At 32.6% G+C, this 133,278-nt stretch overlaps 11 protein-coding genes across 18 annotated transcripts; 4 read left to right on the plus strand and 7 right to left on the minus strand.

Moving 5' to 3' along the window:
• Positions 1 to 5,948: 5,948 nt before the first annotated feature.
• LOC124530710 (tubulin alpha chain-like) lies at positions 5,949 to 15,360 on the plus strand. Its single transcript, XM_047104965.1, has 9 exons — positions 5,949 to 6,087; positions 6,497 to 6,722; positions 7,606 to 7,778; positions 8,067 to 8,195; positions 9,970 to 10,140; positions 10,610 to 10,750; positions 12,579 to 12,794; positions 13,330 to 13,493; positions 14,669 to 15,360. Exons 1-9 carry the CDS (start codon positions 6,085 to 6,087, stop codon positions 14,799 to 14,801), a joined length of 1,356 nt encoding a protein of 451 aa, XP_046960921.1. The 5' UTR covers positions 5,949 to 6,084; the 3' UTR covers positions 14,802 to 15,360.
• Positions 15,361 to 15,978: 618 nt separating this feature from the next.
• Positions 15,979 to 17,087, minus strand: LOC124530414 (retinol dehydrogenase 12-like). Its single transcript, XM_047104579.1, has one exon. The coding sequence runs from the start codon at positions 17,055 to 17,057 to the stop codon at positions 16,074 to 16,076; it is 984 nt and encodes a 327-aa protein (XP_046960535.1). The 5' UTR covers positions 17,058 to 17,087; the 3' UTR covers positions 15,979 to 16,073.
• Positions 17,088 to 25,231: 8,144 nt separating this feature from the next.
• On the minus strand, positions 25,232 to 68,199 carry LOC124530467 (uncharacterized protein ZK1073.1). 7 transcript variants are annotated; one of them, XM_047104640.1, is made up of 9 exons: positions 65,075 to 65,277; positions 63,363 to 63,570; positions 38,992 to 39,042; positions 37,089 to 37,152; positions 36,529 to 36,646; positions 35,605 to 35,926; positions 33,908 to 34,035; positions 31,209 to 31,371; positions 25,232 to 26,794 (listed from the first exon to the last, which is right to left on the minus strand). In XM_047104640.1, the coding sequence occupies exons 1-9, from the start codon at positions 65,086 to 65,088 to the stop codon at positions 26,606 to 26,608; spliced, it is 1,257 nt and encodes a 418-aa protein (XP_046960596.1). In that variant the 5' UTR covers positions 65,089 to 65,277; the 3' UTR covers positions 25,232 to 26,605. The 7 variants fall into 7 exon arrangements, with proteins under 7 accessions (XP_046960596.1, XP_046960598.1, XP_046960600.1 ...); XM_047104642.1 differs by having other exon boundaries at positions 63,414 to 63,570; positions 65,075 to 65,275; XM_047104644.1 differs by having other exon boundaries at positions 63,414 to 63,498; positions 65,075 to 65,268.
• On the minus strand, positions 27,281 to 28,883 carry LOC124530468 (retinol dehydrogenase 11-like). The gene has a single exon (XM_047104648.1). The coding sequence runs from the start codon at positions 28,691 to 28,693 to the stop codon at positions 27,695 to 27,697; it is 999 nt and encodes a 332-aa protein (XP_046960604.1). The 5' UTR covers positions 28,694 to 28,883; the 3' UTR covers positions 27,281 to 27,694.
• Positions 68,200 to 70,053: 1,854 nt separating the features above from the next.
• Positions 70,054 to 71,795, minus strand: LOC124530687. The gene is made up of 3 exons (XM_047104942.1): positions 71,523 to 71,795; positions 71,085 to 71,280; positions 70,054 to 70,527 (listed from the first exon to the last, which is right to left on the minus strand). Exons 1-3 carry the CDS (start codon positions 71,639 to 71,641, stop codon positions 70,357 to 70,359), a joined length of 486 nt encoding a protein of 161 aa, XP_046960898.1. The 5' UTR covers positions 71,642 to 71,795; the 3' UTR covers positions 70,054 to 70,356.
• Positions 71,796 to 73,950: 2,155 nt separating this feature from the next.
• LOC124530173 (rap1 GTPase-GDP dissociation stimulator 1-A) lies at positions 73,951 to 81,121 on the plus strand. The gene is made up of 7 exons (XM_047104177.1): positions 73,951 to 74,115; positions 74,203 to 74,961; positions 75,388 to 75,555; positions 75,778 to 75,960; positions 76,400 to 76,696; positions 77,112 to 77,272; positions 78,233 to 81,121. The coding sequence occupies exons 1-7, from the start codon at positions 74,109 to 74,111 to the stop codon at positions 78,635 to 78,637; spliced, it is 1,980 nt and encodes a 659-aa protein (XP_046960133.1). The 5' UTR covers positions 73,951 to 74,108; the 3' UTR covers positions 78,638 to 81,121.
• Positions 81,122 to 84,625: 3,504 nt separating this feature from the next.
• Positions 84,626 to 88,485, minus strand: LOC124530174 (E3 SUMO-protein ligase NSE2-like). The gene is made up of 5 exons (XM_047104178.1): positions 88,103 to 88,485; positions 87,481 to 87,625; positions 87,053 to 87,102; positions 86,497 to 86,617; positions 84,626 to 85,024 (listed from the first exon to the last, which is right to left on the minus strand). Exons 1-5 carry the CDS (start codon positions 88,292 to 88,294, stop codon positions 84,906 to 84,908), a joined length of 627 nt encoding a protein of 208 aa, XP_046960134.1. The 5' UTR covers positions 88,295 to 88,485; the 3' UTR covers positions 84,626 to 84,905.
• A 5,223-nt stretch (positions 88,486 to 93,708) lies between these two features.
• LOC124530262 (cytochrome P450 6B6-like) lies at positions 93,709 to 96,448 on the plus strand. The gene is made up of 2 exons (XM_047104330.1): positions 93,709 to 95,197; positions 96,214 to 96,448. Exons 1-2 carry the CDS (start codon positions 93,841 to 93,843, stop codon positions 96,390 to 96,392), a joined length of 1,536 nt encoding a protein of 511 aa, XP_046960286.1. The 5' UTR covers positions 93,709 to 93,840; the 3' UTR covers positions 96,393 to 96,448.
• A 1,797-nt stretch (positions 96,449 to 98,245) lies between these two features.
• On the minus strand, positions 98,246 to 113,652 carry LOC124530261 (exocyst complex component 4). Of its 2 annotated transcripts, XM_047104327.1 has the most exons (17): positions 113,440 to 113,652; positions 113,086 to 113,247; positions 112,153 to 112,322; positions 111,277 to 111,430; positions 109,763 to 109,886; positions 109,112 to 109,269; positions 108,011 to 108,225; positions 107,458 to 107,554; positions 106,685 to 106,850; positions 105,877 to 106,009; positions 105,538 to 105,687; positions 104,805 to 105,093; positions 103,667 to 103,798; positions 102,783 to 102,947; positions 100,721 to 100,870; positions 99,594 to 99,788; positions 98,246 to 99,048 (listed from the first exon to the last, which is right to left on the minus strand). In XM_047104327.1, exons 1-17 carry the CDS (start codon positions 113,494 to 113,496, stop codon positions 98,884 to 98,886), a joined length of 2,682 nt encoding a protein of 893 aa, XP_046960283.1. In that variant the 5' UTR covers positions 113,497 to 113,652; the 3' UTR covers positions 98,246 to 98,883. The 2 variants fall into 2 exon arrangements, with proteins under 2 accessions (XP_046960283.1, XP_046960284.1); XM_047104328.1 differs by lacking the exon at positions 113,086 to 113,247.
• Positions 113,653 to 113,944: 292 nt separating this feature from the next.
• Positions 113,945 to 117,210, plus strand: LOC124530394 (protein Spindly-B). Its single transcript, XM_047104552.1, has 5 exons — positions 113,945 to 114,686; positions 114,972 to 115,063; positions 115,530 to 115,644; positions 116,652 to 116,784; positions 116,970 to 117,210. Exons 1-5 carry the CDS (start codon positions 113,999 to 114,001, stop codon positions 117,208 to 117,210), a joined length of 1,269 nt encoding a protein of 422 aa, XP_046960508.1. The 5' UTR covers positions 113,945 to 113,998.
• Positions 117,211 to 118,166: 956 nt separating this feature from the next.
• LOC124530765 lies at positions 118,167 to 129,289 on the minus strand. Its single transcript, XM_047105041.1, has 4 exons — positions 129,160 to 129,289; positions 126,415 to 126,551; positions 118,672 to 118,832; positions 118,167 to 118,340 (listed from the first exon to the last, which is right to left on the minus strand). Exons 1-4 carry the CDS (start codon positions 129,265 to 129,267, stop codon positions 118,192 to 118,194), a joined length of 555 nt encoding a protein of 184 aa, XP_046960997.1. The 5' UTR covers positions 129,268 to 129,289; the 3' UTR covers positions 118,167 to 118,191.
• Between the last annotated feature and the right edge of the window lie 3,989 nt (positions 129,290 to 133,278).

Genomic DNA, 133,278 nt, shown 5'->3' on the forward strand with positions numbered 1-133,278 from the left:
GGTTATTATATCTTATGACTTTGAATAAAATGAAGGTCAAAGTTTTCGTGGAAATTTTAAAATACGTGTATTGTATGTTAAATATAACATAATTTTTCATTTTTATTTTTGTTCAGTTAAATGATATTTTCTTTTATTTATGTTACACAATATTTTCGATGTTAAATTAAAATATGTAAATGGTTTATTTAAAATATTAATAAATTATCAAATTTTAAATACAGGTCTGCACGTACAAATTTAAATACAGCTCTATACAGAACACAGAGTCTGTCGGAGTCGACTACTTAAATTAGCCTTTCAATCAACCGCCTAGCCATTTTACTAAATGGCGTCGTTCAATCATCAGCCAATACATCTTACGTTCATAGAATAGATGCAATTGCAAATATTCATGTCATTCTTTACATATTTTTACATTTACTGGATATTTTGAAGGCTATCTGTCAAACTATATTATAATCAAAAATTTTTAAATCACCTTTCTTAAAGGCAACTGCTGCATCTGCAAGACATCTTGTTTGTACATAGGCTGTGGAAGTCACTTTCCATCAGCATAATACCCCGACCTGTCCTGTGCCCGTTTGCCACTCATACCATAAAAAAACACATTATAAATTTTTGAGAAATTATAAACAAGCCAACCGCACATGATCTAGAAGATACAAATAGATAAAAAATTGCAATGAGAATAGAGATCTAATTGGTACTTCAAAGCGAGTCGCTCCGGCTACACGCGGGCTCAACATCTAAATCAAGAAAATGAAAAATGCTTTATTGGATAAAGATTATCAACCATTATCAAAAATTTTCATCGTACTCGTGTTTTAACAAATTGACTAAATAAAATGGGGTCATTGTTGAGCAACTATAAATAATAATAGACATACATCCTCGCAGACGTCAATTTAGGTAATTAAGTTAGAATGTAAAAAAAAATTCACAATGATATTTTACATCACCAATACTTTTTGCAGCGCACGCCAAACGCAAAACATTTTGAAGCAAATATTTGACACCTTGTGTGTACATTGTACTGTTTACATTGTGAGCTATTTTCGTCAGTTTTTTTTTTTTAAATCGAGTCTTTATTTATTCAGACATTCTTTTTTCCAAGCAACTAACAATGGTATATTTCCTCTTTATAATATTAAAAATAGATAAACAATAAAACTGTACACAAAATGTTAGGTAATATATAAAAATATACATTGTCAATACACTTACTATAATGGATAAGAATTATTGAGGTGTAAAATTTTACATATCTTGTTGTTGTTGTCATTTTAGTTGAGGTCATTTTAGTTTGATATTAATGTTTGGTTAAGCAAATATATTATGTATGTGAGAATTATAGTGTTAAGGAAACGTCAATAAACAAAATAGTATGGACTTATACTATTAAAAAGCCTTATTCTCATTTAAAAACATAAAAGTAATGACAAAATTTTCAAAAGTTTTTAAAATAAAATTATTTATATTATATGTATATGTAATTGTAATTAACTAACATGACTGTTTATTTAAATATTTCTTCTCGGTAAAATTTACTTTCCGAGCTGGTGGTAGCTTCACTTAACTTAGTTGTTAAATGACGATTGAAAAGTGCTTGTAAAAGCTTATTCGAATAAAGTATATTTTGATTGATTGATTTTGAATCAAAAATTTACAAAACATTATAAATGACAGATGTCTATGACATTAATTAGAAATCATTTATTCCATCTCGATTTTAACGTAGATACGAATGCGTTATATTTATTTTAAACTAGCTGTGCCCGCGACCTTGTATGCGTTTGAAATCAACAAAAAAAAAATTGTATCCTAAGTTACTCCTTATTATATCAATTACCTGCCAGTGAAAGTCCCGTCAAAATCCGTCCAGCCTTTCCAGAGATTAGCCGTAACAAACAAACAGACAGACAAAAAATGTAAAAAATGAAATTTTGGTATATATACCGTGTGTACATAAAAATTGAGTAAAAAAATACCTATTTTAATATTACAAACAGACACTTCAATTTTATTATACATAGATTACTTATATATAAACTTACTACCATTTACTATTTTATTTTAAGTAAATTGTCTCAAATTACCCAACTACCCCACGATGCTTTGAGCACTTATGAATATCAAACGCACATCGTATTAGGGATCCGCAGTTATCTGATCCGGATTAAACCGGTAAAAAGAGCTCATTATTCCGCCTCGTAGGACAAATAGGATTTTTTATTTTGCCCACACCTCGAGGCATTGTGGATGTCCCCAGGATAGAAAATCTATTGGACTGGAAATAAATACTTTTTTTTATGTATTATGTCACATTTTTGGATGCAAAAAGTGAAATCTGTGTTTGAAAGTTAAAAAAAAAAACGTTCTTTTCAAATAACTATTTTCCATTCCGTTATAACTGACGAATTATAATGTTTTTATTATCCGTTAGTTTTATTTAATAAATGTTTTTAATGTATATTACCTAAACAATCTTGATTAGATAACTAAACATATTTATGAATCTACTTATAAATGCATTTATCAAGCAAATAAAGATCTAATTAAAAAAAATATATGTTTTGTGCAAAGCTTATAAAAGATATATAAATATTGTAAATTACAAAACTTATTAGTGTCAAATCGGCTGTTTTAATTTTTTACGTATTATAATTTACACACTATTTTTATAAAATAAATTAAATAATTAAAATAATTTTAAATAATAATTATAAGAAAACTCCTTAGAGTCACGGGTGTTATTTGGTCCATTATAAATGTAAGGTAACTCTCCCTACAAGATGCTATCTGGGCGCATTAGCGATAATTGTACTGATAAGCTGAGCCGTCGCCCCGTATCTTAGATCTACCCTCGCGGTACGGTGACAGCTATTTGTCAAAAGCTTACTATGACAAAAATATGTAACGGTAAATATCTCATATTTAATCTCAAATTTATAAAAATATTTTTTTTAATTCTATCCAATCTAGCCGAACTCTACAGCCGGCTAAAAAAAATTAAAGTGTTTAGAGCATCCATATATAATCTATATTGAATTATTATTAAATAATACTGATATTATCCTTTGAATAACATGTACAAATAAAAAAATAAAACAAACGGAGAGTTAAAACTTAAGATATATTTCAAATGAGGATGGTGAATAAACATTAAATTTTGTTCATGCCAACTTGGTCGATTTATCTTGGCCATATTAATATGTCAAAAGTATTTGGTTCATTTACCCTACATACACCTAAAATTAGATGTGAAGTAAAATTTATATACTAAAAATATGTATATACTACATGTAAAATGCTAAATGTACTATAAATAAAACGAATTTACATAATTAAGAAACTATGAAATAAATATTAGTGCGTTTAAAATAAAATTAACAAAGTATACAAGAAAAACATAACACCCACCAATTTCAGGTTTCAAAGCCCGAGTTACACATGTAGCCATAACTATGGGTTCTCTAAATTTTAAAGTGACTAGTATATATCCTGTGACACAGAAAGTCCGTATCCCTGGTCATAAACTCTTTGGTCGTGTGGAATTTCCATTACATCGGATAGTGAAAGTTAGGCAATACGTTTCATGGCAAATAGATGCCGTGATCGAAAATGGTCATGACATTATGATAAAACTCAAGGTATAACATCAACTATCAACAAACATTTTGATTGATAAACATATCTATTAACTTTAGTTAAACATTTAATATTGAGCCCAAATGGCCCATGGTTAGAACGAGTGCATAGTAACCGACGATTGCGGGTTCAAACCCGGGCAAGTTCGACTGAATATTCATGTTCTAATTTTTGTTTATAAAATTCATCTCACCTGCATGTGTCAAATCTGCCACATGTGTATTCCTCCGATTCGCTTTGAAACAGCGTGGTTGGATATATTCCAAACGTTCTCCTTCGGAGAGGAGGCCTTGACTCAGCAAGGAAATTAGTAGCTGGGAAAATTACCGGCTTTTGTTGTTAGTTAGTAAACTTTTAATAATAAGTAATTAAAATAAACGAAACCATACTAATATATCACGCATTGTCAAAGAACAAGCGTGACAAATCGATTATAGTGTCACTCAGTTTGTCACACCACAATGTCACGCAATTAAATATTCAAAATACACTTCAATAAAAGGGCATGATAAAACTTTTGCATAAGAATAGTTGTTTGCGAAGATTAACAATGAATACAATGTAGCGTGACGCCACAAATTAGGTGTTTATTAAACTTTTGAAGTGTGTCGAATCAAGAGTTTAAAGATCAACAAAATATTATTCCAAATCATAAATATATATATAAATGTATTAGTACATGAGAACAAATATACAAATATACAAAGTGACCATTGCATTGAAAGAACACAATCATAGTTTATGAGTTACGTCGAGGTAAAACAAAGTAAGTATGACATATGTATGTACTTTAATACGTAAGATAAAATTTACATTCGTTAGCTAAGAAAAAAAAAAGAAATTAATAATCAATTGCAGGATGTTCGCTGAGTTATATTAAGAATTTCGTATGAAAAGTTTAATTATTATTCGCTATATGCATGCAATTATAATAGTAGTCAACGCTCATTTCGTTCCAGTATGTCAAGAACATGTTCTACGGAGAGTGTGAGGTATGTCCTTTAAGAAGAGCTCTATTGGATTCAAAGAATAATCCTATCTAATCAGAATATACATTGGTCAACAACACATCTACGACAAGGAAGGATTTCTGCATAAAACCGATAACTTAATCTAATATAACATTTGAAAGAAAATCATTAAGTTTACTTCAAGTCTTCTTGTTTGCTTTACGAAAACTGTTTATTCAAAAGAATTTTAACGGAAAACTGTAATGCTTGAAATTAATTTTATTACCTACCGAAAATCAAACATCCCTTGAAGAGTAAAATAAATACAAAAAATGCAAATTAACTTACATCCAATGCACCAACATTCTGGGGTCCATGCCTAAAGGGACCCGTCAAACTCTATTGTGTCCTAATAGTTCTAACTATGGGGTCCCACCCCATGCCACCAACCCCATTCGCCACCCTTGATATTTATTCCACAGACTAGAGATGGCTAGAGATCCTATCTTCGGCGTGTTCGAGACTTATTAATTTGTGATTAAAACTGTCGATATAAGGAGTATTTTCTATAATTATTGATATAAAAAATAAGTTATAAAAAAGAGTATCTAAGCAAAAGTTTACAGAAATATTTCTAAAAGATTTGCGAAAAAGACTTCCATTAAGGATTCCCAATAATTAAATATAAGTTTAAAAATTAAATTATTCTAACGCAAGTCAAACTTCACACTTATAAATATCGACACATACATGTAGTCTCTACAAAAACTTTGAATCGTCAAATCTAAGTGTTTATTTTTTTATAATTCTTAAAATCTTCGATTTGTAATACACACGGTAAATATCTCAGTAGTCATTCTTTTTCAATAATTAAAGAAATAGATATGTCGATTGTATGTTGCGTTCTTCATTCTGTGTAAAAATAAATATATGTATGTAAAACATTGTAATGTAAATAAAACATTGTATGTATTTTACTTTTAATTACAGAATTACAGTATTTTTTCACTCTATAAACGTACAGATTAATAAAATGGATATTTCCGTCGTACTAAATAGGTACACAAAACTGACAAAATGTTTAAGCTTTAAATTTTCTGTAATCAAAATATATCTAAGTATGTACATATATTACTAATACATATAAATAAATTGTATTATTTTGTATACACGTCTTAGAAACATGTTCTTTATAATTAAATTTCTGTATGCATAAGTGATCGGTTAAATAAAAAGTAAAAACTTTTTAAGGCGTGTGTGGGCGATTTTGAAACTGGCAGGTCATAAATTTCAAATTGTCTCAATATGTATTTTAATTTTGGAATGATTTACACAATAGATCTAAGCGGCCCATAGGACGGGCGCAATTTTTACAATTTTTTTTCTAAATTTTAGTTTACATTAAATTTTTGTAAAACTGTTTTAATTTACAAGGTTTTTTATTTATTTTACGTCCGTGTCGTCAAAATTTTTAGTAATCATAATGGTAAGTGATTTCATATAGTATTTGGTAGTCCAACCGTATATGAGGCTGAATAGATTTTTCCAGAATCGTGGTATGTTTTCTTTTTCGTTTAGAATATTTGTAAATGTTCTGAGATTTGTAGTAAGTACTATGTAGTAGCCTGCAAATGTCTTACTACTACTATTAGAGCATTCTATATGTAGACATAGAATTCCTCGCGATATTGCTTTAATGGACACGCAGTGTATTTTAAGATAATTAGTGTTTGCAAATGTTTGAGTCTATAAATTTCGTTTAAGATGCTCGTTCTTATAAAACGTAAGGATTTCAATTTATAATAGTAATTAATGTCTGCAATTTATGCTAATGCGTATTTATCTTTTCTTTTCTAATTATTGATAAAAAATCTATCTTTACGATATGGTTATAGAGGGAGTGCATCTCTGTGCACGTGGGTCAAGCCGGCGTGCAAATGGGCGTGGCTTGCTGGCAACTGTATTGCTTAGAGCATGGCATCCGCCCTGATGGCACACTGCCAGGATGCGAGACGGATCTCAATGCGACGGACTCTTGTTTTAACACATTTTTCTCTGAGGCTGATCGGGGGAAGATGGTACCGCGAGTCGTTATGGTGGATCTGGAACCAACCGTTATAGGTAATATTGTTGCCGTCAAATTCATATGCTTTTTTCTTCGTGGTAGGATTTTGTGTAAATTTATGATTGATTATACATTGATAACTACTACCAACAATATTTAGATTTCAAATATTTGCAGTGAATCATGTGAGTGATTATGGTCTGTGTACTTAAGTAAATCGTGAAATCCGCGTAGACGAAGGTCGCACTGCAGTCAAATCTTAGTCTGTCTAAATATAGTAGTAATAAGTAAATTTATTCTGAAATAAATTAATAACTGAAACAAACAATTTATTTGAATGGTTTACGAATAAACAACAACAAACAAACAACAGCCTGTAAATTCCCACTGCTGGGCTAAAGGCCTCCTCTCCCTTTGAGGAGAAGGTTTGAAACATATTCCACCACGCTGTTCCAATGCGGGTTGATGGAATACACATGTGGCAGAATTTCTATGAAATTTGTCATATGCAGGTTTGCTCACGATGTTTTCCTTCACCACTGAGTACGAGATGAATTATAAAGACAAATTAAGCACATGAATCAGCGGTGCTTGCCTGGGTTCGAACCCGCAATCATCGGTTAAGATGCACGCGTTCTAACCACTGGGCCATCTCGACTCGAATAAAATACATAATAAATTAACTTATATCAAATACCAAATATTGCATATTGGTCGGAATAAATTATGGATGATGATCTTTACGTATCTGTCTAAACATATTAATTAAACTCACAATTATAGTAAGATTTCTACAGTTAGTTGTATTTCTCGTACATTTTCTCTATACAGGCGTTATCATCCTCCTACCATTATCCTAATTTTATTTGGAGTCTAAGGAATGCTCCTTGTTACTTAGTAGAGCCATTCTCACCATTCTGACCAATACCTCAATCTCAGATGAGGTGCGATCCGGCGAGTATCGTCAACTATACCACCCTGAACAGCTGATCACTGGTAAGGAAGATGCTGCTAATAACTACGCGCGGGGTCACTATTCCACGGGTAAGGAAGTACTGGGACCAGTGATGGAGAGAGTTAGGAAGCTGGCGGACCAGTGCACGGGGCTACAGGTAATATTGCTAAGACTAGTTCCCGATAGTAGAATATTAGTAGAATAAAATAATTGTTTAAATCCAAGATAAGGACCAACTAATTTATGATACCTAAATCTCCTTTAATAAATATAATATTGAATAGATGAACAATTTGATACGAAAATTTTATTTCATAATAAATTTGTAAAATATTTCTACCATAAAGGTAAATAGGAGATTTTTGATCGTCAACCTATGTTGAAAATGAATTTATATACAAAAACGTTTTTGATTTCTTTGAAAATAAGAGAATGCCTATTTTAGGGCTTTTTCGTATTTCACTCGTTCGGCGGAGGCACGGGGTCCGGTTTCACGTCTCTTCTAATGGAAAATTTATCTGAAGAATTTGGTAAAAAGAGCAAGTTGGAATTCGCCATCTATCCAGCTCCGCAGGTAACTCAATCATCACGTTCCTACATACTTTACGCGAATAATATATTTACTTATATATCAATTATGAACGTTACGGTTTTAATTATCTCATATAAAATTAATAAGTAAAAAATTATTGTCAAATTGTGGCAAGAATGCTAGTATCATTTCCTTATTGAATCGGAATCTGATCCTTGTGCATTAGAATGATTGTACAAAGCGGTAGATGATCAGCTTTAAAATAATTATAAAAAATAAAATAGTACTTACCTCTTATTTAAATATTTCGGTACATATATAGAAAAAAAAGTAATTTTAAAATGGCCAGCCGTCAAGATGGTAATAAAGTAACAGCCTGTAAATGCATAGGCTAATGGCATAGGCTAATGGCCTCCTCTCCCATTAAAGAGAGGGCTTGGAACATATTCCACCACGCTGTTCCAATGCGGGTTGGTGGAATGCATATGTTTTTTTTTATGGTATAGGTTGGCGGACGAGCATATGGGCCACCTGATGGTAAGTGGTCACCATCGCCCATAGACATTAACGCTGTAAGAATTATTAACTATTCCTTACATCGTCAATGTACCACCAACCTTGGGAACTAAGATGTTATGTCCCTTGTGCCTGTAGTTACACTGGCTCACTCACCCTTCACACCGGAACACAACAATACTGAGTACTGTTGTTTGGCGGTAGAATAACTGATGAGTGGGTGGTACCTACCCAGACGGGCTTGCACAAAGCCCTACCACCAAGTAAATTTCAATGAAATTAGACACATGCAGGTTTCCTCACGATGTTTTCCTTCACCGCCGAGCACGAGATGAATTATAAACACAAATTAAGCACATATATATAGTGGTGCTTGCCTAGCTTTGAACCCGAAATCATCGGTTGAGATGCACGTGTTCTAACCACTAGGCCATCTCGGATAATAAAAATTTTGAATAAAGTTCTTTTTTGTGCAATTGTGTTTGAACAATCATTTATTACCTATTTGATAACTGAACTTACGTTATCTACTAGATTAAAAAAGCAAAGAATATTTTTTCATAAGAATATGCAAGTCATTAGATAATTTCTTATCCAAAATTATTGCGCATTTTTATTTAGCACTTTTGCCTCATTTTGCTTTAATTTTCTTTTTGATCTCGCTGAAAAATCATATTTATAGCTTTTCCCATGTGAACCGGGCAATATGCGGGATTAACCGGCACCAGCTGTGCCAAAATACCCACTAATAAATCAGCGTTATTTTCTTCGTTGTTTTTTTGATAGCGTCACGGCATTTCTTGCAACATGTCTTGCCACCCCGAATTGTGGCAAAACCAGTGGTTTTATCTCTCCTAGCGAGCGGGAGAGCGGGAACACTTCAGCCTCTTTGACGACATTACACTCTCGCAGAAAAAGACCTCTATCCAGTACCTCTTGCTCCCGAGCAATTCGTTTATCACAATCGGCTTTAAGAGATATCCGCCGATGAAGGGATGAAGCACGTTTAGTCAGGGTTTAGTCAGGTGCGGCGTTGTGTGAAAAAAAATGAATCAGCTTCTTGTCATCATGGGAAGCGATTCAAATTATATTTGTAATGAAGGTTTTTATACTACTCCAAGTTCCAAGTATTTCAACTGCAAACGGGACAAAAACATTGGAATATGAGACGAATATTTGGATCCTTTTTGCTTTAGCTTTTTCTCAGTTACTCCGACTCTTAAATACTAATATATGCAATAAGATCAGTGTCAAAGAATGTCCCACGATGTGACTGTATCCATGCAATATATTGTCGCAGGTTTCCACCGCAGTGGTGGAGCCTTACAACGCTGTGCTAACTACACATTCCACAATCGATCACTCGGATTGCGCATTCATGGTGGACAATGAGGCGATTTACGACATCTGCAGGCGAAGGTTGTCCATCGAACGGCCGTCCTATGCTAACTTGAACAGGCTTATATCACAAGTAAGTCTTAGCGTATACCGATGGCTTAATATTATAATTTATTAATTAAGCAAATAGAAGTAGTCCTTTTTAATCATCAAATAAACTCAACAAAGACTACCAATATGATCGGACTAATATTTGAAAGGAGATTTTTAGTATTGATAAAATATATTAGCAAATGTTCCGATTATATGATTTAGGATTATGGTGAAAATGAAAATAATAAAATTGGACCTTACGCATAAACATACTGCCTCAGAAATTCCCCCTATTCTCTTTATGCTATTTATAATTATACATAATGGTAACAAACATTGATTGCAATCATGTTATAAATTAAATAATTGTTACAATGTTTCCAACCTGGTTCGAAATGATGATTCTACCGAGAAGAATCAATTTGCAAAATTTACTTTTTAAATGCCGCTGTCAATATATTTACTGTTAACATTATAGTATTAACGCAAGGTTTTGATGGTACCATCAGGTAGTATCGTCAATTACTGCTTCGTTGAGGTTTGACGGCGCGCTCAACGTGGATCTCACGGAGTTCCAGACAAACCTCGTCCCGTACCCAAGGATTCACTTCCCGCTTGCCGCATACGCGCCAGTCGTTTCAGCGGATAAGGTATTTATTGCCCTACAATATATATTTATTATTGTATATGAATCTTTAATTAATCGTACTGGGAAATCTCCTTATGCCCTTCCCCTCATGAAGTGGTGATCAGCAAATGTGGGATTTACTAGACCTCAGACGCCTAGTAGGTATATCCTCTCCGGCTCTTGTATGCAGGATCGCCAGGCGAGTCGGCTCGCCCATGGCAAACCACCATTTAGAAAAACATGAACCTAGTATAACTTTGTTAATAATAATATTTATCCCAATGACAAAAGTATGTCTGAAATAATTTGTAGAGCCAGGGGCGGATTTAGGGAAGGGCAACCGGCGCAACTGCCCTGGGGCCTCCACATGAGTGGGGGTCACAATAGTTTTTAGCAAGTTAACAAATACCGAAATATAGTCAAGTTATAATAAGGTTACTACTTACTTACCGATACAAGTAAATAAATCATAGCTTACGGATTGAAATAAAAAAGCATTAATCCATAATATAATTATTAGGGTATCCACGCTCCTGTTGGTCTAGGGCCTCCACTGCTTTTAGCTCCTGGGCCTCCAGACCTTTAAATCCGACTCTGTGGAGATCGATAGATGTATAAGAAATCAAAATTCTAAGCTGAACACTAAATAAAATAATACAACTTTTAAATGCCTATACAAACGATATACGCTGACACCATATCAAAATTGTTTATCACTGTTGTTTTCAATTGCACTTCACAAGTGAGATACTAAGTGACGGAGCCAAAATACAACTAATATTGGCGATCATTCTGTAAGTGTGGAGTAAACACTCGAAAATAAGGAAGTTGAAATATTTTTTTATTGTTAAAAACAAAACTTCGTTCGAAGTTGAGGTTTTGAACTCACTAAAAACTTGTTCTACCTACATCATGTTTATTAAAAAATATAAATACCCCTTTTGGATGTGTGACGTACATACACAACTTTTATGCGATGTACATAGCTATTTCTATTTCAAATTTTATCCGACTATACTTAGCTCTTGTTTGATCGAATAAAAAAATATACCAAGTGCTAGACAGACATTGAAGAAGAATATTAACCATGCCGTACATTGTGGATGCTCTTGAAAACCAAGATATTATGGTCGTCGTAGGAACAGCCAGTACTTAACTGACGCACTCACAATTTAAACCTGAAAGTACTGCTGTATGTTCTGCACATATGATGGGGGTGGGTAATTCTAAGTCAGATATGAATATCATTCGAAATCTTCATTAATTGAGTTTTAGTTACATTTAAATGTTTTATGGAGACCGATTCTTCGCCAATTTTCCATCCGTTAGTTAGTTCATGCACAAATCAAATCAAAATAAACTTTAATCAAGTAGGCTTTTACAAGCACTTTTGAATCGTCATTTTACAATTAAGTGAAGCTACCACCGGTTCGAAAAGTAGATTCTACCGAGAAGAACCGGCAAGAAACTCAGTAGTTACATAATACAAATACAAAGTCATGTTAGTTAAATACAATTATTTAAATTAATATATCCTGCTTGGAAGTCAACAGTATTAGCTCCACGATTTTTTTATCATCTATAAAATCTTGTATTGAATAATATGCTTTTTCTACCAATGTATTGTTTACAAACGATTTGAATTTACAAAACGGCAAAGTTAAAAATGTCTGCGAAATTTTATTATAGAAGCGGATACAAGAAGGACTTATTGACTTTGCGGAGTCGGAAACTTGGCGTTATAAGCTTATCCTTACTCTTAGTGCACATACGATTAGCACTGATATCATATCTGATATCAATAGCACAGATTACATAACTTCTCTTGATCTCATGTTCTCCACCACCAGGCATATCACGAAGGCATGTCTGTGTCGGAGATAACATCGGAGTTGTTCGAGCCTCAGAACCAGATGGTGAAGTGCGACCCTCGCGACGGCAAGTACATGGCATGCTGTCTGCTGTATCGTGGCGACGTCGTGCCCAAAGACGTGAACGCGGCCATTGCAGCGATGAAGGGACGAGCGGGGATACGTTTCGTGGATTGGTGTCCAACCGGTTTTAAGGTAACCACTTTAATAATATGTTTACGATACCATTATAAATTGCTAGTCAATCTTAATATAAAATTAATATAGCCATTATTATTACCGAGCAGGTAAGGTTGATTATTGTATTTATTTTATATATATCCCCTTTTATCCTAGTTGGTCTAGTGGCTTAATATGCGGCGACAGACTCCGTGGTTCTGTTCAAACACGGAACAAGGGTTGGTCTGATAAAAAAATTGAGTTTGACGAAAAAATCCTCAAAATAGCACAAAATTTGGAATTGGAAAGTATATTCATGCTTCAGAATATACGTTAAAATTTGTCGTCCCATAGGATTAAAAATTAAATTGCACCTATTTGTGCACACACATCAGCACTATATTATATCTTATATAGTCGACTGATTTCCAAAATGAGCGGGTGACATCATCCTAGCAAAAACCACCTACGTGTTTTACAAATTGAATTTATAATTATCTAATGGTAAGGAATCTATATTGCCACTATTATCGCTTGTTCAATTCACACAAGCATGCTATGTATTTTGAAGGTTGGTATAAACTACCAGCCGCCTTCGGTGGTGGCGGGCGGCGACCTCGCGCAGGTGAAGCGCGCCGCGTCGATGCTCAGCAACACGACCGCCATCGCGGAGGCGTGGGGCAAGCTCGACCACAAGTTTGACCTCATGTACTCGAAGCGAGCATTTGTACACTGGTTAGTATGGGTTATTGTAATACGAAACGTTACTAGTTTGTCTTGAGCCGAGATGGCAGAACCTATTAATTATTAATGATTAAGAGGTTCAAGCCTTGGTAAGGATCATTGAATTTCAGAAATACTCAATTTGTATTTATAATACACATGTGCTCAGCGGTGAAGGCTAACATTATGAGCATATGTGGCATTTAATGGAAATTCAGCCACATGTTTTTATACTCAAACTATCGGTAATGAAGTAGCTCGATGAACTTGGGTTCTACTTACTAACCTTCTCTTCAAAAGCTTGGACCATAAATGTGGGACATTTACTTACTGATACTACTATACCGTACTGTACTTGGTGTTTTTTTTTTTGTCTAGTTGATTTTGTTAATTATTGGGATTGTGCTTAAGGTCTTAAATTGTTTTATTAAATCCCACTATTTAATAAAATTATATTAGATGTTTAAATTGAAACCATATATTTTTTTAAATACAGATTGAGCAATTTGTTCAATATATTCTTAATTTTAAACCAATAACATAAATAATAATTAACCAAACCCTCGAGGAAATAGAACAAGCATTTGATAGTATTATTTAAAAAATGAAAGTAGTATTTTAAAAAATCGAGTTTATGTTTTCATCCTTATAAACGCTATTAACTAAAACCTATTCTAGGCAAATGCGACCACTTACCATTGATAATAATTTCTATGCTATGTAAAGCTATGTAAGAAATATTCGATACCGATTCAAACTAATTCTTCCATTGGTAAAATTGTATTGAGGAATCTTACCTAAACAAAGCAACTAAATGTATGTACATTACGTCACACAAAACTCGTGTTAAATTTTGTTTAAGTTACTTGACAATCAATTACGTAAAATACATGCCGATTATTTCCGATATTGTCTGATGTACCTACAATGTTTAATGAAGTGCTCTACTGTAACTCGTTTTATGACATTTAAACATTAAATGTATCGTATTATAAGGACTTGAACTGTAATCAGTTGAAGCAATATTTGTTACTTTGTTGTTTAATAACCTTAACAGCGACAACTTTTACAAAGAACATACGACAGAGGCCAGTTTAACTTTCATATTTTTATTAATATGGAATAGGAAATGTTAAGCGTGGAAATGACAAAAATAATAATTTATTGATTAAACTTGTGTTTTGAAGGTACGTTGGTGAAGGCATGGAGGAAGGTGAGTTCACGGAAGCGAGGGAAGATCTGCACGCGTTGGAGCGAGACTACGACGAGGTGGCCATCGAGACCTCGGAGCTCCCGCCCGGCGGCGACGACGAGCTGTGACGTCACAGCACACGCGTCACACGAGCATCTCTAAAGTCGTAGCGTCATGCGCGAGTAACTGAAGCACATACGATCGTGTTGTCTCATATCTATAGATATAATTCACCTGTCGCTTCACTTGGTCGCGCAAGTATGTACAAGGCCTTAAAAACTAGACTTATCTCTTTGGGTCCGATTGGGACACTGCAGATACGTTACATATATTATGAAGTATTTAAATTGTTTTCTTCGGTTTTCAAATTAGGTCAAGTGCACACGTGAGCCTAAGAGCGTCTCCACCGAAAGCGGACGCCACAAAACCGCGACCGCATGATTATAATGTTGAATATGGCAGAACTGCGAAAATTGTTATAGGTTCGAAAATGTCCGCCGAGGTTGGAAGAGGCTCTTAATGCCGACGAGATGCACTTCCCTCTGGTTTTTTATACTCGTTTTGAACTGGAATGTATCGTGTGACGATAATTATTGTAAGCGTAATTGTTTTGTCCGCGTCTTTGTAAAAAGTTATAAAAAGTATTACGTTGCTTGTCCGTGTTCAATAAATTGTGCATTTTTTCAATTTGCTCGTTTTATTTTTTATCTATAAATGTAATAAATGAATGCCTGTAGGAATATCGAAGTCACTGCGTTTTTACTAAATGTATATATACATACAATATATTTATACACGGTACATATACCAAAATAACATTTTTAAAATTTTTGTCTGCCTGGTTGTTCTAGCAAATTTAACGGCTGGACCAATTTTGGAGGAACTTTCGCTGGCAAAAACCTAATGTAATAAGTAGTAAGTTAGGCTACAACAACTGAAAACTAACTTTACAACAACTAACTTTATGTTAATTAAAACGCGTGCGGAGTCTAGTTTTTATAAAAAAAATAGTTTACATCACTGCATATTTCTTAGTAATTTAGTGTATAGGCAAGTCGACATCTGATTGTACATACACTTATCTCTTACGTAAGATTTAACACCAAATATCAACAAACATAACTTTCCGCCTAATTTACAATACACTAACCTCCTTATCACGGAATTGAAATGATTTATCTGCTTATTTGATAATTATATGTGGTTAATAATATATAAACATTAAGCTATAAATAGCTTACCTATTTAATAATTATAAAAATAAAAGATTAATAAAATAATGAAGAATTAAATATAATAATCACACCTTTTAATAATAATTAGCATTATTGTACAATAAAATTAATCAACACTTCACTTAATCAATATCACAAATGGGATATACGTCACCGCTCAATATATTATTGAAAACACTTTTCGATTTCCTCACTACTTAATCCAACAAGGCTCGCGGATGTATTCCATAACTGTACAGCGACCTTGTCGTTGTAGGCAGATCGTTTTGCTCGTGTTAACTTGCAATTCTTAAAGAACTGCCCACTCAGCTCTCCCGCCTTTTTATCCAGTGCGACATGTAACGCTGTCTGCGCACCTAACCATGGAGTTTTGAATAGTACGAATCCTATCACAGTCACGACGCCTCCCAATATATTACCAACACAACGGAAAATTCCCGTTCCCACCATCCCAGGATCAACACAATTAACGACGACATTGTTTCGTTTCAGTCTTTTCGTCAATTCGTGCGCGAACAACACCAAACATAACTTGCTATTCGCATAAAACTGTACAGGGAACCAGTAGCGTATATCGTTTATTTTATTCATGTTAATAAAACCGAGATTGTGTAAAACAGACGATGTATTCACAATCCTGGCCGGATCTGTCGTCGTTCCAGTTTTATTTAAAAGAGGCAACAGTAATAAAGTCAACAGGAACTGTCCAAAATAATTCACTTGCATTATAAAACTCATCCCATCGTCAGTGATGAACTCACTAACGGCGCCAACACCGGCGTTATTCATTAAAATATCCAATCTTTTCTCGTTATTAATAATATCCTTTGCAAATTCTCTAATAGACGCTATCGAGGACAAATCTAATATTTTGAAGACCACGTCTGTATTGCTGGTATTATCGGTGATGTATTTCAAGGCATCTACCCCCTCGTTCTTAAAGGGACAAGCGATAATGACACGAGCGCCTCTGTCTGCGAGGTCCGTCGCGATCTGCAGTCCCATGCCCGTCGTTCCCCCGGTAACAATTGCGGTTTTCCCATCGAGTCTCTTCTTAGACGTACATATTGCATTAGTAGATTTTTCATATAAGCCTACAATTAGCGCTACGATTATTATTACAGCGACGATATATAATAGCAGCGACATATCGATGTGCTTATCACACAAGAGACACAGACAAAATAAGGCGTGATTCACTCGCGGCCGGTTTATATTTATTGATAATTTCAAAAGTCAAAAGAGAAAAAATTACACGTGTAAAGTTAACATCATACAGATCAACTTTGATGCTAGTGGCACCTAGTATAGTTTTTCATAAGTTTTAAAAACAGGTCCGTCGTATGAATTATAAAAATCGCGCTTTGAAACAATTAAGAGACTCGAATAAATCATTGCATATCATCGAATTTCGAGTACGTGACACAAATATTGATATCTATTGAAGTTGAGTTCTATTTTCATAATAATTTTAAGGTAACAATTCTGATTCCTAGCACTTCATGTTGTGATTATTAATTAGTTAGTGTTAAAATATCGAAATTGGTAAGATGCTGCCTTTATAATTTTGTTGTTACTAGCCGCGTGTCTGATGGAAAATTCCATTGGAAATATTGGAACAAATTAAACGATTTTATTATAAATTATAAAATTTTAACAACAGGTAAAATGAATTAAAATTGATTTTTGTAATACAGATATATTTATTTTTTACACCTATAATTAAAATAATGAGAAAGTAAAATACAATGTTACCTCTTAATTCTCGCCCACTTGGAATGAAAATAATATAAAAAAAATATATTTTGTTAAATATTTTTTATTTATTAATTTTTTTAGATTAAAAAATAAAAATTCTGAAAAAAAAGTTATTAGTTTAAATTTTTTTTATATCGGTATATTATCATAATGTTTTTTTTTTATTAACTAAATCTATAAAATTAGTCCAAACGCAACAAAAGTTCAATAAAAACTTTTTGTATATTTTAATTTAAGATTACAAAAAAAAATATCTGATTGAGCGCGCGGAACACTATAGTGAAGCAACAAAATCAAAAGACAATGAGACATCTTTGAAGCACATGTTTCACTATTACCAATGCACCCCGATATATTATAAAGGAGCCTGAAAAAGCATTATATGTTAATTCCACTACTGGTGTAACTGGAACAATTAATTGATTTAGTGTTCACATAATAGTACCACAGTACAGTACAAATTAAAAAAAAAAACCTAAAACCCGTGATAACTCAAGAATGGTTAATTTTTGCAACATACATATGGGGGTTAAAATGTTTGCAAATAGTTACCCCTATCACCTCCTAACGATTACACGTCGAATTACCAATAATCAATAATAAGAGCTGAGATGGCCCAGTGGTTAGAACGCGTGCATCTTAACCGATGATTGCGGGTTCAAACCGAGGCAAGCACCTCTATATATACATATGTGCTTAATTTGTGTTTTTAATTCATCTCGTGAGGAAACCTGCATGTGTCTAATTTCATCGAAATTCTGCCACATGTGCATTCCACCACCCCGCATTGGAACAGCGTGGTGGACTATGTTCGAAACCCTCTCCTTAATGAAAAAGGAGGCCTTATCTCAGCAGTGGGAAATTTACAGGCTGTTACTTTACTTTACTTTACCAATAACCCTGTATATAACAGAGAATATTAATCCAAATCTGAAATCACACACAAGAAACTATATTAATACATGAGATTGAAAATATACGTTACAAAAAAATGGGTACGAAAAATCGTGGAAAGAATAATTAATGTCACTCTTCCATCATACCCTTTCTCATTTCTATTTTTCTATTTTACAACACATATTTTATTAGTAAATAAAATGATCCGTTACACAATAAGAAAAACCGGACAAGCGCGAATTGGACTGAAGGTTCCGTAGAAATATTTAAGTGCATCTTAGAAAAGTATAAAAGGTACGTTTTACTAAACATAGTTTTATTTACTCAAATATCAAATTTAATCCAAATTTGTAAATAGAATCTAAAAAAGAATGAATAATATCACAACGTACACCAAACAATATCTATAATAACGTTCATTTTTTATAGCGCTACTAAAAGGTTTTACTCTAAAACATAGATAGAATTACACGTATAGTAGGACACAAATTAGATGTAGCATTGGAAAATGCAATGGAATGAAATAAAAACTGATTACTGCCGATTTATACAACCAATAGAAATAGCTCCCTATCGCGCCATTCGACGCTTTTCGTCGCTATAGATTCACGCGTCAGAGAAAGCAAGTGCATGTAAATCCACGTGTCAAATTGGAGAATATATTAGGTCATATGTTATTACAAGTTATTACGTTTGTGCAAAGATCTTATTCGCATGAGAAATAAATATAGATAATTTGGTATAGCGTACTCAATTCGCAATCTCATCGGCAAAATTCGTAAAACCGATCACATATCGGTTTTACGAATTTTGCCGATGCGACATCTAAGTTGGTGTCGTACTGTCGTCGTGTGGTACGGAACCCTAATGATTTATTTTTAAATTATAATGACATTTATTCAGTTAGATTTGTTTTATTTAGTTTGGAACTATTTTTTTTAGTTAATGCTATAACTGGTTGTTCATATCATATACTCATTCATATATTTTAAAGACTTAAGAGTATTTCCTAAAAATAAACTTAAATATGAGTCAATAATAATAGAAATACGTTACTAAAATAACATCATTTATTTTCGAAAACCGTATTTTATTTAAGTAATTATGAGCTTTAATACAATATGTATGACGTCCAACGTTTTATTAATCAAAAATAATCCTGTTTGTGTTAAACCAAGGATATTAACCTGCGTTTGTATTATACGTAAGCATTTAAAAAGAAATGTATTTATATATTTTTTAAGTAATCAATTTATTTATTTTTTATAATTATTAAATTAAAAAGGTAATAAAATTCATATAAAATAGTTAACCAAATTAGTTCAATATGAGTTCAACTTAAGAGTATTTCCTAAAAATAAACTTAAATATGAGTCAATAATAATAGAAATACGTTACTAAAATAACATCATTTATTTTCGAAAACCGTATTTTATTTAAGTAATTATGAGCTTTAATACAATATGTATGACGTCAAACGTTTTATTAATCAAAAATAATCCTGTTTGTGTTAAACCAAGGATATTAACCTGCGTTTGTATTATACGTAAGCATTTAAAAAGAAATGTATTTATATATTTTTTAAGTAATCAATTTATTTATTTTTTTATAATTATTAAATTAAAAAGGTAATAAAATTCATATAAAATAGTTAACCAAATTAGTTCAATATGAGTTCAACTTATAAATAAATAAAATTTTAACAAAAAGAAAAACCGACTTCAAACAAAACACTATTTTAAAACAAATAAAAATGTACTAAAAAGTAATAAAAATAATTGAATATTTAACATATTTTTGAGAGTCCTCCTAGGTAAAATGAAATGAAAAATATTAGACTACTTAAAAGTCGATTTACAATTATATAATGTAGTTATAATTATTGCTATATTTGGAGCCGGTGTCAGCCACGGGTACACGCTTCAACAATCAAAAGAAAGAAGCGATACGAGCCTCTTGATTGACCCAGTATAATATCGTATAAAAGGTAATTTGTAAGAATCATATTTCTTAAAGTATTCTCGTATTGTTTTGTGATAGATATAGTGTAGGTTGGCTGACACCGACTCCAAATATAGCAATAATTATAACTACATTATATAATCGTAAATCGACTTTTAAGTAGTCTAATATTTTTCATTTCATTTTACCTAGGAGGACTCTCAAAAATATGTTAAATATTCAATTATTTTTATTACTTTTTAGTACATTTTTATTTGTTTTAAAATAGTGTTTTGTTTGAAGTCGGTTTTTCTTTTTGTTAAAATTTTATTTATTTTTTGATTTTAAGTGAAGCTGATGTAAACTAACATTTTTTTTAATATGGATAGATTAAGCGTGCCATTTATATGAATCAGAAACTACTTCGGGGACAATTTCAAAAGAAACTTTCGAATAAAGCAAAAATAGATTTTCGAAAATGCGGCTTTAATACGTCATGCGGCATAAACTACAAGGTACCACCCTCGAATGAGCTGTAATCGACCTCAGTAAAAAAACTTTGCATAAGAGCTATTCGTATGCTAAGTCGTACATCATATGACATCACATCATATACACAAAATTTGATTAAAGACAGTAAGAAATTCTGCCCCAAATCGCACCCTAACTGTAAGCCGTTTAGGAGTTCCGTCAATACATAGTATAAAACAAAGTCGGTTTCTCTGTCCCTATATCTTTAAAACTACGCAACGGATTTTGATGCGGTTTTTTTTAATAGATAGTGTGATTCAAGGGGAAGGTTTGTGTATATAATAAATGAACAATATAGTAAAGAAACACTGACAATTTTAGAAGTTTGCAATGTGATGTCGTAAATAAACAAATTCTTTAGTATATTTAGTATCAGTTTTGCACCCGTGAGAAGTCTGGGCGGGTCGCTAGTTAATTATAATATTCGATTATGACAATTACATGAACATAACCACGTTCCGGAAGATGATTTAAATATCCAAGTAACCCATAAATAAAAAATTCGACCGAGTATTGCTAACGTGCTCCTCAGAATTGTTCCGTTTCCTCCCGCTCCCTTAATTTGTCATGGATCCTATACTCAGAACCTTACCAAACTTTCACCAAACTACCCTTAAAGTATGTCCTTTATAATTTTAAAAGAATCATCAAAATTGTGCTAACCAATTTTGAGTTATTCACCTATTTATCGCGCACATACATAATGCAAATTTAAGACTTATGTCGTTTTCATACGGAGACCATCATCGGAAAAAAATTAAAAAAAAAATGGGACCCCACGGGAAGCACTACCTTTCAAACAAAAAAAAAATTATCAAAATCGGTCCACCCAGTAAAAAGATATAAGGTAGGCATGAGGTAAACATAAAAAAAAAAAAAAAAAAAAAAAAAAAAAAAAAAAAAAAAAAATACAGACGAATTGATAACCTCCTCCTTTTGGAAGTCGGTTGAAAAATAACCCACTAGCCTTACAATTTAATATTCCAACAGTGGTCGAATGTTTCAATATAAACTCAAGGTTAAGTAGAATTAAATAATTATGAGTGAACATAAATAAAATTAATTAATTTTTAATTTTATAATGCCTACGCTCGTGTCATTGACATTGAGAATCGTTTCCTCGATCAGTCATTACTTTTTAAAAATATGTAGTAGAATGAAAGACACCCCTTTTGATTCAAATTTTTGGTATAAAATAATGTATATATTTATTTTATACATAATATGAATGAATCAATGAAAAATTTCGATGTGATTGCGTCATACTTAAATCGTAACATTGGATACCAGGTTTTCATGAATGTATGAGAGATCGCTATTCCGGCTTCATTAAATTGTACTTTCTTTCGTCTAGGTTTAAAGTTCAAATATTAATAAAATAAATGTATTCCTACCAAAGTATCAAAGATTCTCCAGTTATTAGAAATGTATCAGCTCGTGCAATTACATGTCCTATGGCAATGCTACGGCCTCCTCCCTATTAAAGAAATTTGGAGCCTGTTATGCACACGAAAGCGTGTTTATTATTCAAAAACATGCTACTTATGTACACGAGATAATATCAATCGAGGAATAGAAATGGTAAAAATATTTGTATAATTATCCATAAACAATTTGAAACTGGATATAGTGTTATTTATTACATTAATTTCACTTCGCATGTATTGAATTAATACATAAGACAAACAAAAAAAAAAAAAACCCGCTGAGTTTCTTTCGCCGGTTCTTCTCAGGTCAGGGTATTTTCTTTCCGAACCGGTGGTAGTGTTTCAATTGACCATCAATAAGAAAGTGTAATGCTTCTATATTGAATAAAGTTATTTGAGTTTGAGTTTGAATAAGGGGCTATAAAGAATGTATTTATCGAATAAATAAACATGCTATGAAAAAATACAATAAGGAAAAGATAATTCAAATATTGTTTTTAAAAAACAAAATACTATTTTTATTGTAAGTACGAAGTATTGAAAACCTTGTATAAATCAAAACATGCGATACCAGGGTTTAATAAAGGAGCGAGAGATCTCTCTTTCAGATATTGTTACATCAAAATTACACTTTATAGCAACTTGTTTAAAGTTACATTTCCCCAAACCCATCTATCTATACATCGAGATACAAAGTCACGTTGATTTCAAATCACGGAATACCAGGGTACTATGAATCCAAGATCGTTACCGTAACGCTAACGTGCTTTTTTACGTTTTAAGTTCTAAGCTTTTGTATAACATCTTAAACGTCCATCTAATATCATTGTTTTTATTCTTAAAACATCCGATTATACTTAATATTATTGCGTTGAAAATGGAACCCAATAATACTAAATATTACTGCTAAGCGGTATATAGTATATGTAATGAGTTAGTGGTACCTACCCAGACACAGAACAAAAAATAATTTTAATTTTGATACGAAATATTTATTTTCCTTCACATCGACTTCGTACTTCAAAATTAAGTTAAGTAGATTTTTAATTAACTAGTTACAAAGCGTTTTCAGCTAACGTCGGTTGTAAAAAAAAATACTTCGTGATGTTGTCTATTCGCCTCCCTCACACAAGTATTCGTAAATTATTATCTAACTCCCTTGCTTACGTATTATTTAAACTTACAAGCAGTTTTCTTCTATAATTAAATTTTGTTCTTTCGTATATTACCTTAAACACTAATCACTTTTAAATATATGTGAAATAATAATAGTCTTTTGTCCCGAACGGGATTTCTGCAAGCCCATCAGAGACAGACACTCATCAATTATTCAAACATATAGGTTTCGCCACGGGTCTCTTAATGACAAAATTATAAGTGCTCTTGCCACCATCGACGTTGTTCTTACTGAGCCTCGTGGAAATAGTCGTGATGACGTAAGAGACCTGACGTTATGTTGTCTTAAATTTTCGCGATTATTACACATTGGAATAAAACTAGTTATAACGGATTTGAATCGCGTATATTAATTATTTTTGACATCCCGACGTTTCGAGCACTTTACAGCGTTCGTGGTCACGGGTAGACAGTCTACCCGTGACCGACGACGACGACCGACGTGACGAACGCTGTGACCTGACGTTGTTTCCTTGGGATCGAGGATGGACCCTTATGTGGGACGCTACATTCGTTGATATATTAGCCCCGTCTCATATCCAAGAAACAATGTTATGAGCCGGTGCCACTGCGGAAAAAGCTGATGCAAAAAAGGACCAAAATATTCGTGTCTTATGTCAGATTACTTTTGGGACACAGCAACTTAGTACTCATGTTTGCTTGGTAGCCTTCGACAGAATATCGAGCAAATTAACCCTTGCACTGCTGTCTACAGGCGTACCTTAATTATATAATCATTTTTATAAATGTGAAAGTAACTTTGTCTATTTTTCTATTGATTTTTCATGGTATGATCATTGAACTGAATTTGATGATATTGGGTATGAAACGATCAATATTGTTTCTGAAGTCCAAGGACTCCAAGGACGAAAGATCAAACGCCAAAGCGTAGCTTATTTAAAATAAAAAAAACTCTTAAACTCTTTCTTCTTTTGTTTTAAGGTAGGAAATGAAACAAATTCGACATTCAAAACTATTTATTATAACGTAAACAATACATATAAGGATAATTTATAAAAATATTAACACAATGAAAAAAAAGCATAACTTAATAAAAAAACATCTATTAACATGAACTTACCATAACAAAGGAATTGTTACCGTGTTTTCTTCAGTTTTTCTATTAACAAATAATACATAAACACGATCATAATAAAACTTAGCTTGTTCAGTAACTAAGAACTAAATGTAAAAAAATAATAATAATCAAAGGCAAATCTGTAAGTTCCAATTAAAATTTTAATTGATAATTTTATTGAAAATATGTTAAATTAAATTATTAGAATTTTTTGAGAATTGTACAATTCCAAAATGGCGTGTTTTTAAAAATAATAAAAGTAATAACAAAAGAAAATTTCTCTCAAATTTAGCTTCTAGTATTTCTATTATAACATACACATTTATTTAATATATATACGACAGACACATACGAATTTAGTCCAGCTTGACAAACAACTTTATTGATTATGATAATTATCAAAGAACCATACTAAAATGAACTTAAATATATCATACCATTTCAAATCTAACGATAACTATAAGCTTGAACATAAATATCAATAGAGCATACAAACATACCACAGCTTTGTTTAACACAGCAGTGTATCCATCTGTATATAATCTTTGGCAACAATTTACTTTTTGTTAGGAGATGCGCTGATGAAAATATGTTTACATAAAACGATATTAATTTATGTAAGGAAACAAAGAAATACTAATCTCCTATGGAGATATCTTCAAAGTGACGATTCGATTTTGATTCATAATTGTCTGCACCAATATTACAAAAAAAAAAAACATAGTTGTTCTCAGTTACAAAACTACGTTCGCAACCTACGTTTAAAGTAACTTGAGATTCTGAATATTTCCATAAAATAACTTATTACAACAAAATAAAAAAGAGAAATACTTTATCCTCGATTACAGTCGAGAAAATTGTTCATAGAATATATGTTTTTATTAAATATTTTTAAAATATTATTACAGAAAGTTACTTGGTTTAAAAATCTATTAATAAATGATATTTCTAAATTCCTTTGGCGTTATAAAGCTAATTTACTTAAATTAACTTAAAATATTCATAAGTAATATATTTATCATTTGATTATATTATGATATTTGAACTTCGACTACAATTTTCTAATTAAATATGAAGATATACAAGAATATATTATTTACAAAACATATTTAAATAATTTATTTACTAAATTTCTTGCTTTTCTTTAATAATCACTTACTAATGTTTGATAATTTAAATATACTACAAAAAAAAGATATTGCGTTCTTCGAATATTTTCAAAAATCCTTAAAATTTTTTAGTCTTCTTATTCTTAACATTTATATAAATAGGCATATAATTTCAATCATTAAACAAAGTACATATTTATTATATAATGTGCAATCTATACGTATATTAATACATAAAATAACCTGTTATTGTATTACAAATAAATATACGTATTCATAGCATATTATTAAATCATTGTATAAATTAAAAATCTTTAGCATTTGCTACTCTGTAAGAACTAATGACACGAAATTATGATACGCAATTATGATACTTATGTCCTTGCGAAGGTTATGAATAAAAGAGTCAATATTGCATATCGCTTCGGGACTCTTCAAAACGGTTTTGTTATTGACTTTCGAGTAGTTCTTATAGAATACCACTACTGTACTATAATGTTTCTCCCGTTACAATGCACATAGTATGCGGTGGGTTTTTCAACTTCCATCAATGTAAGTCAAAATACATGTTTATTATTCATCGCACTATGTATAAATATTTCAAACAATGTTTTTTTATTTAATAATGAAACAATTATATAATCATAGGTTACGATGTCAAGATTATACACGTGATGTAATTATCTGTTGACTAATGACTTACAATTATATGGTCCATTTATTTTGATATATATAATAAAAAATACAATGAAAAATAAATGAAAACATATCTACTATATCTTACAATTTCCTCAGCGGAGGTGATTCTGCGAGACTCGGGGTAAGGGACAATCTCCTAATGTTCGGCTTGTCGTACTCCTCCATTGACATACCACGTGACATTCGCCGTTCGACTCCCGGTGGAGGTAACGACGTCAACTGGCTTTGACCTTGGCAGAACAGGAGTAACGATTGTGCTACTTTCGCCGGCTGTAAACATTTTTTAATGATAAATTTACTTGTTAATATTACATACGACAAAAAAAGATATAAATGTCAACACGACTTCCGTTAAAGTAATTTAAAAAAAAAAAAAAAACAGAACTATATGAGCCTAAAATGGAAAGGCCATTATTATATAATATCATATTTTCTTTATAGGATATATTATCAATAATTATAAATTTACCCTTTCATCACCATGTACATAATAATGTAATACATAAAAAGAAATGTTTCACAATAGTGAAACATTTCTTTTTTGAGTTTTGGTACCCCTGTTTTTGTCAACAATATGTCCGCCAATATCATTATCAAGTATCTTTCTACAATCACATTTAAACAGACACCTCTCGAATTTTAATTATTGAATAAACTCAGAACTTAAAATTATAAATGTAGGAAATTAAACGTAGTCAATAAAACCAGATATAATAATTTAATTAATATATTACTTCATAATTTATATTTTTCAGTATCGTATTTCTTACTTCATTTATTTACAAGCATGTCACATTACAAAATATTCGAAGTTTAATCATGAATATATTTAATGGTATTTTAAAATAGCCGTATTATTATTTATATAAATAATACTTATCTAATCTTATATGCGATTCGTAAAATCGTAAATAAGATTTTAATCTTTGGTTTAAGAAAATAAATAATAATAGGTATGAGTTTAGTTAATTTATATCATGGCTGCACTCAGGACCATTGACTTACATATTTGTTTTTTTTCTGCTTATATATGAAAACAATATATACAATACTGTCACCATTACCTTTATTATAATTTCCTTTAAAACAAAGAAATCATAAAATTCGATACGTTATTAACGAAGTTATGATTTATTTTTGTTCGAAAGTTAAATGGAAAACTTGTACCAATTATTTTAAGACTTGGAAACATTGTTCATATTCGTCCTCACACAAACCAATCAGTTTTCGAGATTCTTCCCAAAGTTTGCAGGCCAAATCGTCATCATACGCACTCTGTTTGGCCCGAGACAATTTGCAATTCTTGAAAAGCTCCCCACTCACGAGACCAGCCTTCTTATCCAATGCCACGTGGATTGCGGTTTGCGCGCCCTCCCATGGTGTCTTAAATAGCACCGAGAATATAAATGTTATAAAACCACCGTAGTACTTTCCTGCCGTATTGAAAATAGTAGTACCAACAGCACCTGGGTCCACAGAATTAACTTTAACATTGAATTCATTCAAATCCTTCAACCTCTTTGCTAATTCACGAGTAAATAATATCAAACATAGTTTGCTATTCGCGTACAATTGTATTGGATACCAATAATTTGGACAATTTATTTTGTCAAAATTAACGCTACCTAAATTGTGCAAAACTGACGCTGTGTTCACAATTCTAGAAGGTTCCAGGCTGTTTCCCGTCTTTCTCAATAAGGGCAACAGTAATAACGTTAACAAATATTGTCCAAAATAATTCACTTGCATTGTGAAGTTCAGTCCATCTTTGGTAGCAAAATCTTCGACATTACCAACACCTGCATTGTTAATCAAAATGTCCAGCCTTTTTTCAGTTTTAATCACATCCTCCGCAAATTTACGTATCGATGCAGTAGATGCAAGGTCTAGGAGTTTAAAAATAACTTCTTCGTTGCCAGTTTTGTCGACGATAAATTTCCTACCACGAGTACCTTCGTCGACAAATGGACAAGCTACGATCACTCGAGCTCCTCTATCAGCGAAATCCGTGGCAATTCGGAGACCCATTCCTGATGTTCCTCCAGTAACTATGGCAGTTTTTCCATCAAGTCTCTTTTTAGATTTGCATATTATATTGGTGTTTTTCTGATACAAGCCAACAACCATCCCTATCATTACTATAACGACGATTAAATACAGAATAATCATTTTTAGTACTACAGCACTAGAAATAATCTTCTAACAAATAATATTGCCTGACCCACAAGAGCGCGCCAAACAGGTCGCGGCAGCAACTGCACTAATCGTGGTTGTACAAGTTCCACCTACTTTTACTTTCATACGATGCAATACCGGAGACGTAGTATTAGTGTTTACTGGCGAGGAAATATCGTATGTATTGATGAACATGATGTGCGTTTTATATATCATTCGCGCGAAATAATCAACTTAGGAATAAATCACAATAAATCACAAATCATGATATTATAATAAAAAAATAAATGTCACCAGTTTATAAAAAACGAGTCAGCGCACATCGTAAAAAACAAATGATTAAGTGTAATTACTTTTAAAAATTGTTTTTTCTTATATATGTGATCCATGAACTCAATAACGTGCCTAAGTTCTTTTATCTAACAGCAAAAACCTCTATTTCTCGTCAGTAGATCGAAGCGAAGTGTACACACTTCATTTTCTAAAATATGTAATATTTTAAAGTTCAAAGGCCAACCTGTAGACGAGTCATTTGCTGTTTACAACGAAATTAAATCAAAGCAAATTCTGTTATACCTTTTGAATTTCCATAAAGTTTCCCGGGCGACCTGCTAGAAATTAAATATATTTGACATGACATGCATTGTCATTGTCAATATGGAAGTAGTATGAATATTTTTAAAAATATGTATATATGTGTGTAACGCTTGGTAGTGTGTGTATGGTAATGTGTGTATATTATATAAAATTGTTATATTTCCATCTCATACTCTCTCAACACAAGCTACAAAAATTCATACTCGGAGAAATATGAAATGTAGTCCTGGAGTTTTTAAGTGTTCATCTTTTTTATTCGCTTAATAATATATTGATAAACTTAAGGCAAAAATATCAAATCATTAAATGAAATTACTGCCACATTTATGTCTACTCATGTCGCTCAAGCGAAATTAATACCACATAATTACTTCGTAATGCTGTCCTTAAAATGAGTAGTTTATTAAGAAACTACATATTAATGAAGATGATGCTTGTATAGCTACAGTATATAACGATTACTTTCAAAGTTATGACATGATTGTATAGTTGGGTTATCTTGGGAGTGTCGAAGAAAAAGATGGTATCTTTTTCAGCAGCGTGTAATTAATTAATAGTAAATAAAGTTGCAGACTATTCAAAATTGTACCGCTCTTCTTTATATAAGAATGTCTAGAGCTAATTCCACTTAGGTGCTTATTTATGGATTAAAAGATTAAATTTATCGCAGATTTTCTTCTGACTCTTTCTTGCAGGTTTCCTCGTAATATTTTCCTTAAGTATCTGTAAATATGCTTGTTGCGAATTTGAACCTACAATCTTTCTATATATCACTTCAAAATAATCAAATCATAATGCTATACTCAAAATCTGATACAATACTGATCTGGTTATAATTTTGATTTGAGTTTTGGTATCTTATTTGTGCTCTTATTCCTTAAAACTGTCATTTTTTCATTTCACTTTTTTTAATCCTTTCCTATCTTCTCTTCTTCTTCTTCTTGTCTTCTCCCTCTATTTTTTTTGTTATTATAATTCTGTATTTTTTAAATAATTATCACCAATGTACACTTATATTGAATGAACTTACCTGACGGTAAGACGTTCATGATGCCTCTTTAAGAATTAAAGAATAAAAAAAACCTTCTTTATATATCTATATATCTGCGTCATGAAGACACCGATCCCGAGCGATATTCAAGATTCAAGATGGGTTCAGTCCATTACCACTCAAAATAATTTGTTTTATAGTTAATTGCCGTTATTTTTACAGATATAAATTTCTCAGAGCAAAAAAAATGGGTTTCAATTGTTAAAAATATATTTTTACTTCCATAATATATGGATATTCTTTATATTTTGATCAATTTATATTGATTTGTTTGTTTATAGGGCAGGATTATAAGGCGTTTATAAGTGGATATATTTTATTAAGACATCATGTTAACAAAGTATCGAAAGATTATGGTCCAAGGATAATTAGCCTATTGTTTAATGCCCTTGTATAATTAATACACATTATAATTCTTCTCGTCCTCTTATGAAATCAAATAACTAAACTTAACTTAGAAACATTCTAGAAATCTATCGTTTTAACACCTTATGAAGTTATCGATTTTAAATTTGAATATACTTATTATCGCGGATACATATGTATTTCTGCACCTTCCAAGTAATTACGCACCAGCAAAAGGCACGATTTTTTCAGAGCATATGTCTAAATCTAATTTGGGTCATTACTCCTCTCAATAGAATTATGAGAGCCTATAAGTCAATAAGCGGAGACAAAGATTTAGTTTTTTTTTGGTAATATGAAAAAAATTAAAAATAAAATATATTATATATATTCTAGTCTTATTTTTTATTCATGTATTTGGAATGTTTAAGTGTGTATTTTGTTGGTGATCTAATAAATAAATAAATAAGGAATTTTAAATATTGGAATGTTAGGATTTTTTTAAATTATACTTACAGCTTCAGACAGAACGTCACCAGCTCGCTCCACTTTGAGTATAGTGACCTTGTCCTTGTCGAGTTCCTTGTACATCTTCTCCACCACACTGGCGTACGGACTTAACATACCAGTGATCAGAAGTATATCAGGTTGACAGCCCTTAAGGATTAGGTCTTTGCGACTGAAACAAGCATAATAAAAAAAAGTCAATACAATCCATCTACGAGGTAAGTGCATCTTATGTTTAATCTTCTAAGCTAAATAATTGAAGTTCAAAGATTAAAAACTATCTAAGTTTTTTATGCATGCAATTTTATACATATCGTAGCAACGTTCTATCCAATTATAGTATTAAAACATTTGCACAATGTAACGATTTCAGGTTTAAAAGACGAAAGAAAACTCCTATCAAGAAATATACCTTTCAAAACCATTAGTGATCACAATGGCGGTATCAGGACATTAAAATCTACGTAATATTTATATGGCAAAATCGAGAACTAAAAATTATTACCATGTGCATGAAGTGAGTATTACCAGTTGACTTTAAAAAAATAACTTAGGGACAATTTTTTTAATACATATACTATCATGCAAAATTCCATTAAAATTAAGTCGCAGAAATCAAGACCTACTTTATTCAACGTTCACTTCATTACCGTATAAATTAATTAGAAATTTATTACACGTCATTTTGTTATGAGTCATGTGAATTGAACGTGAACTCTATTCAGGAATGCGATAAAGTTATTCTTAAAAATTAGTTTCAGTACGCGTTTAAAACATAAATGTGAGGGAAGCAATATATAACCCCTTATAATAAGCCTTCCACGTCTATCTGACTGTCTAATAATCAAATCAGTAGTATACTCCTTAAGACACATTCTGAAGATATTTCAAAATAGATAGAACTAGCTACCGAGACCAAAAGGCAAGGTCAAGTAGATAACGTAAAAATATTGCCCCTTGTTATATCTACAACGGGAGTTGTCCCAAAAGCCCTCTCGACTGGCCTAAACGCCCTGCTAATGCCCGCATCCACCATCACACTCATTCAGAAAGCAGTTATTCTCAACATTTGGCGTCTCATACATAAATAATTCTTGTCATCATATGCTTAACTCTACAAAAGCTGATACACTTCGCTTAGGCTCGTGTATCTGTTATATTACCCCCTTTAAAAGAAAAAAATAAGAAAAAAAATGTAATATTACGTACGTATTACCTTAGTAGGAAATTAACTCGCACTTGGCCTGTTTTGTCATATAGAATAAATGGAACAAATTTTAACGAGTGAATATTCTTATTAAAAATAAAAAAATAAAACGATAAAACTTAATTGTATATTGTAAATGCGATATCACGATTGTATTAAAATTGTATTTTTATAGCAAATTAACCTTTACAAGAAATATTTATGTAACTGAACCATTTTGTATTGCTTTCCCTTTCGATAATCGTGAAAATTTTATACGAATTATTATGTACCGAAATAAAGCAAAAACAAATGAATGCATAAGAAAATTATATAAACATGTTTGTATTTATGTATATACATTTATTGACTTGCTAATTGCACAACGATTTAAATATTTCTAATTGTTTTGCGAACTAATAGCCTTTTACAATATAGTTTGCAAATAACTATCATTAGGTACATAGTAAGTAATTGTATTATATAACAATTACTTTTACATAGGAATAAAATTTAAATATTTGTTTAATACATACCGTATATTGTAGAGACACACTGATAATTACAGAGTTTTCTAAAACAATCACATTATTTGCTTTTACATTGCAAACACTTGCTGAGCCCTATGGCATACGAGTACATCAAAATAATGTACGACGGTATTATACGCCTTATAAAGGTCGAGAAAAGCCTACAATAGTATAATTCTATCTCAGGAATAAAATAACTATTTTTTATCCTTTACTTTTTACAAGAATAATGGCTTACATAGCATTGAATCTTATCCACTGGAGTACTTGGCGGATCGCTAGTTATTTATAAAAACATTATTCAATAATTTATTTTCATTATATTTTATTCTGATTACTTAAAACAAAATTAAGTTTCAATTTTATTTCTATAATGGATTTATAAAATGTTACATTCATTCTACAATTTTGTTACATGTAATATTTTGATCTTAGGTATTTTTTTTCATTTCTCAACTCTATGGCAGCCAAGTCCTACAATTCTCCGTTATTTCCTGAATTTGTTGCCTTCAAATACAAAATAGATAAGGTTTAAATAGCATCGCAAATACGAATTTAAATTTATATACACAATTCATTTAATTAATAATGGTAATCACGGAGCCATTAAAGATTAAAGATCAAAACGTATCACGCGGCGGCGCAAAAAGAAACTACACTACTAAAGAACAAAATAATGATTTCTTTCAAACTATCACTATCAAACAACCATAATTTCTATATTTTTTTTATGTTATAAGGGGCAAACGGGCAGGAGGCTCATCTGATGGAAAGTGATTACCACCGCCCATGGACATATGCAACACCGGCGGCAATACAGGTGTGTTACCGGCTTTTAAGGAAGGAGTACGCTCTTGTTGAAGGTTCTCAAGTCGTATCAGTTCAGAAAAACCGCCGGCGAAAGCTGGTTCCGCAGAGTGGTTGTGCGAGGTAGTGTAGATAGGTATTTATTTAAACTATGATCAATGATGATGTGGTGACCGTTTACTTACTTGATGAAAGCACGCACGTACTGCTTGATGTTGTGCGTGTTCAAATTCCCGCGGAGACGCGAGCGGTACTCCGAAAGCATGCGTTCTCGCTCACGCTCCGCAGACTCCGTAGAATCACTCGTGATTTGCTGTTCAAATAAAATATCATAATTAGGTTCCATTCATAACATATACTATGGCTCAATCATTATTGTTTAGTCTCATTAGACTAGTTTATTTCAGTTTGCAAAAACATCAAAATACATGGCGGTACGATCTGATACATGATCTGATGATCTGATACACTGCCGTGTTTAAAAACAAGATAAGGAGAACAGGCGAATTGGACAGGATGGAAATATTCTTTTTGTTTACAACATTTTTTATTCACATTCAAAATATAATTAATGTTTCGTAACTAAAACTCGCCAACTCCGAATACATAAGACAGACCGTAAAATTAAGACGACGGACTACAATTAAAAAAAAATGTTTTATTTTTAATTTTCAAGAAATAAGGTCCTTTAAAAAAAGATAACGTCATATATACAATAAACGGAAATAACGAATTAAGCAAAAAAAATACACAGATATATATAGATAAGATGGAATTTAGTAACATTTATACGAAGGAAACAATTTATCAAACAATTAGGCACAAAAACAGCAATAATTATATGTTTTTAGTAAATATATTTAAGCAGATGCATTTTCCTTCGTACAAGTTATAAAGATATGTATACATATAATGTTAGTGCTTGTTAGTACAATTATTTATTTTCTTAGAATAGTAAATATGGTTACTGTATAGAAAGCTTAAAGTAGAGTAATAGCAAAGCAATTTTTAGAAATCGTCAGTAATTATGAAAATATTATATTGTTAACAACTATTGAAGATATCATACCACCAATGAAAAGTAGGTATTGTATGATATAGAAAGCAGCGATTAGTTGTAATTTTTAATAGATTTAAATTCGTAATAATATAGTCATGAGACAGGAGATTGTAATTTGTTCTTTTAATAGAAAATAATGAAATAGGAAATCTTAATGGACGGTATCAAATGTGATCAGCTTCCAGTAAATTTTCGTGAAAACTCACTGACTTCATACGACGACGACAATATCGTAAGAAAACGGATGGAATGAAAATCTGCCATATGTATATCTACGAACCTTAATGAAATTGGGAGAGTGTAGTGCAACAAGTTTGAAATATTCACGGGCAGTCAGTTTTTACTGCTAATTGTATTTATTAAAGAAAGTGCAAGTTGAAATTCTAAGAAAACAAATAGAAGACTGATAAGGAAAATGTTTTATAATGACAATTACAAATATAATCTATAACTACTTAGTTAGTTACACACACAAAAAGCAATAACACACACAAAACAGAAATTAAAAAACAATCAACTATTTTAAAAGAAAACACAAGAAAAACAAATTCCTTACCTGGTTGACGGTTCAATCGATATAACTTTGGACAACTGTATTTGATGACCACGTTTCTAAGAATTATATTTATATTTTCTTATTTTTTTCTAAAATGACAATGATAATATAAATGATAATATAATGATAAAACTCCTTAGGCTCCATTTATATTTGTTTAAAAATCTATCCAAAAAAAAATGGAAATATTTTAAATTGAAAAATACCGTTGTCCAAATTTCGCATTAGTTTTTAGTGATGTTAGTTGCAAAACAAAGAAACATTACCTGATAGTTATAATCAAGGATCTCGTTCGTAAAACTCACGTGTCCGAACTTGTGATAGATGAGAAAATCTTCCTCCGACTGGGAGAAATTAGTTCCTCTCCAGCGTGAGAACCTCGTACGGAACGCATCGGCTACTGATGAAGTAGAGCCCGTGCAGTTGACAAGAATCAGACCGAGGAGGCGACGCGGATGGGCCAATCCACAACGAGCGAGGATATTCGCACCAGCGCCTTCCCCAAGCCCCACGGCATACTTCACGTGCAAGAAGTCCAACACCGTAATCATGTCTTCGCCAAGAGTTTGCAGCGATGGGAACGGGTAGCTGAAATTATTAATAATAATGAGTAATACTGTAATAATTTATGTTCATATACAACGAGTAAATATTTGTTAAATAGAATTCATTAAAGTTTAAATTATAGTAATATTTATTTGCTGTTTAATATGTCTCAGTTGGAATAGACATGTATGTGTTTGGAATCAAAAAAGAAACTTCTTTTACAGGGCTTACAGTGTTTGTGTGAAATGGCAAAAATCATCGGACATAAGGACAAAGCATTATGCCTCTACGAGTGATTTTTCTCTCTTTTTCTCTTCTTCTCTTCCTGTCATATACAACTTTGTATTACATTCATTCAACTTATTTTTTGTTATCCACACTAAGGTAATAAAGTAGGCTAGTTTGTTTTAAAGTTAATCTTCCAAATTCGATACAGTACGCATTTAAAACATATGTGAGGAAAGCAAACCATATAACCCCTTATTATAAGCTTTCAACTATCTGGCGGTCTAATGACATAGTCACAAGGGACGTATTGCCTTAGTAGACGACTGACTCGCAATTGGCCTCTTTTGTCACATAAAATAAATTGAAAAATGTTAACCAGTGAATATTAAAAAATGAGTGCTACTCAATAAACTTACGATTCAGGTAGATCAGGAGAGTTCTCTTCATGGCCCGGAACATCAACGTGTATAAAGCAGGACCTCTCCTTGATCTCAGCCATAGCCGGGTGGTTTATGAAGTCCACCATGGAAGTGTCTGCAATTAAAATCAAATTTACCATTATCCATTTAGTTAGTTTATTACACATGTTAAGTAAAAGGTTTGGAATATGAAGATGTAATTCACCATACACAAAGGATGCCTCCATTCACCGCCAAGCAATATGAATTATAAATATATTTAAACGATCGTCAGGCTCAAATTTATTATAATATCGTCGTTGATTAATGTTAATTTTAAAGTACATCAGAGTTTTGAAAATGATGAAATTAAGTTTGTAAAATTACATCACATAGATCAAGATCAAGACATATAAATCTTAAAATTCATTTTATCCTAATATCAAACATAATATACCTTAAAACATTACAAATTCCGACTACTCGTAATTCAATATAACTACCGAAACTATTAGCAAGGTTACGAACTTGTTATATGAGGAACCTTATAAGTGTGACATGAAAACTTTCTGACTTACGATTGGTGCCGAGATCGTGAACGGTTAGGAAGACGCATCTTTTGTCCTGCTGACTCAAATCACCCTGGAATAACAACAACAAAATTTAAAAAATGTCGACGTCCTCTTCCTACCCCTTTTCTTGCTAGATTTAATAAATAATTACTAAATTCTTAAGACATTTATAGAAATATAAGTCGGTACGTGTTGTAAAAGCACTTAATACCAAAGTTAATAATTTGAGTTTATGGTAATAAATAATATATAATTTCAAATATGATTTTGAAAATTTCATTGTATCTGTATTCGCAAAAACTATTTAATAGAGACATTTGGTAAACTATGTCATATATACTATAACTATATATATAAACCAGGATTAAAAAGTCGTTTTGCTTGTCGTTAAAATGTAAACTAAATAATAGTCCAGCCTATAAATATCTTACTGCTATAATAGTCCAGGGTCTTAATAAATAAATTGAGCATAATTCCTCTAATTACTCTGCAATTCATCGTATAGCAATCGCATATGTATATAAGATGTAAATTTTCTAGATTTTTTTTTCTTAAAATCGTGCGTGCGTGCATGTGTGTGTGTGTTGTCGTTGCAATACAATGTTAAAATCAAACAAATGAATAAGTTGTTGACGATTCTAGCGAAGGGACACATCGTACATATAATAATAAAAACCATATTGTATACTGTACATAGTAAATATAATATTATAATAATATTTACATAAAAACTATAAAAATTACCTGTCCATATTTTGGAATGTTTCCCTGGTACGCAGCATAAACAAATTTGGAATTTTCTTATAATTAATCAACGTTATAAAAATTAAATCAATCAATAGACCAATATTTTTCTCATTATAACATATTGAGTATCGGTCTATACAATCACGAAGACGTATATTTCTTTGCTGTTTTCTCTTATAGGTCTCGCGCACACTAAGACATCTTGTAAGAACGAGTGTCACTCATACTAATGCAAGCCGAATGCCGATAAATTAATTAATTAGGAGGGGCGCGCCTTCGTAAGTGAATAGATCTATAAGTTCAACCGATTACAAATCATGTTGTATCACTGCTTAAAACTTTTTGTCCCATTAAAAGACTTCATCAATATTATCACTATTTACATAACTATTGGTACAATGATAGAACGTTTCAATCTAATGTGAATAAAGCCTTAAATTCATCATAGTATACAAAAAGTCTTATATAATAAAATATTCTTAGTCAAGATTGCAGAAATCGAACGTCCAACTAAAGTATTTCAGTAGTAGTAAAAACTATTTTAATTTAAAATCTTCACCTACCAGTAATACTATACTGACAATGTAGATATCTTGAAAACATTAGGGCTAATATGTCCCTTCGTCAATTTGAATGCAGGATAATGGCGTCGGCGTTATTGCCAATTTTCTCGCCACATTTACGCGATAAATGAAACGTCAAGGATATTTTTTCTCGCATCGTTTAGTATAAGGCCAGTGTTACACAAAAGGAAGATTTGTTTAGTAGGTGTAGAGATTGGGTTTAGTTTCATAAAGAACAGACGAAAGGCAATCAACGCAAATGTGATAGACATTGAGAATATCATAAAAGCGTTTTTCAATATATTCGATATTTAAAAAAGTGGGTTTATTTTGCTGTGTTACACCTTTATAATAATACTGAGGATTAAATTGAACATACTGAAAGATAAGATAGTGTACAAAGTAATATCATTTGATCATTAAAGTTTTAACAACAATAAATATATAACACACGAAATCATGTTAATCCAGGGAATAATTTTTCAGATGATATAAATTGCAACACTTTCATAGTTATTTCTAATTCATTATTTAAAAAAAAAAAAAAAAAAAAAAAAACAGTAAAAACGTAAAGAATAATTACAGATAAATACACTTACCTGAACGTGTACATGAATATCACCACTGCGATCTGTACTGACAACGTATTTCTGGAACAAATGAGAAAACAATTCAGTGATATTATTATATTCAGTGATAGTTAACGTACAGTTATGTGTAAGTTGTCACGTTCGCCCGAAAACACTGTAAGTATAAGCCGATTACACCAACACAGCGCAGCCATTCTTGGGATCTGAGATGCCCCTTTTTTATAATAATCATTAGTACAATATTAGCCAATTAGCAATAAACGTTTGTTAATAACAACTGCATTTTTGACAATTGATTATAATAGTAATATTATCGTTTAATTTTGCCTAAAAATAAAGTTTACAATTTTACGACTATTATTTATTGAAAAAAATGAAATAACCTATATTGTACGACGATATTTAGATTAAAAATAATTTAATGAACGAGTGTCACTGTACTGTGTGTACTGCATAATGCGGCTCTATCTTACACAATTTCTTTTGTTGTTTTTTTTAGTATAGTTGGGCGCGAAAAAATGCGTTTTTGAACGTTGATTGAAATAATTGTTGTTGGAATTTTATTAGAAGTAAAATTAAAGTGAAAAATTAATCATAAGCTCTCAGTACCGCACAATATATGTAGCTTAAAGCTAATCGCATCAAAGAAACTAAATTTAAGATTTATTTATCCGTTGTCCTACATTCACTGGAATGGGCTAAATATGTACAGAACAAATTGTACTAATATATAGAAACGGACTCGTACACGAAGGGTTCCGTACCACTATTTATAAAAAATGCAAAAAGTCATGTCTGTTGTATGGGAGCTCCCTTAAATATTTGTTTTATTCTGTTTATTAGTATTTTTTTATAACAGCAATACATACACCGTTTGTGAATAGTTCAACTGTTTAACTATCACGGTTCATAAGATCTTCTAAAAGTCTTCTAATAGGGTCCTCATTTACCCCTTGGGTACGGAACCGTGATAAGGTTATTGTTAGCTTCTTGTATGGCGATAACTTCTTGATAAGAATAAGGATTAGAAAACTGACTGACGAATTGGCTTACATAAACAACCAATAAGTACCACATGATTATAACTTGATGCCTGATTGAATATTACGTAAATATTTTTTTTTTATTTACGTAATTTCATTTAACGCAGATATCCTTCGTCTGTTATATTATCAGAAGAATTAAATTGATTTTAATTAAAATTTAACAAAACCATCACATAAAATAAAATAAAAAATAATAAAATAATCACAGTATTGAATCGTAAAGACTCACAAAACATTTGTAGTTTTAATTTGCTCAAAATTTTATACTTAAAAATATAGTATATTAATATAAACCATTCATTATATTAATAAAACGCTGCCAAGTATTGTTTATACGATGTTATGCGCCTATAATTACGCTAGCTGGATTTATTAACGGAAGACTACAATAGTATGTTTTGTTATTAAAAGTAACAAGACCTAAATATATACATCAAGAGAGATCAAGAACCTGGTTAGGTGACCTCACCTGTTAGGAATATGTGTAACTAGTTAAAAAGTAGTAATTGTCTATAGGAATTTTGAATGTCTTTGATACTTTATTTGACAGAACGCCAAATCTATGAGAAGCGTCTGTGCGGATTAGTATTGAGAGATGTAAGAGAATTAAGATTTGTGATGGTGAAATACCACTAATTAATTTCAAACTCTTATCGATATGTCTCTTGTTACGGATAATTTTTACACTTTCTTGACATTATTTAAGATTAACTTAACTCGAAAAAAAGAACAAAACACTACGCTACTTCAAATAAACGAATTCTCTGAATGTGAAAATAAAACAAAAACGGTTCATTTTCAATTTTGTGGGTAGTTATAACACGAAAACTATAGGGCAGGTAAGGAATTTAACATTAGCAAGCTTTCTTGTTGCAAAATTTTGTTGACCAGTGTAATTAACCTTGAGCTAGACACATCTCTATTAGTTATAGTGTTGCTGTCATCTCAATATTTACAAACATAAACGCGTTCCATTTGCTTGTTATGATTGTTGCATTTTGACACATAGCCAATCGTAGTCGTACGAATTTAGTTTTAAAACACATTCGTAACGTGTAGCTGTGACGGTTACGCAATTACAAATCTTATTACTGAACCTTAAGTGTGATAATGGAATAAACAATAAATATACATATATCGAACGCATAGTTTTATGACAACGGTCGTAATGGGTCTATATATAAAATGTACGGTTTTCGTCATATTTACCCGTTGAAAGAAGATAATAACGTACTAATGTAAAACTACACTGAAGTCATCGCATATAACTGACAATAAATGGCAGTGTGGAATAAGAATCTATTACCTACGTGCCTTTATTACTTACGTGCCAACCAGCCAGTGTAACTACAGGCACAAGGGTCATAACATCTTAATTCCCAAGGTTGGTGTCGCATTGACGATGTAAGGAATAGTTAATATTTCTTACATCGTCATTGTCTATGGGTGATGGTGACCACTTACCATCAGGTGGCCCATATGCTCGTCCGCCAACCTATACAATAAAAAAATCGTGCTCTTATTCGTTGGTAAAAATAGCGTATATTATTGGTTCAATTTTTTTTTTTAAATAAATATGAGACAACATCACATACATTACTCTGATCCCAATGTAAGTAGCTGAAGCACTTGTGTTATGGAAATCAGAAGTAACGACTGTACCACAAACACCCAGACATAAGACAACATAGGAAACTAATGGTAATCTACATCGACTCGGCCGGGAATCGAACCCGGGACCTCAGAGTGGTGTACACAACCACTCGACCATGGAGGACGTCAAAAATGTTTGAATTATTTGTTTGTAATCATTCCGTATAAGTTTATAAATTGAAAACTCTTTCATACAAATTAAATTGATCACCATTTTGTAGTTTCGAAGTCCCTTTATATAATAAAACGAGTCTAAGAATATCGACGCAATAGTAACAAGCAATCGATAACAATTGACCAATAAACAACAATAGTAATAACCTTGAGACGTATTTAGCTGAGGGCTGGAATCGTTGTGGGACGGTCACTTCACTACCTATACATATGTATAATAAAATTGGAGTGTCTGTTTGTAATATTTAAAAAACTTCTTTTTACTAAATGCATATGTATGTATCTATGTAGGTATACATATTACATATACCAAAATAATGTGTTTTGCCTGTACGTCTGTTTGTTTCGACAAATCTCAGGAACGGCTGGACTGATTTTAATGAGAATTTCACTGAGCGGTAGCAGATATAATGAGGAGGTACAACAATATTTTTTTATTAAATTTACGCACAGCTAGTATACTCTTGAAAACTCGAAATGGACCGTTTTGTTTTTAAAAAGTTAATCAATTACTCGTGCGAAATGTTTTAACAGTATATAAATTTAAAATCGATTTAATATTGTAGAGAGTGCGGGGACTACTACACATTATTATTAATATGAGTCTAAAGATTGTTGACTAGGATCACGATGTCGCAGACACTATACTTGGTTTAAATAACTTCCGCCGTATTAAAATTCTGTTCGTGTAATGCAATGATATTCTAATAAACATTTACTAGAACATCATTGGTGTAATGTAATATGTTTTTTGAATATTTCATACATTTGTGACACTTTTGTTTATATCTTTTTTTTACAGTAAAATGAGAGCTCTCATTTATTCTATGTATTAAAACAAATAAAAAATGAGCGGTTGTAGCTTTCTAGGTTTTTTTTTAAATTAATCACCTAGATTCAGTTTAATCTGGAAGGAGACTTCTTTTCTATAACATCTAAACCCACTAATGATTATAAGACTTTTTTTTTGGGAAAATGTTACCTGTAATGAAATTATTATTGTTTTATGGCTCATTGCAATGCTGTCGCGTCACGTTAACTGAGTTCGTTTAATTGTGTTCCGTATACTTAAAAACAAATATAATACGCAAAGCAGAACTTTCGACTATATTAAAAAAAATTAAAGCGACAAAATTTGAAAAGATTAAAAAAAAACGAGACCGAATTTAAAAACAAAATACCATTTTCCAAACGTCCGAATTTTATTCTTAATCATAACCTACTTAGTTTCAATTAAATCGGCTCAGTTAATCATGTCAAAATTGAGTTCAATACTTCCATATCGATCAAATATGATTTTGATATACCAAAACTGAATTCGTCTTTATAAAGTGGACTTCAAAAATCTCTTTTACGAGACAATGAAGTCGCGAGCCGGCATAGATTGATAAATTCAACGCCCACAAGGAGTGTTAAACTGAATTGTTTACAAATACTCCATAACCTTGGCGCGCTTATACCCGTTACTGCTGCATATTGGTGTAAATAGACTTCCACACGCAGCTCAATCACTTTCCACTAAAATTTGCATTCAATTAATAATTTGTAACTACAAACTACAATTACGCACAATTTGCCGCTTTTCTATTGTTTTAAACAAGACGAAACGTTCACGCAATATATTTAGTAAGACTAAAGTTGTTGGACTCTTCAAAAAGAAGAAAAAATAAACGATCTGTCAAAACAGAGTCACATTGATAAATTGTCCCACTCTTTTATAACAGCAATAGTTTCATCTTAGGCAATGCTTTTTATAATCCTAGCCTAGGGTTTTTCGATCACAAAAAAATATCTCAAGGAAATCAATCAAACCATTCACAATTCAAATTGCTGGAATAGGCCCAGAATGGCCAAAATATACAGGCAGTTTTGCTGATTACTTAAGCATTAGAAATACAAAATTACTTCTTTGCTTTTGGATATTTCCCTTCCAAAAGAAGAAAACCAGATACAAAGCGTAATACTAAGCTATATAAATCACGTATAAAATTCAAATCTCGTTAACATCAAATCCAATGAATATTGAGCAGAGGGTTCGATTTTGAAGAGGCAAAACAAAACAGACGAGATTGAACGCAATATTCGCGATATGGACCACTCGATCAACGACCGAGTGACTAATTGTATTCTGCGTTCAAATTTTATACACAGATTAAAAATAAACCATAAAAACAATACTGGAATTTTTCCTCAAAAATATTGTTTAAAAGTGCAAATACACATGATTGCCTGTATAAGTATTTATCGTTGTACTACTACATAATCCATAGATCATTACTTTATGTCGTAAGTTAACTTAGTCCTGTCATACTCATATAAGATTTAAATTCTTAGTATTTGTCGCCCGCGGCTTCGTTCACGTTTTAGGGTGTTGATTGTCATGTCTTACAACAATAACAACAACAATGGCAACAACAGTAGCCAAAAATTTGCTTCACACCAAATTTCATCAAATTGGTTTGGTCTTGAAAGAGCGACTGACAGACAGACAGAATTACTTTAATATAGATTAACTTCTTATTAAAAAACTATTCTTTAACATTAAAAACATTTTCTTTTTTCAAATGTCGAGTCCGTCAAAGCGAAGTTACCGGCTGGGTCAATTGATCAGTCCATCGCTATCAATACGACTTGAGTTTCCGCCACTCGTCTCATTAACAGCAACTCACACAATAGCTACGTCATTTCCTTCAGGAAATAATCGAGAAATCTTCAGTACAATTTCCCCACAGATATCGATAAAATGAATATTTATATTACCTAGCTCTAAATAATCAAAGTGCCTCAGATAAAGAAATGCCTTCCTACTTCAATTAATTGGCAGAATATTTTGAACGTACGAATAACGAATGAAGTAATAAAAGTTTTGATGGGATTAGTGTTCCATATTTTCTTTAAAAACTATAAAATGCTCTTTAATATTCATATATAAATCGTATCAAACCTTTGGAATTCACGGGAAGATGTCGGTAACCCCATTTTTTATTTTCAGATTTGTTTTTGTAACAACTCTTTCGATACGGGAAAGTATTATACGATGCACCAATTTATTTTCCATTTATCTGTTACTTCCTCCGAAATTTTCTGTTTTCTGTTTTGATTTTAAAACTCTTTGATAAAAAAACAACACAAATCCAATTTCTTTAGTTGAAAATTAACAAATCTTAATACGTATAAATCGTGTCACCTGCTTTATATAATTACTAATTATATAAAGCAGGCAAGCAATAATTTTATTTAATAAAATATATGATATTTGAAGTAGTTTTACTAACTAATGAATCCCACTTACCAAAATCTATTAAAAGTGCTAACGAATTATATCTTTACTTATTATTCCTCCCAAAACGTAAAGGAGAAATAAAAAATCGTTTTATTAAAAAACATAAAATGACCATAGCGCGACCTCCCGGTTTCAGTATAAACGAACCGGGTCACTGGTTCGTCACTTAAGCAAATGGTAGATTAAGTAAATGGTGGAAACCATTTAATTATTAAAACTACATAAATGTTCAACAAAATTGGCCACACAATAAAAATTTAATCAAAATCAGTCCACTCGATTATTTAACGACTAACTTCTGCAGTCGGATGACGAGCGGAGGTTAACTCCGCTATTGTACCCTATCTATACAACTAATAAAATGTTTGCCGAAATTCTATAACGATAGGTTATGTAGTGAAGATCCTAAAATATAAGACCAAACAAACTCACTTTTAAATTTATAGTTTAGTTAGCATTACTAAGTAAACAAAACATCAAGCAACTAATAAATCTCGCCGTGAAAGGTACATTTACATTGTTTTTAAAATTACTATAACAACAGATCATTTGTCATTTTGCTATCAAACAAATGTCTCGAGAGTACATAGGAGTACTTCTATGAGATGCAATGCTCACAGCTTGTAAATAAAAACACATAAAATTACACCTTGATTGATATTCACAGATGCAACGCCAGTACTCAGTACACACTAAGATTAATAAAATCTATGACGCAAAAGTACACAGTACGAAATGAAAAAATTAACAGAACTCATTAGACTCGTCAATATGGGTATTAGTTATTTTATCTGTATATAAAGTTTTGGAATCACTGACAAAATGTGTAAATTAATTAAGGATAAGGGATTTGCTTCCTGTAAATATTTATCTATTAAATATTAAGACGATTGTTATTTAAACAGCTACTATAAGTAAACTTCATGATAAAATTAAATTTTTATAATATTTTCTTATAAATATAACCTTTAATTTATTAGACTACGAAACGTATTAAAACCTAAATCTATCAATTATATAAAATAATATATAATCTTATTTATTATTGAATAAAAAACCTGTATAAAATTGCTATTCCTATCAACGAGTACCTAAAAGATATTTAATTGGAAAAAATAAAACAAAAATTATTGCCTTAGATGAGAAAAGATGTATATTTAAACAGTAATAAATGAACCCTAAAACAACAAAATATCTATTTGAATAACACAAATAATTAGTTGATAAAAATCGACAAAATATACTAAAAAATCATTAAAAATTACCTGAAACCCTTTTTCGTCGGCGTCAGTCATATTAACCGAAACGTAATACAATACGGAAAATAATTTTATAATTAGAATACACTTGCAAGCAACAAAACAACAATACTACAAATTGCCTAAAAACCCGGCGCGAGTGTTCCGTATGCGAGCTTGAAATGCAATGCAAGGCGGAGGAATACGTAGGAGCGTGAACGATACTTTATACGAGTACAATCGGATTCAAATGTTGAATCTTTACTTCTAAATAATAAACTAGCATTCAAACTATTTTAATATAAACATGTTGCGTTTAAATTCTATTTCCGATACTAAAAGCTTCAAAACATTATATTAGACAAAAGTCAAGCGAGTGTCCACATTTATGTTTTTGTCAATCGGATTTAATACTCTTTAATATTAAGAGAAATTCGTTTATTTTATAATTCAAAATAATTGATACAAAACCTTAATAATAACATGTATATCATATCCTTATGATCATTATTACATATATTTTAAAGTCGTTGAGGATTTTAGTAATATTATTTTTTATCCTTGCAATATTTAAATTGGTCACATAGACTTTTACTCAATGAGATAAATAGATTCCGAGAAGATAATCATAATAGGTATTTACTTCTGTACTAAGAATTATCTCATCGATGGTACTAGACTTTAAGAGCAGCGAGCCAAGAGGATCGAGCTGCCTATTAGGCTCTTACCACACTATCAAATGATGTAGTCGTAGATAATTAATCGAAAATGTAGGAAGTGCTCAAACGCAGTATATAAACCCACAGTTATAGATGCATACAATCAACTTCGCACAAGTACAATCATGTTTGTACAAAGATATAAAATTTATGACACTTTTTAAATCGTACTTATATTTGAAAAAAAAATCTCTATAATTCTGTATGTCTGTAATTACTCTTACAGAATTTTGGCGTTTGACTGTTGGCGTTTGACATTTAGATTGTCGTGTTTAATGGAATAGGAAAACCGCTAATTAACAACGATAGGTTCCGATTCGGTTGCGGTCAAGAGACATTTTGTTAATGGAAACCTTTAAGGAGCTTAACCCCTGAAATTTCTCACTTGTGAACTCCTTAAATAGATGGGATAGCGAGATTATTTTATAATCGAAGAATTTATGTAGACCCTTCTAGGTGTGGTCAGCCACAACAGCTACATTCTGTATCAATGAGTCCTGTGCGTGTGTCTATAAATTAAATAATTTGACATAAAAGTCATATCCGCTCCATCGTAAGAGGCACATTAGCGATCTCGTGCAAGCAACTAAAGAAATCGCCGAAACTAGCCACTTTTTTCAATATACCATTTGTCTGCCTTTCTAATGTTGAAAAAGAGTAACTACTGAGTTTCATGCCGATTCTTCTCGGTAGAATCTACTTTCCGAACCGGTGGTAGCTTCACTTAATTGTTAAATGACGATTCAAAAGTGCTTGTAAAAGCCCACTTGAATAAAGTTTATTTTGATTTTGATGAATATCAATAAAAAAAATTGCTACTAGTGTTCTCGGGATATTTTTTTACTCACCATGAAATTCTAGTGACAGCTAAAATAGAAAGGATGACTTGATTTAGGAGAACTTAAATATTAGGTAGGCTATTTTACAATCAAACATAACAATGCATAACTAGCACGTGACATTTATTAACATAATAATTAATAACATTAAACGCTTAAATATATACACATATGAACTAAAACTAGTTACTTTATCAATCTTGACTGCGTGGAATGGTGGCAAGAATGCTAGCAGCATTTCCCCATTGAATCGCAATTCCGATCCTCTGGGCAAAAGACGAACCAGCCTCCTGTCACCAGTGGAGGCAATGAGGCGAGGTATAATACCTACTTTTGACGAAGCTTTTTGCACCACTACTCCAAGGGCCAAGCGTAACTACTATTTTGTGCTAACTTAAACATAGTCATAATGTCAGAAGGCTTAAAGTTGAAGAGATAAATTATACGTTATGAATTACCCGTTTGTGTGATTTGTTCATAACTACCTTAAATGCTGTCGTGTATATCAACTACATAATATATTTAAGACTAAGCGTTTACAACTATCTGTAAGACTCAATTAAAATACAATACTTAGCATTAAATATTATGCGAATTAGTATTATTTACCTGTATTTTACAGACGATTATCTTTCACGTTGTTTGTTAATCATTATAATTTTTTTTTCAATATGGCAACATGTTCATTGACAAATTAATAAACTGTGTTAAAAATATTTTTCATGGACATCGAGTAAAACATTATTTGTGAAAAATAAAAAAAATTTAGAATGATCGTTTCATATCTGAATTTGAAGTTCTTCCACAAAGAAATTCAAATCATTTTGCTGTCAAAAATTACAATTAGCTTAGATAGCTACTCGTAATAATGTCGTGCCATTAACGTCTATTTATAAGCTAAGAGCGTATTTACTATAGTCGCGAACCTACATATAGTGCTCCACGCCCTTGCAATTTCTTAGTAGGTAGGTACCTCCGTAACGTACCTTTACGTTCGAAGGACATGCACTTGCACGCTAGCCGCCGCACGCCTTTGCGTAGTTCACTCTGTGGTGATTTTTGTGTGATTAGTTTTATTTGTAGTAAATCGAGCATATTTGCTTATTAGCCACAATAAATTAGCACCACAAGATGAACCGTCTATAGCCCGTTCCAATCGAAGAAGAAATTATTGTAAATTAAATGCTTAAATATATATATATATGAACTAAAACTAGTCACTGTATAAATCTTGACAGCGTGGAATGGTGGCAAGAATGCTAGCAGCATTTTCCCGTTGGGCGATCCTCTGGGCTAAAAACGAACCAGCCCTCCTGTCACCAGTGGAGGCAATGAGGCGAGTTGTTGTACTTTTGATGAAGCTTTTCGCACCACTACTCCAAGAGCCAAGCGTTTCGACAGCAAATGGAACAAAAAGTAATTAGATGTAATACTACGTATTCCATGCCATTTATGATTTTATTTATTAGTAGCCTATATGTAGTAGTAGCACATATAGGCTATGTCTTGTGTAATATGTGTTTAGTCAAACTAGACTTGGAATGGACTTTATGTACCTTCAATTAGCTATTCTTATCACTGGACTTATTAGGTATTCGATTATGCTTTCGTCCAAAAGTTAAGCACCATTTAATTTGAAATAGGTCATCCCAATAAAGGTGGGCTAAAACGAATATTTAATAATTAAATTTTTGTTAATTCAATAAAAGTATAAATATATGTTGTCGTGTTAAAACGATTTTAATTATGACATTAATTAATCTGATATATAAGTTGTAACACAATTTCATTGAACTGTTAAATACAACCTAATAAGATGAAATAAACACATATGACATTTTTTTTTTTTTTTTAATTATAATTAATTATGTTTGTTGTTAGGAAACTGATTAAAAGTGACGATGTTCGGAGAGCAAATTCGATTAAGCTTAACCCACGGTCTTGTTCAATTTCTAGAACGTGTTCATTAAAACTTAATAAATTTATCTGTCATTTGTATACCGCGGACTAGATTGTGTTATTATCTAAGATACGCTTAAAAACCATTGACCGCGTATTACTATATAAAAATATATAAAAATGTGCAACGAAAATACAATTTAACTGAAAATACGGATGAATTATGTGTTAAATTTGTTTATAGCGACCTTTAGTTAACCCATCATTAGGATCAAAATATGTTTAATCGATCCCAGTTCCTATACTGGTTCTGCTATAAAATGTACCTACGCGTTGATTGATATTATTGTTGTTAAGATATAATAAATATCGTTTTTATTAATTGCAGATGATTAAACATAAATGCAGAGACTTAACAACATACACCTTCAGAATTACAAATCGTCATTATACATTCAACATTATACATTAAAGAAGCACTAAAATAATAAATTAATTCAATAATAATATTGAATTAACAACAATAATTTAATCAAAAATGCATTTAATTTTAATAATACTTTTTAACGATAATAGTACATCCAGTTCTAGGAACCTCAAATGACATAAAAACTTCTGACGTCCTATTTATTTAAGAACGTAACTAAAATGTGTGTGACGATAACTACCCCTACAAATAAGCGAAGCTAAATAGAGTATTGCCTTATTACAAAAGTAGGTCACTAATTATGGTCCCTCGGAAGTCGGATACCTAGCTCGCTTGTAATTAGTACACAATCGCATTAAGCCGCCAGCTGCTACTGATAAATGTATAGAGAATGTGAAACATCAACTCCATGTGGAGTTTTGGTAAATACATATTTATATTATGACTGCCGCGTGGTCTAGTGGATAACTTATAAACTGCAACTTCAGCGGTATTGAGGTGAAACCCCGGGCGGTAAAAAAGTGTTTTTTTTTTGTAAATGCTCAATTTTATCCCGAAGTTTGAAAGCTGGAAATAAATACAATCTCGTGCCTCGGTAAGTATGTAAAGCCTTTGGTCTTTGCCTAAGCTTTTTCTGGTCGTGTCTAGGTCTGTGAATAGACTATAAAAACTTATGATCCTACGAAAATACGAAGCTATGACTCATTATGATGAACGATTCGGGAATGCATTCAGTACGAATAGAATGAGTGATAACTTTTATCCAAAAAACAATTAAGATTTAACTGTAGCCATGACGACTCTTACTTTAAACCATCTATACAATTCATCCATATTAATATATTCATACATTCATGGATAACCAAACTGAATGAATCAAAACAAATCAAATCCAATAAAAACTTTATTTAAGTAGGATTTTACATGAATTTTCAATCGTCATTTAACAACTATATTAAGTAAAGCTACTACCGTTTCGGAATGTAGGTTCCACCGAGAAGAACCGGCAAGAAACCCAATAGTTACTCATTTTCAACATTTGAAAATACAAAGTCATGTTAGTTAAATACAATTATATATGTATGTATCTAATATATCCTGCCTGGTAGTCAACAATAATTAACTCCTTATTGTTTTTAAATTTTAAGAGATTTTTATAACTTGCATTTACCACTACTCTAAAATATTTTTTAACCCCAGAAAACGTGCGCGACGCCATCTAATTTGCCTCATTGGTATTTTTTTCAGATTTATCCATGAGTGTATTTTGGTATCGTTTGTAAATAGTTCCGAGTTTTCCCGCTTGGAGTCACTACCATACTTATATAATGATCACAACATACATAACAAATGTATAACGGTATAAGTATACTGCTTTCATAATATTTTTGGCAGCCAAAGGTAAGTCAATTATTTTATGGTTTAGGTAATAGCAACGCTAACGTGGTGCCAAAATCAAATTATTGTCAACATGTTAAAACTGTCAAAAAATTAACAAATTAATATTCCAAGGGTCACCTCTTCTGCTGTAGGAAAAGTAACAGCCAAAATACCCATCTCATATTCGAATCTACCAGTAGGATAGCGCTGAATTTGAACCAGAGTCGTCCGTCAGCATCCACGTTTTGTATCCATTCTCCTTGATTAAACTACGCTTCGATTCGATTTATTTATGAATACTTAAAATGTCGTTAGTAGCGGTTTACGCATAACGTATGTTGTGTATTAGCACATTGTTTCTGTGACCTTGAATTAATCTTTGGTCTATCTAATCGCGAGCGAAGGAATCGCTGGTGTGAGCCAATAGTTGAATTTTGGAATTTGTTCTATACAGATTTGTTAAACACCACTAAAACTCTTTACGAATAGTACCTATTAAGTGCAAGAAGAAACTATTAAATGTAGTGATTGTGAAATCCCAAGTATTTTGAAATGTTACGCCTTATTTCAGCGTTGGATTTCTAATTTGTGTTTACAATTATAGCTGTACAGAGATATAACTAGCTTGACTAAAGACTAGGCAAGATGACTTATCGGAAGCAATTTCCTGCCACTACTTTGTGCCAATATTTCCTGTACACTGAGGACGGGCACTTAAAATAGGGTTGCTATATCTTAAAACATTATAAGAAGGTATTCAGAAACGATTTGTAGGTGTTATTGCGAGACAAAGAATGACATTGCATATACAAAAACTCTGAGTATTTGAAAGACTCTTTATGGTTAACAATCGTGTTAGATCTAAAAAAATATCTCATTGTTTAATTTCCAAATAGACAAAAGTGACAATTTTGTATAAAATTATCTAGAGACGTTTGTTATGAATGTTTTCTAGGTTGAGGAAAATTACTCGACTCTCATAAAAAATCCTGGTGATAAAAAATAGAAAGAAGTCCCGCTTCTTCTTAAATTGATTAGGTAATTATTTTAATATCATTATCTTTAGCCCGGAGCTTATTAAAACACTGTTATTTTAATACACTTCTGGCGATTCATTAATTGCAGACGGATTAGATATAACAACACCGCCATGTTTCTTTTCTATCCTAAGAAGTATTGCTTCTTAGATTAAAGTATTTTTACCGAACTGATTTTACTACGACTATCAATTTTTTTTATACTTATATTTTCACTAAATAGTGGATTTTTAATGTGATTCAGATGATGATTTTTGTAGAAAGATGGACGAAAAACAAAGTGATATAAGTACGGTCTCATATCGAGAACCTTATTTTTAAACCAAACAATTTCAATACAATTATAAAAATCGCTTCTTTTATTTCTTTCTTTTAATTTTTACAACACGATAAGTACTTTATTATCACACTATTCAGAAAACTTTAATATTTTTTTCAAATTGTTCCAACACAAGAATACATACAAGGTCGCCTCACTAATAGAGGTTAAAAATACTTATAACCTGTCTCGTTGCATAGAATTGCTGTTATTATGTGGATCTAAAGATAACATTAGTTTACATGGAGCTAGAAACTAAATACCTACATTGATATTGAATACCGTTAAGAAGTGGTTTAAGACATTCAATTATTTATGAAAATAGAATGGAGAATAATATGTTTACCGATTTATTTTTATGGAATTGGTTAGTAATTGGTACGGAACACAACAATACTGCGTACTGTTGTTTAACGGTAAATTATCTGATGAGTGGGTGGTACCTACCTAGGCGGGCTTGTACAAAGCACTACCACCAAGAAATAGTATAAAAGTATACATTTATTAATAAATAATGAAACTAATGGTATATACTTAAACTATAATCGGTAAGAAGCTATTGCAGAGAGCCGTTGGGTAAGAGACATTTTTTTCTATATTTACTGTATACATGGTATTCATAATAATACTAATATGCATGACTTTCACTATTTAAGCGTTTCAGTGGATGTATGTATCAAGTGGTAAAGAGTTCCAAACACGAACTGCTTGGACGGAATAGGATTTCGTGTATAAAGAAGAAGAATCATAAGGAGTTTAAAAGACAACACTATATTATCAGATCGAGGAGTGCAATCGTGCGAGTTTTTGAGGAATTCAAAAATAAGTAAACAGAGATGAGACGGGATATAATGTGGCAGGAATATGTGGCTTAAAATATCCTGAAAAGGCTACGGTAATTATAAATGAATGCTTTTATCAGTGTTTGCTAATTTGTGGGCTTGTCAATTTATTACGCAATCTTCGTACATAGTTTACGACGCGACGTTTGCACAGGAGACAATAAATAAATGTTTAAATCAATGGTATTATTCATATAGTTAATAAATAATATATTTCCAATAGTCGCTGTATTTAAATCTATTTACTTTAAAAACACGAATTGATCAAGGTACTCATGTCGTTATAGAAATTAAACTAAAATAAGTAAGCAAAATAAACGAATAAAATCTATGTATCCATAATTTAATGAAGTTCTTCTAAAAATAACAGCAATTTGTATCAATAAAGTCTCAGCGAGTACCTTTAAATAGAATGAACATTGTGGGCGTGTCTTTAATGCTTTAATATTCTAGTTTTCGATAGATATGCGGAACGTAATAGATCTGAATGCTTTTTTTAATGTACCGCTTTAAAAAAGAGGATTTAATAATGAATACCTATCACACTATTTCACCATTCATTTTACCACACACACATTTTAATTTATAAGGCAAAGGCAAAAAAAGGCAAAACTAAATATGCCTGTTTTTGGAAGGGATGGATGGATTCTAATTAAGCTTAGAATTCAAAATTTATATCATTAAAATTACCTTCAAGAAAAGAATAATCTATATCTTTACATATAATAAAATTGGAATATCTGTTTGTAATATTAAAGTTGCCCTTTTTTAGTCAAAGCATATGTATGTATACACGGTACGAACACCAAAATAAAATTTTTTACTATTTTTGTCTGTATGTCTGTTTGTTGCGGCTAATCTCTGGAACGAGGGGATCGATTTCAACTGTACTTTCACTGGCAGATAACTGATATAATAAGGAGTAACTGAGGCTCCAATTATATATATATTTTTTTAATACAAACGCGTAAAAGTCGCGGGCACACCTAGTAACAAATAAATATCAAAGAATATATAACATTGTTATGGAAACTGTGACGACGATCAAAACGTAAGTTGTAATATAATGTTGCGACGGTTAAAGTCAAAGAAATGGGCTTTAAACTTCATGCTGAATGGCAGGCCTTGGCACGCTTTGTACAAAATTAAATCAAAACTGACACAAATAAAAATATAAAACTGACACTGAGTTCGAGGTGTAATGGTACCAAATTTTGACAGATCTTTCAGATCCAACTCCTACTTTATTATTATTATTATTAATTCTTTGAAAATAATTTAAATACATAATTTAATGATGTTGTATGAAACTAACTTTTCTTTCCAATCCAATCCATCAGCCCATTTCCGTCCACTGCTGGACATAGGCCTCTCCAATTGCACGCCACTGAGATCGTTATTGGGCTACTCGCATCCAGCTCCTGCCAGCCGTCTTGCGTAAGTCGTCACTCCAATCAACAATAATACTAAGAGCTTGGTGTTGCCAAGCTTGGTTTTTCAGGTGAAACTTGGAGCAGAGGTAATCTATCATAATATCTATTAGCTATCGAACAAAACAGGTGAACATTTTAACTTCCGATCGTTAATGGCATGAACGCCATTATCGTAAATTTGATAACTTTATAAACCATAATTTTAAACATCACGCCGTTCGTTTCGATACGCCGACAGCCCACGTAAAAATAATATTAATAAATATAAGTATGCGCAAACTAAAAACTATTGTAAAGCGTCGATAGGTACAGCGTAACCCAGAATATTTTCAGCTATTCGAAGTCATCGTATGCTTTTAAGAGAACACTTTTAAATTGAATGCAATGAATGAGTGAATTGAAACATATTACAATTTAATTGAGAAACGATTGTCTGTGTGTGATTGCGATCAACGATGCTGAAATCATGGTCAATGTTCACTTCCATATTGTTTTCGTCATCAAGTATTAAAAACGTGAACTTTTTAATGATAGACATCAACTTATTCTTTAAATAGCGATCAATAAAAAGTATTCTAAGTCTAGTAGCTAAATGAGAATAGCTTTTATTAGTATCATGGATAAATTTTAAAGAATATATTTCCAAATGAATAGGACTTTAATAAAGTAACTGTAGGAAATAATTATTAAAAAGAAACAAATTAATAAATGCTGAGAAAGAAAGAGTTAAAATTGAATTAAAAAGTGAGAAATTCTTGCCGATTCTTTTCAATATAATCGGTGTTTCAATAATTACTAAAAAAAAAATTGTTTTAGTAAATAAACCGTGTTGTGAAGATATACATATGATAATGATATTATTCTGACAGATTTCTTTGGCAACCAATGTTATGGGAAGCCAGCTAACTACGCAGGATATATGAGCACTATTGTTTGCGCAAACATAGGTCTCTCTATATTCTCGACAACAACAACATATCATCATCATTATCATGTTATCATTTTATCATTTTATTATTTTTTTTTTTTTAATATTTTCGTTATATTATTGTAAGATTTTTTTTTGCTTGTTTTTAGTGTTTAGATTTGCTTTGTATTACTTTTATTACTATTTTTTTTTGTGTCACAGCTGTCAGCGCATACCTTCTGGAGACCGCTGAAAATCAGTTTAGAAGCATCATTGATGCTTCTTCTTTTACTGAGCGAATCTCCATTTGGTATTGTTGTACTGCAGCACAATTTTTTTTTTCTTCCCTTTTTCTATTATAATATTATTTTTTTTTGTGTAATTTTAATTTATTGTGTTTTTTATACTGTTTTTATATGTGAAAAAGATTGTTATTGTGTTGTAGTGCAACTTGACCAATAAATCTTTATTATTATTACTATATCTAGGACGAAAAATCCGACACGACCAGAAAACTTTCAGGCGCATTTAAGCAGCTAGGGAAATTCACATGCTTTCAACTTTTAACTTTTCAAACTCAGGCTATTACTGAGACATTCTACAGGAAATCTCCGTTATCATGAGCTTCTACATAACCAATAGACACACGACGTATATATATTCCAATAAACATGACACTAAACCAAAATCTATAATTAAAATAAATAAATAAATATTGGACAACAACATTACTCTGATCCCAATGTAAGCAGCTAAAGCACTTGTGTTTTGGAAAATCAGAAGTAACGAAGCTACCACAAATACCCAGACCAAAGACGACATAGAAAACTAATAAACCTTCTAAATTGAGCCGGGAATCTAACCCGGGACCGTACCCATGAAACCCGGTGTATACACCACTCGACCACGGAGGTCGTCAAAATTTTATAAGATTTTAAAGAGAACTCATTTTAATATTGAGAATAATAGAATCATTCCATAATATATACATAATATATACAAATGGATTTATCTTTTTAATCTTCTGTGCGTTTTGATATTTCTACAGAGCATGATACTAAGATATTTTCGAAATGGGTGCAATGCTCAAATGTTAACTTCTGCAGATTTTGCATAGTAATTTGACAATAGTAAAACTAAAAAATACTCGTTATAGTCCAAGATTTTTAGATATCCGCTCTGCATAAAATCCTTCTACGTGATTTTTCGATTGGATTATGTCGGAGGGTGCCCCCCAAGTATAAAACCGAGTTTCTGTCGTCCGAAACCGCGAGCGTTAGCCGCCATCTTGGAAAACGTTTTTTCGCATATATCTCGGAAACGGTAAGTTTTACGTCAAAAACCGAAAAGATCTTTTTTGTAGAAAATAAAATTACCCACCTTTTTTATTGATTTACTTTTACAAAAACAAATAATTTGATTTTTATTTACTTAAATATCTCGGAAAATATCAACAATAGGAGGAAAAGTTAACGCTCGCGGTTTCGGACGACAGAAACTCGGTTTTATACTTGGGGGGCACCCTCCGACATAATCCAATCGTAAAATCACGTAGAAGGATTTTATGTAGAGCGGACCGATTTTTGGTGCTAAAATTCCTGGACTATTAATATATTTCCATAATATTTTTCTTCAAAATTGACATAACGCACGAATTGTTGACAATAGAATTAAAATTCATTGTTATTGTATAATGTCAATGGGTCTATAATTAAACGCTTGCAATTTATAACGTGCCAATCTTTTGAGGTACGCAGTTAAAGCGACGTTTGTCTATCTTTCTGCTCTATAATCTCATGCCAAATTATTTGAAACATTTAAAACATCAAACGACAGACGAATAAACAGCCGTTATAAAAATAATACTATTGTGCTCAGATAAAAGCGGATTTCGATCAACATTTAACAAGAGTAATTTTTAATATTATACAAGAAAATGAAATATGACACTTTTTACGTACTATTCTAAATTTAAAACGAGTAAGACTTAGTAGCGCATTTACTTAAATAATAAGATGATATATAAAACCTTTTTCGATCAGCGTCGTACCCTCTGCTATAATTATTTTTTAGATTTGTATCATAATATATTCCAAGTAGGCATTTAATAAATTTTTATAAATAAAAAAAAACCGCCTTCAAAAATGAACTAAAAAGAAAAAAATAATCAGTTACATTCATAACCAATTTACGATTTTTTTATCACCTCTCAAAGTCGGTGCCTACATTGCTAATATAGGTACCTACATAATACACAATACATACATACAAAAACTAAATCTATTTATTGTATAGATGACACCATTAGACAAACCTTACTATCGATACAAATTAAATGATTTCAATATAGGAATTTATTAACTTTGTTGGCACCGACTTCAAAGGGTGATTAAAAAATCGTAAATTGGTTATGGATGTAACTGATTATTTTTTTCTTTTTAGTTCATTTTTGAAGGCGGTTTTTTTTTATTTATAAAAATTTATTTACTGCTTTTCAGTGTTGTTTTGCTATTTATAATTACAATTGGTAGTGTTTGTCATTCACTTTATTATACTCAGTACATTTCGGCTTTCGACTCTAAACATAACCGAACGCCGTTTCAATACGATGTGGACTGCAACTCAAATTAAGCGTTACCTAAGTTACAATAGCCTAATGTTAACTGCTTATCGCCAATTAGACAATACCAATTTTTCCCGATGCAATGCCGTTAATCATGGAGGAGTTCTCCTGGTAGTCCACCATCAGCTAGACTTCATCATAGGCATGTGTACTAACATCAATTGCTTGACGACTATCTTAAAGAAATAGAACTAAACCCGTAAAATAGTTACTTACTAATAGGTTCTGATTACCAGTTGTGGTCTTCATCATCAGTTCCACTTCATCAAATGTCACTTTTCGTGAGCATATGACCAAGGCACTTCGAATAAAACCGAAATCACTATAGGTTTGCCTATAAAATTTGAGGAGTTCCCTCGATTTCTCCAGGATCCCATCATCAGATCCTGATCTCCTGACAATGGGACCACCTGTAAAACATGCCCTTTCAAACAAAAAAAGAATTGTCAAAATCGGCCCAGCCATCTTCGAGTAATTCGGTAACATACATAAAAAATAAAAAAAAAAAAAAAAAAAAAGGCCCCGACGAATTGAGAACCTCCTCCTTTTTTTGAAGTCGGTTAAAAAGTATAGTATTATTTTAATTCTAGAAGAGCTTAGTTTGTATTCGAATATTTAAGCATTTCAGGAAAAAAGGTCTGATGTTTTTTTAAGTTTCTTTCAATCTGGATTTTGAAATAATAGCTGTATTAATTTAATCATACTAATTATTAAAAATATACTAAAAACTCTACGTTAATTAAAACAAATTAGAAATAGCTTGAGCATTATTATATAAAATAAATAAAAACAGGTAACAATTACATTAATATGAAATTTGACTAATTTTAATATTATAAAGTATTTCCAAAATTCGGCTCCTCTTTGTCATCTTTTGACACCATAGCTACATAGCATGATACAAAGGAAATACAGGCTGCTACAAAGAAGTTTTCTCAAGATGTATTAAAATAGACATTCATCGATTAAGTTCTAACCATCATATCTGTATCAGCTACTTATCTAGACAAAAACATTGGTTATTAAATCAAGTCTTCGCCACGCAATTCTTAATTTCTAAGATATTAAGCTGCCGGAAAAAAAAATTTGGTTTAAATTCTTATTCGAATTTTGACGTTCATTGACATCTGGCGCCCAGAGTGACTGTTCTATAGCACTAACCCAGAACCGTTCCTTTGGCACAATGTAACCAATGAATGGGACCGATTTAAAGAGTTTCTTTCAGGATATGAATTTCGGTAGCGAATATTGAGACAAAACCTAACCTAAGCCTAACCATCAATTTCAGAGAAAAATACTCAATTATTAACTATTTAAATCCTACCCCTATCCCTATATCCTATCCTTAATTGATCAATAATCAAGTAATGAATTCCTGATTACACATATAAACTTAAATCTTAAATACTAATATTAATTGATATTAACAAGCTGAAGCTGTATTGGCATTTTATATTCAAAGCCATCATTCCAATACCAAGCCCCTTTCATAACCTCACAGATTATTTTGTTAATCATATAAATGTAACTATTTTTTATTTTACTGAAAAATAAACCTGTTACGAGAAGAAGTCAAAGCTTTAGTAAACGCTTCATATGCTCAGGTGATGCTAACCTGAGCCAGGAACAAAACCGGAGCGTCATATAGCTCGTTTTAAATATAAAACACAATAGAATATTCAGTTTCAAAAAACTCAACGTATTTGCTGTTTCTTATCACACGTCAGTCGTCAGTCATCACGTACGTCACAACCAACCCTGACGATTTACGTTACTACAATAAGAAAACATTACCAACTCTCCGAGTGATTTATATCGCATCGTTCTGTATTTGTTGTGGTTGTTTCGGTTTGGATATAAACGTTCTGTCATAGGATGAAATGTGTACAAGAGTTGCATGAATTTAGGCCGAGTAATATTCCTAATAGTGAGCCAAAATAAATACCAATACTTTTTGGAATATAAACAACGAAACATTGTCTTATGAAAGTTTTGGTTACGTACCTAACATCTTAAAACGTAAGCCATTTCCGTTAGCTGTAAAATATTTAATAGCGACTGTTTAGTCGTTTCCGATATGTGTTAATTAGGGGAGGGAGTATTAATGATGTGATTTGTTTAACAAGATTATTAGTTTGCACGCTATTATAGACCGAAATAACTTAAACAATATGCATTTGTAAGCCAACGAATACTCGTTACGGCCACGCAAACCGACCGCTGTAAATGTTTAGTCTGAGCTTGAATATTTGGGTTAATCGTCCGTCGCAGTTTGATGGTCCGTCAATGCCATTAACTGGGTATCTATTTGTTTGATCGACAAACATTTGTACAATATAATGGACTTTTAATGCAGCTATAAACAACTTTCTAAGTAATATTAGACAATGCAATTGTATTGATACTACGACGACTGGGAGTTTGATAACTCCTTTGCTTTATTTTTAACAAAGCGGTAATCAGAAAATGACTACCATGTACCGATGAATTAAGTCACTGCTTTCTTCTGTAGAATCTATTTTCTTTTTTACCTTGCTCACCCTTCAAATTGGAATATACTAACATATTTAACTATTTCATCATTTAAAATAATACTAAAATACTAATCATTTTTAATACGTTATTTTCTTTTTTTTTAAGTATAGATGGTCAGTCTAGTATTGTGCTTAAATATTTTATTATTTATATACTTCTAAGGTTGTTCTTAATTCTGAATTTCACAATAATTTTATTCATCAATCGTAAACTACTATAATATAAATTTCGAATCTCACTCACGAAATATCGAAAGACTCACGGTGGTATGTCCTTTCAATGTGTGTATCCTGTCAATTTTTTAATTATTGAATGTCAAATGTCTGTCAATGTCGCCTATCACATTCAAGTTCTTAACATCAGGCCCGAACATCGAGTTCTGCTTACAGAATACCAACTGTATAAAAAGAGAAACAGAAAAAGTATTTTTATAACACGATACATATGGATTACATGGATTTGATCGATAAGAACCGGCGATGAATTATTATTTATTTATAACGTAAATATTAATACATACAATATATCGAGTCGAAAACGGTCAGTGTCTAGACACATCAATCTAACTTAGATTTAGTTTAGTTAGATAAAGTTGCTGCTTCAAACTCGGATAAGTGTCACTGAAATTTTACGTACTCAATTATAAGAAACCTGCAGGTATTGAATGATACATGTGTAACTTCCAACTCGCATTGGTTCAGCCTTGTGGAATTAGATACATCTTATATTCCAGAGATGTGTCCTTACGTAAAAACCGATTAACATGACAAACTGTTGTTTTTACTTTACTTTATAAGATACTTACTTATTAAGCTTTTGTTGTGAAAGAAAGGATTACCTAATTACGCGTAGTATTATTAAAAATTAAAAGTAATACAACTTAAGTTCATACATAAATAAAGGAAAATGGTAATTTTAGTATATAATTGATTTTTTTATTAATATTCTGTTTTTTATTTATATATAATTATTTGATAGAAACCTTATTTACACAGACAATCGGCTTTGGCGTTAAATAGGAAATAGATACATTATCTTGTATGGTTTCGCATTATGTTATAATCTGGCTTTCTAGGCAAAGTATGAAATAGTACACTAATGCGATTTGCATGTATAGACTAAATTAACTATTTGAATATAGATGAAATAATTATATTATGATGCGTATTTGTAAAGTAACATTTATAATTTGTAATTAAAGAATATACATCTTTCTCTACATATTAACTTTTATTTGTGCCATGAATGTCATCAAAAGCATAGACAATCAGATAAAATTGTCACCAGAAGTTTTCTCTGCTAAGAAAGCTAAGAAAACCAGAAAAAAACATTTCTGCAACTTTGAAAGCACGCGCTTAATGTAGTCTACGTTGGGATAAGTATATATTTTTTTATATCCGAACTAAGGGACTAACTAAATAAAACGAAGTTTCTACTAATAAGTATGTATAAGATATCTTAGATAGTTTATCGTCTATGCAAACGGGAGTTTGGCCAAATTATTCTTTTAGTGTGTGTCATATAAGAGGTAAATTGTTCATAATATTTTTGATATAGTTTAAGCACATGGTAGAGATTAGTACACAAAGGCAGGCTTAATTCAGGATTACTAAATGACTAATTTACGTTATTCTGCTTCTAATAAATAATAAATATCAACTTCTTCATCTTAGTACTTCAATATAAGCCTTAGTATTACGTTAACGTTATGAAAAGCTAAGCTTTTATTATTACATACAAACAAACAAACATTAAAATAATTATTATCAGTTAGAGTCTCGTTGAAAACAAGTTATATTTAATTAATTGGACTCTCGCGTAAATTATCATACAATTGCTGCACGTAATATATAGCATGCAGATACGTTCTTTGTTTATCAATTATCTTCAGATTTTATGTTTCTTTTTTATTATTATTTTAATCGAAATTAATAAAATTATTTTTAAAGAGAGTAAGTTTTATGAAAACAACAACAAAACTGTTAGGACGATCACAGGACACACGAGGACTTCTAAATTCTAATACCTGATGGCAACATTTTCTTGGGCAGGGTACCAAATGGTAAATGTGGCTCACCGGAGTCAGCGAAGTGGGGATGCTCGATGTCCTGAGCAAGCTCAGGCGCCGTCGTTGCTCAGCGCTGAGTGACGCGCGCCGGCTCCTGTCGAGTTCGTAGCCCGCTGGGTCAGGAGAGTCGGTACTCAAACCGCGCAAAAGGGATGGACGAATTCCTCTTTTTAAAAATTATCCGTTTAGTTATGAATCAAAGCGTGGATTGTAATGGAATGTGAGTTTGTGTGGTGTTATGTACGACTTTAATAAAACATTTGTTGGCGTCTATTAAATTTAATAATAGCAAAAATTGATTTGTGAATGAAATATATATATACTAATCGACGCTGTGGCTTAGTAAAATTAGGGCCATGCCTTAACATTCCGCATTCTCTAAAGATATCAGCCTCAAAACTGGTAGTTAGATGCTATGCGATGCGATGCTATTAGAATGCAGTGAATTACAAAATAAATGTTAGCAAAAGAAAATACAACGAGCAAGCAATGAATTTATGACCAAAAATATTTTGCCCCTTAGCTTATGATAGGTACTCCACTCTGTATCGTATTAACCTTGTAGCCTCTAGGCAATGCATATTTTGGGGCCTTTAACCCTTTTCCATCTTATGAAGTTATATTAGACTGATATTTTATTAGTATGTAATAGAGGTATGTCATTAACATATTTAAATGGTAGAATGTTTGGCTTTAACAAGTTTTGCTAGCCTAGAAGCCCCTAGGCAATTACATACACTGCCTAATGGATAATCAATATTTAATTTAAATTCATCCAGCAGCTTGGAAATGACGATGTTTACAAACGTTTAATATAATATTGTTACATTCGTTAGTAATGGAAATAAATGATAAACATCTTTGGAAATTTGATGAATTGTTACCTTGTAAAAATAGTAGTAACTTTATAGGAATCTATACAAATCTATATTCCTGTCGATGATACTTGATCAATGAAAGTATTTATGAAAAATCTTAATTACACTGGTAGTATTAACGAGAAAACCAACTTCATTGCGTTACGCATTCATAGTATCGTATTTTTTCATGTGTATGTGTTTCAGTGTACATGAGTTTCAATATTATAGAACAGTTTTATGTAAATAAAACTAATTAATCTAAAAAGTTTTTATGTTTCTATAATGAAACAAACAAAACTAAACATAATTTAAAAAACAAAGGGTTTTTGCACTGAACTTTAAAAAAAAATGTTTCTCTACTAGAGATTAATTCATTTTCTCAGGTATACCCTAACTAAAAATGGCGAATTAAAAAAAGAACAATAGCCCAATGATCGCATATTGGGGTCAACGTCTTTGACATCAATATTTTGAATATAAAAAAATATATAGTGACTAAATTAGATTTTACTTTTGGCACTGTTGACGATTATTTGTCACGCATCTAGGGAAAGCATAATGTAATTAGACGTAAACTTTATTTATTCTAAGATCCGAAATACATATAGAAACTACTTTTGAACGCATTCAAATTATGTATTATTTAAAAAAAATAAGACGTATATTTCCGTAGATTTCTTCTCCTAATAAATAAAATTAATTAATACATTTTAAACAAATTTCAGATGTGACTGTGAGCTGTAAAGAAAATTTAAATAAAAAAACACAACAAAATTAAAATCGTATTTCTAGAATTTACACAATTTTCACCTTTTTCTTTCCATTATAGTTATAGTAGTATAGTTTTTTTTATTGAAACGTCACGAAGATTACAATCCAGGCATGTCACTCATATATAATCAGAAACGATTTAATTATGTTTAAAATTTTATAAAAATTTGATCGTAACGCGTGTTTCGCGGAAATAGCGGGACACGCTTGTCCCGATAAGAGGCGTGAACTGAATTAGTGTTTCAGACAGGTCTACTGAACAGTGTTGAGCCGTAGCCAGCGCGTTGCACAATTATCTGACATTTAAAATTGGATCAGATTAGAACTTGCGGAGGTGAAAGTTTTTGTCGCGCGTTATCGTTTTTTTTTTTTTAAAATAGTTATTAGCTCAAAACTTTTTTCATAAAACATTGTTATTATTTAATTAATCTTTAAATACATATAAATATGCTTTTTGTTTTATTTTTGTTATATCCCAGCTTTATTTGGACTATTGAATTCAAGAAAATGCTAATTTTTAAATAAGATTGTCTTATATTGGGTGCGAAAATAAACAAACAGATCGGGATGTAACCTGCGATTTCTACGTCGCTAGGCGTAACGTAACTTTGAAGGATCCTGCGTAATGGAACTTTGAAGGAATATTCATTTGAAATTCGAAACTTTATTACAATTAATACCAAAAATACTAATAAAATACCAAATGTCACATTATATCTTATTATTGTTTATATAATATTACTCAACCACACGCTCTTACATCACTTTTGTTGACATCTTAAGAACATCTTGTAGTTGTATTTTAAATCTCGTTTTAAAATACCGATGCTATAACAGGAGCCGTTTATTTTATTGTGGCAACATTACGACTATGACGCACGCGGAGACCTATTGTCCCTACATTAAAAAGATCTAAAAATCGAATTAAAATTGTCTAAGTGCTGGCTTCGTAAGTTTCGTAATGGTAAGCAGAAAGTCATTACCGTCCGTCGGCATTGGCACCGTTAGAAATTTTAATTTTTATTTGAAGTTCCAGTGGACCACCAACATAGAGAACTAAGTAATGATGTCCCTTGTGCATATACCTAAATCAAATCAAATCAATCTTATTCAAGTAAACTTCACAATGAAGCGTTTTTGAATCATCACCAATTAAATTAAAATTTCGGAAAGCAGCTTCTAGCGAGAATAAACGGCGAAAAACTCGCATAGTTGCTCTTCTCGTATAAACAAATTTACAATACTGTTATTTACAGTAATTAGCCCTATCATGGAACGGGGAACCCAAGCCTAACTCCAGGGGTTTCTTTCCAAAATGTACTCTTCTAATGAATTATTAATTAATTATTTATTTATTTATTAATTTAGTCTTAAAAATAAACCTTTTAAATTTTGAAAATTGTAAATTGGTATAGCTATTATAGCTTACTCATCCTTCGAACCGAAACACAATATTAAAAGAATTGTTGTTTGTCATTAGAGTATATTATGAAGAGTGGTTAGTACTAGGTACCCATTTATTTAGCTACTACCCTTCCTAGCTTCACATAGAGCGAAAACGTTAATAGAGTACCTAATACCTGTACTTCTGGTACCAAGTATATTTACTGGTTTACATGGCAAACGCCAGTAAAGCTTCAATTTGGCATGGCTTTTCTAACGTATTCATGATCATTGTATTGTTACAGCAAATTTCACAATTCCTAAACACGTCTAATCCAATATTTTCTTCAAGTTATTATTAAATTTATTGTATTCAGAGAGAAAGGCACACAAACGGTCAAAATTGTTTGTTTTGTATTGCGTAGTGATAAATTTTTAAATTAGACAAACTAATATATTTAAGTACTTAATAACGAACAGTATGTATTATGTTTAGCTAGCAATATTTGTATATTCGTATCTTGTAATAATCCGAGCAAACATAATCAACCAGTAGCTACAATGGAATCCTTTGATGAAACCGTTTTATACTCGAATGAACTTGCGTGGTAAGACACGTATTGATACTATTTTGGGTAAAACCACTGATTTAAGATACCTATTATATTTAATTAACATACTAACGTTTTTAGAAAATATTTTATTCATTAAAGTGTTCTGTTATTATTATTAAAAATATAAATAATATATTAAATTGTAACTAAAAATGAGAACCGATTCATGTTTTTTTTTAATTTAAATGGTAAATGTAAGTACTTATATCGACTACGACAAAAAATGTTCGCACCAGTTTTGAAATATTGATAAATAAAAATAAAAAAAAACTTATTACAATAAACGACGAATTAAGATAATACGTCTTTTAACCGTATTTACCCAAACTGACGGTTAATCTGATGTGAAACACATAATCAGTTTTGACTAAAGTAAAGTATAATGAATCTTAGTACCAAAAGAGTCAAAAATTTATTAATCACATTCAACTTGGAAATATAAAATAGTATAATGATATAATAATGATAATATTACGTGAAAAACCCGTAAAAATAACAAACAATTCATGTAACATAATTTAATGCAATAAATAGATTAATTAATTGCTATATATAAATAGATATGTATCAACGGGTATGATTATTTTGTTTGTAATAATTTTCCTATGTTTATTATATTTGCGAAGGTAAAATAAAACATATTTTAAATCTCTGGCTGAAATATTTCCATCAACAAGAATATTATCCCAATATTCGTAGGTGGGACATTGCGCTACACTGTAAAAATAACTACTTAATTACCCCACATCTGCTATACTAAAAAACAATAAAAACACGCCTTACCACTTATTACACATTACATTAAAACGAGATTACGTACTAAACTAAATTTATAATGTCAATATCATAAAACGACAGTAAAACTGACACAAATTAGCTTATAATTTTTCATGAGTATTTATTGACAAAGATTAAAAAAAAATGGCATCGATTTTAAATGTTTAGACGTGTTCCAATTGTGTTCCAAGTGACATATATTTGAAATATCATAACGAACTTACCCTTTCAACGGATGGGCGTTGTCTTCGAAAAAAATCCGATATTCCACACAAATACATAATTCCGATCAATATAAACGTGAATGAACGAATTAATTGATAAAACTATTGGAATAAAAAAGCAACAATTATAAGACGGGTCGGTATACTTTCACGCGTGACATTGCGTTGTGACTACCATCTCAAGTTTATTATTGTTTATGAAGGTAATCATTACTGTGACGTACAGGATGATACTAAAACTTTATTGTACATGAAATAAATCTTGACCCGTCCGATTTTATTCGAATATTAAATTGTATTTGTGTCGATTTTGAAACAAGACGGTGTTCGGTTTTTAAATTATTATTTCTTAAATAATATTATTGTAGATTATAATTACCTTTAATAAATATAAAAAAAATGTTATTGTTTTATGTTAATTGTCTTTAATTAAATGAAAAAAACAAACGAAGATTAAAAATGTCTATTAATTTGATCTTTGAGAAAACAAAAAAAAACGCATGCGAAATAAGAATGATCGTGATTATTTTTGAGTTAACAAGTATATGTCCATTATATTAAATATAATTCGAACAGCCTGTATCCTGCTAGAATTAGTTTAAACCGCCTCAGACCCGCGGGAACTGAATCTATTAATTGTTTTTAATTCCCGCTCCATTCCAGGCAGTCTTACGATCGTTCACTACAATGTAGTTATTATTGTTCCTTGTTGATCAATGGAGCTAATGGAATAGTATGATTCAGAGTAATTATGATGCAGCTAATACTACGCCTTTGTTCGCAGTATATTTAGAGTAGGAAGTACTGTTTATGCCTTAACTTGTCTGCACTCATAGGTAAGTCGTAAGCCTAATACTGATGTTATATGATATGACATATAATATATATCATATATATCATAATAGTCCTATAACCTACTTTCTCAATTGTCAATAGCAAGCAAATTATGAGCCGTGTTGGCCCAGTTGTTAGAACTGGTGCATCTTAACCAATGATTGCGGGTTCAAACCATCACGACCATTTAATTTTCATGTGCTTAATATGTGTTTATAATTCCTCTCGTACAGCAAAACATCAAAAAGGAAACCTGCATATGTCTAATTTAATAGATATTTTGCCACATGTGTATTCCACCCCTCCACACCTCACACACTGGAACAGCGTGTTGGAATGTTAGAATATGTTCCAATCCCTCTCCTCAAAGGAAATTTACAAGCGAAGTCTTAAAATTTGGACTGGTGTTACCATAGATAAGCATATACAAACAAACAAACAAACTCATCCACTTTACACAGTATAAATAAGTTGGTTTCTCGTTACAGAATAATTATAAGGTCTGTTTAATCTTTCTAAAAAAACACATTAATCTGTTTTATTATTTTATTTATAGATAGATTATACTTGACCTACGTAATCACAGTTATTTAATAACTTAAGTAATCAATAATTATAAGCATGATGTTAATATAAATATTTTCATCAAATTCATTCTTTGAAGGGACAAGGTGACTTAAATTACTAGCTAGTTGAATGTAATTAAGATATTCTGAAACAAATATTTATAGATATCGCCATGTTTGTAGATAATTATATTTACTAAAGCGCTTGCAGTTAAAACACTTGGACTTATGATAAATAAAAGATAATTGCCCGTAGTAACGGCAAGAAGGCTTGGCTGATTCAATTGGCCGCCCGAAGAAATACCTAGTCTATTTGATTGGTTTTTAAAATCCATTTTATATTATTTAGTAGACGTTTAGGAACCCAGTAAAAGTTGTGTTTTTCATTTCTAGTACATATTTGCCGAAAAATATCATATTAAAAATTCCATATTTAAATAGCGCGCAAAAACGCTACTTGGATAATATGGCGCTGCAATTGGGTCGGTGACGTCACTTTCCTGTATTTTAATCTGTGGTACATATAGTAGAAAAGCAAAGTTTACAAGAAAGTGACTTCATCATAAGCCCAGCCAATCAGGAGCGTTTTGTGTCACGTGACAAACTTTTGAAAAAATGCCTTTTTATTTATGGATTTTTGAATAAATAGCTTGTATACAAACATTTTATTGCTTTTCTTATTAAATGAACAATACATATTTATACTAATTACTTGGTGGTCTTTGTGCAAGCCCATCTGAGTAGATACCACTTAAACTAAATTACATATCGTTTCGATAAAAATGATATTTACTATTATTTAGATTTAAACCACTTAGATTATTCCCAATGCACCGCCGCACCAAGGCCCTTAGCTATGCCACTTTATATTATTATAAAGCATTAAATATATTAATATTTTCATAAACGTTTAGTCCACGCATTTATTTCTCAGTTGTGTTATCACCTATTAAACGTGCACAGAAAGCTCTCACTCTCCCGGAGAGCTCGTCTCCAGCATCTGCCCTTATTATAATCGTAAAATATTTGTACCCCACGCCTCCACGGAATATTATTGGAATGCTACCATTTGTTTCAACAGCTATATGCGTTAGCTGAAAAAAAAGTTACTACTCACTTACTACGATAATATTAAAGTCATTAGTAGGTAAAAGGATTGTAAGATGGATATACATTTTACAGTCAACATAACTTCTTTATTACTGTAATTTTACGACGCTTAATTAGATATTAAAATTCCACAGACATTTTTAACTTTGCCGTTTCATAAATTTAAATCATTTATAGAAAATACATTGCTAAATAAGGAATATTATTCAATACGAGATTATACAGACGATAAAAAATCGTAGAAATAATACTTGTTGTCTTCCAGGCAGGATATATTACACACACATAGAATTGTAATTAACTACTGTATTTTTAAATGTCAAAAAAGAGTAACTACTGAGTATCTTTGCCAGCTCTTCTCACACGAATATAAATAGATTAACAAAAAATAATGTTTTATAGGCAAATAAATCTAATTTTTATTTCCAAATCTAAAAAATGTTTCAACGGTTTTATTAAAAAGTTAATTTTCTAAAAAAAAAAACACAAACAAAATATAAGTACAATTAAAATAAATATCTTTCTTACTGAGCTTACATACCGGACAATCGAACACTCCTTTGCAAATTATTTTATGACCCATAACTTGTGGCTTGTATTGGAATCTTTTATTATACACCCTCCGGTCACCCTTGTTTGGACTAGCTCCTTGATACACATTTCTGTATGGAGATCGTATGTAATCAGGTCGCTTTGTCACCAGTTCTTCGGGATACTCGTAATTATAATTCCTGCGTCTGAATATTACGTTAAATGCAATGTGTTTAAAAATTAATTACAATATAAAATCTCTGAATATGATGAGCGACGTTGACGAACAATTAAAACATTAATTTTAAAGCCACCGGTTTTAAACATTTCGCTAGCTATCGAAAATACAAACGAAGCATTGGTTCGCCGATAATAATGAATTAAAGGTACTGTTGATAGTAAAAATAAAAACTGTGTTTCCATATAACTCTGATTGTACTGCACATACCTGTAAATAATTGGACGACCTAATCCAAATTTGTGTAGTTTTTCATAATTGAAGGTTTCGTTGAGACCAAATATGAGATGCGTGTAAATTATAATATTAAATATTATGAACAAAACCATGTCGTCTAAATAATATAAATAAATCTTATTTTAAAAAACACACTCATGTTTTCATAGAAACAATGTGACTTTCTAAAACATTTTATAACTCCTCGTTTACGTTGTAATGTTTTTATTATCAATACGTCGGAGAAATTCGTTCGTATGCGAATAATTTCAAGGTTTATGAATAGTCATAACTGCAAGATTAATGACGCGCGACCTGTAGTACGGCTTACAGCATGTAGTGATTTATATTTGTATTATTAATTATTGAAAGTAATAAAGATGGTAGGTACATTTAAACACTAACATTATATTATATATCATATATACCAAATATAAACCATGTTTCCTCATTAATTACTTGGAAAAATATTATTTATATCGGGTTTGAAAATTGTCATTTATCATCAAACATGAGTTGAATTTTGAATACAAGCCCATGAAAATTCTGTTGGATTAAGGCCTAGGCCGATTAAATTGGCACACGATTAACAACTAAGCCATCTCGGTTCTTGGTCATTAATACGTTAATTAAAAAGGCTATGTTTTTGTTTACCTATTCAAATTATATTTTAATCAACTTAAAAGGCTCTCATATTGTTTAAAATGCGGGATGTGATTTAAAAAAAAGATCTACAATATTCTTTTATTCTTTTGGTAGCTTTTTGGACCAAGAACAACGTGACCACTTTAATATAAGTATTTTTCTAGCGTGTATCGAATATCGATATTCTTTTTAGAAAAGATCATAATTGACAACGTCGCAAAAAATGCCTTTTCTTAAGCTGTCAAACTGTCCCAGTTGGTTCGAAAAAACCACCGGTGAAAATGGATTTTCCATTGTATTCGCGCAAGCACGAAAATGCCTTAATGATGTTGTTTTTATAATTAATTTGAGATGACTTTATTCGCCATTACCTAAAATGCTTTATTTAATAATTAAAATAACTAAGTGAAATCGGAAATCGGAAATCATAATTTGAACAGCAAAAGTCAAACATCAGTATTACCAATAAATGAAATTCAATTACTAAGGTTTTTAACTTTTTTTTTTTTTTTCATGGCATAGGTGGCAAACGAGCAGGAGGCTCACCTGATGGAAAGTGACTACCACCGCCCATGGACATCTGCAACACCAGGGGGCTTGCAGGTGCGTTGCCGGCCTTTAAGAAAGGAGTACGCTCTTTTCTTGAAGGTTCCCATGTCGTATCGGTTCGGAAAAACCGCCGGCGAAAGCTGGTTCCACAAAGTAGTTGTGCGAGGCAGAAAATGTCTGAGAAATCGCGCTGTTGTGGATTTTCGGACATCAAGGTGGTGCGGGTGAAACTTAGAATTTTGGCGAGATGTCCGAAGGTGAAATTCAGCAGCCGGGATTAATCCGAATAATTCCTCGGAACATTCCCCGTGAAAAATTCGGTAGAAGATGCAGAGTGATCCAACATCTCTACGCAACGCCAAAGGATCAAGGAGATCAGAAAGGGCTTGATCGTCGATAACTCGGGCCGCTCTACGTTGAATGCGGTCAAATGGAAGGAGCTGGTACTGGGGAGCACCCGCCCAGAGGTGAGAGCAGTACTCCATGTGAGGCCGAATTTGGGCCTTGTAAAGTTTTAGGCGATGGGCCGACGTGAAATACTGTCTCGCCTTGCTGAGCACACCCAGCTTTTTTGAAGCCAATTTGGCTTTGCCTTCCAATTGACCGCGGAACTGAACGAGGCTCGAAATATCAACGCCAAGTATTCCGATACTACCTGTAGCGGCTATCGGAATGTTCTCAAATTGTGGAGATACGACAAATGGTGTTTTTTTAGCGGTTAACGCGCAAACTTGCGTCTTTTTGGGGTTGAAATGGACTAGATTTAGTCGGCCCCAATTCGAGACTTCGTTTAACGAAGATTCGATTTCAGACACAAGTTTGTTCCGGTTCTCTTCGACGTTTTCCCGAGAAATATTAGCGCGGCCGGTGTATAAGGTGTCAACGGTACTGTCGTCTGCATAGCAATGAATGTATTAAAACATGATCTAGTATTTAATATTTAAAAAAGATTATTTTGTTATCTTTAGGTTTTATTAATACACTGGTAACTTTTGGTAGATAACAAGGTTTATTGTTGTGTTACCGTCACGCTCACTAACAATTAATTTAGTTTAAATTTTCTGATTCAATGTTTCTATCTGCTTAGATATAATTATGAAACTACTATTTAATTTAAAAAAAATATAAATGAAATGAAATTAAAAATTTCAAAATGTAATAACAAAACGTATGGCAATACATAATTTGACATTGACCGTGACATATTTAATCACAATTTGACATCGATTTGTCTATCTGTCAATTAATTTTCACTGCTTGTAAAATTTGGTTTAACTCTAATTTAAATTATGTAAAAATACTTTTGCAGTGCCTATTTTAAGAGAGACTCATAATACATACTCGTAGTAATAATTTTTCGTAAATTTAGCTCTAATTAAATTCAACATGGACGGTAAATGTATTCACAATTTAATTACTTACATTGAATAAAACATTAATACATGATCCTAATTTTAAATATTATTTTTACGAATCGCAGGATCTTCAGCAAAGAAATCTTCTTCTTTTGAGAAATTGGTAATACAAAACATAGAAAATGTAAGTGATTTGAAAACAAAACTCAACGAAATAATTTCAGAAGGCAAAAATTATGAATACGATGTTTCGTCATGTCTTAAGGCCTTATTAAAAAGTAGTGACCAAGTAATAGTATTGCTGACTGTACAGGCAATATCAGAACTAGCGAAATGCCCAACAAAAAGAGAAACATATGCTGTAAAAGATGTTATTGAAGCTATTTTGCTAATGTTAAATAAGGAGGTAACTATAGAACGTATAGATTTAATAAAACAGTGCTGTAGAGCGCTGGGTAATTTGTGCTGTGATTGTGACACAACTAGAAAAATATTAATTGAAAGCAATGGTATTGCAACTCTTTACAACATCATGGAAATCAGCATAACTCAAACAAATATGCCATTGAATGAAATAAAATTGCTTACATGTAAAACATTGTTAAACTTCGTTATTGGTGGACAAGAATACTCAGAATCATTAGTGAAAGGAGGTTTAATAGAATGTGTAAAAAAAATATTGTCTATGGAATTTAAGAAGGAACAAATGGAAGATGATCTTGTATCTACAGTTTTATTAATATTAAGTGTGATTAATGACAATGATCCTGAATTTCTGTATGATTCAAATGTAAATACTGCTGTGTTGAACATATTGAAGGAAACCACTAATATTGAAGTTTCCGAGTTGTGTTTAGAGCACTTACATACACAAGCTGAACATGGTAAATAAAACTATTTATATCTAAAATAAATATACATTATACACTAAATAATGCATATGCTATAGTTTTTAATATTATTTGAAAATAGAACTTTTTTCACTCAAAAGACTGGCAGATTGGTTATGCTGTGAGATTATTTCTTCTTAATAGTCATGAGCTTGTATAAAATTAAAAATAATTTAAAATTGTACGACATGAGGTTACCCTCCCAAATAAATTTTTTTTTTTAAATTCGTGACAAACATAAAAAAAACCATTGATAACCCCTTTTTTATGTTGGCTGAGATCAAATAAACTATGTGAACCCTGTGTGATTAATTATTCCTTATTATTCAATACTCATCTATTATTTTTAGTCACAAAAATTTTTACTAATTATGTTCTAATATTCTACTTTCAATTAATAACTAATAATAATAATTTCAGATACAGTGAAAACTCTTCTTGCTAATGAAGGGGGTGTCAACTTGGTATGCCTACGTCTTGAGCAACTTGTGCAAAGGCTTGACTCTGGCGAGTTAAGTGCTGATGACAATGAAGTTGATACAGTTATGAAACAAGCTTGTGACCTTATTATTATTGTACTGACTGGAGGTAAGTGTTATAGGTTTTACTTTAATAAAATAATACTGTTTTCAACTGATAAGTTCACAAGATTTGATTGGATGATACTTTGATGATCCTTTATTTATTGACGTCAGATTTCTGATAATCTGATTAATGTCGTATTAGGAATTTTACTTTAATCTAAATTTTTATTGGTCAATTACCAAATTGAAAAAGTTGGGAATGGCTATAAAATTCCTTTACTTTCAGATGAAGCTATGAACATCCTCTATAACAATGGAGAAGGTGAAGTGTACTTGACTATGGTAAGGTGGTTGGATTCTAAAAACTACCAGCTCCTTACCACAGCTGTGCTTGCCATCGGTAACTTTGCTAGACGGGATGACTACTGTACACAGATGATGGATGACAAAATCTTCGACAAGTTGCTTGGTAATTTTTATTTTATCAGTGCAGGCTAGTTAATAATAAACTAGTCAAGACTACTAGACTAGTCAAATATATGCATCATAAAACTTAACCCAGATTATGTACTGGTATATGCTAGCTGCCCATTATAGCTTTGTTGTGGCGTATTTTATTTATTTCCTAATCCCAGCAACACAAAAAAGCTTCAATCTAAAATACATACAATAAAATTCACTAATCAGTTTAACTGATCAGTTTTTAAGTTAGGAGTTCAGTCACATACACAAGTACAGAAGATTTATGTGCATATCTAAAGATGTCTTCCATGTTTGTTGTAAGCAGAGAAGAACTATGGGCAGGGGTGACCACCGGCCTATTTGCCTATCCAATAAACCATTCCATAAAAATTATACAGTGCTCAGAGGCTCCAAGTATTTGACAAGAATGTAAATGTATGTTCCAGATATTTTCGAATTGTACCACGGCTACAGCGTGCGCTCGCAGGCGGAGAGTGCGGAGGGCGCGGAGGGCGCGGAGAGCGCGGAGAGCGCGGAGAGCTCGGTGGACGCGAACACGGCGTGCCGCCTACAGCACGCGGCGCTGTCCGCCATGCGCAACCTCAGCGTGGCGCCGCGCAACAAGCGGGTCGCCGCCCGCACGCGCGCCGCCGCCGTGCTCGTGGCCGCGCTGCCCGCCGTGCGCGACCACCACGTAGCCTACAAGCTACTGGCCGCCATTCGCATGCTCGTTGATGGACAAGGTGATTCATACGTACTCTACTGGTATCGAATTTTACAGCGTCAAATAGCGCAGAGGTTTAAGGTTTACTCCTCGATTTAAAAGTCGAAGGTACAATCAAGAGTCTGTGTAATGTCGTACCCTCTCCTAAGACAAGCTTTAAGCTTCATTGGAGGAGTAAATAGAAATTTTAGTAATTTCTTATAGCGGGGAATTGCTGAGAAACAGCTTCGTCAAACGGTCATTAAGATTAATTGATGTTTTGTATGATACATTAATTAATTATTAATATAATTTGTCACTTAGTAAAATACGGAGGCCTTTCTTATCCCGTGTTTAATTTGAAGATGATGTCTAGTTATTTTAAATACAATTTTTTGAGAGAAAAAGCTTTTAAAAAATCATGTAGTTTTAAGCAACTAAGTGCGCATGTGCAGAGAGCGTGGCGCGAGTGTTGGCGGGGAGCGCTTCGGCGCTGCGGGCGGCGGCGCGCTGGGGGGCGGACGCGCACGCGGGCGCGGGGGGGGAGGCGCCGCGCCTTCTGGCGTGGCTCGTGCGCCTTCTGCCGCGAGACGACGCGCTCGCGGGCGTCGTGCAGGTACGACAATGGTTTTAATGCATTAAGGTGTATGACGCACGTCTATGACAGCTATACTACTATAGTCTGTTCGCGTTAAGAATGCAGTGAGTTGTCATTGTTTACCGGCCTGACTCCGCCCCCTTTGACCAATCAAATATTTTCAAATTACAAAGTCAAGTTCACATTCAATTAATTATTAACTGATATTTTTATTTTTATAATTTAAATTTTGTTTATTTATATATTTATATTTAATTTATTCAAACTGTGCACGTAATAATAAATGTAACCTATAGCTACTAGATGACGTTATGTCAAAATATGTAAATTTCTAAATCGCGATGGCAAGATTCGCAAACGATTGTATATACCTAGTGTTAAGAATTTTGTTGAATATTCACCCCGATTCGATTTTTACTGTAATGTGTATTTTTTAAATTCATTATACTTAGTCTTTAAAACAAATATAATTTGTTGGAATTTTAACACAAATATGCATACACCTTCACCCTGCTGTTAAAAAAGATTTGATTGGTCAAAGGGGGCGGAGTCAGGCCGGTAAACAATGACAACTCACTGCATTCTTAACGCGAACAGACTATAGTTATAACGGATTTGAATCGCGTATATTAATTATTTTTGACATCCCGACGTTTCGAGCACTTTACAGCGTTCGTGGCGTGAACAATTGAGAAATCGTTGGCGGTAGTTGTAAATAATATTTCTTTTGTTCTTCAAATAGACAAATGTCACCTTAGTCTACCCGTGACCACGAACGCTGTAAATTGCTTGAAACGTCGGAATGTCAAAAATAATTAATATACGCGATTCAAATACGTTATAACTAGTTTTATTCCAATGTCGAAAATTTAAGACAACATTACAGCTATGCTATTTCATCAAATACTTGACGTAAAAATAGTATGGAATTTACATTTATTGCTAAAATGTAAATGACCTGTTATTATCTTTTTTCAGGCTGAAGGCTGTATCTCAAGTTTGGTAAATATGCTCGTAGCGTCTCACTCTGTAATGCAAAACGAGGCAATCCTAGCTCTCACCCTACTCGCTATACACACGCTCCGAAACACGCCGGAGACTGTCGACATAGAGAAGAGTTTTGTGACGCAGTTGATAAGTTCGGAAATAGGTAAGCACGTTTCGGTACTAATGGAGACGAATTGCGCTAAAATGCCGGTAGAGGTCGCTGAGAACCTCGTTGCCTTCCTCGATATCACGTCGAAGAACAACACCATCGTATCCGATTACAAGGATGCCAAAGTTCACGAATCATTGAAAAAACTCGTTGAATCTAGAAAAGATTTTAGCGACGCACTTAAGTCGTGTATTGATAATATTAACACTGTTATATCTGATGAATAGGGAATCTGGTTTTAAGGTAATATTAGAGTTATAAACTCTAATGGTGATAATGGTCTAATGCTTTTCAAAATTGTTGAATTCTTATCTTAAATGCAAAACTTTAAACTGTTTTCTAAAATTCTAGAGCTTCGAAAGACACATTCTGAAATAGTTGCATGTCTTTTTATGGGCTTTATGAATAGTTTTAAAACTACTCCGGTTATGAAATGTTTCCTATAAACTTCAATTTCTTAGTATTACTAGTTTTATAGTAATATTAATTTTTCGGATATTTAACCGGGATTTATTATAACATTATTGTACTTACAATTTTTAGTACATTCGGAAGACATACTTTAAATTTAATATTTAGCTATTTGGAAATTAGGCAAAACTTGGCATGCTTGTTTATTTATATAAAAAATAAGAATAAAAAAATAAAAAGGACCTTTACTTAAGTGCCAATAACATCTGTACAAAAATCTGTACAAAAATCGCATAGAATACAAACATTAAGTATTCATTTTTACATATAATATTACTAAAAGAACAAGTTCATGACGGCATCTGGTGATTACACCTAAGCTCTAAGTGTTCTGAAAATTACTTGAGCTCGCACAGTGGCTGAAATTTTATCAGCATCAAAAATTTAAGAAAATCATACATAAATGAATTTCTATATTTGAAAAACTTTATCTCTTATTTACTGTTTTTGTGTAGTTAACAATAAATCATATCAATGGCTACCAAACACAAGAATGTGAGATGGGAACTTATTTGTCTTTGCCTATTTTAAAACATAGCTTTTTTATGTTGTCTATGCTTGACCATACAATGTAATGGTATTGTAATAGCTGACAACACTTATTAAATATATTGTTTTATATTTACACAATATATTGTTGTGTATTTGGCCTAGTGGTCCATTTAAACATACCAAAACCGGTGTTATATCTGCATTTATATATGAATATTAATTCTGGTGGATTTTTATTTAGAACTTTATTAAGTTAAAGTGCCATAGTATTAATCGCTTTTATATTAATTTAGACCTATTTTTTATCTAGTCACTTTTAATGATAGTTTTTTTTTTTTAATTTCTATTTGCTTCGATATTATTTTTTGGAGGTATTCTTTATTTAAATATTTAATTATATATTTGGAACATTATATTACGATTTTAAATATCAATTGTAGAATTAACACAATCTGCAAGAAACATTTTTGACATGTCTTATATATATTTGCACATGTATGAGTAATATATATTTTTATACCTATGTGTATAATTTTATAATACATTTATTAGTAACATCCCCACAAACAGTTTTTTGTTTTAATATATCAGTACAAAATAATTATATACATATAACTCTTCTAGAGCGCTTTACTAATCTGTAACTAATCTTGATACTTGTATTTTCATGGGAATCTATATAGAGGCGAAAATTACTTTGGTATCAAATAATTTTCAATTATGTAGTAGTTTTTAGCTTGATTCGATTATAATGTTTTAAAAGTACCTAAACTTGAAGTATGATTTGATAGTTTCAAAGTAATTTTCATCTCTGTTTAAAGATTTATTCGCTAGTAACATTTATATATAATTATTGTAATAATATATTTCTCCTCTTTAATAGGTTGATAGTATTTAATATAATTGTTGCATTTAGTATTTATCTTTCTATTTATAAATCTACATTCCAAAGCTTTGCTTTCTTCATTATAGGATTATATATAATGTGTACGTATTTATATAGTTAGTTGAGACTGAGTAATGTAATTTAATTCAAATTTATTACCTTAAAATGTATGCAAGTTTAACTCATCGGATATGGTGTAACATTATGACTTTTAATATAAAAAATATATAGTATCACAGTAATGTCTTAATGTCCCAAGTCTCTTTTCTCATGCGTTTATTCAAATACCAAAAACGTTGTATCTAAACGAATACAAAAAATTATTCCAAATTCAAAAAAATTAGGAATACCGGTATTTATATAATGACAGATGATTCCTAAAACAGTAGTAGTATTTTGCAGTAACTATTCTAGTAACATACCTACATCTGTGCTTGCAATAACCTAATTAAAACTAGAGCTAGTAGTCGAATTTAATGTGGCATTTATTTTAATAAGCTTAAAATAAATATTCTATGTTTTAAGTACACATTACAAGTACAGCTTACATTATTATTTATTATTAAAAAAATGAATGAATTACATCACTCGGTCAAAAGTTAATTAAAATAAATAAAATATGAAGTGTAATGTTTTTTATATTTAAATAAAAATAAAGCCTTTACTATTCATGGAATTGATATAAAAATTGTATAAGGTAAATAATGTTATTGAATTGTTAAAATTTCATTCAAACTTCGATGTGCTTTTCAATACTGAAGAATTTAAGCGATGACATTTTATTTCTAGACACATTATACTTCAATATTCGATATCATCATTATTATATCGATATCTAGACTTATAATTAATAAAAAGCTTATTGGGAAATAAATACTAAGCAAAGCAATGTTAACAAAATATTTTATAGATATGTATGTATTTGCAATCGTATATCGCCGTTTCTCTATCAAAATCTTTTCGCATACAGGTCGTAATAAAAGAATTATGGTAATAATAATTATCAAGTATTTGGTCACTAGTTAGTATAGTTGTCAAATTAAAACGACCATGGCAACTTTCTGAGTGGAGCCAATACAGGCTTCGAAGTTATAGTATCGTACATTAATGTACAACATTTATTTATCAATATTACTAAAAAATGGTGTAGTCGTTCATCTTACAATGTATTTTCATTCGGAATACGTTTCATGAATTATAAAAAAAAAATATAACTAAAAATGCTTTACGAAATAGAAATACGGCGATATTTTTATTGAATTTCAATAATATCATTCAATTTTATTCCATGTAATTAATATTTGTTTTTTTTTTTTTTTTTTGTTAAGCATAAAAGTATTATTTTAATAAATGAGTGTATATTATATGTCTAGAGAAAGAACGTCATTAATTCTAAGCAGGTTATATATTTATATTTTAATTAACTTTATTCAAGATTCAATTTCTTAATTAAGTTCTATCGTTTTGTCGTACTTTTTAATAAAAACTTGGTACACGGGCGTAGCAATCTTTCATTTGTCATATTTTCTTAGACAAATAATCGAATACTACAAAATATTTTATCGCTTTTATCCTTTGCATTTTTTTATTGACCGATGATTTATAAGATTTATTTTTTACTTTTATATTTTTTTGAAAGCTACGCCATTAATGTACCAACACTCGTGTTACAAATAAACAGCAATATGACGTAATACTCTAAGTACAACACAGTTATTATAAGTATTATAATTAATATACGTAAAATGTAAGCTTTTCTTCTGTCATTCTTAATTCTATATAGCTTTATACGTCTTAATGTGAATTTGTATATTGATCCAAGTTAACGATATGTATTCTGTTTTCAAAATACTTAGGTATGATATACCTTTGCATCACCTTAATTTAAAAAAAATGTTTAAATATCTTAAGATGCCTAGTATTAATTGGGAATTCTTATTTTCTTACAATGATTATGATTGATAATAATTTAATAAAAATCTACTCAAAATTAATTTAATTAAATTATGATTTTGAATTGATTTCATTATTCAATAACACAAATTCATGTTTCGACGTAAGAAATGTAATCCTAAGAATCCGATAGTGCACTTATCAATAGTTTGAAGCTATATCCAAATATTTAGAACATAGTTCTAGTGGTATATATGCGATTTTGTGAATGAATGCAGTATGTTCATCAAAGTTTACTATTTTAAGTTAGTAAAAATGCTTCTCAGTTCAGTTTTGAACATGAAGCTGACTTTACTCGTAAGATCATAACGGGTTAGAATGGTTTTTTAATGATATTTTCTATCAAATTTCGATATAAATTCACCAATAGTGTGTTTACAGTTTCGAAAATTCTTAATTATTTGTCACAGTATAGTAGGACATAACTTAGATGTAGCATCGGCAAAATTCTATTCTATGCCGAATTTTCAATATTTAGTTCTTATGTGAATATGATCTTTACACAAACGTAATAACTTCGTCGATTTACATGCACAGCAAGTCTCTGGTTGAACTGACGCGAGAATCTATAGCGACACGCATAGCGTCGAATGGCGCGATAGCTATATCTATTCGTTGTGTAAATCGGCAGTAATGGGTTTCATTGCATTTTCCGATGCTACATCTAAGTTATGTCGTACATCATTCCTTATTTACCGTTGTAATTTTGAATTAAGAATGGTTTATTACTTAAATGTTCTCATATATTAATTTGTATGAGAACTAATACCGTTAAATTCAAGCACAAAATCGCACAAACACACGTTAGTCGTAGGACTAGTTTGATGTTTACGAATTGTATAATTATAAAATTCGCTTGTAAATCCAATGTTTGTGATTATAATATAAAGAAACACGATTATTCTCGTTAACGCACATTATTAAGTACGGACCAAATATTGTTAAATTTTTTGGGAAAGCTATGTAAATGATATTTCAGCTTCGTAAGTTGTTGTTAAATTCAATGAAGTTGAATCATTTATGTATTTTAACGGTTGCGATGTGACTTTGAAGTTATGTATCGCAACATCGATGTATAAAAATCGATTTGTTGATAAAGTATCGAGTGAACTAATCATTATTTATGTTCAAACGTCTATTATCGATTTTATGTTGTCGGTGTAGTATTTATTTATTTCAGAAGAATTTATACAAAAATAATAAAAATACAAACAACTCTTAACAGTGAAAATTTTTAATGAAAATAGTTACGTTAAAGCGTTATGTTATCGATGATAATTATTAATACTTGTTTTACTAATTGAAAGTAGACTTTATTGTATAAATTCTTATGAAAGTACTTTTTGTTTAGTTTCTTTTATTTATTTATCTTTAAATTACCTTCCCTTTATATAATGCATAAAATTTTGGCGAAAAAAATAAAATTGAATGTCATGACATATTATTAAATTGTTTATCTTATTCAAATACCACGAAGTTACTAAGTGATCAAGATTTATCAAAATTGTTTATAAATTTGGGCACTTAAATCGTAATACCAATTTTTAGGGCACATTATTTCTATATGATTATTTAGATTCTTAAATCGTAACTGTGCAGTTTTGTGCGTTGTTAATAGATTCCAGCTTAAATAAAATTATAGTGTAAAATAAATGACTTTTCATTTACACGACCCTTACTTACTGCCCTATTTACTTTACCTATTGTATTTATCTACCTTAATTTACCTACGAATTAATATTATATATGAAAATTAATTATTATGATTATGATATATGTAGGAAAATTTGTAATCCTTGTCACGGCACCAAATTATTTATATTGTTGGAATAAACATGCAACATCTGCGTCAAGTCACATAACTTCCCAATTAAAAAAAAAACGGCGGGAGATTCGTGGCTGACACACAGGGTTGCCAATGTGTGGGGAATTCCCCAAATTGCGGGGAATCGTAAGTCGATCGGGGATTAGTGTGGGGAAAATGAGGGGAATTTATACTTATGCGTTTTATATCAAAACGATCAGTAATTGATTGTTTATCCGTCTTTTAGTTAGTACAAAAATTGAATTGTAGTCGATTATTAGTTAGCATAGTAACAAAAACACACAATATACAGACATTAACCACGACTAGTCTGATTCAACAAAAAAAAAAGGTCATCAGTAACCATGAGTAGTCTGATTTTACGAAATTTACCTCGAAAATTGGATTTTATTGTTAGGAAATGAAAAACAAACATACAATAACATAATTTTATTCCTTTATTTCTGTGTGGGGAATTTGTGTGGAGTTGGGACATTTCTTTTCCCCAATTTGGGGAATGTCGCTAAGATTTTTAGGGAATTAGATAAATAGGTATCGGCAACCCTGCTGACACATTGAGATGGCGAATATAATTATTACGGTGTAATGTGATTATTGATGGTTTTTTATGTTCTAGACTAATGTTTTTATTTTATGGTAGATTGATTGTAATTTTAGATTACAGATAATTGTTTTAGAGGTTAACCTACTTCCTACTTCTGGTTCTAAAAATTTGTATTATATTGTGACAATAAAAAAAATCCAACCATATACCCTATACTACCTATTAAATATACTATTTAAAATATATTTTTTTGCAGGTACAATAGATAAGCAGAAACGCATAATAAATAAACAAGTTCATAATAGTATTATATTGATTATAAATCTAGTATTCTTGGCTGTGCGCTGCATCCATTTGTTCTTGTGACTTCCGAAACTTCCCATATTCTTCGTCCGGTTTGAGATTTTTGCTTTGTAAAGGTTGCTGGCTAACACAACCCACGACTGAAAAATGGAAATGTTTGAATTACAAAATAATTAATTATTGACAATAATCAGCTATCCGTTGTATGGAGATACAAAAGTCCACAGATTTTTTATTCAACTAACAATCCCTGAATAGATCTACCTTCAAAAACATTTTTACTTTTAATTTAACGTTTTTAAAATACAAAAATGATTTTCTTACAATGTTATGGCTGTTCTTGACTTCATTAGAATTTGAATAAATAAATAAATGTCAGAACGAACTCAGCATATTCTGTAAGGAAGTTTGCTCAAAACTTGTGTAAAACCAGCCATCGCAACTTTACGCCACTGAACCGACATATCATTTTAGAATTGTTCCTACTAATGGGTTTATTTTCAGCGCCATTTTTACTTGGAGGATTCTCCTAGTTATACGAATTCTGAACTACTTTTGGAGTTGTTGTTGATGGTATTTGGAGCCTTTTTTGTCTCGCAGAAAAAACACATTACGCGTTACTCCCCTAGGGTATGTGGAGCTCGCCGGTGCACAAGACGCTGAGTGCCGGCACAGGGCCGCCGTAAGCGGGTGGGTGGCAAATTGAGCTTTTACCTTTATTTTTTGTTACTTTAATTTACAACATCCACGGGCTCACAGTTGCCCGTGGTTGTTGTAATGATGGCCTTTTGTATTTTACATTTATACATTTTGGCGTTTTATATTTTATATTTTTACTTATCATCAGCAGATCTTCGCTGGACTTCAAGCTCGTCGTCGTCCTGTTTAGGGGATGAACTTTGATAATACGAGTTGCCTTCCTATCTCATGCCTTGGGGCATACCTCCAGGATCGGGTGATCCTTTGGGAGGGAGCTTATCCGGCACGTGATGGAAAGTGGGGGGGTGTGTGGGACTCCCCGTTTTCCTGGACGCCGAGTGCGCCCAGGTCCACCGGGTTTACCCACTAAAAAACCAGCGATACCCTCACCGTCTCTCGGCGGGCGCCACGGGATCGCTTACGCATGCTACCGTGGCACCCTGACGATCATCTCTCATCAATGTAACGTAACGTAGGAGGACCGAAAACACCTTGCCTGCGTGCGCTCTATGTCATTGTATGGTGCATCCATTTGAATGAACTCCCTCAATGCTAGTAACAAGGCTCTCATCTTACGGAACTATGGGAACAGTGCTGGTGACTCGCTTCGCCCAAGAAGACCGGGAGAAGGAGTCTTCGCTATGGACGTCTTTTCCTCCCGACATAAGTGTACCGGGGTTAGGGGTCTCTGTACTCTGAGAACTCCCTAGGAAGTGGAGCCTCGCAGAGGTGAGCCCGTAGGCTTACCTCTGCGAGGCTCCGTTTGTGACAAACGATCTCGTGACATCCCCTAAGCAAGAATGATAGAGGCATAAGATTGCCACACCACTAACAGAGCAGTAATATGTGGCAGTATCAGCTAAAAAAGTTATTGGCTGCTTTTTTTAAAATTTTTACTTATGGAATTGTTTACCTGGACACTTGGCGCCGCTTTTCTGTTTCATATAACTGTGTATAACATCACGTTCGTAGACATGATTACAAATAATGTTCCGTACTGGATTCTCTATTGGCTTCAATGTTATTGGATCAGTCTGTAACGTAACAGATGGTGCCATTAAAGTACAAGTCTTGAACTTTATCTTGAAATGCCCATATAGGCATTTTATAAAGTGCACATATGTGCAATATTATAATTGAAATATAATATAAGCCTAAGTAAATTGAATATTAGGGAGTTTTTAAATTTAAATAATTAAAATCCCTAGTTTTGGTAAACAATAAGAAACAATGAACACATGACAGTTGTTTTATAAAACATATAACCCTGTTGGTTTTTAAAAATTCTCGGTATTAATTATGTTAATCCATCACCTTTTTAGTGAACAAACACAGATATCATTAAAATATTTGTCTTATTTATATATAAAGAATATATTAATTAATAATGATTAATGACTCAGAAGATGAAGACTCAATGGAAGAATGCAATATACATTTAGTTGTGTTTTATATAAAATGATACTTACATGTCTCTCTTCAGCTTCAGTTATAGCCAAATCAGATTCATCGAAATTTTCTAAAAAAAAACATGTTTATAATATTTGTCAAATAACAAGGGACAATATTTTAGGGTCACCAACATCTTATATTGTTTTGATCATAGATCGCACATACATACTACACAATACACATTTCATTGTGTTTATATTTGTATATTGTATCATTAAATAAGATGATTGCCATATTAAAAATGGCAACAAACATATACCACATAGATTTTTGCTTTTAGGTTATTTACAACAAACTCTAAAATTTAAACATGCAATTGCATTAAATATAGTTCTGAACCTTTCTCATATCCAAATTTAAGTGTTAGAATATGTGATAAGTGGTTGGAAATTTATAAAACATCAATTAGAGTCAATTACCAAACAAATATAAATAAAACTCTTACGTGTAACAATTCGACTATTTCTCTCGATTCTATGTTCAAGTTCATTTATAAGAGGATGAGTACTAATATCATTAGTTTGAGTAATTCGCCTCAACTGTTCTATAACAATATCATCTAGCTTGTCGAGATTTGTTGCATTACTTTCCTGAGAACATAGGAATAATAATTATACAGCTTATGAAATAGTAAAGAACTCAGTAAAATATTTATTAATAATAAACACAAAGGGAAAGATAACAGCATAAATATTATTATATGTTCTGATAAGGTGCTGTAACATGTTACAAAAATGTGTGGTGAATAATAAAGTTTAACTATCTAACAGATTCTAATTCTTTGAACAATAAATAATAAAATACATAACATTTGAACCATCGAAGGCAAAGTCCCGATTTGTTTAAAATTAAATTCCACAACATTATTATAAATAAATACAAATATACAATGATAAGGATAAATTTAAGGATGAGAATTTACTGAAATTCATTCTTAATAAAAATGAAAAAGGCTTAGGCAGGCCAATGCCTTATCTTGGTGAATTTATTTTCACTGTTTATTGAAACAGTAAAAATCTTTTTAATCCTAAATAAAAATCCTACAATATACAATTTTAATTACGTACTTTAACTTCCTTCAAAATTAATGCTTCTGCATTTTGTTGCGCTTCTGAAAAACAATAGCTTTCTAAGTACTTTTTAAGCTTATTTAGTTCAGCATCTTTTCCAATATCTACATATTTCGATACGTTATCAGCACACTGCAATAAACTATCGATGCATTGCTTTCGTAATTCTGTAATGTCAGCTTCAGCCATAGTTTATTGTATTATTTATACTTTAAAATTGCAATCAATTCGCAAACTTCTGTTCTGTTTATTTATTTATTGTCTGAAGTATGAAGTCTGAACTGAAGTTTGCCTGAACCAAAATATTGTGACCATAGATTATACAGCCTTCTTGATACTACCAATGTTACGTATACGGTATACCATAATATATACCCACAAGAAATTTAAAATCTGTGCCTTTTTGGCACAAATAAAGGCAACAAAAAAAATTAAATAACATTTTAAAAATAATAAACTAATTAATATCTGACTCTATACTGACAATAACTTTATAATAAAAAATAAAATTAACAATAATTATTTAATTAAAATAACCAAAAAAAGGTACATCCGAGTCTCTGGGACTATATTCTACTATTCATTTAAAATAATGGACATTATTATGTATTGTTATTATAGGACAAAACAAAAATAATAAAGGTTTATTATCTCTATATGTCCAACACTATTATGAGTGTTGGGAGTTAGAAAGGAGTAAAATTTAAAATTTATGAAATTTCTTCCAATACTTCTAAACGCTATCGACGAAGGATGAATACTTAGGTTAAATTGAAATCCAAATGATTTCAATAAATACACTAAGCAGTCCCGTTCGAGAGGGTTTGTGTGAGTGAAACTTTGTATTTCAACTTCGTTTTACTTTATTTATCCAATTACAAAATTATTATACATTATATTGTTATAAGAAATATTTCAACTTAATGCAAAAAAAAATTTTTAATTATATAATAATCGTGCTTAGTTTGTGAGACCGAAAGCATAAGCTTTGAATGATTGCCTGGTTGAATAGCCAACCAGGATCCCAGTCATGGATGGAAAAGAGCTTCATCTACTAGACCCAGCGGCGGCCTTACCCATTGCGAGGCTCAGGGCGATAGGTCTTTGCGACGCCCTTTGTCCTACGAAAAAGTACCTACCTATGTGATGCGAAAGTTGGTCTGGTTGTATGATAGGTATTCGTTATGTTTGCTAAGAAATTCTAAAGTTGTAAAAATAAATTTGATGACTTTTAAAATATTTTACTTACATAGAGAGATTTACAAAATTAACAAATAGAAAGATGTTAGCCACTGATAAATATTAAAATTGATGTTTGCGGCTTTTACTAAGACTAAAATCTTTAATTAGAGCACAATAATCTAACGAATGAGCTACGTCATTTTCGATAGACAGAATAGCAAGGGCTGAAATTCGATCTTATGTCATCGAATTTCTTAAATATGTTTTAGTAATTTTGTGCCTCGAAAAACAAAGTAGTGGCAATGATTCTCAGAACTATTTCAATAGTAGGGTAAACTTCAGTTAATTTGTTTTCTATTATGTATTTCAGCACCGAGATAATGTCATCGTTTCCTTCATACACACGGATAAACATATTCAGTTCTTCGTACAATTCATGTCCATCAATGTCACATGATTCTCCTACTGTCAGAGATATTTGTAAGTCACTGCATTGCTTCAAAAGTTCACGATCACTTATTGTTATTTCCTTTAATCTTTCTATATTATATGGAAATCCAAATATGGTCGCATGATTCTTAAGTGCCTCAAACCTAGGATGGCATCTTGCGCCCATCTTCCTCGCTGTTTTTACTTCATGACGGTGGCGGCACCCATGATGATGTGGAAGGAATGTTTCCAGCCGTATAAGTTTCTTGATCGTCACTTTTTTATAAATTTATATAAAGATCCACGTAGATTTTCTTTTACCTGCTTTCTTTTGATAGCTCGTTTCCTTTTTGAACTACCTGACTCAAATTTTCTACCGGAATCACGATCACGGGAGCTCATTTCGTAAATCTTGTTGTGATTCGCGCATACAGTCAAAAATATTTTTTAAATAGGTGTCACACAAATTTTTAACCCTTTATCAGCTTACTCAGTACTTAAAATACTATAATTTACACTTTTCTAACTCACTTAATACTTAAAACACAATGAGAACGTATACGTAAGACTTCACACCCGGTAGAGTATCAAGTTGAATTTCTGACACTTCTTGGATTTTTCGGATTATTGCCTGACATCTGCCAAAGTGCCACAAGCCAAACTGCTACCTCCAGAAGTAAAAAAACGTTTCGTTTGACGGTGTACGTTATTACTTTGCATAAGTCCCTTGGAAGGAGCGTCACTTCAGTGGGAAAGACTTGACATCTAGTGCCGCTGCTATTACTGTTGAGATCTTCTTGGGGACAGAATGCTGCATTCCTAAATCAAATCTTAATATCAGGGGTACGCGTAATCATTGGTTTACTCGCGCTTGTGTTGATAATCTTATTGACATATGATTGGTGTATCTGTTTGTAATGTTAAAATAACTGCTTTTTACTAAATGCGTATATAAGCACCGTACATATCTATACCAAAATTGCATTTTAACTATTTTTGTCTGCCCATCTGTTTGTTCCGGCTAATCTCTGGAACGTCTGGACCGGTTTTGACGGGACTTTAACTAGCAGATAGCTGAAGAAAAACGGAGTAGCTTAGGCTACAAACAAAATCTTTTTTGTAAAATTAAAGAAGTCGCGGGCGCAGATTACAATATCCTATAATTGCGTCGAAATATAGCGGCGCTGAGGACTTTCTATCGACTGTATAATGGTGAGTATTCTGAGGAACTATTCTCTCTAATTTCTGTTCCTGTTAAGAAAATGTATTCCTTCACAAGTCTACGGTCTACGCGTACTGGCTCTCGATGTTACCCCTTTTATCTTTCATCAATTCTATCGCTCACAAAGATATTTGGCAACACTTTTCTGTGTTGCATCGCTAAAAAAATCATTTCTTTACCAGCACGCGTGTTTCCTTCCTCTTATAGTCTGGGTTCCTTCAAACGAGACCTGAAAAGGCACCTTGCAAGCAGGCATGGCGAGGCCCTCATCGCGTTTGGACTTCACAGCTACTTACCATCGAGTTATTTGCCTATCCGTTAAATATATAAAAAACAGAACATCCCATAACATCCAAATAATATTTTTAATTCACCCTTGCTGCAAGGGCCTTGCATAACAATAAAATAAAATTATACCTAATAATTACAATCATATCTATTAAATATAATTCGTCCTTAACATACTGTTTCGTACCTTCAGTTAAAAGATACGCACTTTTAGTATTAATCATTGACACCAATAATGTACCCTACATAACATTAATTATGCTTCGTACAAAAAACACATAAATTTCAAGAATCAATACTTATTATAGTAATAACAAAGTAAAGGAAGTAAATATACCTAGTACATATTTATCTACTTCACTGTCTTATTACTAAAATTATGTACTATTATTTTGGCTTTATTAAATAAATAAACCGTAATTTTCTAGAATTAAGGAAGTCTTAGACATGTGCTCATTTAAAACAATAAAACTGTGTTTCCGTCGTATTTGGCGTGTAAGCATACGTTTCTATATCGTAATCAACACATATATTGCGTTAACTGAATGACTACAACGCAAGGCCTAAACAATATTTAATAAAAAAATAATATTGAATTGAAATTTGGAGATCGTTTTCTAATTTGTAGACACCACAACAATAACAGCAACAGGTGATTTTAAATTTTTTTGGTCTTTTCAAAGTGTCAAAAAAGAATAAATATGGTTGTATTTTATTTAGATGTAGATAAACGAACCTTACTGAAACCAAAATAGTACATTTATATTGCACGTATACTATGATACCGATTAGGTTCGCGTATAACATAAATTTGGAACACTTGGGAAACATTCGTCCGTGAAAATATATATATTTTTTAGGGACATACATATATGGGATCGAGTCGAGATGGCCCAGTGGTTAGAACGCGTGCATCTTAACTAAAAGGATTGCGGGTTCAATCCCAGGCAAGCACCGCTGTTTCATGTGTTTCTTAATTTGTCTTTATAATTCATCTCGTACTCAGCGGTGAAGGAAAACATCGTGAGGAAATCTGCATGTGACAAATTTCATAGAAATTCTGCCACATGTGTATTCCACCAACCCGCATTGGAACAGCGTGGTGGAATGTGTTCCAAACCATCTTCTCAAAGGGAGAGGGGGCCTTTAGCCCAGCAGTGGGGATTTACAGGCTATTGTTGTTGACGTATATGGGCAAATGTGAGAAAATTGTATGATTAGTTAGTGAACACTACAACACTACACACATTATCAGGTAAAAAGTTAAGAGCCATTCACGCCTTACTCACCGTTCGCGTATGTCGGACCATAGCAATACCAACTACATTAATTACTTAATACACAAATCCTAAACCTAAATTAAAATAGTCCTTACAAACATACAATTTGACGAACTATAAATGAATTATATAATTAAACCACTTGTTCCAAATTTATTATCGTTTTTTTTGTATTCATATTAATATCAAATTTTAAATCAAGTTATAAAATATTGTTTCTTCAAACATAACATTAGATTCCACGAAGTGATCAAAAGAATTACCATCCTACGCTGAGACTGGTTAATTACAGTCATTACTGTTGTTACAGCTCAAAGTACGCAGTATAAAAAATACAATACTATGTGTATTATTCGTTGATGATATATATAAAATGTTTGAATCATTACATTTTCATATTTATCGAAAAACGACTACAATTATATAATTTTAGGTCAAACTATTTTTCAACAAGTGAAAGAATATTATGTTGCACAAAAATTTCATATACTGTGCGCCTGTGCACTATCTTTACATTGAAGTATCATATTGCCCAATTATATCATATATATTATACTTTGTATCTACTGTGTACTCTACCTATATATTTTTTTAAGTATTATATAGCACAATTATTTCATAAAATACTTGCCATCAGTACTATCTTTGTTAAGATTTATCATATTGCAGAATTATTTCATAAGATAGATTACATCTGTTTCTATCTAAATTAGAAGTGTTATATTGCGCAATAATTTCAAACTTTCATGCGCCTGTGAACGTCTTATGTTTAAATTGTTTGCATGGCGCAACCTTCCCGTATGTTTTCAGATTTCCTGTGGATTTTTATTCAGTAAATTTGTGATGCCTATAAATTATGCTAGTAAGCTTATGCTTAGTAAAAATTAAATTATTACAACATTTATAATTACAATATTTTTGTGAAAAAATGTTTTTAGAATAATGTTTAATGTTTCCACTCATATATTATATGATAGAATATAAATAGATAAACGTAATATGTATCTACATATATAAAAATATTCGCGTAATTTCGTTCGTTCGATCGTTTTTTCGTCATCATCTATTCTTGAATCAAAATACAGTTAGTAATATCGTTTGTTATTGAATAAAAAAACAAAGCTTGTGTTTCTGTGATACAGGTTTTCGACGTATCAACTTAATAGCGATGTGTCATCAATTCAAACTCCATGAACACTCAAGCTTCCTATAAAATGCTTTAGTGCGTGTAAACCAACAGACATGTGCAGTCCTCTGTTATATCTTAGTTACGGACAAACGCTTTGAATAACTGCCAATTAGTTTGCAATTTAGATATTTACTGTGTCTTCAAGATGATAGGTTTAACTTTGTGTATTGTTGCCATTTTCTTTCTATATTTATACGGAAAGAGAAACCACAAGTATTGGGAATTGAAAGGAGTAAAACACGATCAACCCTTACCGTTTTTTGGAAACAATGCGAGGAATTATTTTATGCGAAAAAGTGTAACCGAATTATTTACTGAATTATACTTGAAATATTCAAATGAAAAAGTTGTAGGATTTTATCGCGCGTCCCGCGCTGAATTAATCATCAAAGATCCCGAAATGGTCAAGCGAATACTAATAACGGACTTTAGTCATTTTTATCCACGTGGCTTAAATCAACACAAAAAGGAAATAGAGCCTATGTTGAGAAATCTTTTTTTTGCGGACGGAGATATATGGAAGTTATTGCGACAGCGAATGACACCCGCGTTTTCGAGTGGTAAGTTAAAGGCTATGTTCCCTTTGATCGTGGAACGCGCTGAGAAACTCCAAGCGCGAGCACTTGCTGCTGCCGCCGCTGGAAAAGCTATCGATGCGCGCGATCTCATGGCTCGTTATACTACCGACTTTATTGGCGCCTGTGGCTTCGGACTCGATTCCGATTCTCTTCAAGACGAGAATTCCGCTTTTAGAAGACTAGGAGCTACTATATTCAAAATAGGCCCGAAGGAAATTTTCATAATTGCATTAAAACAGCTTTTTCCGAACATGTTTAAAAAGTTGAAGTCGTTGAGTCGGGTCGAAAAACAAATACTTCAATTAGTTGATGCAGTTCAAAGACAAAGGAACTATAAACCATCTGGCAGAAACGATTTCATAGATCTTCTACTCGAGAGTAAAATGAAAGGCACAATCGTAGGGGATTCTATCGAGAGAATAAAACCAGATGGAAAGCCGGAAGTTGCGACTTTGGAGTTGGATGACGAGCTAATAGCAGCTCAGGTATTTGTATTTTTCGCGGCAGGCTTTGAGACTTCCTCATCTGCGACTAGTATTACTCTACACGAACTTGCTTATAATCCAGAAGTACAAGAAAAGGTTCACGAAGAAATAGATAGAGTTTTAGAGAAGTACGATAATAAGCTCAGCTATGACGCCATTAAGGAGATGTCCTATTTGGAGTCGACATTCAAAGAAGGAATGAGAATTTTTCCATCATTGGGTTTCTTGATAAGAGAATGTGCCCGCAAGTATACCTTTGAAGATATTAACCTGACAATTGATAAAGGAGTGAGAGTGATAGTGCCGCTTCAAGCGATGCACAACGATCCCAAATATTTCGATAATCCAACTGAATTCCGACCGGAAAGATTCCAAGATAACACTTCATCTAATAAATTCTCATATTTACCATTTGGTGACGGACCACGTGCTTGTATAGGTATGTATATAAGTGCACTCTATATGTTATCTCATATCTGGGTATTTTATAAAATATACTTAATTACGTATCACCTCGATCTTACTTATCATTCAATTATAACATACATTCTTATGATATAATAATTCATTGTTTATACGAGTCCTTCTGAATGAACTCGCATCATATTATGTAGAATCGAAATAGTTAGCTAAGCGTACTTGTTTAAAATTTTGGCTAATCAGAAAGGTATCTGAATTAAAAAAACCACTGCTAATTGAACTTCTCTTCTGTTAAAGAGGTTTCGATCTTACTTTATTAGAGTTCCTGCAACCTTAAGAACCATGTGTTTTATACAATAAACTATTGTTTTATTAACACTACTAGTATTTAGTCTTGTAAACTGTGAATTCTTATATTGGTATCTTATATGCCTTTTGGCATAATAGCATGGTGCCCGCGGTTTTGTTCGCGTTTTAGAGTGTTGGTTCTCATATGTAATCATATGTAATCTCATATGTAATCTCATATGTAAGGCAAAAAGTAGTCTATGTCCTTTCTTGGAGTTCAAGTTTAATTAATACCAAATTTCATCAAATTCGTTTCAGCGGTTTGATCGTGAAATAGCGGTACACAGAGGATGACAGACGTTACGTTTGCATTTATGATATTAATATAGATATGAGATAAGAATTACTTGGTGGTAGGGCTTTGTGCAAGCCCGTCTGGGTAGGTACCACCCACTCATCAGTTATTCTACCGCCAAACAACAGTACTCGGTATTGTTGTGTTCCGGTTTGAAGGGTGAGTGAGCCAGTGTAACTACAGGCACAAGGGACCTAATATCTTAGTTCCCAAGGTTGGTGGTGCATTGACGATTTAGGGAATACTGAATATTTCTTACAGCGTCTTTGTCTATGGGTAATGGTGACCACTTACCATCAGGTGGCCCATATGCTCGTCCGTAAAGGTATACCATAAAAAAAAATAAGAATGAGATATGATATTAAATATGTAACGGCGATAAATATTTCCAGGTGCGCGTTTGGGACTAATGCAATCGCTAGCGGGTCTGGCGGCCATATTGTCGCGTTTCAGCGTTCGCCCCGCGCCCAGTACGATTCGTCATCCGCCCGTTAATCCTGCTTCGGGTATTGTGCAAAGCATACAGGGTGGTCTACCATTGCTCTTTATTGAAAGAAAACAGCACAGCTGAACTCTCCCAGAAATATTTTATACTAATTTTGTTGTTTTAATATAGTTTAACTTTATTTTTGTTGTTTAATTTAACAAATCAACAATAGAACAATATAGTGAATCTATAAAAGCCAATACAAAATCTAAGGGTTAATCTAATTTTTATAAAAGAAATCTGTGTTTTATTTCATATAATAAATACTATTATATATTAAGATAGTATCTACATATGTCCTATTTATCACATTAAAATTAGAATGCGATTAAATTGCGAAAAATAGTGATTTAATATAAATTTGTAGTGCCCAATGATATTCTAATAAACAGATATGTTATACCCATACTAAACAACAGAAAGAAGTGTGCCGCGCCGGGGACCGTTTATTTTAGGTACATTTCGTTACAAGTAAAAAGGATAGCATGATAAAAACAATAAGTAAAAGGGATAACAAGCTTCTAGTCTTCACTTTTTGCGCGTTAATGACATCTGTTTACTAGAACGAAAAGATTTTTTTTGTTTTTATTTTAATTTGTCGTGATAATAGTCCGATGTCGTATACGAACGTCCTTAATTTTATCCTATCCATGAAATAATAACAACGAGCCGAGATGGCCCAGTGGTTAGAACACGTGCATTTTAAACGATGATTTCAGGTTCAAGCCCAGGCAAGCACCACTATATATATATGTGCTTAATTTGTGTTTATAATTAATTTCGTGCTCGGCTGTGAAGGAAAATATCGTGAGGTCTAATTTAATTGAAATTCTGCCACATGTGCATTCTACAACTCACATTGGAACAGCGTGGTGGAATATGTTCCAAGCCCTCTCCTTAATGGCCCTTAGCCCAGCAGTGGGAAATTTACAGGCTGTTACTTTACTTTTACTTTACATGCAATAATAAATAGTTCAGACAATCGCGAGTGACGGTTCGAGTTAATTAAGATCCGTCATCGCCTACACGTATGATAGAGTAATTTATGTAATAAACTATAGTCTGTGCTCGTTAAGAATGCAGTGAGTTGTCATTGTTCACCGGCACCTTTGACCAATCAAATCTTTTCAAATTACAAAGTCAAGTTCACATTGAACAGGTAAAGACATAAGTTCGAACGTGTTACGTGATGGTTGTGGATTTAATTAATTATTAACTGATATTTTTATAATTTAAATTAAATTTTTATTTTAATTAAATTATATTAAAGAAAATGAATATCACACCACTTTGTAAAAATAAAAGTGCGATAAATGCTGCGACCACGTCTTACAAGAAATTGCCATGTGGGATTTAGATAATGTTATGGAACTCGCTGCAGAAAATTATTTTATTATAAACACTAACGACGACAGTAATAGTGTAAGTAATAGTGATTAAAATATTAATGACTTAATTTCGATTTTTTACGTTAATGTGTACTTTTTAAATTCATTACACTTTGTCTTTAAAACAAATATAATTTGTTGGAATTTTAACACAAATATACATACACCTTTACCCTTCTTTTAAAAATATTTGATTGGTCAAACAATGACAACTCACTGCATTCTTAACGCGAACAGACTATAGTTGTAAATCACTAAGTCGGCAATCATAGTATGTTTAGGTGTAGATAGGTAATTACTAATTATGTATTAGTATTATAAGTTACAACGTATGTTCAGAGTCCGACGAAGCTATCAACGTCAGTTGAAGTTTAAAAAAAAATGTGTGTCTTCTTCTTTTCTTAACTGGTTCGTTAATATATGTAAAATGTATGTTCTAATTACTCTTAAATTAAAAAAATAATGAAGAAGAGAGGAGGTTTAATATTAGCATTAATAAAGTATGTATAACAATGAGAGCAATTATGTCGATAAACGTAATAAAATGACTTTTCGTTAATATATATTTTTTAATCATTTAAAACAATAATGTATATAAATCTTTTTATAAATGTGGGTATAAAATAACTTAGTGACATTAAAAATATAATAACTTACAAAATAATTAATACATCATTGCTATAACAAATATTCTTACTTAATGTGCCAAAAACATAACTAATATTCTTAAAAATAGAACAATCATCTCGATTCGCGCACATATAAGGATAATCGTGTTCTGAAAAAGGAGTCGAGATGGCCCAGTGGTTGGAAAGCGTGCATCTTAACCGATGATTGCGGTTTCAAACCCAGGCAAGCACCGCTGATTCATGTGCTTAATTTGTTTTTATAATTCATCTCGTGCTCAGCGGTGAAGGAAAACATCGTGAGGAAACCTGCATGTGACAAATTTCATAGAAATTCTGCCACACATGCATTCCACCAACCCGCATTGGAACAGCGTGGTGTAATATGTTCCAAACCTTCCTCAAAGGGAGAGGAGGCCTTTAGGCCAATAGCGGGAGTTTACAGGCTGTTGTTGTTCTGAAAAATATCCAGTGGTATAGTCTATATTTCGACATGGTGTAGTGTCGATATAAAGCTAGATCTGAGGCTCGTACGAGTGCGTGCGCGGCGCCGCCCGGCGGTCACACGGTGACGCCGACGTGTCCGAGCGCGGCCGACAGCTGGCGCAGCTGCGCGCGCATCTCGGCGTCGGTCAGCCCGCGCCGCGCGCCGATCACCTTGAACGCGTTCAAGTACTCCAGCTCCGAGAACTGCGGACCTTTCTCGCGGACCGATGTTATGATTTCCTGAGGAGAAAATCAGAGTTACCATTGATAGAACTTTGTAAGAGCTCGTACTAAAACGTGCCACCCACTTATCAGTATCACAGCAATAGTCAGGTAGGAAATTTTCGTTCCATTTTGTTACAGAGACAAGGTTAAAACATCTTAAATGCCACGTATAAGCCGAGATGACTCAGTGGTTAGAACGCGTGCATTGACCGATGATTACGGATTCAAACCCAGGCAAGCACCACTCTGTAATCATGTGCTTAAATTGTGTATTACGATTCATCTGTGTCAGTGAAGGATAACATCGTGAGGAAATCTCTATGTGTGTCCATTTCATAGAAATTCAACCACATATGTATTCCACCAACCCGCATTGTAACAGCGTGGTAAAATATGTTCCAAACCTTTTCCTCAAAGGGAGAGGAGGCCTTAGCCCAGTAGTGGGAAATTTATAGGCTGTTGTTATTGATTTCATTTAGATGATGAATTCCATGTAAAAGCGAAAATTCAACCATTTCTCATAGTAGAGTAATTCACGTGTCGGTATGTGTCGGCGGTACCTCCGGCGTGCAGGCCAGCAGGTGCAGGTAGGCGTGCGCGGCGTGCAAGCCGTCGTGCGGCAGCGACAGCGCGGCGAGGCAGTGGCGCAGCGTGGCCAGCCGCGCGCCCGCCGCGCCCGCGCCCGCGCCGCGCTCGCTCTGCCAGCGCCACACCACCGCCGCCGACATCATCTCGCCCACGCCGCTCATTATGTACTGCCGACGCACACACCAACAAAATAAACTACTCAAGAAGCCTTTTACGAGAACTTTTGGATCGTCATTTAACAATTAAGTGAAGCTACCACCGGTTCGGAAAGTAGATTCTACCGAGAAGAACCGGCAAGAAACTAACTATTTACTCTTTTTCAACATTAAAAATTACATACATTTTTAAAAATTTTGAAAAAACCTTAAAAACATGACAACTCAAAAATGGTTTTGGATTATGCATATGGGGGTTAAAGTGGTTGCAAATAGTCACCCCTACCACCTCCTAACGGATATACGTCGAGTTACCAATAACCCTGTATGTAATATATCCATATTCATACCTGGAAGTCAACAGGTATGAACTCCACGCTTTTATATCATCTATAAATTTTTTTATCGAATAATATGCCTTTTTTACCAATGTATTTTTTACAAACGATTTAAATTTACGAAACGGCAATGTTAAAAATGACTCATGTTACATCGCCAAAATTGAGAGAACAGAGGAACAAAGGATGTACGTATGTATGACACAACTTAGATGTCGCATCGGCAAAATTCGTAAAACCGATCACATCCGAATTAAGTACGCCATCCCAAATTATCAATATTTATTTCTTATGCGAATATGATCTTTGCACAAACGTAATAACTTGTAATATCATATGACCTAATATATTCGTCAATTTGACGGGTCGATTTACTTACACTCGCTCTCTCTGACGCGGGAATCTATAGCGACGAATAGCGTCGAATGGCGCGATTTCGCGCTTTTTCTATTGGTCGTGTAAATCGGCAGTAATCGGTTTTATTTTCATTCCATTGCATTTTCCGATGCTACATCTAATTTGTGTCGTACTATATACATTTATTTATGATCGTCATTCTATGAAAGTAAATTTAAAGTATTGTATAGCATGTGGTGGATCACTGACCGCGAGTGCGGAGGGCGCGAGCAGAGCGACAGCGTGTTCGTGGAAGGCGAGCAGACGATGCGCGAGGCGCGTGGCGCCGCCCGCCTCCTCGCCCTCCGGACCCTCCGCCCTCTCCTCTTGCCCCAGGTAGTGGAAGCACTCGATGCGCATCTTGAATGACAAAATTTACATCGTTTCTACAAAAAACTCTTCATATTCGAAACTATTATCCTGACTCTGATTATATGCATATATTAATCATTTTAAAATAGAATTGGTGTCGTCTAAAAGAAAATCGTAAAGTACTTCACCTTAGTGTGATCACGAGAAAGCAGGCTATGGTTATGATTATATGTAGTCGTTGATGGTTAATTTTTTTATTTTTTTAATGGTACAGGTTGGCGGACGAGCATATGGGCCACCTGATGGTAAGTGGTCACCATCACCCATAGACAATGACGTTGTAAGAAATATTAACTATTAGTTACATCGTCAATGTGCCACCAACCTTGGGAACTAAGATGTTATGTCCCTTTTGCCTGTAGTTACACTGGCTCACTCACTCTTGAAACCGAAACACAACAATACTGAGTATAGTTATTTGGCGGTAGAATAACTGGTGAGTGGGTGGTACCTACCCAGTCGGGCTTGCACAAAGCCCTACCACAAAGAAACGCGATTATCGCGAAATAACTAAAAATTGTACCCCTCTTTCAGCAAGAATTGTTCATTCTTTGACGTTATACCTTTCTTGTAAGTGTTGCAAGTGTTTCATAATATGTATGTAACATATTATATGAGGTGCCGGAGCAAATTACGAATCAAATTTCACGTCCATTTACTATGCTTTTTGCACAACGACTGGGTATATGAGATTTTACAATATCGAGTACGATTATCTTGTTACTAATATATAGTTACCAAATTTGGATACAAATTAAATAGCTATTTACACACGACACAAAGTTATTCTGTTGATTTTTTAAAATCCATTTTATATTATTTAGTAGAGGTTAAGGAACCCAGTAAAAGTAGATTTTTTTAATTCTAGCACATATTTGCCGAAAAATATCATATTAAAAATTCCATATTTAAAAAGCGCAAGAAAACGCTACTTGGACAATTGGATTTTTGAATAAATTAAGTATTATTTTCAAGTTTCGTTAGTAAATAACCATTTTTAAACTCATAATCTACACTGATTACAATAAATCACAATTTATTTTTCGCATTGTCAAATAGCCTATTGTACTTGCAGTGACAAGCTATGGATATTTGTGAGTCTTACCTCCAAGTGCAGGAACACTAAGCACTTGGATTTTTGAATAAATTAAGTATTAATTTCAAGTTTCGTTTATTCGTTAGTTAATAACCATTTTTAAATTCATAATCTACACTGATTACAATAACCCACAATTTATTTTTCGCATTGTCAAAATAGCCTATTGTACTAGCAGTGATAAGCTGTGGATGTCTGTCTTACCTCCAAGTGCAGGAACACTAAGCACTTGGATTTTTGAATAAATTAAGTATTAATTTCAAGTTTCGTTTATTCGTTAGTAAATAACCATTTTTAAATTCATAATCTACACTGATTACAATAAATCACAATTTATTTTTCGCATTGTTAAATAGCCCATTGTACTTGCAGTGATAAGCTGGATGGATGTTTGTGAGTCTTACCTCCAAGTGCAGGAACACTAAGCACTTGGATTTTTGAATAAATTAAGTATTAATTTCAAGTTTCGTTTATTCGTTAGTAAATAACCATTTTTAAAGTCATAATCTACAATGATTACAATAAATCACAATTTATTTTTCGCATTGTCAAATAGCCTATTGTACTTGCAGTGATAAGCTGGATGGATGTTTGTGAGTCTTACCTCCAAGTGCAGGAACACTAAGCACTTGGATTTTTGAATAAATTAAGTATTAATTTCAAGTTTCGTTTATTCGTTAGTAAATAACCATTTTTAAAGTCATAATCTACAATGATTACAATAAATCACAATTTATTTTTCGCATTGTCAAATAGCCTATTGTACTTGCAGTGATAAGCTGGATGGATGTTTGTGAGTCTTACCTCCAAGTGCAGGAACACTAAGCACTTGTAAGCGATCTCGCTGAAGAGCGCGGCGGAGGCGGCCATGTCGCTCTGGAACTTCTCCGACAGCTTGAGGCCCGCGCCCGCCGCGTTCGGCGCGCTCACCAAGCTCGGGATGGTCTTGATATTAGTGCTCAGCCACTCCTGTGTCATCACATTATAGTAAGACACAACTTAGATGTAGCATCTAAGTTGACTCATCATTATTAACTCCACGCTTTTTTATCATCTACAAAATCTTGTATCGAATAGTATGCTTTTTCTACCAATGTATTTTTAACAAACGATTTGAATTTACTAAACGGCAAAGTTAAAAATTTCTGCGGAATTTTATTATAGAAACGGATACCTTGCCCCAAGAAGGATCCATTGACTTTGCGGAGTCGGAAACTTGGCGTTATAAGTTTATCCTTACTTCTAGTGCATATACAATGATTATCACTGATTTTATCAAAGTGATCAATGTTACTGTGAATATACATGATATTGTTGTAAATATATTGCGACGCAACAGTAAGTATTCCTACTCTGTTAAAAACATCCCGAAGAGAGTCTCTAGCTCCAAGATTATAAATAAACCGAATTGCTCTCTTTTGTAATTATAAGTAATTGTAAGTAGTAATAATTTATAGTAAATACTAAATAGAGGAGCAAGTGTTTTTCAGGGCTTGTATACGAGTATACCATTTGGGACACGAAATATTCTCTTAACAGTGATTATGAGGTCGTTCGTCTGCCCTAAATGGACACTACATATTTGTATGAAAAATAAAAAATTTTGTCCAGCACTGTAGCGACGTTCAAGACGAATACATGCTATAAATTGTGTTCCTAAAAGTTTATTATTTGAAAATGTAACGTACCATACTTTCGCAAAGTAGAGCTAGATCAACAAGTGTATTGATGTCTGCGACTATCTCGCGGTTGGAGACCTCGCCGTCGCCCAAACTCGTTCCAAGGATTTCCGCTTCTCTTTCGTACGCTTGCTTTAGCTCCTGCTTGTCAGAGATTAAAACAAAAAATAATAAATTATAGTACAATAAAATTAGAAATAGCGCGCACAGGTGATTTTTCTCACGGTAACTGTTTCGTCACTCTTGTCGAGTCCATGAATATGTATGACGTGACATTTGTGTCTGCTAGCGACAAATTTGTCACTCTTGTCGTCAGTCTTGCGCTATCTACACTTTGACTGCGACTTTGGCGCGCGCAAATGGCGCCACCATCTATTCAAAACGTTCGTCATTCGTCAAGACGATACTGATAATGCTGTTTTAATAGAAGAAGTGGAAAAGAGACCAGCTCTTTATGATAAAAAATTGAAAGAGTGTTTAGATATTCACGTGAAAATTAAAGTCTTTTTCTGCCGAGTCTCACGAATTCACAGAGAACCACCGTCTCTTCGAAATCCATAGTGGCAAATGACACTTTCGAAAATATTTTGTGACTGTCTCTATTAATGAGCGCACTCCGCTTTGGAAACGTGACGTGACAGTGACAAACAATTTAAAGTCACCGTGACAAAAGTTACCAGTGCGCGCTAGTTCTTAATTCCTCACTCACGAGCAAATAGTACTACCACAAGGTAGATATCAATGTTAATGTTCGCAACGTGACGCAATCTACACGGGCGTGCGGTGACGATCACACTGACGTCGACGGTGTCCATTATGTCCACGTTCACTTTGCGGCCTCGCACCCCCCGCCCCGCGCGTTTACTGTCATTGCGTGGCTACAAGGGAGACAGCTGAAAATCAGCAGAGGGATAAAAATCCCTCATAGCCTGAGCTGTCTCCTTTTGACTGCACACACGTTTTATATTCATTATATATATATATATATATATATATATATATATATATAATTTTTTTTTTATTCGTTATTATTATATCTTTCTTTGTTTATGTTTTTTTTTTTTTTATATATCAATTTTTTCTTTATATGTGTGTATGTCAATAAATGTTTTTTCTTTCTTTCTTTCTTCTTTCTTACTCGTCTGACCTGTGCGGTGTAGTCGCCGTGCTCGACGGCGGCGCGGTAGTTGGGCAGCGCCTGCAGGAAGCGCACGATGTCGTCGTCGGCCAGCCAGCGCGCGGCGCGGGCGGGCGGCGCGGGCGCCAGGCGCGCGTGCGCGGCGCGGGCGTGCACCGCCAGCGCGCCCAGCGCCGCCTCGCACGCGCGCAGCGCCGCCACCCCGCCGCACGCGCCGCAGCGCCGCGCCGCCAGCGCGCTCTCGCGCACGGCGCCCCACGCCTCGATGCAGCACGCGAACACCGGCCGCTGCCCCACGCTGTACACAGTCGGACTCGTATTCACAATCATACCGACTTAGGGGTTTTCCATTAATCACGTGATCTTTTTTTAGCATTTTTTAACCCCCCCCTCCCCCATCGGTGATACGTAGTGAGGTTTAAGACGACCCCTCCCCCCCCCTTCTCAACATCACGTGTATTTTTAGTACCTACAACGAATCTTAAAATTTTCTGAATATTATCTTAATTTAAGTACAGGTATAAACTATAATCTTATTTTATTCTGAAATTAAGGACCATATTTGTTTAAAAATCGCGCATTAGATGAAAAAATAAATACACGAGATATCTTACTACACCCCCTTCCCCCTTGTGTTATTTTCGTGATTTTTATCAAAACCCTCCCCCCCCTTTCAAGCCTCACGTGATTAATGGACAACCCCTTAGGTTGCACTGAATGAGGAGAGTGTCGTGATACTGACGTGTGGTCGGGCGGCAGCGCTCGCTCGCGCCAGGCGGCGGGCGCGCGCATGGCCGCGTCGATCTGCGAGCGCGCTGTCCGCGCGAGGCGCTCGCTCTCGCCCCAGCGCACGTAGTCGGAGATGAACGCGCGAAGGGAGCACTCGCCGCCTCTGTAGTCGATTTTAATTTGAAATTAAGAAAAATATATGCACATTACTTAATCCATTTACCAAGATATAAGGGTACCAAGTATATAAAAAAAAATGTCAGAAAAATCTTTAATGGAAAACAAAAGAAAATGGAAATCAACGTCTACGTCATATATTATAAATAAATTGATCAATTTATATGGTATTTACCCAGGCCGCTCAAGATGAGCGCAGAGCGCGTGCAGCGCCGGAAGGGCGGCGTGTAATAAGGCAGGGTCCGGGCGACACACCAGCGGGTAGCGCTGCCGACGCGACACCACTCCCGTGACCGGGGGCGTAGCCACTAAGACACATATAGAAACATTTAAATTATTAACATTCAAAAACAGAAATATAAAATAAGGAAAAGAATATGTTTCATAGTCTCGTTATTTTAATAATGATATATTTCTGTATATTTTCTCTATGTAAAATAGTATTAAAAAATGAAGACTTCGAATAGACACAAATTCAAGTTGGTATAAAAACAGATTTTCAATTAATAATATTGTGTAACTAATCACCCGAAATATGTACATAAATTGTATTCTTAAAAAAATTAACAGTACTATACACAGTGCCGTAATTAGCCTTTTCTGCGCCCTGTGCGAACTTCTATAACTGCGCCATATATAAGCAGACCCTTTGCCTATTTTACTGTCTCACTCACTAAAACTTTAATGCAGATTCACTACTGCAAATGCGTTTCCCAATAGACACTAAAAACAAATACGCTCATGCGCTGCCAAAAAAATTAACGCGATTTATGTTTTTAATGGTACTAGCATATAAGTACGTTTGTATTGGAATCGAGTGCTAGGGGCTCAGCTGAATCTTAACAAGAGCAAAACGAAAAAACGATAATCCTGCCCAGTCTGTCTATTCTTGCGCCCTCGAGAGTCTACGCCCTGTGTCTGAGCACTGGTGGCACCGCCCTATTTATGCCATTGAGTCTATACATATCATACAAATACAATACCTGTAAGCTTAAACAGTTTATCGCGTCGACGCTGCGGCCGTTTCTTGGAGAAGTAATCGGAGAGGCGTAATTCTGGCGCGCTACTGTCAGTCGTGTTCGCGTTGGACCGCTGCGCCGCTAAGTTAACACTCTCGATTTCTAAGTATTCCGTGAGAAGTAGTTGCATCTGTACCGAAATATTTTAAAATTAAACACATTTGTACACCTCAACTTTGCGTGTAATTGACAATGTTTCGACGACAAATCACGAATAGAATTACGAAGTGATCAAAAAGTTATTGTAGTCAAAAATATATGGCAAAGTGTCATAAGGTATATTAATATCATAGCAATATCCAAATATTAAACTTCAATATCGCTTATAAAAAAGTGTAAAAAATAGTAATCAATACATATATTTATGTGAGATAAATACAATACATATATATTTAAATTAAATAATATCGATACATTTTATTGAATACTTCGAATTTCCAAATGAATTAGATGAGTTATCAATTATGATGATACAAAAGAAAATGAAATTCCTTCCCAATTATTCTAGAACTTTTGAAATCCTCTTTGTAGATTAAAAATATTTTCTAATATCTCGATCATGTTGTGGGGGAGCTGATGAATACTACTGGGGCGCGGTGCAGCAAGTCGTGAGAGTACTGCCTCATATACACTCACGACTTGTTGCACCGCGACCTGTAGCGGACGCCGGTGCGCTGTAAAGCGAGCTTACAGGCAGATGACGTCAGCATTACGTAATCAGGCGCAGAAATACTCACGACTTGTTGCACCGCGCTCCAGTAGTGGTGCTCAGAGTGCAGTCCGCGCTCACTCAGCGAATGTCGCTGCAGTGCTGCTCGCCATAGCTGTAATAAGCTATAAAACAGATATAAACATGTTTAATGTATTATTGGTAAAATGGTGAGATGGCCGAGAAGTTTGAACGCGTGCATCTTAACCGATCATTGCAGGTTGCAATCCAGGCATTCATCTCATGCTCGGCGCTAAAGAAAACCATGAGGAAACCTGCATGTATCTAATTTCATAGAAAATCTGCCTCATGTGTAATACACGCATTGGAACAGCGTAGTGGAATATGTTCCAAATCTTCTCCTCAAAGGAAGAGGAGGCCTTAGTCCGGCAGTGGGAAATTTACAGGCTGGATAGTCTCATAAAAAACTAACCATTAGTAACATGTAATCGGTGAATGTTAAATACGAATGGCAATAGACCACTTTTTATAAAGCCTTTAATTAAACCTAGTTCGAGAGTTAAAAAATGTACATTAAGGATGGAGTTGTCTAACCAATAATTATCACACCTTTTATTTACCGTTTATTTCTAGTCCCACAGGCCTTAAATTCTTCTGCTAAACACGTGACCAGTCTCGCCAACGGTCTACCCGTCTCTGTCACACCTTCAACTTCTGCTATCTCTAGATCTTCCTCTCCATCTGCATCGGCTTCAATCTCAACTTCATCGACGATGCGTCGCGAGACTGAGTCGATAACTTCCAGCAATTCGTTCTGGATTTGCACTTTGAATTTCTGCAAATTTGATTCTTTGAAAACCGAATGGAATTTGGCGTCTATAAAATCGATTTTAAAATTGGCTATAAAGCTTACAGTATGTACTAATTTTCTATCCTACTGTATGCTTTGTAGTTCTATAAGTAATATAAAATACCTGTTCGTACCAACAACCAAGATTTGCTGTGACAGATTTATGACGAAACAAGCTAATTGAAGGTTATAATATTTAAAAATATTGACCACGGGTCAATATATATTTATTTGCATATAATATCTTCATTATTATCAAACCGGCAAAACTATAATAGAGTTACCCATATTTAATGGGAGTCACAAGATAGATTTTGAACAAGTGAATTTTCATTTTTCTTATAAATAGAGCAAGAATGCACATATTTTGTAGTCGCATAGAGATAAATCTCTAGCTAGGAAATCCTTTGAAATTGAAGTCAAATTGTTTCATACTCCCTTACTACGCAGACGTGAAAATTAATAGGATAGAGTTAATGTAGCTGCGGCCACAAGATTATTTATTTAATTTTATTCAATTAAAAATTTCTTTTTTTTAAAACATATTTGGCTTTTGTGACATTTCAATATAAGTATAGAGTCAAAAACCTTTACCTAATTACGGTATTTGTTAATAGTACAGTTAGTTTTCGTTTTTGTTCTTATAATTTCATTTATTTATTTTCGTGTACGCGCATGTGTTTATGTTTACCCAATAGTCAGGGGCCATCTGAAAATCAGTGCTGTGCATTAGCACAGCTTATACAGAGATGAACCCCTTGCAACCTACACTGTATTTTTTAAATTTAATTTTTTTTTTCCTGTATAATCTATGTATGTGTAGCAAAATAAATGGTTTAAATTATACTAAAATTGACTTTATAAGTCCTACCTCAGTCGCTTCTTTCAGCTGCTCCAACACACCCAAAGCTTCGAGTGATATCATGACAGTGGTTTCAAAAGTTTTATCCTCCTCCGTTAGAGACGCCTCGTACTCCGGCGTTATGTCTTGCAAATACGCATCTGTCACCTCTTCGCTCTTCGTTAATTCTGAAAATAGTACCACGAACATGAGTTCTAATCGAAACACATTGACAGAATCTAAGGTTACAAAAATACTAGAAATTCCAAATAAGCTTTGTCTTCATCATGATTATTTATTTATTTACAACTTTCTTTTACTTTTCTTGGTGGTAGGGCTTTGTGCAAGCCCGCCTGCGTAGGTACCACCCACTCATCAGATATTCTGCCGCTAAACAACAGTACGCAGTATTATATTTACGTAATAGAATATTTACGTAAATGCGAATTTGCGTATCATAGCATCAGTACTTAAAATTCAGTAATAACAAATTAGTAAAAATTGTTATAAGCTGTGTTTTATTAACTTAAGAAGTAGTTGGTTCGAGTTGTTACAATAACAGTCGAGATATTATTTTAATTGTATTTAGTACTCAGATATCGCAAACTGTCAGGCTTACTCTTCAGTTTAATACAAATATATTACACGATAATACATGAAACTGAATTGCAGTATTAGTACCAGCAAGCAGCAACGCAGTCCGTCGTCTCGCCGACAGCCCTCGGCCGAGCGGGGCGCGCTCCCCGCGGTACACGGCTGCGCTAATCCGACGGACTATTATGTCCACCAATTCTTTCTTCTTAGCCTGTGTTAGGTTAGGTTAGGTTTAGGTTAGTGATAACTGTCATGGTGCATCCCTAAATCGAATTTCAATAATATTCTATTTCTAACTGATTCTATTTAAAAAAAAAATCATATTAATTCGACTACTCGAACCGCTGTTATCAATCGCCTCAATTATCAAACCCGAGTTTATATTATATTTTCAAGAAATCACCTAATCCAAAATATCTACCAGATTTGAAGACCAATTTATTTCCTTTTTCAAAAAGAACCATTCCAACTCTGGCACACTCATCTAACACATTATTCTAGTCTTGTTCTTACTAGTTAGTATAAAATTTCGCTGAATTAAAATTGAAATTACCAACCACTGGTATTACGCTACAGCCTCAACGTTCGTCTTACTTCATTTTTCATCGGGTTCACAGCGCAAGTTTCAATACCCGATTCACTATTTATTTTATTTTTTTTATATAAGTATTTAAGCGAAATTTCCGACTGACTGTTTTAGAGCAACCCTTTCATGAGTGCACTGTTTTATTAGTCAAGACTGTAAGACAGTAAGAATGCAGGCCACAATTTTTCAAAAGCCCTTACTTAAACGTAAGCAGATATCTCTTTATGATAAGTAACATCTGACATCTCGACTAAGTGATAGCCAAAATGAATTTCCCCATGTCCTGTTTACATACTTCCGTCCCTTTCCACGAAATAACATTCACAGATTGCGAGAAAGCGAGAGAGACGTAACAAATAAATAACCCAACTGTCTTTTGTGTTAGAGAAAGACAGATCCGGTTACATAGTTCCGTCCCTTTCCACGAAATATCATTCACAGATTTCAAGAAAGCGAGAAAGACATCTAACTGTCTTTTATGTTAGAGAAAGACAGATATATATAGATAGCGCACGAGTTGAATGCAGTCGGGGCGTGAGGTAAAGAGCGGGAGCACCTCCCCCGCTGTCCGCACGCTCCTCCTGGCTCGCCCGCAGTGTAGTGTTGTTCCATCCTTGACAGCAATCGTACGCTTGCCGTGTTACCGCATTATTATTGTTGGAGTAATAAGAAAATTATTGGCAAAGAGATGGATTGATTAAAGATACTATTGATCGATTTATAATTGAAGTCAGCGACGGTGAGGATAGTGACACCGATTCAACCATGTGTGAATCTGATGATAATAATTATAAATAAATTTTTGTGTTTTTTATTTTTATTTCGTTTTGTGAAATAATTAATAAAAATGTATGATCAGTATTATTTTGCCTTTTTTTCATTATGCTAACCTAGTAAAATTATTGATATTAATTACTCACAATATAATGACTATTTTGGTCATCGATTATAATTAGGTCACAGCACTATCGAATTCCTGAGCTCTGCATTCAACTCGTGCGCTATCTGTATGTACCTGCAGCTGCGCGGTGGTAGCGCTGAGCGCGTGCACGCGAGGCAGCTCCGTACTGGCGGTGAGCAGTGCGCCGCGCAGCGCATGCGCCGCGCCCAGCACGCGCCCCGCACTCGCCAGTTCGCGCGCACTCCGTTCCGAAACCACCACGCGCTCACTATTTCAACACAAATATTACATCTTATAATGCTTATGCAAACATGTTTAAGTACTATTTGTGTTAGCATATATATTTTAATATGATCATATTTTATTGTTTTAATGTATTAAAGTATTATCAGCATAAATAATTCGATTTAAATAGTTGTTACAATTTTCGTTGTCAACATCCGGTTTTGACTAGACTAAATTGTTTTTAAAATGGATCGAAACCGGATGTTGCTACAGTCGGAGGAGGGGCGTGTAAACATTAAATACTAGGAGTAAGCCTAGAAATGGTCATTCTTACTTTAATCGTCGAATTGGAAGGATCGTGAACCACTTCAGGAGAGATAAAGTATTGATTGTGAGGAGAGTTTTTGTATTATTCCAACATTTGCATTTTTATTTTGAGCAATGTAATCAGACATAAGGATTAAGGGCACCTATTTCTTTGATGACTAATGGATTATAGTAGGGTTTTACCATTAGTTGAGGCACTTGTATGTTTGCCATTCTGAAACAGGATGTATAAATACTGTTGCTTTAAATTAAACAAGATTAAAATAAACAAAGATTAACAACAAAATACATTTATTTTTTATTATTTATCTTCATAAAAGCATTGAAATATGCAAAATGCCTTTTGAAAGTTATAAAAGTACACAAAAATGAAAGGCACCATTCAGAAAAATAATAAAACTGAATAATTACTAAATGTTTACATAAAAATAAACTCACATATCAGTAAGCATTCTTAAAGCGTGATGGTGTGTTCTAGCGTCAGCCCAGAGCCGTCTCAAATCATCCCTTCTTACTCGCAGCAATGCCCTGCATGCACCCAGCCTAGCTTCAGCTGCAGAGCAGTGCTGACCCCAAGCACCGAGCGCTGAACATACTGCACTGAATTTCTGCAATATTAATGATTTATGTTATATTCAATTAACATACTATGCAAATCATATACTTAGTAATTTCAATTACTCGGTAATATGTTAAATATTATGTGTATTTACTATTAATATATAAATTATAAAGATAAATTAAGTTTGGTTTTCTAAAATATATTGTAAAACAGATTAGAAGCACACTAACAATATACATATTAATTGATGGCTTACACAACATCCAAAAAAAGAAAAACAACTTCTTATGTACATCGATTACAAGTGTACATAACATTCACAGTGTATTGTGTCAACATATTTGTTTAAAGTTGAAATTAAAACATACAAAACAATTAAAACAAAAAAAAAATGACCTATGCTATCGTCGTTTATAAACATAATAACTAAATAATATAACAGAAACATTATAAAAAGATAGTATTGATATTTAGAAACATACTTTAGTCAAATATTTTTTCACTGAATTAACATTATCATTTGTAAAAAAACAATAAAATTCTAGCCCACTAGTAGCATCTAGTGTCATATAATGTTGATATAATCCCTTGGAGACTTTAGAAATATTCAGACACAATAGAATTAAATTAAAATGTCTTTGCTAAATAGTGACAAACTTTTTAAAATATAAGAGATATTTGAAACAATGCATGATAGGGGTATCACCCAGTCTACTATAAAATAGATATATCACTATACCTTCATCTTATTGATTATTCGATGCGTAGTAATGAATAAAATTACCTTTCCACTAAAATGTTGTACTCACTTGCATAACATCAGTAATCTCTTGAGCATGGGCTGCAACTAACTCATCCAGCCTAGCATCACTCTTCTTATACTCTTTCTCTAATTTTGCTCTCTCTTTTTCTCTTTGTTCATTTGTCTCACTCGCTGATAAAGTACGAATCACCGACATGAGCAACCCACTCTTTAAAAAATAAAAATAAATACATAACTTCATTAACATAATTAAAAAAATAGGATTTTAAATGGGAATACTTTTATTTGATATCTTATAACATTACCTAAATAGATACAGATTTCTAATGAAAATTTTCTGGCCTAATATACTTCATTAAGGAATTAGTTATCGGGGGTGTATATAACAGTTTTCTCTTACCGTTTCCTTCCCCTGTTTCACTCCTCGAGGAGGTTTAGTAGGTGGTGGTGATGACATTTTAACGATTGTTGACTTGAGAAAATGTACTTAGTTTTCGTTTGATAATATCCACTAATTCACTACAAATCACAGTCTATCGCAGTTAATCTTCATTTCATTTCACCACTGTCCAGTGTCCAAACTACAAATTTGACACTTCAAATGTCAGTCTGATGTTTTCATTATTGATTTCATTCATTCATTCTACGGTATGTATCGGTTCTTCCCAAATCATTATTATTTAATATTTAACTTTTATTATTTTTTAAGCCAATTTATTTCTGGAGCATTATTTACTAAGATATTTAAAAGTAAATCCATTAAAAATGAAAATAATTTTTATTTCATTTTTATAAAACTTTGATTCAGATGTTAAACGATAACGTCAAGTGACATATTAGTAAATAATTTTTTTCAAATCTTTAATCTTACCGTTGGTTTGAATTTATAGTGTAAGTACTAAGTAGAGATTATTTTTACAACTATTATTGCCGTTTAATTGTTCCAAAAAAGATAAAATATGGATTATTCGACGATTAGCAATAAAACTAACGTGACAGAAGCTGAAGATTTAACTGGCAGTGAACTTTCTGAACAGTATTACTCTCTTCGAAAACAATACGAGAATTTATGCAGCAACTTTGAAACTATTAAACAAGAGCTCCACGATACAAGAAGAAGTTATCAAACTGCTTTAGACGTGCAAAGTCATCTCACTGCTGAATTAGAAAGCTACCAAGCGGATGAAAAGAAACGTAGAAGCGAATTAACAGCACGTATTACGGCCTATCAAGAAGAAATATCGGCTTTGAGACAAGAGCGAACAGATTTGGCAGAACGACATGTTAGTGATATTAAAATATTAGAAACAGAAAATAAACGTTTGAAAGAGGAAAAAGTTATCGTTAATCGCCAATCTCCCGTGCCTGATACCTCTGAAATAGACGAAACGCGTGCAGCGCTGTCAGCTGCAGCATCTGAAGCATTTGCAGCGAAAACGGCGCTTGAACAAGCGCGTGTCGAAATTTGTTCATGGCAGATGAAAGTTGAGGAATTAGTTACACAAGTAAGTGAGCTTCGTGTAGCCGCAGAAATAAGGAAAGAGGAATTAAACGCAGCTGGTGAGCGAGAAGCTGCAGCGCTTGCGGATTTAGCAGAAGCTAGAGCTTTGCTTCACCAAGTCGATTCTCAAGATGCCCAACCACATGGTAATTCATTTAATTTATGAATAAAAAAAATTGTGTTCTTTTTGCAGTCAGATTAAATATACATAATACTCACAAAATAATTGTTCTAAAATTAAAATGTGTCTAATAATTACTCAGGTATTTGGGAACAGTCAGAATGTATTTAAAAAAGAATATTATCAACTGTTTATGTAAAGCCAATGCATGATAATATATTAAGTATACACCTTTTATAATGTGTATCTGCATCAGCAATTGAGATTAGATCACTTGAAAGTTTTGCTCAATGTTAAATTTTTTTTTCAGCTGCTAAAGGTAACTCAATATTTGCTGAAGTTGAAGATAAGAGACAAGAGATGGCTAAAAATCTTATTCAAATGAAACAAACTAATTCTAGAGTAAGTGTGTTACAGCTTTATGAAATATTTTAATAAAAAACATATGAAGGTAATTTATCTTTCATTAGTATTTCAGTTTAGGTTTCTTTTAAACATAGCTATCTTATCAACTAGGTGCATATTGAAATGTATTAATAATTATTATTCATGTATAATATGCAATCAGTAGTAAGACTGTGAGTAGATGGGATAGAGAAAGTAACTATTGGCAAATATGGCCTTTACCCAATTTCCCCATTCCAACACCATGTCAGCTCACTTGAGTGAATATTGAATGTTCCCTACTAGGAGGTTTGGAGTTCCAATATTCTTGGATTTCCGAGTTACAGGCTTTTAGTTGTTTTGGGCTCTCTTTAGTTTCAAGATGTTGTTGTTGCTGTTGCTTGCAGTTGACCAGAGTTATATGCCATATGACCAAGTAGGTTTAATTATGATTTATAAAAAAGCAAATATTTTTGTGTTTCAGTTGAGAAGAGATCTGGCAAACAAGCAAGCAGAGTTAGAAGCACTTTTGCATGAGAAACAAACAGTTTGGGAACAGCAAGCCGGAGCAGCTGCTCATCATGACCGTGAACTTATCGGTAAGAACAAATTATATTTGATTCTCTTTTTAGATTCAGATTATTTGTAAAGATTTTTAAATTTTCTAATAAGTTATTTCTTGAACCTACAAGTCACAAATGATAATAGAGATGAAAGATATAAAGATCTTGATGCTACCAGGTTTTTAACCATGCAAATTATAATATTATAGTATACTACATATACCTCTTACCATATTTAATACTTAACAGGTTCAGGTCACCTGTTATATTTTTGAGGCAATAATGCGCATACGCAACTGGTAATTAATTAACAGGCTTTTATTTTTTGTTTTCTATGTCCATAAATTGTTTGATACAGTTAGGGCTTAAATAACTTTAAATGTCTTATTTGTAATAACCAAGTGCAATTCATTTTCAAAACAATTAATATTATAGAGTCGAGATGGCCCAGTGGTTAGAACGCGTGCATCTTAACCGATGATTGCGGGTTCAAACCCAGGCAAGCACCGCTGATACATGTGCTTAATTTGTCATTATAATTCATTTCGTGCTCAGCGGTGAAGGAAAACATCGTGAGGAAACCTGCATGTGACAAATTTCATAGAAATTCTGCCACATGTGTATTCCACCAACCCGCATTGGAACAGCGTGGTGGAATATGTTCCAAACCTTCTCCTCAAAGGGAGAGGAGGCCTTTAGCCCAGCAGTGGGAATTTACAGGCTGCTGTTGTTGTTGTTGTTGTAATATTATAAATTATCTTTGAGATTCTTTATAATACACAAATGTCTTGGCATCAATTTAATTTTTGCTGATATCCAAAATTACGAAAATACTGTCAGATTGACATTACTTAACGAAAGGGCCAGATGCTAAGATTATGTAAAGGATTTAGATTTTTCATCCACAGCCGTAGCAGTAATGTTTAATTGCATTAAAGTGTTGTGAGGCAGTATAATGAGTAATGATTATAAAAGAGAGCACTATCACTTAAAATTATTGAGAAAGTATAGAACTGTTCCCATTTTATGTTGTTATTTTACAGAGAGCTATGAAGATCGCATAACTCAGCTAGAAGGCTTATGCGAGAGGCAAAGACGAGAGTTGGCGCGATGGTTTGGTAAACTTTGCGAACCAACCGAACAGGGCTGGCTCCCGGGCGTGTTGGATCATCTAAAGTAAGTACTTTATAGTTTTTTTTAAGAGAATATTCGGTCAATCTATTTGACTTAATGACCTAGAGTTGCATGGATACAATCTCATAAGTGACACTGTTGAGTGAGAATTTTAACAAATTCCAATACTTTTAGGATTAAGTCTACATTTGAAAGTTTAATGTATGTATATATCTTTTCATATGAAGAAATGAATGCGAGCAACTACGAGCAGAAGTATTATGTAGAGGGGCGGCTCAGTTGGCCAGCGCAGCACAAGTGAGAGAGTTGCGAAGGAAAATCGCCCTTCTTACCGCGACAGGCGTTAAGCAATCTCCCGTACAAACAAACGAAGTCGATAGAGACGATATAGGCATGCAGAAAGTAACCATTCAAGTTAATAATAGACCAAATCCAGATGATGTTAGAAAAAAAGTGTCCTTTAATTAATAATGTTTTAGGTGTATAACTTATGTAAATAAAAATTAATTATTCTTTCTAAAATTGTATTTAATTTTTTTATGCTTCTCCACAAATTAATAAAGGAAAATTACATAATGCGTTATATACAATAAACGTTTATTATAGTGATTTTATATTTTATAAGTAGAAGTAACAAGTAAGTCTGTTCAATTCAATTCTTGGTTTAATGGCTTTTAATTGTGCCGACAGGGTACAGATTATTTCGCCAATGTCACGTAGGATGGAGATGACACGATAGAGATTGATTGGTATGGTTGAGGACACAAACTCAATTCAATTGTGAAGACTAGCATTATAGTAGTAGTAATTTCGTTGATAATCATTTCCATCTCCACCATATCTTTTTTCAGCAACTATTGACTAGCGAATAAGTAAATTTAAATATATTTCTTTGAAAGTAAAATGTGGGATATAATGCTTTTCGATTTACAATTAATGATTATCATAATATTATATTAGCACATTAAAATTAATATAGTGTACTGAAAATACCTTTTTATGAATGAACAGTAGGCAGAAAAATATGTCATTTACAAACGCCTAGAACTTGTGATTTGTTTTTGTAATTGAATATCTTTATAATGTAACTTTTTGGTAGCTGCGTTCCCAATGCGGGAGGTCAGACTGCACACTAGAGGGGCCATTCCTTCTCCATTAGGGTTTTTACTATTGGGGACTCTATAAAATATAACTGGATGTTTATTTTTGTGACGTCATCAGTTTATAAGAATTTAATAAATTTATTAAAGTTATATGTATAGGCTCTTACAGAGGAGAGTTAAGATCTTTCAATACGCGGATTTTTGAACATGATGGATCATGAAACAGATAACAGAGACATATTTCTATTTGTACATAGATTATTGTGTTCTTAAGAATGTTTCTATCGACCAACATACGCTATAGTGGACGTGATTCGATAGCAGTTATTTGCAACATTGAGATATGTCAGTCGTCGGTAAGGTCGTCGTGCGTGGCGAGGTGTGCACGTGCGCGCGCCACGCGCCGGGTGCGCTGCGCCGTCGCGCGCGCCTCTCGCGCTGACCGCGCCTCTAGCCTCTTCGAGCTGGCATCTTGCACGCACTGAGTAAAAGCCCCTGACGACAGTTAACCACTTATTTAAAAATCCCTATATTAAATACTTAAACATAATATATGTAGTATTTTTTACTTACAATTTATTTATTTATTTTAAGAAATTAAACTTATGATATTCAAAATGTATACAGCCATGTAAGTGCAAAACGAGAAGCGGCTGTCTCAAGGCAGCGGGTCTATCTCATAAAGGTACAAATTTCCAGTAAAATAAATGCGATGTTCGATAAAAGTATACGAACAATTTAAATAGTAGATTATTTTAGAGTCGGTAAATGAAATAGATTAAATAAAACAGCTCTACTTATCAATAAATTATTACATACAACTAACCTACAATATTCCAGCATTTAACAATATCTGAAGGACCTTTCATGTCATAGCAATCAATGATTTTATCCTTAAAATCCTCGCAGATCGGATCCTCATTCGGTATGTGAGATGTTCGCATTTCTACACGCGTCACCAAGGAGTTTAATTCTTCCACCGTTAAACTGTAATCACAATTCAGCGATTTAATATAATACACGATTGAAAAATTACTGGTAGGTATTATAAGACGCGTAGTCATCGGAGTCAAATCTAAGCTTGCGGCAAGCATCATATATTGCAAGCGATACTGTGTGTACTATTTTATGTCCAGTTGAAGAAAAGCATGCGTCGTAATTCTGGAAGTATGTATCGCCGTCCCCGGGGAACAAAATGATAACTTCCATTATCATCGTTTTAGTGTTTTGTCATTTTTGAGATCTTTGGATACTAATACACCTGCTCAATTTTTTTCATAAATATTGTAGTGATACTCACGAAGTTACAAAATATTACACTACTATTCTACGATTATACTCATGCCTGATATTTCAAGAACAAAAATATATTGTACTATTATCTAAATGTCTTTATATCTTACTGTAGGACAAACAGACTAACAATTATTTTCTCGTGAAAACTTCTCGACTAGCTTGTGATAAAAGCAGTTATCATTTTATTCTTGTGCTAAACAGTCTACTTGTTTCGTATAAGGTGTGTTTGTAATAATACTTTTGATAAAGTAGTTATAATTCATACCATGTTATATGTTAAAAGAGCCCAAAAGAAGGAATTTATTAAGAGGAAAATGATATAGCTGAAGATTTCTCGGGGGACGAATCAGAGTATTAGTCGAGTCTACGTAGAACATCAAAAATATTGCAACTCAACTGTCTGTCAAGTACTGGAGGCAATTCGGATTACATAGAAAATGCAACTAAAAATTTGTAAACAATATCCAAAATTTATTTATTTTAACACAAGAAATATCATAGCATCGCTATGAGTTATATACGAAGCTCATGAAATTTCAGATAATCCTAAACCAAGACAGAATGTATTCTTGACTTGACTCCAACTAAGATTTATAATATAAAAAATATATATCAAGGAGGTGCCAATGAATGGCTTCAAAATCAAAATGAACCATCAAAAGGAAAGATTGGAATTAATGAACATGGCATACGAGAGAAACGCTGAGCTGGTTTAAGGTCTTAAACTGGTGGACCAGCTTTGTCGTGACGTGAATGACTACGTTTTGGCTCTGTATGTCATAACGGGTAGGAGGCCCCGGTTTAAGACTATCGTCTTAAGGCACTGTAGGATCGACGATGTAAAGATTCGACGTAACTTCCGAAACGCTGCCAAACCTAGCTGAATTCTTCTATTCACCTCGTCCTCAAGGTTGTTCTACCAAAGCAGTCCGAAGTCCAGCCTGTCCAGGAGGTTGGAATTCGTCGAGACTTCGCGCAAGATTGACACCAGAGACCATAGATGTCTTCAACTTTCGAAACGGTTTTGAGTATCTCATAGTCTGAAGTTGGTACCTTTTACTATAAAAGAAAGTATCCTATTCACAACTTCACTGTATATGATGATATTAATTGTAAAGGCTTGTTAGATATTGCTATGTTTGGCATGCTCAGATTGCGAAAAGAGGTGCTAATAAAATAGGTACTTGCTTGAGGCAATTGCTACTCCATGAGAAGAAAAGAGGCGTCTATAACATGTTATTTTACTCCGATGTATGTTACGGTCAAAATAAAAACAGATTTATTTTAGTTCGATATATATTTACATTACAAAAGCTTGGATTTTATACAATGGACAGATGTTTTGAGATCGACCAACACCAAAGTGTGGGAGATTCGATGCATTTCAATATTGAGGGTTAACTGAACTAGAATAGAATATACTCCCGATTAAATTTACTCAATTATTAGGAACACATGTGTTAATGGTGGCAGATATAACGCCAAGGAAATGGTCAATCAAAGTTTAACAACCTAAGGGGCAGCCTAAAAAACTGGTAAGATGGTAAGAGAATATTGTGGACTCAAATTATGGAAGAGAGTGTCACCCATTCACAGCAATCAGTATTAAAATACAGATATGATTTAAACATAGAACCTGTGAAGAATCAGTATGAAACGAGATACCCGACAGATAGTGAGTCCAAACCCCAGCGATGTGACGGAGTTGCCAGTGCTATACATATGTATACTAAACTTTTTCCAGTAAGCAAGGCTATGTATGACGGTTTTATGTGCGTTTCCAAGTCAGGACATATCTCAAGCATTATCACGCTCTTAACAAGTTTCTAACTCATCAGGGTAACTCTGGAAGCAATGCTAATGACGAGGAAGAAGATCATGATCATGATCTTATAGTGACGCATCTCAATCTATGCTGTCAATTATTACGTAACAACTTAATGCTTCGAGTACTGAGATTCCAGATACTATTGATTTTTAATTGTTATGGACCACGATCGTGGTCTTAGGGAGTGGACGTATTAGGACAGGAAGTCGCTTAAGTATTACATGGATAAGACTTGGTATTACATGGATCTCACAACTTTTTACCGCAGAACAACTGAGTTGCGAGACTTGGTTTTTTTGACAAGTATTGCTTTTGATGGGATTACTTATTTACTCGATTTTAAGAAGGATTAAATATTGGACGTTTTGTTGTATTTCCTTGGTTTAATTTTGTTTTAGTAAAAAGGTATCATGAGAAAAGCAAAACTAAACGTGATAACCATATCAAAATTTTACAAGAAAAATCGATTACAGTCATTAAACATAAAATGGTAAATGAATATTTACGAGAACAAAATGATATTATGGTATTATCATTTGCGTTTGGACTCTTGAAACCCTAAGAATAAAATGATATAGCTGTTGTACAATATTTGACTTTGGATAGGAAATACTGTGAATAAAATGATAACGGGCGTTAGGCAACACAGGTGATGATTGATTTTGGCTAACTTCTTATTTTTTAAATATCTCCGTTTCAACATAGGTTACAGGTTCTTCTCGTTATTAACTTATAGCTTATAAAAATCTAATTTTCTATAAACTTTAAATCACGCTTCTATGTCCAGTATTTAAAAAGTTATTGACGAAAACATGTTTTTTAATTCTCCTGAAAATTTACGTTTTGTTAGTTATCTTTTTATTCCCCGGGGACGGCGGTATATTCTTGGCCTCAAATTAAAAAAAAAATCATAGAATACTGCACTAAAAACAATCGGTCTAGTGCGCACATAAATATTTTGTTACTTCTTTTATTTAATTTCTCATGGTCTAAATATAACGAATATTTTATTGTAAGTATATAAAAATAATTTCAATGAATTTGTTTGTTTGAGCCTCAAATACACGTATTTCTTATTATTTCTAGTATAGTATTGTAACTAGGGAATGGAATCCCGATCTCGCGAGATCCTGGGTAATTTTTCGGGATCAATCCCGACTCATAATATGACGAGGTCCCGTTCAAGATTGTCGGGATTGGGCGGCAATGGTCGGCGATGATATGTTTATCCATTCGAGACCCTTTTTACGGATGAAGAAAATGCTGTCGTTTTACATCGTTTTACAAAATAAATTTCATGTCGAGACACAGATTAAGTTAGTGCAGAAATTAAAAATGGTGCATCAGAATTTACGTGAAGTTAAGTAATTATTTTGGGAGCTTTAAAGCGTCTGCAAAGCAAAACGGCCGACGGAATGTGTCTGGGAGTATTGGCAACTTATTTTTAAGGATATTGCCTAAAATATACGTAAAAATCAGCTTGGAGAATTAACGTGAGGTAAGTAATGTTTTTACGTACCTTGATTACCTGATCCCTGAAAATTGGCCGTCCAAGCAACCTAGCAGGTAAGCATGCGTTATTAGTTAATACTAACACTACCTACTGAATCGTCCACATTTCCTTTCCAGATCTTGGACATTTAGCTAGAATACCTAAAAACTCCTCTTTCAAAATCGTTGGTCACTTTAATGAGAATCCTATCTCCGAGCGTCGCATTAAAGCAATGGCAGCTCTATTATATTTGAAAATTGAAAAATACAATAAATTATAAGGATGATTTGGAGCATTGTAAAGGCGACGAGACTTTTGCATTACCTACTTACATAGTTATGATGTAAGATAAAAATGAAGAAAAAGATTATAAAGATTAATTTTTATATTGTGCATTATTATATTATGTATATTATGACGACCTTCATGGTCGAGTGGTGTGTACACCGGTTTTCATGGGTACGCCACTCTGAGGTCCCGGGTTCGATTCCCGGCCGAGTCGATGTTGATTACCATTAGTTTTCTATGTTGTCTTGGGTCTGGGTGTTTGTGGTACCGTCGTTACTTCTGATTTCCATAACACAAGTGCTTCAGCTACTTACATTGGAATCAAAGTAATGTATGTGATGTTGTCTCATATATTATTATTATATTATATATGAAGATTTTTATTGTATTATATTGCTAAACTTTTAACTGCTTCTCAAATTTAAAGTATATACATAACTATATATATATACAGGTTATACAGCTGTATATAAACGAAATTGGCAGTAAGTTAACATCAAGTCAATAAAAATAATTTTATCTCAATCTTTTAATTGTATGTAAAAATCATAAGATATTCGACGACACAATGCCTTATTCAATAAAGATGATAACTGGTTTTAACGGCCACAGGTGTTTCTTTTCGTTTCTAGGAAAAACGAAGAACAATTAAAACATACCATTTTTATACGAAAACAAAATGATGACAATATTTCACTATTTAAACACGCTTTAGTCATTAACGATCTATTAATTATTATCATTAGTTTATTTTTAAGTGCCAAATCTAGCATCTATTCTTAAATTGTCTACGACAGACCAATAAATAATTTAAACTGATTATATCACTAAGGTAGTCAAATTTATTACTTTCGAACTGTCAACGCTTAAATTTATTTAAAAAGATACTTTAAGTCATAATTTTGCTATTGTATCAATATTAAGGAAAATCTACGACCGGTTTTTCTCATAATTTGATAATAGTTAAAACTTACTAAAACTTTTAAAATGTTGCCTACATTATAAAACTTTATTTTAATTTTATTTCATATGACTGTACAAGTATCTTTAAATAAATAAGCAACGACAAAATATTTCTGCATTTATTTATGCTATATTTTTTATAAATGAGCCTCTGTGCTATTAAATAAAAAATGGAAAGATAATTAGCAAAAATTATCGAAACTTGCAAAATCGTAAAAAGTTTTTCCTAAAAAGTTTGATAGTAATTATGGTTAAATTTTGGCTAATTGGTGAACAAAAATATGTGTAATTGTTCAGCTGTATCGTTTTCGTAGTAAATACACATAACTCCATGATTTATTTCTTCATCGTCGAAAATAGAATCCGATCAAAAACTATGAAACCTTAATTCACGATGATTTTCCTTATAAAGTAAGTATATAAACCTATTTATTAACGATGTGTAATAATAAATTCAAACAACAAAATTGCAATAATAAAACGTTTATTATTGACCATTCTCAATGAGTTTCGAAACAAAGATCGCTAGGAGATGTCTATCTTGATCCGGGTTCATACGACGAGAGCAGCACTTTGATCTTACGACTTTTTATTTTTTTTGTAACTATATTTTCATCGTACAAAATGCAAGTTAATAAAGTTTTGTTTCTTTAATAATGTTCACTATAATAACAAGGCGCACTACTGGTTCCCTATAATTGATTTTAAGCTAAAACAAATAGGTAATTTTTATGTCATGCCAAATGGGTCATCAGGTAGATAGAATAATAAAAATATAGAAATACAAAAATCTTTCGAGTACCTATTCCTTTTTTTTCAAAAACAATAATCACTAGCAGAGAAAATACAATTTAGAACGAAGATAATTAAATTCACTACTTAATAGATTCTTAGAAAAAAGCAATATATATATTTTTTATTTTATAGGTTGACGGACGAGCATATGGGGCACCTGATGGTAAGTGGTCACCATCACCCATAGGCTATGACGCTGTAAAAAAAATATTAACTATTCCTTACACCGTCAATGAAAGTGTATAGCATATAATATAAGTTATATAATATAAGCAATATAAGTTTTGAGATCGACCCCATCTCATTTTAAGGATAATGTATTTAAAAGCACAAGGTACTTCATTGGGGTTGGCGGACGTGATGACAAACATGTCTCAGAATTTCTTTTCGCACATGCAGGTTTCCTCACAACCTGTCCTGTGTCCTTGACCGGAGAGTTACAAAAAAATATCGAACGACAAACTCTGTGATGATTACGTAGTTTTAAATAAACTCAATTTGTACTTTTGCGTTGAATTATCCTTATTCTCATTTAAAAATAAAAAAAACAACATTAATTACATAGAAAACATCATAAGAATTAGGTACTAAAAATTATGAAGATTTTTTAAAATGTTTTTTCTCTTCACTGTTTATATATTTGTTTCTTTTTTACAATGTATCGTAATTCATAAGGTACGCTACCTTAAAAAACTTTAATCAGCCTACTTGGTCGTTTAAGCTGCATGAAAAATACCTTGTATTAAATTCTTTAAAAAAAATGATGTGGCAGCTATTTAATCATCAGTTCAATATGAATAAGGAAATAATTATTTTTTAAACATATACCGCTTATTATCTTTGCCGCATACGTGTTAGTGTTTATTACATTATGTATATATTTTTTAATTATAATTGGTAGATGGATAAAAAACATTGGTTCTGCAAGAAATGCTCAACCGTAGTGTATAGTCGTATTAAGGTTTTAATTAAATTAACAAAAAAGTTGTTTCATTGGATTAACATGACATTTCAGAGAAGCTGTCATTTGAAATTTTGTCATTATTATTATTATTTTTTATTTTTTATTTTATAGGTTGGTTAAGGGACGAGCATAAGGGCCACCTGATGGTAAGTGGTCACCATCACCCATAGACAATGACGCTGTAAGAAATATTAACTACTTACTAACTTCCTCACATCGTCAATGTACCACCAACCATGGGAACTAAGATTTTTGTCCCTTGTGCCTGTAGTTACATTGGCTCACTCACCCTTCAAACCGGAACACAACAATACTGAGTACTGTTATTTGGCGGTAGAATAACTGGTGAGTGGGTGGTACCTACCCAGATGGGCTTGCACTAAGCCCTACCACCAAGAAAAAAAAATATCATTGTTCTTTTCTGTGTCGTTGTCTTATGTTAGGTCACACAGACTTGGCACAGACTTCTATTGGATTTTGTCTGTGCAACTTAGCAGCGCGGACTAAAATCGGTTGATTAGGAAGTCTCTATGTGTGTCTGTGTATTATTTGGAGCAAAATAAATGATCATTAATAATTCTTAAGTGATTAATTTTTTACTGATAAAATAATGAAATTCTTTTTTTCACTAAAACTTTTCATTTTAAAAGATTTCATTTCATTCTTAGAACTCCTGAATCCTCAGTCCTTCTCCAACTGACGGTTCCAATACACATATTTTTACCGTTTAAATGATTATTCCTTTTCAATCCAGTAACTACTATCAAGAACAATTTTGTTATAATTTGTTATAATAAAAATAGTTGCCAAAATGAGGCAAATCTAATTTTTCGATCTTCAAGCACTCTCTGCTTCGCGTTACGAATCTTGCAAAATACATCGGGGAAAAGTAAGGTATAGGTCATAATGACCTTTGTTATCAACTGACGCTTTATCGACTCACCCACATCTCTCAGTGTGCTTGTCATCCATACACCTCAGCTTCTCAATGAATATCTTTTCTTTATAATCCCCTTTCGCGTTTAAAGAACCACTGCTCGTGTCATTTGTTATAGCAGCGTCTTCCACGAGCCTTTCAACCTTGAAAAAAATATACTTTATTTATAATATATGAATTACGTAGGAAATGAGTACAGTTCGATAAGCGTATGAATTGGGTAGGCTAACTCGGAATAGGGTATAGCATTGATTACCTAATTAGAATATGCGTAAGATTATACTATTATTCGAGTCTGAAATAAACATCCATTTGTTTTATTCTTATAATGCATCGTAATTCATAATGAATACGAATAGTACCTACTTGGTTTAAATTAAAATAAAACTACACTAATAATTGAACGCAGTTGGGATGCTCTGTTATCATTAACATTTTCAAGTTTACGTAAAACATTGTACGTTTAATAAACCATTACGAGAAATTTGCTGAACGGATACTAATTACGAATAACGACGAAGCATTTGATGTTGTTAGTTTTATTTATTGCAAGATAATTATTATTAAACAGCAAACACCCATTAAACTATTAAGTATTAATTAAATAATAATAAATATTGGACAACATCACATACTACTGTATGTACTGATACTACTGGTACTCTCAAAATCAAAATCAAAATAAACTTTATTCAAGTAGGCTTTTACAAGCACTTTTGAATCGTCATTTTATAATTAAGTGAAGCTACCACCGGTTCGAAAAGTAGATTCTACCGAGAAGAACCGGCAAGAAGTCAGTAGTTACTCTTTTTTAACATTTAAAAAATACAAAGTCATGTTAATTAAATACAATTATTTAAATTAATGTATCCTGCTTGGAAGACAACAGGTATTAACTCCACGCTTTTTTATCATCTATAAAATCTTGTATCGATCTCAATGTAAGTAGCCAAAATACTTTTGTTATGGATAATCAGAAGAAACGACGGTACCGCATTATTTGGCCATGTTATCGGTCTTTGAAAGAGAGAGAAATATAAAAGAGTCCACCAGTGTTTGCGACTCTATGCCACTTGATATATCTGTACCGGTGTAGATAGTACGGGATCGACATATCGTAGACCGCTACTATATGTCATTCCCGTACTATGTAGCCGCTAAAAAGAGGATGTTATCATTACCAGTATATGAAATATGTAGTCTTTCTTTATTTATCCAAGGGTTACTTGTTATAATGTCAGCTGATAGTTACATTGCAGACATTTATCACATCAGGTCCGACAAGTTATAATTATATTTTTGGTATATATCTTTTTTACAACGTGAAATATAGAGGAGATGCTTCGAATTTGCTTGTAACGTGCTCATTAGTGCACGGATGTGGTTAGTGTGAATTTATAATAAGCCCACGATCAAGCATCGCATTTGTTTTGCTTTTAATATTCCTAAACTTTTATAAATCACAGGTTCGTGGCTCATTATGTCATCATTGAATTTGAATATTTACAGATAACAAAAAGGTTTTCATTTAAAAAGTAATTATATGTTTATTTTTTTTTATTTAATTTATATTAGCAAGTAATTTTTAGATTATTGAAAGATCCGAATTAGCTTTTTTTTATTTCGGCTGCCACAGAACTCGTTATATCGAGATATTTATAGAATTCGATTTTGTGTTTAAATAAGGACATAGTATGCGACAGTTGCTCCGTGTACGTTAAGTACCTATTGTTCATGGATATTTCATTCGTTGAATTATTGAAAACGAATCATTATATCCTAATTAAGTCAATCCAACATCTATATAGCCTAAAGGATTACTAGCACAATAAACAAAATTATAGATTTCGGCACCACAACAGGCAGTTCAATTTCTCCGTATAAAATTGTTAAGTAGGTGGATCAACGGGTTACAAAAAAGGATTACAAAAATACAGAAAAGTATAGTTAAATATGTATAACAAAAATTTGGAATGAAGAAAATAGCGTTTTGATTAAGAGACGATAGTGTTTTTGTGATAGGAATGTGAGCGGTTTTAAAATACGATAAATAATATTAAAATGAGCATAATTACTATAAGCAAAATAAGTTTTAAGAGACGTGCTACAGAAAAATATGTAATATAGAATTGTAAAACTAATTTGTATAGACTTTGCAACTTCTGCCTAAATCTCTCCTAAATTATTTATTTACACAACAGCTTTTTTTTTATTACGAACATTATACCAATGCTAAAGCAAATGCTGAAGCTAATTTATGGCTTTCGGTTGTGCTCACAGATAATCTATGCCCGATTATCTCACCTTTGTCAGATGGTAAGGAGGAGACGCGATTGATCAGGGTTAAGTTATGAATCATCTGTCCAAACATTCTTTACCATTTAGTAGTAGGTGTTAAACTCAAATCAAATAATAATTAAATAATTTAATTTTTATGCTCTGACAACAAAAACAATTGAAATTAGAATCATTCTGCCGCCATACTGTTTTTATTTTTTAATATAGAGTCGGCTCAGGATTATGTTAGTTCCAAATTTGTTTAGGTATTCATAAGTTCTGATGGAATAAAGAAATTTCTACAAATAAATCAACCCTTATTGCAATACGCAATACGCAAAAATATACGCAAAACAGTTGTGTATTATTAATAATACACAACTGTTTTGCGCGGTCGTAGTGTTTTTATACTCTATTTCGTCTCATTAGTTAGATAAACTTAAATTAAATCCAAAGAAAATATTTGAAGATTACCATTTTATTTGAGATATTGATTTTGTGGTCTTCCGATATGTCCTCCATGGCTTTATCTGCTTCGTGACGGTGGAAATGTGTTGCTCTGGTTGATTGATTGCTTCCCATTTCTGTTTAAAATTGTGCATAAAGAATCTGAAATCATTATTTACGATAAGAATTCACGGTGAATATGGACATACGGGTTATTAAGGTATCTGACCAGTGACCGGTTTTGTATCTTTACTTTGGTACGCGATTTATGACGGTATTAATCACTTACTATTAATATACCGCGTATGTTATATATATTATAATGATTACTAATATATTCTGTTGATATCTTGAGAAGATGAAAACAAACAGTAAATTCGCATAAAGCTGAATGACATATGTACAGTCAGAGTAAGAAAACCTTCGTCAATTTTGAAATTCAATCCTTTATCAAGTCTTAAACTCTTAGTACGTTTGAATCTTGACATTAAATTATTGGGACGCAATATCCTATTCCCGAGCGGTGAAGGAGATTATCGCTCAAACTGAGCATGAAAAGTAGAATAGATCTTTTCTTCTTAGAACCTTTTCTTAACCCGACTGTACATATGTATATCGAGAGAGATCTTTCAAAGAATCCTCGAATATCTTCGCTGTATGTATGAAGTTGTATGTATGTTTGAGGTTAATATAAAGCAGTAAATTATCTATCATTATATTATCTAATCTACATTAGGGTCTATACCGGAATCTGTAATAATAAAGTTGCAGTTAATATACTATAGTTTAATATATAGTTAAATTAGACAATAATTTTATCGTAATAGAACGTAGACAATAGACGACGTCAGACGTTTCAAGTTTTACCTCTAGTCGCTTAAAATGGAAGTTTATTTGAAAATATGTAGATATGTATCATATATGTAAAACAAAACAAAGCTTGGTACAACGAATAAAATATACATCACAAAACGGAACAAAACAGTGACTTATGCCTTTTTGTATCATTGGTAATAATTCGGAAATTTTGGCATTTCATACTATTTAATTATTGATACTTTAATTGTTTAGGGTAAAAACGAACTTTTGTTTTTTGTGCTCGTTCATAATCACTTTATTACGTATTATGGATATAATTTCGTTAATATGGGATGCTTCCATCGATATTATTATACCACATGTTTTTATATTGACCTTGGACTTTTTATAATACGATCCGTTAGTATTGTATATATCTCATTGCTACTAAGCTTTCGTATTGATATTGGCATGCATTTTATACTTGATTTTGTCTTATATAATAGGTAGGTGGGCCGGCAAATAGGGGACCTGACGTTAAGTGGACACCACTGCCCATAGACAATGATTCTGTTAGGAATATTAACAATTCCTGGTTTTGCCAATGTGCCACCAAGCGGGGAACTAAGGTATAATGTCCCTCGGGCCAGTGACACAGGCTCACTCATCCTTCAAACCGGAACACAACAACACCAAGTACAATACCTGGTGTCCATCACCAAGTCAATGCCAAGCAGCAATCTGCTTGGCGGCAGAACATCTGTTGTAACCAGGCGTTCGGAAAACGTCTATCACAGAGTAAAAACATTGGACTAAATACATCAAAGAGGTTCGATATAATTGCATTAATGTAAAAATATTTTTTCCTGTTAAAACTGAGCTTTCAAGCAGTTTGCCAATACTTGCTTAAACAAATCATCGATTAACCTTGTATTGTATTCGATATGATATTACATTGAGTTAATTATTCAAAACATTTTTTTTTTCTATACATCGTAAGTAATATTTGCTATACAAGATCTGATACTGTTAGGTATATAAACGATGAAGGATATATCGCTTCATTAGCTTACAGCTTTACGTCTCTTTATGGAATCTACATGTTATGTTACGTTATGTTATTATGTTACTACAAGAGTATACTCTTGTAGTAACATTTAAATAAAGGTATTTACAAACAGAGGAGAACAAAGGCCAAACTATTACGGCAGATATCTACTATCAGCAACTGCACTCCTTTATGGTAAAGGAAGAACTAGCTGCTAAACAACCGAGTCAATCGATTGGTCAATCGCTCTAGGCCACTACTGCTTCACGACAACGCAAGAGCAAACACTGCAAAACGAATAATAACCACCAAGCTAGATAAGTTAGATGAGCTACAAATTGTAATGTCTGCGACATCCACAGTCTTCTCCGGTTTTTTTGGTGAAGGGTTCGATGAACTATTTATGAGATGGCAGAAGTGCATAGATAAGAACGGTATATACTTTGATTTATTAAATAAATTTTACAAAACAAAAATTTATATTCCTCACGTAAAAAAAGTTAATTTCATATGTAAGGACTTAATATATCACTATATGGGTTTAGATTGTACCTATTTAAATAATTAAATTTCTTAGATTATTATAACAACCAATGAGAAAAATAGAGCTAATTTTAAAAAAAAAACATAATAATAAACATGACATTTAATTGTGTACATACAAGATTACATGAATGATAAAGATCGTTCTATAATGATGAGTAATTAACTTGTCAAATTTCATGAGATTCTTGACGGTTCTTTCGATAGCTTTTAATTTAATTGTAAAATTACACTTGGAAGTTTCTTCTAAGAGTCTGCTATAATATTTGGCTCAAAATTTTCCAATTGCCAGTTTCGATGTTTTGATTACTGCTCTGTGGTTGGTCAAGACTTAAAATTCCATTATTATTATTTATTGATCAATAACATGTACATATAAATTTGTTTTTATTGGTTTGTTTGATTGTAGGAAATGATGAAAATAAATTATAAAGATAATGTAGTTAAATGAATTTTAAAATACGCTTTTAAAATGATTAAATTAAAGTTTAAGTCATGAACCGCTTTTAAGTTATTTTTTAATGTCTAATTAAACCAAATAACACTACGAATCCAAATATAACTACGAATATAAATATAAATAATTGTGACTCTATTAGCACATATTATACATAAGTAAGTATTAGTCACCAAAAACGTAATACTCTTCAGAATTACTAAGTTTCATTGCGTTGTTAATTCTAAGAATTCCAAAATGTAATATCTGTAAGTTAGTATATCCGTTATCTTGACCTTCCACTCTTGTGATTCAGCTTTTGAATCTGATAAATTAGCCAAATAAATTCTTACCTTATATTGTGTAATCTCTAAAAAAAAACTGTATAAAAGTTTCCTATTCTATTATAAAACATGTTTGGCGAGAATCGGTTCAAAATATTATTCAATTGAAAACGACAAAAACATTGATTCAAAGCAAGGTCTCAACCCTGAAACTGTAACGTCATTCATATTTTACATAGTATATACTTATATAGTATTTAGTGCCAATATCATGAAATAATACAGGAAAATGAGGAAAAAAATTATATTTATCGTAAATGTCTTATATGATATCTTGAATGTGATACAATGTTCGTAACTATTTTTGTTGTTGATATATGTTTTAACTACCTATTCAAAGTCAACAAGACGCAAGATAGGACTGTCGACCATATAGTATACTAGCGACCCGCACCGACTTCGCACGGGTACAATACTGATAGTAAATATACTACAGAATTTGTTTATTTACTATATCACATTGCACAGTCTTGACTTATCAGTGTTTCTTTACTTTATTGTCCATGTATCATATACATAAAATTTTAACAAAAAGAAAAACCGACTTCTAACAAAACACTATTTTAAAACAAATGAATAACTAAAAAGTAATAAAAATAATTGCATATTTTACATATTTTTTAGAGTCCTCCTAGGTAAAATTAAATGAAAAATATTAGACTACTTAAAAGTCGATTTACGATTACATATTGTAGTTATAATTGGTTGGTTGACTAGTTGGTTGGTTAACGCGATTTTCAGTTATTCACCTATTATTTCACCTTTACTTGGTGGTAGGGCTTTGTGCAAGCCCGTCTTTGTAGGTACCACCCACTCATCAGTTATTCTACTGCCAAATAATAGTACTCAGTACTGTTGTGTTCTGGTTTGAAGGGTGAGTGAGCCAGTGTAACTACAGGCACAAGGGACCTAACATCTTAGTTCCCAAGGTTGGTGGCACATTGACGATGCAAGGAATAGTTAATATTTCTTACAGC

Source organism: Vanessa cardui, chromosome 6, assembly GCF_905220365.1.
Source record: "Vanessa cardui chromosome 6, ilVanCard2.1, whole genome shotgun sequence".
Classification (NCBI taxonomy): domain Eukaryota; kingdom Metazoa; phylum Arthropoda; class Insecta; order Lepidoptera; family Nymphalidae; genus Vanessa; species Vanessa cardui.

Excerpts from the sequence above, each read along its gene's own strand:
- LOC124530174 (XM_047104178.1), bottom strand. The coding sequence starts at position 88,294 with ATGGCTGAAGCTGACATTACAGAATTACGAAAGCAATGCATCGATAGT. Across the intron at positions 87,626-88,102 it reads TAATTTTGAAGGAAGTTAAA|GAAAGTAATGCAACAAATCT; the intron begins GTACGTAATTAA and ends CTATGTTCTCAG. Across the intron at positions 86,618-87,052 it reads CTGAAGCTGAAGAGAGACAT|ACTGATCCAATAACATTGAA; the intron begins GTAAGTATCATT and ends GTTACGTTACAG.
- LOC124530467 (XM_047104640.1), bottom strand. Across the intron at positions 35,927-36,528 it reads TCTCCTGATCTACCTGAATC|CTACCCGTTCCCATCGCTGC; the intron begins GTAAGTTTATTG and ends TAATAATTTCAG. Across the intron at positions 34,036-35,604 it reads TCCTTGATTATAACTATCAG|CAAATCACGAGTGATTCTAC; the intron begins GTAATGTTTCTT and ends TTATTTGAACAG.
- LOC124530765 (XM_047105041.1), bottom strand. The coding sequence starts at position 129,267 with ATGGGAAGCAATCAATCAACCAGAGCAACACATTTCCACCGTCACGAA. Across the intron at positions 118,833-126,414 it reads AAGCACACTGAGAGATGTGG|TTTAACGGTGGAAGAATTAA; the intron begins GTGAGTCGATAA and ends TTGTGATTACAG. Across the intron at positions 118,341-118,671 it reads TAAATGCTGGAATATTGTAG|GGGCTTTTACTCAGTGCGTG; the intron begins GTTAGTTGTATG and ends AACTGTCGTCAG.
- LOC124530687 (XM_047104942.1), bottom strand. The coding sequence starts at position 71,641 with ATGGTTTTGTTCATAATATTTAATATTATAATTTACACGCATCTCATA. Across the intron at positions 71,281-71,522 it reads GGTCGTCCAATTATTTACAG|ACGCAGGAATTATAATTACG; the intron begins GTATGTGCAGTA and ends CGTAATATTCAG. Across the intron at positions 70,528-71,084 it reads AAGGAGTGTTCGATTGTCCG|CTAACGCATATAGCTGTTGA; the intron begins GTATGTAAGCTC and ends CTTTTTTTTCAG.
- LOC124530468 (XM_047104648.1), bottom strand. The coding sequence starts at position 28,693 with ATGATTATTCTGTATTTAATCGTCGTTATAGTAATGATAGGGATGGTT.
- LOC124530261 (XM_047104327.1), bottom strand. The coding sequence starts at position 113,496 with ATGTCATCACCACCACCTACTAAACCTCCTCGAGGAGTGAAACAGGGG. Across the intron at positions 105,094-105,537 it reads GCGCTGCCGCCCGACCACAC|CGTGGGGCAGCGGCCGGTGT; the intron begins GTCAGTATCACG and ends GACTGTGTACAG. Across the intron at positions 99,049-99,593 it reads TGCTGGCCTGCACGCCGGAG|GAAATCATAACATCGGTCCG; the intron begins GTACCGCCGACA and ends TTTTCTCCTCAG.
- LOC124530710 (XM_047104965.1), top strand. Across the intron at positions 10,751-12,578 it reads CAGTCGTTTCAGCGGATAAG|GCATATCACGAAGGCATGTC; the intron begins GTATTTATTGCC and ends CTCCACCACCAG. Across the intron at positions 13,494-14,668 it reads AAGCGAGCATTTGTACACTG|GTACGTTGGTGAAGGCATGG; the intron begins GTTAGTATGGGT and ends TGTGTTTTGAAG.
- LOC124530173 (XM_047104177.1), top strand. Across the intron at positions 75,556-75,777 it reads TATTATTGTACTGACTGGAG|ATGAAGCTATGAACATCCTC; the intron begins GTAAGTGTTATA and ends CTTTACTTTCAG. Across the intron at positions 75,961-76,399 it reads AATCTTCGACAAGTTGCTTG|ATATTTTCGAATTGTACCAC; the intron begins GTAATTTTTATT and ends TGTATGTTCCAG.
- LOC124530262 (XM_047104330.1), top strand. The coding sequence starts at position 93,841 with ATGATAGGTTTAACTTTGTGTATTGTTGCCATTTTCTTTCTATATTTA. Across the intron at positions 95,198-96,213 it reads CGGACCACGTGCTTGTATAG|GTGCGCGTTTGGGACTAATG; the intron begins GTATGTATATAA and ends AAATATTTCCAG.
- LOC124530414 (XM_047104579.1), bottom strand. The coding sequence starts at position 17,057 with ATGTCGCTGCTATTATATATCGTCGCTGTAATAATAATCGTAGCGCTA.
- LOC124530394 (XM_047104552.1), top strand. The coding sequence starts at position 113,999 with ATGGATTATTCGACGATTAGCAATAAAACTAACGTGACAGAAGCTGAA. Across the intron at positions 115,064-115,529 it reads TGAAACAAACTAATTCTAGA|TTGAGAAGAGATCTGGCAAA; the intron begins GTAAGTGTGTTA and ends TTTGTGTTTCAG. Across the intron at positions 116,785-116,969 it reads GGCGTGTTGGATCATCTAAA|AAATGAATGCGAGCAACTAC; the intron begins GTAAGTACTTTA and ends TTTCATATGAAG.